Consider the following 144,179-nt stretch of genomic DNA (forward strand, 5'->3'; position numbering starts at 1 on the left):
AAAAGGCATTATAAAGAGTGAAAAGCAAGCCATAAAGTAAGGAAAACATGTGCATTACACTCCACCAGAAAAGAACAAATGCCCGGAATATATAAAGTTCAAAGAAATATTAAGAAAGAGACAAGAATCAAATAGAAAAATGGGTGGAAAACTTGAATAGGCACTTCATAAAGAGAAAAATCAAACAGCCAATAAGTACGTGAGAATAAATTCAACCTTAATAATCAGAAAAATCAAAATCAAAAATGTGATTATACTCAAAGTCATTTGTCATTAGGGAAATACAAATTAAAATGGCAGTGAGATTCTATTACACACTCATTGGAATGGCTAAAGTCCAAAAACCTGACAATACCAAATGCTGATGGGGATGTGAAACAACATGAACTCTCATTCGTTGCTGGTGGGAATACAAAATGGTATAGCTACTTTGGAAGACAATCTGATTTTTTTTTTTAATTTTTTAAAAGTTTATTTATTTTGAGAGAGAGTGAGACAGAGCACAAGTGGGGGAGGGGCAGAGAGAGAGGGAGACACAGAATCCGAAGCAGGTTCCAGGCTCTGAGCTGTCAGCACAGAGCCCGACGTGGGGCTCGAACTCACCAACTGTGAGATCATGACCTGACACTTAACCGGCTGGGCCACCCAGGTGCCCCATGATAGTTTCTTAAACATAGACTTACCACACAACTCAGCAATCGCACTCCTGGGGTATTTACTCAAGTAAATTGAAAACTTAACACAAAATCCTGTACATGAATGTTTATAGCAACTTTATCCATAATTTCCATATATATATTTATTTATTTACAGTTATTCTTTAAACTGTACATATGTTTTATATACTCTTCTGCATATGTGTTTCTAAATTTAAAAATTATTAAAGAAGAGTATAGAGACATCTATTCCTACAGCACTAGCCTCTCTCTGTCCAGGCTCTTTAGCCTGCTAACCTCCGGAAAGCAGTCAACCCCATCCCCCTGCAGCCACACCACTATTAGAGGCAAAGTTGGTGTCACTTAGGCATAACCTTGACCCACTCTTGCAACCCTTCATGCCTTGCTCTCTAGTGCCACTATTTCTGCCATCAGTGCATACTCCTGGCAATTCTTCCTGGTCTGGATAGCACTTATTCAGTCAACAACTATGTGCCAGGCATTGTTCTGTGATCAGTGGATACAGCAGGGAGGAAGACAAGGAAGTTTTTCCTCAGGGAGTTACATTACATTCTAGCACAGGAAACACGTGTCAATAGGTAAAAGGTGGTTTCAGGCACTAAATTCAATGACATAGGTAACATAGGGTAATGTGGAATAGGAAGTAGGCTTTTGCCGGGATAGTCTGGGAAGAGCTCTCTGAGAAGATGATACTTGAGATGAAACAAAACTGATGGATGAACAGGAAGCAGTTTCGTTTCACAAGTTGGTAGAACAGCCTTCTAGGTAAAAGTAACAGCAAGTACAAAGGTCCTGAGGTAGGAATCAGCTTGCCATGTCCAGGAACAGAGAGAAAGCCACTGTGGCTGGAACATGGTGAATGAGGAGAAGGGAGGAAGATGAGGTTGGAGAGGTGTTCAAAGGTCAATCACACCAGGGATGGGGTTGGGGTGTTATACCAAGTGCAATGAAAAGCCAGCAGGTGTTCACTTGATACTTAACCCAAGAGGTATTTACAAAATTTAGAACTACTTTTTAGTGGCAGCTGAATTGAGGTATAATTCAAAACCACAAAATTCACCTGTTTAAAGTATAAAATTAAATTATTTTCACAATTTAATATATATTCACAGTTAGGCAATCACCTCCACAATCAATTTTATTATATCACATGAGAGAGAGAGAAAAAGAGAGAGAGAGAGAGAGAGAGAGAGAGAGAGAGAGAAAGGAGGGAGCAAGGAGGAGGGAAAGGGAGAGAAATACCCCTATACCTGTTAGTGGTCACTCCTTCCCACCTCTACCCCCAAGGCCCAGGCAACCACTAGTCTACTTTCTGTATGAATTTGTGTATTCTGGACATTTTATATCAGTGAAATTATACATCTTTTGTGACTGGTTCCTTCATTTAGCATAATATTTTCTTTTTGTTTGGGGTTGGGGTTTTTTGGCTTTCTTAGTGTGAAAGGTTTTGTTTTGTTTTGTTTTCCCTTCACGCATTCTTCTGTTTGTTCTATTAATAAGAAAGGGATGTTGAAGCTTCTAGGCATTATTGTAAATGTTTCTATTTCTCCTTGCAATTCTACCAGTTTTCTCTAATATAGTTGGAAATTCTGTTATTACATGCATATGTTTTTTATAATTATGTCCTTTTGATGAATTGACCCCTTTCTCATTAGGAACCAATGTTCTTTATCTCTGATAAGATTCTTTGCTTTGAGATCTACTTTATCTGATATTAAGATAGTCAATCCAACTTTTTTGCATTCTGTCTCTCGGGATCTATTTTTCAATCTGTTTGCTTTTAACCTATCTTAGACTTTACTTTTAAAGTGTGTTTCTTGGCGACAACATATAGCTGGGTCTTGGTTTTATATTTAATCTAGTGATCTATGCCTTTTAATTGGGGGTATATCATTTACATTTAATGTGGTTAGCTTTAAGTCTATCATCTTACTACTTGATCTCTCTCTTCTTTGTTCCCATGTACACCCACCCAGTTTCCCTTAATGACAACATCCTACATAAACACAGTGTATTGTCAAAACCCTCACCTTCATTTTTAAAACTTACTTTCAGTGGGTACAGAATTGTAGGTTGATAGTTATTTTCAGCATTTTAAAGGTGTTGTTCCTCTCTCTACTTGCTTGAGTTGTTTCCTGGGGGGGAAAAATAGGTTTTTTTCCCTTTGTATTGTAATGCGTCTTTTCCCCTCTGGTGCTTTTAAGGTTTTTCTTTTTATCACTGATTTTGAGCAAACGATTGAGGTGTCTTGGTATACTCTTTCATGGTTCTTGTACTTGGAATTCCTCGAACTTCTTGCATATGTGGGTTCATAGTTTTTACCAAATTCGGGAAAATGCTGCCTTTTTCAGGTATTTTTTTTTTCTTTCCCTCCCTTTTATTTCCCCAGGATACCAAATTATTCATATGTTAGACCATTTGAAGTTGTCTCACGGTTAACTGATGCTCTGTTCATTTTTAAAGTGTTTCTTCTTACTCTGTTTTATTTTAGATTATTTCTATTATTGCCATTAAGTATACTGTATTTCTTCTGAAATGCCTAGTCTGCTGTTAATCCCATTCACTATATAAATAGTGATATATATGATGATATAGATCAGATATTGTAATATTCATCTCCAGAAGTTTGATTTGGATTTCTTTGTATCTTCTATGTCTCCATTTAACATCTGAACACATATATGCAGTTACAATAACTTTCTTAATGTCCTTGCCTGCTAATTTTTACATCTGTGCTGATCCCGGTCTGTTTTGATCGCTTGATTTTTCTCGTTGTAGGTTGTATTTTTCTGCTTCTTTGAATTTTTGATCATTTTTACTTGATGCTGGTAGCAACGAGTGTTACCTTGTAGAGTGCTGGATATTTTTGCATTTCTATTCCTTCATTTGCAGTTCTATTCCTTGAACTTTGTTCTGGGATGTAGTTATATTAGTTGGAAACAGTTTGATCCTTTGGGGTATTTCTTTTAAAATGTGTGGGGGCAGGATGAGAGCAGCGTTTAGTGCAGGGTTTGCTGTTTCTCACCAGGCTTTTCCGAGTGCTCTACCTAAAACACCGTGAAATACAGTGTTCCAGTTGCCTGGGGGGTACCAACATAATTCCTGGCTCTGTGTGAGTGCCAGCTACTGTTTCCTCTAATCCTTCCAGGTGGTTCTTTCCCTACTCTTGGATTATTTCTTCATACACACCTACTTGTCAGTACCCCAGTGAATACTTGTGGAGTCCCTCTGCAGATCTCAGGAGTGCTCTCTCTGTGAAGCTCTCCCCTTTCCAGTACTTTGTCCTGGACATTCAATCCACCTAAATCTCTCTGGGCTCTTGGTTTGGTCTTCTCGACTCAGGGAGTCCATCAGGCTCTGCCTGCGTTCCCCTCCTTGTGCTGGGGCTTGGAAATTCTCTCCTGTGTTTCCCATCTCTCAAGAATCACTGTGCTTTGATACTTGATGTCCAATGTCTTGAAAACCATTGTTTCATATATTTTGTTTGATTGTTGTTGTTGCAGGCAGAAGAGAAAATCTAGTCTGTGACTTCATACTGGCCAGAAATCAGAAGAACATGGCCTCAGGGGTCATATTGAGGCGTGTTTGCATGTTGGAATGATCTAGGAGAGAGAGAGAGACTGAGAAGTGTCTTCACTGGGGTCTCCCTAGCAGAGCCCTGAGACAAGAGTATCAATCAGTCATTTAGGAGGGGAATCCCAGGAAACATTTTACAGGAGTGGAGAAGGGAGGCAGGGAGAAGAAGACAGCAACTAAAGGCAACATTATCAAGCAAGTTACCACTATAGGTAATGGGGGCTTGATGTGGAGAAAATGCCTCAGACTTATCCCAAATTAAGAGAGGAGAGAACTGGCTTATTTTTACATCTGTTCCTATCAATCCTTGGTTGACCGAGGGGCATAAATTTCCCAGCACTTCAGTGCCTACATGGGGCAGAGCAGGCCCCTGTAGGCAGAGAAAGCCCTTGGGCAGAGAGGTACAATGCTGGCAGATGGAGTTGGCCAGCCTGTCCTGAGATGGAAAGGCCTAGAGGGGCAGTGAGTGGAGCACTGACAGCAAGCATCTCAGCACATGCTAACGATGGTCACAGTGGTTCCAGTATTTAGCCCACACAATATGAGGCAAGGTCATCGTCTGGAGGTGGAGATTCGAGGGCAGAGGAAATGTCATTCTCAGGCAGAGTGTCCCAACCGAGACTGCATGAGTCCCATGTTCTACAGCTGTTGATCAGTCTTGTGTGCGCGTTTTCCCCATCGCGTTCCCACAGTGTGGAGTCCACAAGGCCGTGTATGGCATGCACCATAGATGTGGTGGAGGCAGCAAGTAGTGAACAGAGCACTAAACCGTGAGCCTGGTTCTGCCATTACTGAGCAGTGTGATGTCAGAAATTGTTCCCCTGATTGGTAAAATGGTGCTAACTTACCTCTCAGGACTACTGTAATAATGTGAAGAGGAACAGGGAACGTGAGACCAGCCTATAAACCTTAAAGCACTGTGCACACAGAGGTATTATTACTACCAGAGGCCACCTGCTACTTGTATGATGCCCCAGGCCAGGAGTCACTAAAGATAAGCTTCCTAATAAAACCTAATAAAACTAAAGGTCACAAGAAAATCTCTGGAAGGTCAAATAAAGACTTGATATGGAAAGTGTGGTCTGTGGTCCAACAGCACTGGCATTACCTGAAATCATTTTTAAAATGCAGAATTCAGATTCCAGGCTACAACTGAATCCCAATCTACTGAACCAGAATCTGCATTTTAACAAGATCCTCAGGTAGTTCAAATGCAAACTAAAGAAGGAGATTCTCAGATCTTATCATTGGGGTCAAGCCCTGCTTCTTTCCCCTCACTTAGCCCTCTGATTTCTGGGGCAGCTCAGTCAGCTGCCTCCACCTTAGATTCTGGACTCCAGTCTAGGTTTGCTGCAGGGAGAGACTGAGCCCAAACTACCCCTCCTCTTACTCCTTTAGCAAAGATCTCTATTCTCGTAGCTGAGACAGAAAATTATAACTATGCTCACAATAATGATTCTGAAGAAATAAGAGTGGGTAGGATCACGTTCACAAAAGTACAATAATGCATTTCTGAAGTTTACCATCTAAAATGGTTAAAATTAACAACAACAACAACAACAACAACAATGTCCTGTTGCTTAATTTATTTGAACTGTGGCAATCCGGAAAAGTCGTCAGTACAAAATGACTCATTCCCTGAGGGTTCTGAATAAGATTCTAAAATCACCACCCATGGTTTTCCTGCGCTTTGAAGTGACAGAACAAATGACAACAGAGATGGGCACTGTCCTCTGGGTCCAGAGTGGCCGATATACAAACATTTCACAACAATAACATCCTCATCCAAAAACAACCTGCAATAGGGATGTTATTTCTGGATTTGCTCGTGCATTTTAGTTAATGAGCACTTGTGCACCTGTGGGCAGAGCCCTAGGGCCAGCCTGGGAGTTTTCTATACGGCCGATGAACAAACGTGTTGGTGCCTCTTCCACACCAAGTACTTTTCTAAGGCCATGAAGATGAATCCAACTCTCAGAGCAAAACTTTTGAGGAGCAAAAATTAGGAGCCATAAAGTAGATACAGATGAGGGGGTGAAGGGGAAGAAAGTCAGGGAAGCATCCCAGGTGACCTTGGAGATGGAGTGAGAAGGGGCCTCATCAATCATCAGAGGTGAGTGCATTGCGTGAGGAGGGAGCAAATAGCCTGTGCAAGGCACAGTGAAAGGACTTGTCAGGGTTCTTACTCCAGCAGGACAACAATCTAACGCTAACGTAGAAAAACTCAAAATAGATAGCCTTTAAATGATGTAACAAACTGTGGGTAACTCGGGTGTGTAACAGCCTCCAGGTGACTGCTCTGAGTTTCCTGCCATCTAGTCACCCCACACCCCATCTTAAGGTGTTCTGCCTAGTTCATTCTACTCCCTTATTCCAGCCTCAGCTCTGAGGTTGCCTTTTTGTTGAGGCCTCCACCCCACCCCAAAACCTGGCCTTCCCTCTTCTCAACATGGATCGGGATGCCACAGACAGGTAGTAACACAGCAGGAAGTATGAATCAGAAGGGAGCTGATCTTTGTTTGGGGCAACCTGAAGCTAAGGGACTTCTAGGAAATTCCATCAGGGATGTCTCAAGGCAGTGGACTTTGGCTCAGGGAAGAGATGTCAATTGTAGATAGAAAATTGAGGCAGATGTATCTAGCCACCTGCCCACTTCGGTCCCTGCATATCTTTTCTCTTCTAACAGATGAAGCCAGCACCTCCCCAAACCCCATCTCCTCTCACTATTCAAGAGCAGTGCACCAGCAATTCCCCTCTGTTCTGCACTATAAACTTTCTCCTCTGCATTGGATCAATCACATCAGGAATCTCATTTCCTTCAATTAGAAAACAACTAGACTCTTGACCCCATTTGCCTTTCCAGCAACTGCATCATATCAGCTGCTCTTTACAGCAATCTATTGAATTATCTGTGTTTTCAGCTCTAATTCTCTCCTCACATCCTCCTCTAGCTTTTGTCCCCAGCTCCATCAAAATTGCTCTTTCCAACGTCACCAGTGACTTTACATGAGTAAAGTCCTCCTGACCCTTATGTGCTTGACTGCACAGGGATTAGAATCTTGAACCCCTCTTCTACCTACCTAACTTGACTTCTCCACTTGATGTCTAATAGGAGTCTTAAATTTAATTTATCCCAAACTGAGCCCTTGATATTCTCCTTCAAAATTAGATCCTCCCACAGTCTTTCCTATGTCAGTTAATGGCTAGTGTACTCTTCCAAATTGCTGAGGACAAAACCTTAGTGTTGAGAATCATGTCAGCAAAATGGCAGAGTAGAGAGCTCCAAGCTCCTACCCTACCCACAGAAACTGAAATACAAGCAGAAACTGTCAGAACCAACTTTGTCAGAACTCTGGAAAACAGTCAAAGATTTATAGCAACAACCAAATGCTGAATCAAGAAAAAGACAACTTCGAAAGTGTAGGGTGGTTAGTAGGGACTGGGGGAAGGTGGGAAGGGAGAATTATTGTATTATGGCTACACAGTCTCAGTTTGGGATGATGAAAAGGTTCCGGAAATGGACAGTGGTGATGTTTGCACAACAAGATGAATGCACATAATGCCACTGAAGTGTGTGCTTAAAAATAGTTAAAACGGTAGGTTTTATCTTACGTATATTTTACCACATTAAAAAAATGAGACAGAAAAAAAACTATAGAAAAGCTTTGTGGCATTTCTACTAGCCTTCACCCTACCCTCTCCCCGGCTAAGCAGTGATCTTAAAGATGCCTGTGTTGCCAGGGTAGGGCCCTGGTTCCTGCCTTTGAAAGGAACACGGCGGTTATTTGCAAATCATTGTGTACATTTATTCTAACTTACCTCAGGGCTATTTGAAGGACTGAAGCAAGGCAGTCATCTCTGTCTCACCTAACTCAGAACTCAGTCAGGCTGGAAATGCCAGAATACATTGCTTGCAAACATGGTAAGGCTGACAAACAACCTGCAGACAGCTAAGGCAAAAGATTATGGTTGGGACAAAATAGACCACTTAAGGCCTGGGAGAAAAAGCTGAGGAGTTTCTTTGGGAAATTAGGGCATTCAAAAGCACTTATATATGAAAAAGGAATATGGAAAGCCATATACATGCTTAGAAAAGAACTGAGAGGACTTCAAGCTTTCACCTCAGGTCAGTCCCTAGGCTCAGTGGAAGTCTGGGTGATGCTGAAAGACCACAGAACAAGACCAAGGGGTGTGAGTGTATGTATGTGTATGTTTGCTTAGCTCCTGGGGTTCAAGGAGATCTCTGTCAAAACACTAGTTGAACACATGCTGAGGAATAGAGACTTCAGTGACCACATACGAAAAGGAATACAGTCTTGGGCGGGGGACAGGGAACAGTGAGGAGGCATCAGTAGACAAATGAACTACAACAGCCTTTAACGGTCAGAAAAGAAGAAAAGAAAAAAGAAAAAAGAAAAAAACTGCAGCAAACCCTGCAGGAAAGGGAAAATCGGATTTCCAGTTACCATACCATAATATTCAAAGGTTCACTTTTCAACAAATCACAAAGTATACACAGGAGAAAAATATGAGTCATTAAAAGGAACTAAATCAATTGACTCACACAGTCCCCAAGAAAAGCCAGACATTGGACTTACTACACAATGACTTTAAAATAACTGCTTTATATGCACCCAATGAGCCAAAGGATAACATGGAAATACGGAAAAAAGAATAAAGGAAATATGGAAAGTGATATATGAACAAAATGAGGATATCAATAAAGATAAATTATAAAAAGGAACAAAAAAGGGGCGCCTGGGTGGCTCAGTTAAGTGTCCAACTTCGGCTCAGGTCATGATCTCATGGTTTGTGAGTTTGAGCCCTGCATCGGGCTCTGTGCTGACAGCTCAGAGCCTGGAGCCTGCTTCGGATTCTGTCTCCGCCTCTCTCTTTCTGCCCCTCCCCCACTCACGCTCTCTTTCTCTCAAAAATAAACATTAAAAAAATTAAAATTATATAAAAAGGAACCAAATGAAAAATCTGGACATGAAATGTATAATTATTGAAATGAAAACTTCACAGAAAAGAGTATAGAACCTCCTCAGGTAAATGAAGAAAAGAACTAGCATATCATCCAGCAATCCCACTTCTGGGTATATATTTATAGGAAATTAAATCAGCATCTCAAAGAACTATCTGCACTCCCATGCTCACTGCAGCACTATTCATAATAGCCAAAATACAGAAGCAACCTGTCTGTCAATGGATTAATGGATAAAGAAAATATGGTATGTATATATAAAATGCAATATTACTCAGCCTTAAAAAACAAGAAAATCGTGTCATTTCCAACAACATAGATGAACGTGGAGGACACCATGCTAAATGAAATAAGCTAGACACAGAAGACAAATACTGCATTATCTCACTTGTATGTGAAATCTTAAAAAGTGAAACTCACAGAAGAGAGTAGAATGGTGGTTGCCAAGGGCTGGAGAAATGAGGAGATGTTGGTAAATAAATTAAGAAAAAAACTTTACTACTACTAAAGGGGTTCAACAAAAAACTTGAGCACGCAGAAGACAGAATTCATGAACCTAAAGATAAGACAACTGAAATTATGCAGTCGAAGGAATAGGAAAAAATAAAGGAAGAAAAATTAACCTACGGAACCTGTCAGATACTATAAAAAGATCAATATATGCATTATGAGAATACCAGAAGGAAAAGAGAGAAAGGGGCAGAAAGAATACTTGAAGAAACAATAACTGAAAACTTTCCAAGTTTGATGAAAGACATAAATCTACACATTCAATGAACTCCAGGTAGAATAAACTTATACACTGAGACACATTATAGTCAAACTGTCAAAAGATAAAAAGAGAATCTTGACCGAATAGGGAAGCAAGCTGCCAGGTACCAGTGCTCCTCAATAAGGTAAACAGATATTTTCTCATCAGAAACCATGAAACTTAGAAGGCAGTGAGATGACATATTTAAAGTGTTGAAAGGGAAAAAAAAAAAAAACAAACAAACCTGTCAATCAAGAATTCAATATCCAGCAAAACTGTCCTTCAAAACTGAGGGAAAAATTAAGACATTCTCAGATAAACAAAAGCTCAGGGTGTTCATTACTACTAGATCTTCCCATAAAGAAATACTAAAAGGAGTCCTTCAGATTGAGACAAAAGGCCACTCAACAGTATGTTGAAGCCATATGAAGAAATAAAGATCTCCAGTAAAGTTACCTACATGGGAAAATATAAGAGCCAATATTATTTGTAATTCCATTTTTTTTATTTCCTACATAACTGAAAAGACAAATGCATAAAAATAACTATAAATCTATTATTGGACACACAATGTCTAAAGATGCAATTTGTGATGACAACAACATAAAGAGGGATAAAGCTACATTGGGGCAAAGTTTTGTATGCTACTGAAGTTGATTGGTATCAATTCAAACTAGACTGCTATAAATTTAGGATGATAAATGTAATCTCCATGGTACCACAAATATCTAAATACAGAAAAACGTTGGTTTGGGAGCACAATTTGCTTGTAACCCAAAGCACTGCACTTGTAATATCAAAGCATATTTCAAGAATCATTGGCTCAGTTGTGATCATGTACTACTCATATGGCAAGTCACCACTTGTTTATCAAATTAAAATTTATTAGAAATGTTTGTTTGTCTTGCGGAACACTCACAGACCAAGTTACTCGCAATCCAAAGTTTTACTGTACCTAAAAAATGTGCACAAAGGAAATGAGAAGGAAATCAAATATTTAAATAAAAAAATCAATTAAACACAAAAGAAGGCTGTAATAGGGGAAATGAGGATTAAAAAGTATTAGACATGTAAAACAAATACCAAATGACATAAATAAATCTTCCTTATTACTAGTTACAAGAATGAAACTCTCCAATCAAAAAGCAGAGACTGTCAGGGCACCTGGGTGGCTCAGTTGATGAAGCATCCAATTTTGTCTCAGGTCATAATCTCATGATTTGTGAGTTTGAGCCCCATGTTGGGCTCTGTGCTGACAGCTCGGAGCCTGAAGCCTGCTTCTGATTCTGTATCTCCCTCTCTCTGCCCCTCCCCTGCTTGCGCTCTCTCTCTAAAAAATAATAAACATTAAAAAAAAAATCTAAAAAAAAGCAGAAACTGCCAGATTGGATTAAAAAAAAATCCAGTATGTTCTCCATAAGAGTTCATTTTAGATCCAAAGACATAGGTTGTAGGTTAAAGGACGGGAAAATATATTCCATGCAAATGGTAACCAAAAGAGAGCTGTGGTGACTGTACTAGTATCAGACAAAATAGTTTCAGTCAAAAACTGTTACAAGACACAAGGGACTATATACTGATAAAGGGGTTGATTCATCAAATAATAACAATTTTAAACATGCATGTACCAAACAAAATATAATGAGCCAGATAATAATAGGATTGAAGGGAGAAATGGCTCACAATAATAGGGACTTTTGGAGACTTCAGTACGCCACTTGCAATCATAGATAGAACATCCACAATGGAATGAAAATAGAAATCTGTAACAGAAGGAAAACTGGACATCTCACAAATGTGTGGAAATTAAACAACAAACTCTTAAACAACCAGTGATTGAAGAATCAATCATAAGAAAAACTAGAAAATACTGTGAGATGAGTCAAAAATAACACAAGATACCAAAATTTACGGGATGCAGCAAAAGCAGTGCTCAGAGGGAAATTTATAGATGTAAATGCCTACATTTTTAAAAAAGGAGAAAGATCTCAAATCAGTAACCTAACTTTACACCTTGAGGAACTAAAAAAAGGAAAACCACAAAAAAACAAAAACCCGAACCCTAGAGCTAGCAAAAGGAAGAAAATAATAAAGAATAGAATGGAGGGGCGCCTGTGTAGCTCAGTTAGTTCAGCATCCGACTTCAGCTCAGGTCATGATCTCACAGTCCATGCGTTCCAGCCCCGCGTCAGGCTCTGTGCTGACAGCTCAGAGCCTGGATCCTCCTTTGGATTCTGTGTCTCCCTCTCTCTCTGCCCCTCCCCTGCTCATGCTCTGTCTCTCTCTGTCTCAAAAATAAATAAAAACATTAAAAAAGAAAAAGAATAGAATGGAGATAAATGAAATAGAGAATAGAAAAACAATAGAGAGAATCAATGAAACCAAAAGTCAGTTCTTGGAAAAGATCATCAAACTAATAACCCTTTAGGTACCAACAAAGAAAAGAGAAAGACACAAATAACTAAAATTAGAAATGAAAATGGGGGACATTACTGCTGTCCTTGCAGAAATAAGAGAATTATAAGAATATTATGAACAATTGTAGACCCACAAATAAGATTACCTAAATGAAATGGACAAATTCCTAGAAACATACAAGTTACCTAAACTGACTTAAGAAGAAATAGAAAATCTCAACAGATCTGTAAAAAGAAAAGAGACTGAATCAATAATCAAAAACTTCTCAACAAAGAAAAGTCAAAGACTAAATGGCTTCACTGGTGAATTCTACAACATTTAAAGAATGAAGAGCAATCCTCCTCAAACTCTTCCAAAAAATAAGAGGGAACACTTTTTAACTCATTTTGTAATGCATTACCCTAATGCCAAAGCCAGCTAAAGACATCCTAAGAAAATTACAGACCAATATCCTTCATGAATATAGACACAAGAATCCTTAACAAAATACTAGCAAATTGAATCCAATAGCACATTAAAAGGATTATATACCATAACCAAGTGGGAATTATAACAGGAATGTAAGAGTGGTTCAACATAAGAAAGTCAATCAATTTACACATGTATAGAACAAAGGGGGAAAACCTACATAATCATCTCAATTGGTGCATAAAAAGCATTTCACAAAATCCAACACTTTCATAATAAAAACATTCAGAAAAGTAGGAATAGCTTCCAGTTCTCTTATCTGACCTTAGATCCTACTACTACTCCCTACCTGCCTCCCCCTTCACTCTGACCCTATCTCACTATTCTCTTCACTGTTCTTTGAATATGCCAGGCACAGATCTCAGGGCCTTTGTACTTGCTGTCCCTTCCACTTTGAACACTTTCTGTAGACATCAGTCTGGCTGACTCCCTCACTTCCTGCAGTTTTTTTTCCAATTCACCTTCTCAGTGAGAACTAGAACTTCATATTCTCCTTCCCCACTGGTTTTTAGTCTTAATTATCACTAAGATACCATTTATTTTTAATTTGTATTCATTGTCCACTTAGAATGTATGCTTCATATCACAGGTTGTTTTATTTTTCCATTATTTTGTTCACTGCTATATCCCTCGTAGCTAGAACAGTGCCTGGGTCAAAATAGCTGCTTAATATTTATCCAATGACTTAATTAATTAATCCACATATAGTGGAGGTCAAAGCAAGAGCATAAATTATAGACCCTGGTGAACTCTACCATGCAAGGAGATAGCAGTTGATTCTGTGGAGAACCAAATAGGATGCTACTGTCTTGAATATGAGAGTGAATCTTACCAAGATTATCAACAATCTCACTAAACTCTGGCAAATTTGAATACGAAGCCTTGATGTTCAAGGGCATAAGAGAAAAAAACAGAAATCTCAGCACGTCTTACTTTAGGCTGAAAGAATTTAGACTCCTCAGAATACTGCATTTCAAGGATACTCTCTCTTGAGAGGCGCATTGTGAGAAACTACAAAGAATTCACAGTAGATAATTAATGTTAAGTAAACATGTTTGTACCCAAATGCTAGAGGAATGCAGCAGTGAGGTGGGATGAGTTTCTCTTGAACAGATCTGAGCAGTCCTGATGAAGGAGGTGGTTTTCAAACTGGGCTTTGAGGAATGAATAAGCTTTCTAAATGCAGAGCATAAACTGTGTGCGTGGTGGGGGAGACATGCAGTAGGTCAGGGCAGTGAAATGGGTTATAAATCTAGAAATGTAGGTTGAAGCTTTGGCTAAGACCCTTGAATGCGATTCATACCACAGTATTAGGGAAGCAGTGAAGATGTTTGAGAAAAGGACATAAGGAGAGGAGATTGGCATCAAAAAAGGAAATGTTAAACACATTTTTCTGTTCTAATGGGCCAACATACCTCCAATATTTTGGAAATGTATTAATTCATGTACATTCAGGGCCAGTGGCTTAAAACTTTTCAATGACTTCTCATTGTTCTAAGAATAAAACCTCAGGCGCGTCTGGGTGGTCAGTAGGTTAAGCGTGCGACTTCGGCCCAGGTCATGATCTCACAGTTGGGAGTTGGAGCCCCATGTCGGGCTCTGTGCTGACAGCTCAGAGCCTGGAGCCTGCTTCGGATTCTGTGTCTCCCTCTCTCTCTCTGCCCCTCCCCTGCTCATGATCTGTCTCTCAAAAATGAACTAAAACGTTTGAAAAAAAACTAAAAAATATATATTTAAGAATAAAACCTCAAACACTGATCACAAGGTGGAAGATCCACATCTAGTTCAGTCTCTACTTTCTGCTCCCACCGTGCTTGCTGCCTCCTCTGGCTGTGTTGCTACCACACTGGCCTACTCAAATCCCTCTTACCAAGTCCCTCCCTATCACAGGGCTTTCATACCTGCTGCCCTTCTGCCTGGACAGCTGTCCCCCTTCCTTTTTGCCTAGTTACATTCTCTTCCCATCCGAGCAAAAAATTCCTCTCTGAGCAAAACCTCCCTATGTATGTACGATCATGGCACTACTTATTTCTCCATCATAGCACTTAGCAATGAATATATTTAGTTGTAATCTTTGATTAATATATCTCTTACTAGGCTGAAGCTCCATGAGCATAGGGGCTTCTTTCCCTGGCTGACAGTTATATCCCCAGTGTCCGCACGTAGAAAGTACCCAGTAACTATTTGTTGGAAGGAAAAGAAAAAGGACACCAGAAAAACCCATGGGGGGGGGGGCGGGAGGAATTTGCTCATCTATTAGTCTTTTTAAAAGTGGGAATTAGATAGGGGCACCTGGGTGGTTCAGGCATTGGACTCTTGGTTTCAACTCAGGGCATGATCTCTTGGTTCATGAGTTTGAGCCCCACATTGGGCTCTGTGCTGACAATGTGGAGCCTGCTTGGGATTGTCTCTCTCTGACCCTCTCCTGCTGGCACTCGCTCTCTACCTCTTAAAATAAATAACCTTAAAAAAACTCTTTTTAAAAAGGTACGAATTAGATAACATAGCATTATAAATCATCTGTCTCGTGCTATCCAAAGCCTCTTAGAGCTTGCCCAATTCACATGGCTTGTCAGGATTCAAACCTAGGCTTATTTTTCTTGTTTTTTAAAAGTAAGCACCATGTTCCATTACAGTGTGTACATGTGAGCAAAGAAGAGGGAAGAAAGCAGAGCAAGACTTCACACAAGCACAAATCTGATCCTATGGCATTTCAATCCTTTTTTCAATATACAGGTAGGTCATCAAGCCTCACTTAAAAGCTTATAAACCTGTAAGCAGAGTCAGCAGACTGTTTTCGCACTCTTTTCTTGGAAAGGCCTTGCTTATATGGTGCTTTGTCACTCTACTTCCTGTTATCTGGGATTTGTGACACATAATTGAACTCAAAAAATAATCCTGTGTGTGAGCACCTGTGTGAAGGCACCTAAGATTGGCAAAGAGATCAGGTTATAGGCCAATGCCAAGCTCCCCCATCTTTCCAAAGGCCAATCCTGTGTTTGGTGGCAAAAACATACTCCTGTAGGGAAAATAGCAACTTGGGGATCAGCATGATACCTATTAGCATTTAATCTGTGAGTTTGGATGCTTCATTTGTCTCTGAGCCCTCAGTTGCCTATGTATGTAGAGGGAATGATATAAATACTAGACTTAAAAAAATAGAGCCCCTAACTCTGTGCCCGGCATTTTTACAGGCACTATTTCATCCAGTCTTCACAATGATCCCATGGGGGTCAGAAACACTCACTTTGTATCATGGGGAATGGTAAAGTTCATACGATCCATTAACAGAGGAGCCTGGGTCCCAAATCCAGACCACTTAGCCACTACTTCCTTGTACTATGTCTCTTATTCTAGCAGGCCATTGAGAGAGCCTCAGAAAGAAATGTATTTAAAAGAACATGATAAAATTCTATGCAGTTTTAAGAGTTAAGCACTTCGTTACATTAGAGATGAAGAAGTAAAACCTGATTAAGATTTTAAGGGTGATGAATTAATTACCAGAGAACAGGTTACTTTTCTCTCAAGAGTGGTATTCTTTCCTATATTTGAAAAGTTTTCAATTTAAATAATAAAATAGAAAAGAATTCCATTTAAAAATGGGCAAAGGACATTTCTCCAAAGATCTATGAATGGCCAATGAGCACATGAAAAGATTATCATCAGAATTTCATCAGTGAAATGTAAATCAGAACCACAAGGAGGTACCACTAGGTAGTTTATAATTAAAAAAACAAAAAACAAATAATAGCAAGCATTGAGGAGGATGTAGAGAAATTGGGACTCTCCTATATTGCTGTAAAATTGCAATCCCTGTAGAAAAAAGTTTGGTAGTTTCTCAAATCATTAAACATAGTGACTGTAGGCCCCAGCAATTACACTCCTAGATACATATCAAAGAGAACTGAAAACAGATGTAAAAACCATACACAAACGCTCACAGGGGTACTATTCATAATAGTCAAAAAGTAGGAACAACCCATATGTCCATCAACTAATGAATGGATAAATAAAATGTAGCCTCTCCATGCAATGAAATATTACTGAGCCATAAAAAGGAATGGAGGACTGAAACATGTTACAACCTTGAAAATACTATGTTAAGTGAAAGAAGCCAGTAACAGAAGACCACATATTATAGGATTCTATTTATATGAAATGTCCAGAAGAGGCGAATGAATCCATAAAGACAGAATGAATCCATAAAGAATGTAGTTTAGTGGTTGCCTAGGGCTAAGGTGGTGGGGTGGATTTCCGGGGTAATAGCTAAGAGCACAGGGTTCTTCAGGGTTATGCAAATGTTCTATACTTGGCTGTAGTGATGGCTGCCCAACTACAGTGAAAACCACCGAACTGCACACTTTAAATGGGTGAATTGTATGGCGTGTGAATTGACTCCAATAAAGTGGGTTTTTAAGTTCTCTAAGTTCACCACAAACTGCATCTGCAATACAAAGCATCTATCAAAGTTTGCTTTAAACCAGATGGGTTTTTCTTATCACTGCCTGTAAGAGTTGTTAGGATCCTAATAATTTTGTAGCATTTGCAGCATAATCTCTGATATCCTTCACAAGGATTGACTTAAAATTACATTTAATTTGTGGACTTAAACATAGGTAATACCAATAGATAGAATGCTGAGACTTTCAGGAAAAGGATACCTGGAGATCCAAATATGGCATCACCACGCATCCACTTAATCAAGAAACCCAAGAGTGGCTCGTGTTTCCTCCTGCCTTTGGCCCTTGCACCCATTCCATCAGCAGGAAGCTCTGTTTGTAAACTCCATAAGGGTAGGATTTTCTGTTTATTTAGTATGGGATCCCTGGTGCTTAGAACAGCACCTGACACACAGTAGATGCTTAATTAATATTTGCTGAATAAACAGAAGAATTCATGCTCTCCTTTAAACTAATCCCTTTTAAAGAAAAAAAAGTTAAACCCCTCACTTGATAATTTGTGGGGTTTTGTTTTTTTTTTTTAAGTATAGACTGTGGACGTTTTGTCTGCTATGCCAGTTGCTGAAACATATTAAGGCTAAATTCTCAAAGGGACACAGGTATGCTATGCTGCCAGAATATGTAGAAGTAGAACATAATAACTTTATTCAAGTTTGCGCCTGTTACCTGATCCATGAATATTTAAAAGATATTTTATTTTATAAAAACTTACATCTGTAAGTAATGGACTGACCATAACAGAGGGCTTAACCTTGAATACATGGATAGGCTTAGGGGCTCATGAACCCCTAAAATTGTATGCAAAATCTAACATGTATGTTGGCATGTGTATCTTTTTGGTGAGAGTTCATAGTGTAATCATATTTTCAAAGAAGCCTATGACTGGAGAGGTTAAAAAAATTACTTAACTAGAAACAATCACAAGTCTTTTAAACATGAATTTGTACAAGAAAATAAAATCCAACAGCTCCATCTATGGGTAAGTCGTTACCTCTTAGGAGAAATAATGACAACTACCAGAGATCAGTGCATCTTATGAATGCTTGTGTTTAAATCTTCAGTGTCACTCTAGTGGGAATTTATTAACTACAGTATCACAGTTTTTTTTCCTAGATATAGATGCAAAAATTAGGAGACTGTTGATGAATTCTACTTACAGTACTTCAGCACCAAAAAATTGGGCAGTTATGCTGATATATGTATGTACAGTTCAACATTTGTCAGTCTTAAAATGCTTATTTATAGTGAAATCTATATAAAACCGTTAAAAACTTCTCTATTTACATTTTTTTAAAAACAAAAAGAATTGCTTCCTTTGCCACAACTTGTCAAAACTGTTACCCTCCCCACCCTCTTACCCCTTGCTCTACTTGTGACAGACAGTGATCACAAGACCCAAACATATTGCTTAAACAAACTGTGTCCTAAAAGGCAGAATGCTTAAAAACATTACATTTAGAACTGTAAATGAATTTTTATACATTTCAAAGGGGGTTAAACGAAACTATGTAAAAGTTATTTTCAAAGTCTCAGTCCAACATGAATGTGCAATTTCAATGTTAAGATAGCATCATATGAATAATTTCTCCTGAACATAACTGAACAAAAGCTTCCTTTGGGCCAGAAAATGTTTCTTTTCCTCTCCTTCACAATGAAACATTTTCTCTTAACTTCTCTTTAAGTTTTCTTAAAGGTGCCGGGCAGAGTGGGAGGTGGAAAGGGCAGGCAATCCTGGTTTACAGGAAATTTGTCAGAAAGAATACGGCCTGCTTTGAAATGTTTACATTTAAATAAATAGAAGGCAAGTGTGCTGCCTTGAGCACAAAGGAACAACGACACAATAAATTAGCATACAATTGGTGAGAATGTACAAGCCATCCAAAAAGCACTTTCCCACTGGTTAGGGATCTGATTTCCACCATCTAAACAAGGATTCTTTAATGCCAGTATTTTTCTAGTTATTTTATAAACTATAAACTGAGCAAATGTAAAATGTTAATCAATTCAACACTTCCAGGGATTTGCAAAAACATACAAGATTTTTTTAAAAACCTGTTCCTGACACACCGTTTCAAAATATGAACTATTCACATTCTCCTTTTCTGATGGTGTTTTGCTCAGTAGAAACCAGTTGAGGAACATTCACAGGAAAAGTCTCTTTCCACTGCACGACAAACTTTTCCATCAGCCGTGGTCTGACAGAGAAATATCAGGTCTTACACGTCACTGTAGATGTGCATCTTTCCTTTTTTTTTTTTCTTTCCTTTTTTTTTTAAAAGTACATTCCCCTGTGAATTTTATCTTGTTTTAAAACGCTGCTCCTGCAGCAGTTTTGTTGAAACACTGCTATTTTGGGGTCCACAGCCTAAGCATGGGCAAAGTGCTCTCTTTAGACATCAAAAATCAAGGGCTTCCCTGGACACTTGGTAACCAAGTAGGTTTTAAAGTGCACTCCTGTGTCCAAAACACTTAGGACCGTTCAGCAGAACTCTGAGAGGGGCTGGGCTCGGTTCCATCTTCTGTGCTACTGTCTATGTCTTGCTCCATTGCCGTCTCATCGTCATCCAACTGCTGGCTAGTGAAGTTGTTGAGCTCAAGAAGCCCACTGGGCTCTACAACCACGTTGGAACTAGAGTGACAAGGAATAGCATACTGGGGAATGGCCTGGAAGAGAAGACAGGAGAGAGGCTTTACGGTAAGAAAAAGAATCAGAAGGATGTCCCCAACATCACTAAGGAAGGATAAGAGGAAACTGACATTTACTGGACAACTACTTCACATCAGGCGCTGTGCTGGGTGCTCTCACATATAATATTCTACTAAATCCCCTCAAGAACACTATAAGGAAAATAGGATTCCCATTTACAAATGAGGAAACTAAGAGGGTAAGTGACTTAATTGAGGTCACACAGTTGGTCAAGGTTAAAGTGCCAGGATTCAAATCCAAGTTTTGTACAATTTAAAGTGATCTTTCGGGGCGCCTGGGTGGCTCAGTCGGTTAAGTGTCTGACTTCGGCTCAGGTCATGACCTCGCGGTCCGTGGGTTCAAGCCCCGCGTCGGGCTCTGTGCTGACAGCTCAGAGCCTGGAGCCTGTTCGGATTCTGTGTCTCCCTCTTTCTCTGACCCTCCCCTGTTCATGCTCTCTCTCTCTCTCTGTCTCAAAAATAAATAAATGTTAAAAAAAAAATTTTTTTTTAAAGTGATCTTTCCACTTCTTGATGGCACCACTTCTAGTAAAGGAGGCTGAAGTCTGTGCCTAATTCAAGAGACAGACATTAAAGGACATTTTCACTCGACCATTAAGCAAATTTTAAATGTAAATGTAGTCAGATTTCACTCATTACTATCTGCAAGATGAAGAATTAATTTGCTGACACCACAAAAAAATTTTAAAACCTTCGGTAACCCTCTACTAGTTCAAAAGGAAGTTATTTATCTGGGTCACATAGTAATACTTTCTTGAAAATGAGAGAGGACAATACTGTCTTTTAAACAATAAAAACACCAGTAGACAAACACATATTATGGCCATATTGCCTTGTTAGGTTCTTCTTTCTCAACTTTATTACCTTTTTAAAAGGTCTACCTGTTTATATCATACCCCTGCTTAAAGTTCTACAATCGTTTCCTGTCGTACTTGCTATATGACAAACTTCTGATATGCAATATGCAAACTTCTGATCGTGGCTCCAGGCATATGCCAAACTCACTTGGACCCTGGGCCTTCCCACTAGCTCTTCCCCTCTTCCTGGAGTACCTTTTTAAAAGGTCTACCTGTTTATATCATACCCCTGCTTAAAGTTCTACAACTAGTACTTCCCCTTCCCACTAGTACTTCCCCTTCCCACTAGTACTTCCCCTCTTCCTGGAGTACCTTTTTAAAAGGTCTACCTGTTTATATCATACCCCTGCTTAAAGTTCTACAATCGTTTCCTGTCGTACTTGCTATACGACAAACTTCTGATATGCTATATGCAAACTTCTGATCGTGGCTCCAGGCATATGCCAAACTCACTTGGACCCTGGGCCTTCCCACTAGCTCTTCCCCTCTTCCTGGAGTACTTTTCTTCCAAGTCTCTCCATGGCTGGTTCCATCTTCTCATCTGCATCTTAGCTCCAATGCTTAGGGTAAAAGGCTTTGAGAAGCCTTCCTTCTATGACCATGCAACCAGATCACTGGGTAGGTCCCACCCCACCTCTATTATATTGTTAATTTTTCTTCATTGCATTTACTGTGTTTGTTAATCTTTCTTCTCGCTTTTAGAATGTAAACTCCATGAGAATATGTATCAGAGCACATATCTTGACTATCTTTTTCCATTGTTAGATGCCCAGAGCTCTAAACAGGGCTGTCATGCATTAGATGCTCAATAAACATTTGCTAAATGAATAACCTATCTTTAACATTAAAAGTCCCAGAGCAAAATTGAATATCATCATTTTAAAAATATACCTGACCAAAACAATCTTCTTTTGAGGGGGGATGTAAATTTAATTTTAACATTGTCAAGAAAATATTGCAAGATGTCAAGGCACTGAATCTAGGATAGTGGAGTTTTGTGTTATTTGTTTTTCCTCACTCTGTCCCATATAGCTGATCCTTGTGTTCAAGTCCCAGGGGGGTCAGGAAACCTGGATTTTAGTTCAGCTTTGGTTCAGACTTGCTGTGGACCTCTGAATAAGTCACTTCACCTCACTGAGTTTTAGTTTAACCTCGTGTAAAAGGAGATAGAGAAGATACACTCTGAAGATCCTCAAGATTCTAAAATTCTATTAATTCCACACATTCAGACTCCTTCAGAACAGAAAACATATTCATCTTATTTATTCCTCTAGTCTCTGCACCTAGCACAGTGCCTAGAACACAGAGGTTAAATAATACATGTGGCATGAATGAATGAATGAATGAACAAATGAATGAAATACAGATTACATGTCTACAAAGAACAATGCTTTTCACTCAAAGCACTTATTATTAAACATGTTGAATTTTCATAAAACATTTTTCAAGGGATCAAAGCACTTCTGCAGACTTCTTTCATTCATCCCCATACTATTTTACCGAAACAGTAAAATCAATACTTCAGGTCAAAGCTAAGTATAATTAGTAAGATCTGAAAATATTCTAACAATATATTAATGATGATTATAGTAACAGGAGCTATCTTTACGGAGTATTCCTCTATAGCAGACACTTAACAAGCTGCATTATATACATTTTCCCACTTGATCCTCAAAACAACCTTGTGAGGTAATTGATATTGTTTCCATTTCATAGGCAGTGAATTGAAATACAGAGCTTAACTCCAAACCACAATGCTGGTAAGGGGGAGCATAGGTGAGATTCAAATCCAGGTATTTTTGACTCCAAAAGCTTGATTCTTAACCACTATACCACTGTCCCCTTCTCTCTGACATAGCTACCTAGCACATGGTATATGCTAAAAGTTAGTTGGCATATTCTGTAGAGAGCCTACTCATTAGGTACCATCCTTGATACATGAAGTATATTTTTAGCCGTGTTCATAAAGTGCAGAAAATCATTTCCAAATAAGCAATCCCAAATAATTTCCGATTTAGTGAGTATTCCAATTTAACCCCTCAGGAGCCACAGAAAATTTTAGCAGAAATAGCAATAAATAACTACCACGTATGGGGCAATCACTAAGAGCCAGGTACTGTGCTAGGCGCTTCATCTCACTTTGGTGTAATCCTTCCATCAGTGATGTAGAATAGGCATTCCTTATTTCCGTTTTACTGATGAGGAAACTGAGGCACAGCAGGGTTAAGCAGCCCTGCCCAAAGTTAAACAGTGAGTGGGGAAGCTAGGAACTCCCTCCTTTTCCACCACACTCTAACTTCTTCAGGGGAAAAAAACCCAACAAATCCTTTGTCAAGAATTCCTTAAGGTGTGCCTGGGTGGCTCAGCGAGTGAAGTGTCTGACTCTTGATTTCAGCCCAGGTCATGATCTCATGGTTCTTGAGATGCAGCCCCGAGTCAGGCTCCACGCTGACAGCATAGAGCCTGCTTGGGATTCTGTCTCTCCCTTTCTTTCTGCCCCTCCCCACCCCCTCAAAATAAACAAATAAATAAATAAATAAAAAGAATTACTTAATTCACTAACAACTATTTTTACAGGAGGAACAAATCATTTAATAATTCAACGACCAGTTCTTTTTGCCTTTAAGCATTTCCCCCCTATATTTATATCATATTTGGATGAATATTGGTCGGTTTGCATTCTCTCATAGCCTGGCATCACGGCAAAGGGAAAGTTTGCCACAGAAACTTCCAAGTCACACAACAGTGAATTTATGGCAAGAAAACAACCCGATACCCTAACAAAGAGAAAAGGAAGTAAAACACAACTTCCAAGGGCTAGTCTGGACTCAATAATTCTTCAGTCTTGATCTATTATGCGTGATGACAGATGAGTTTTAGAATGAAGGGAATGTGAGGCATAGGAAGACCTATTGCCAATGCATAATCCATTACATTCACTTACCAAGGCAGGACAGTAACCATAACAAGATTTCTCAATAACAATGATTGAAATAAAAAAGCAAAACTTTATGGCTAATCCCAACTTAAATATAAAATTAAATCATATAGAAACATTTTCTTACAACATGTTTCTCCAGATACTGCAGTTAATTAAAGTTTTATTGTCCTGAAAACCATAAATCTGAATCAAGATAAAGAAGTGTGTTTTTCAAAGAAAAGGATCCCTAAAATTAACTTGAGATAAAATACAATCCAGTTATATCTCAGGAGTTTTTGAGCAAAGACCGGGGAGCCCAAAGTTTGACCCCATCAAGTTGCTGATTTTCTGGGCTGACTTTACTGAGTTAACACTGGCAAGTATGTTTTGAATCTATAATAACCAAGCTGACATATGGGCTTAGGGCTCTTGATTGTCTCTAAGGTGTGCCATGATAATATCCACCAGTTTTCTAGGATTCTCTACCAGAAAATACAAATTTTTATATTTGTAATAGGTATTAAACCAAATTTGTCAAATGCCATCTCAAAAATAATCACTTTGTCTTTTGCCATCTTGGCTTGACTCTTCCTGTGACATTCCCAAACATGCCAAACCCACAACCCCCAAGATGCCCAATGTTTCTCATGTTCCTTCCAATTCTTACCTGGATGATAATTTCTGCTGGGCTCTCTTCAGCTTTCTTTTGGCCTACATTCTGAATACGCATGAACTGGCCTGTTGTAGGCACTCCCGGTGCATCGATTTTCCTTGTCGTTAAGGGAGGGCCAACAGCAGATGGACTTGAACAGGACTCTCTACATTTCTGTTGCTGGGGAGTGGAATTCGCCATCCCTGCCACCACCACGTGGGTGGAGGGTAATGATCCTGCTTCACCAGTGAGCATACTAGTGGCAAGAGCCTTCTTTGGGGGATCCACTACCATATGCTCTACATTTGTATCAATCTGAGCTTCCATCAAAGACATTTTCAAAATGTCTGACACAGCTGTCTTCTCAGAAGCCTGAATGGGAGATATGCTTGTAACTGGTGATGTCAGCTTAGGCACAGAACTGCCACCAGTTATCTTTGTAACTGTGGGAGGCTGGCGCCCCTCAAAAGTTATCTTTGTAACAGAGGATCCTTGGGTTATAATTGGCTGCTCCACCTGAAAACAAATTGGGGTTGTGTGTGTTACAGCTACATCTCTTTGAGAAAACCTATCAAACACCCCAGATAATATGGCAAAAGAAACATTCGTGCGGTATACTAGGAGGACATTTTGAAGCTTGGTGTTTTAATACAAGGGCTGGATGGGAAAGTATCTGGTTATTTTTAAGAAACCTAGGGAAAGAGAAGGGGTTGAAAGAACCTCTGTCAAGCCAGCCAAGGTTCATAACATAAAGGAAAAAAAGTCGCAGCAGCCTTGCTTCCCTTTGGGATTTATATCCCCATACAGTACACCTTCAACCCATTCTCAAATTATTTGTATCATCTTCAGCTTTTAAAAATAAAAAGCAGGGTTTTTCAATTTTTTTTGCTTCAAATACATCTTACAAATATATTCTCTATATATGTATTTATAATATATACACACATATATACATTACTCTAAAGCCACTGGTTTTCCCTAATATAATTTTTCTTTCGAATATCCAGATAATTCCTCTGCAATCTAGAAGATAAATCTAGAAGATAAATTTATTCACTAGAGAGTGATGATGTAAACTGCAAAGGAAGATGTTCAATGAAGCTCCTTAAAAGACTGCGTTGTTTACTTAGCATTACTACCATAGATAAAAGAGTTTACAAGCATAGGAAAAAAAATTTTGTACCTAAAAAATAACAAATAATTTAGGGATCTCGCTTCTACGTGCTGCTGATCAATGCTGAAGTGATTTCATTTAAAAACTGCCTAGAAAATCAAGTTCTAAGTGCTACACTTTATTTGTCCTTCCTATGTTAATGCGTGCATTTCTTCCCTAATGTCAACCTTCTGATGGGGTAAAGTAATACCAGCATAAATGAGGCTTTTGAGTTTCCTCTTGCCAGGAGAAAGCACTGCTAATCACGATAGGATCGTAATGTTCTCATTTTTTCCATCAACAGAGAAGCTTAACTTTGCATGCTACCAATATTCCGTTACCTGGCTTGCCGGCTGTTTCTCTGATGAGGCTGGGAGCGGCATTTGGCTCTGGGGGGTTTGGGGTTGCACGTAGATTTTTGGTTGGTTCGGAGCCTGCTGCAGTTTAGGGAGCTGCTGCGTGGTTTTCACTGCAAGCACCTGTACTACAGTTTGCGGGGGCTGTGCCATTAAGGTAGGAAGCTGCCTGTCTTTGGCCACCATGGGATGCTGTGTGTGCTGTACATCTGGCTTGGGCTGTGCTTGTTCTTGCTGGAGAGGGGTGAGTTTCTGATGCCTGATGGAAAGCTGGGGCATTTGCGGGAGTTTGTGCTGGAGCTGGTCTGCCTGCAGGTGGATGGTCTGCTTCTGTTTAGTCTGGAAGCACTGCAGAGTTTTCACTTGCAGCTGAGTCTGTTCCAGCTGGGGCTGGCTAAGTTTCTGCTGCTTAGCTGACTGTGACTGAGTCAGGGCAGATCGGTAAAACAGACCTGTCTGAGGGTCTAAAGTGTCCATCTCTTCAACCTCGCCCTCCTCAGTTCCAAGTTCCTCGCTGTGTTTGGTAAAAGCAGTGTGACTGCTTAATGCCTGAGTAAAAAAGGCACAAAGTAAGAATAAAGTAAAGGCACCTACATTGCTACATTTTCCTCAAACTGGAAAAGACTTGGTTATGAGATTCATTCAAAAATTTTCAGAAGAAAGAGCTTAAAAAGACCATGAAACCTCAAGTTTTCTAAATCTAAAGGGGGCTTTAAATTGAGACTCTTGTAATTTCAACTCTTAGAAATTAAGTACTGCAACAACTGGTCTACTCTTTTCTATAAGAAAAGTGGACCCAGAATTTATAGGTAAGAGGAATAAGGTTACCCTGCAAGCACAGCCCAACACAGAAAAAGAACAGGCTCCCTGACTCAGGACACAGCTGTCTAGCCTGGTCATCAGAGATACTGAGCCACCCAAAGAAAGAACACAGCCACCCAGGTATGAGGGGTCCAGAGAAAAGTCAAAGTTCAGAGAAGCCCACTTTGGCCATGCTGTCCAGTAAGTCAGAGTCGCTGTCTGAGGGACATGCCCGTCCAGGTCCCCACAGAGGGCCTCTCTGGTCAGAGTGAAAACGGTTCATCAGGCTTCACCAAACCCGTGTGAACCACCCTCTGTACTAGTCCTCCTCGCCCCTTTGGTCATATTCCGGGCCCAGCAGGCAACAGTTTCCCAGAGGCTCGGCTGCCAGGAGGGAAGGAGACTGGGGAGGGACAAGAGCACTCCTGTCAGCGGCAAAGGAGACTCTCCCGTGTCAGTTTTAACAGTGAGGGGAGGAGGTATTGATCTTGAGCGACATGGTGAGGGCCAGTCTGTTTGACCTCTCTGGGTGCCTTGAAAAAGGTCAATGTCAGGACTGGCCAGGTGAGGGCTAGACTCCAGGCTGAGATCTGGTACCCACTTAAACCTCTGGCCACCTGGCTTCCCTCAGTGACACAAAATCCACCCCAACCTCATCCTTCCCACTTCCTTGTCACGTTATTCCTTCATTCTAAACTTTAAAACTTTTTGAGGTTCCACTGAAACCCTCCCTTATCTCAGAACGACCTTGCACATACAGGTTTTTAATTCAACAATTTCTTTATTGCCTTTCAGGTTAATTTGCTTACAATTAGGATCAACTGCTACCAGTCAAACTGATGGTGATTTATGTGACAACTAATGATACGTCACGCTTAAATCTGGTATCTATGATAATCACTTTGTATAGAGGCAGGATGCTTTGGGTTTAAATCCTAGCTCTGCCACCCAGAATAAGTTACTTATTTTTACTTAACTTCTATGAACAGAGTTTCCTCATTTGTAAGAGGGATAATATACCCACCTTACAGGATCACAGTGAGATTTAAACAAATGAATGTATTTAAAGCTCAAAGCACAGTAGCTGACATAAAATTAGCTTATCCCCATTACCCTTGGTACCAGACTTTCTGTTTTATATTAACTCTTTCTCCTTCCCATTGGGTCTCTTCCTCCTGTTTAATTGGTCACATATAATAAAAGTCAGATATTTATACCTACTTATTTGTAATGTTTCCCCATGAGAATTCATCATAAAAGCAAAAACCCAAGCAACAAACAGCTAAAGAAGCCAACTTCTATTTCATTTACAAAAATCTCACCTACGTGATAAATTCTTCTGTAACAATAAATATACAGAAACAGTGGCCACTTTTGAAGTCACAGATTCATCTAGAAAGTGCCACCCTTTTGAAATGTTCCAAGTTTGCAGAAGATCCAAGAATATTGTTTCTTAATTACTTTCCAGTGTTGAGACTCTCAATTCATTCCCTCTCCTCAGTCCTCACAGATGAAAGAACGACACAAATACTCTTCTTCAATTCAGTTATTTCCTTTCTTACAACAGATGAAACTAAACCTTATTTCAAAAAGGAGCAGTTATAGAAGGTAGGGAGAGAAAGAAGAGATACAACCTGCTGCATAATGTGGGTGATCGCTCCAGGGGAAGATGCCGGGATGGACTTCACCACCACCGAAGTCTGTGTTGCGGTCTGTGACTGAGCCACATGCTGGAGCAGGGTCCGCTGGGGCTGGGAGGGCTGTTGGGGCTGGGAGCGATGGCTGACTGAAAATAGAGGAGGTGATGATATTTCTCCAGAAATCACCACAGCATCTGTAACCAGTAGTCATTTTAAACAAATGTCTGTGAGATTGCGTCACAGAGAGAAAGTGTGGTACTGTGAACTAGGAGGCAGAAGACCAGAGTCTGCCCATCTATGAGCTGTGTGACTCTGAGAAAGTCACTTATCTTCTCTGAGACTCTGTGTTCTCATCTGTAAAATGGGAATAACAGAGCTATTATAAGGATGAGATGAGAAATGTGGAAGCACTTTGAAAACTGTCATCACAAAGGAGGAACAAACCCCTTAAAGTTACATCCTCCTGTGAGCCGCACTTACTTCCTCCAAGAACCTTCACCCCATTAAGGTAACAAAAACAATAATGAATTTCTGGAATCAAATCCCAGACTAGTATCTTTAAGGATACTAAGATAATACTTAAGTTACTAAGATGGTATTTTAATTTCTTGGTCCCAGTTCCAAATGCAATACAAAACCCAGAAACATTCGTTCTTTTACATGAAGTAGACACTGTCTTGCAGCCTTACAGTTCCTAAAGATATGAGAGGTCAAAATGATACTGCAGAAAGAACCGGACCAAGAGTCACACCTGGATTCTGTCCCACTCTGCCACCAACCAGCTATGCGAACTTGAAGAGGTCACTCAAATTCTATGAACCTCTAAAAAAACAAAACAAAATTCCATTAACCTCTAAAACCCAGAGGTTTTGCTTTTGTTTGTTTAATGGGACAATAAATTTTTTCTACCTAGAGGAGGATCAAATGAAGTAACAAGCTGAAATGTTAGGTATTAAAATATAAATTTAATTAAATTATTAAGTATTAAATTGTTAACTATCACAATATAAAGTTAACAAAAGAACAGAAAAATCACTCTTCTTTCATCTTCTCCAATTTAGCTCATCTGACATAAACGGGTGAGAATTCAGTAAGGAAAACAACCCCATTTCTTACTCTCTTACAAAAGTACAAAGGTCCTTCTCTGGTACATAGGGCAAGAGGGGTAAACTATACACTTATGTTTATATTGATAGACAGATGTAAAATGATACATCGACATTGGTGCCAATCTATCATCTTTTACCAGCCTCAACTTCAACTTTTTAAACAGTAAAACATTCACCACCTCTTAGTCTACAGAGCTTTAGAAATGCTTATGGTTACTGGGAAACAAACTTTCTGAAACAAGAACAGAGTACAATAAATCTGTAAAATTAGCTAAGGTTTTTGAGAATATAAAAATCCTCTCAATGACCCATGATTCCAGTGCTCATATATCTTGATCTGCAATTTCAAGTAGCTCCATATTCAAGTGGTTCCAGGTTTAGAAAAATCATAGTGGAATGTCCAAGGGTAAGATGATCACTACAGAAATCAATGTCAAAGTGCTACTTAGGTATTATGAGTACAGAACTAAAACTACCCAGTGAAATATAAATAAGCTTTATTTATTTTTTAACTCATTCTATCTATATTCTCAAACACAGTTTTTCTACTGTTGCTTATACACACGCCTACAAGTGATATAAGAGATTCTAGGCAGCATCACTGGTAAAAATGTAATGCAGTATCTTACTGCGTTTCACAGTATGCTTTATGTGTACATTTTAAATTATATGAGTTAACCAAATCTTCCGTATGTGCTCAACCAAACGGAAAAAAAGGGCGTCAGTGTTGACATTAAAACTACTGCTGAAATCATTTATAATGTGACTGAGTAGGAGAAAAACAAATCACATAATATTAAAATTGAACAAGCAAATTCATAAAGTTTTTTACTGATGGAAGCATCATCAGAAATGAATGACACTTGAAAGAATAATAAATAAAGATAATTTCTCATGGAATTATCAGATTATATGGAACATTTCTGCTGTCCATACTCATCTTCATAATTATGACATTAGAATCTTATTAAGAAATGAAATGGATTTAACAGACGATCAACTAAAATCATTTAAAAATAATCCTCACTCAAGATACTACAAATCTCTTCACAGTAATTCCCCAGCATGCAGAAACGTCAGAGAAGACTGATACCCACTCCCGGATAATACAAGAGGTCAGGGCTAGGGAGCTGGGTTCGAAGTCAAAGAAAATGCTTAATGTGGCTGAGGATATGATGGGGAGAAGATCATGGAAGGAGGTCACAGAGTGAACATTCAGAAAACAGCTGAACTGACCTTAATTGGGCCATAAAAACAGGATAAAACAGTCATTTATTTCTGTAAACAACTTTTATTTTTTCCAATGTCAAACTGCTCACTTCTGAGAAAGGATCCCACTCTCCTGCAAAAGGAAAGTCTCCTTTTCACTGAGCGGAGCTTACCTTTCCTCTACCAGATCAGAGTAGAGCGCATCCATTTAACTGGTCCCCCCCAAAACAACAATATTTTACCTTCAGTTATGCTACAAATGGATGCACACCACTTACCTAGAAGGGGAAAAGCAACCTCTGTCCCCTCATCAGTGCGTTCTGAAAAGGATAAGTAAGGGAAGAAATCATAGGTCTTTTCTTCTATTTACCATCTGATAATCTAGTCTATCCCCAGAAGTTAATACTGATTTCCCCAACATACTGCCCTCTGCTTTATTTAGCTTTTTGCTAAATATCTCTGAAGAAAGATGCTAGATGGCTTTCCATAGTCTTTAACTGGATTTTCCCTTTTGGCGATTTTAACCCGTTAGTCTTAAAAATATCTCCAAAAATGATACCATACAGTCCCTCTTCTGCTTTGGTATTTACATCCTTTAAGTATCTGTAACTTTATGTTCTCTTTTAATTACTGCTTAAGAAAACTCAAGACAGGCATTCTTTATATATTGCCTTGTAAGTCATTTCTCCTAACCCCTAATTATTCGCATTATTATTCTCTGAACTATTTCAAATCTCAAGGTAACGAAGTGTCCAAAACAGAAGGCAGTATTCCAGGTGTGGTCTCGCCAGAACACGAGAGAAAGAATCTATTATCCTTCCTGTTCCACTTTTCTATCTATGTCATCCAAAGCTCTCATTAGTGTTTTGCTGCCAGACCACATTTGAAACAAATGCCTAATTTGCCTTCCACCAGAACTCCTAAGTATTTACAGGGACTTAAAGTTTCCCACATTTTTTTTCTTTACATCAAAAAAGGTATTGGATTTTATACCTCCTTTCTCCCTTGACCCATCTCCCCTCCCCTCTCCCCTCCACCAAAACTAAAAAATTTAGATGCATCAAAATATTTATTCTTCTGTAAAAGGTATTTTATCCTCTCTCTACAACTGTCACCCTATATTCACAGACGTTATTTATGGCCAACTTGCAATTTTTTATTAGCTGCCAGTTTGTAACAACTGATTGGTTTTCTTCCCTAGTCATTAAAGACAGGGTTAAGTCCCAAGGACAATGAAAATTTGCTTTCAGAGCAAACTGGAAAAAGATCTAGAAATATAAAAGCTATATTCTCCCCCAAACAACCATCCCATCAAATCCAGAAAGGTAGCTCTCCTACCTTAATACTACTTTTTAAGAGGACACCTACCAGTAGTGATGTATTCAGCAACTAGTTCTGACTCTACCACAGCAATGGATGGACTCTCAGGAGAATGTCTCTTTTCCTGGGTCATCTGAATAGGCACTGCCATCTGACTCAAGTCAATAGTGGGTTGTCTTGGTTTAGATTCCAATTTTTCCTTTACTGCATAGAAAAGGCAGGGGAAAAGTTAACTTTTGTTACAAACAAGTATCAAAACCAGAGTTGTCCATGGGAATAACGAGCCAGACCTCTGGGGTGCCACGACTGGCAGTGACTAAGGAGACAGTGAATTGAAATGAAAAAAGCAGACTGCTCTATATGGTTGTATGGGCACAACTTATGCAACCATAACCAGCAGCCTAGCAAGAAGGACATATGCAATCAGACTAAAATTCCCCATTATGACTAGGCTAAAAAATCGGTTTCCCTTGTACACACTCCTTTTAGAACATTTCCTTTACCCTTCTTCAAGGTAGTTCCCGGTATTCTGGAGTTTACCAACCTGAAAACAAAGGGTGAATAGGCAGTATACAGCATGATTTGCTCTAGATCATACCTACCCAGAACAGACAATACAATGACTAGTTTAATTTGATCTATTAAAAATTTAAGATAATCCCCAAAGAAATGTTACCAAGTATTCAATGGCTCTTAAAGAACAAAAATCTTCAGTGTTAGGAAAAAATGATCTCTCTGTTCCTACAAAAATGTTTTATGGAGTGGTCTGGGATCAAGAATGGGCTCCATGGATAAATTTACGTTCTATCTTGTCATTTTTTCTATAAAATCTACTTACTTGGTTTTCACCCTCTGTGAGACATTAATGGAAATGGCTGAGTATGTCAAAAACAAGAAACTAAGGAAATGCCTAAGGCCAAAAGTAACACCAATAGAAAGATTAACCAAAGATACTAAGTGCTCATATTCTTTGGCTAGTGTTAAGGTGGATGTTACAACAAATAGTTAGTTACCAGTAATTAAGTCCACTGAGTGATCATTCAGATTATTCCCACAAAGCATATAAAGTGACAAAATCAAGATAATCATTTAAACAAAGAAAGCAAAACCAAACCAAAATAATACCACAGTCACCCCACAAGTAGAGAGGACACTGAATTAGGAATCAAAAGACATGGAGTCTCACTCTGCCACTAACCAACTGGGTAACTTCTCTGGATCTCAGTTTACTTATGCATAAAATGAAAGGCTTGGATGAGATTATTGCTAAGGTCCCTTAAATACTCTTAACAATCTTTGACTTATTGTAATAGAAAAGTCAGTAATAACTAACATGGGTTTTGCCTGGTTTATTGAAGATATTTAGTAACTAGAAATACTAGTGGGATCTTGTTAAATGAGGGCAGCTTTGCATGGAAGCTCAAGTGGTTAAATGATACAATGAAAATATAAAGATAAAACCAATTAGAATGCTAGCAAGGGCCATTAATGGTGTTTTATGACCACAAAATTGCCCCACCGATATCAAGGAGGATGGCAGGGGCCCTTCAATCTGCCTCCTACTCTTCTCAAATGGAACTGACATCTATGCTACATCTATCCTTGTGCTTAGAAATGATAGAAACTACTCCCTTCTGGTGAAAGAGGCAACAGGATTGCCCATTTCAAGCAGGAGACAGAAAAGAAAGGGCTCTGCCATTTTTTTCCTCCCTAACTAGTCTATCCTTTAGTACTCCTCTGCACATCTTATTGAACTGACAAGTAAACAGACTGCAGCAATGATTATAGACCAGTCCAGAGGGGGGAAATGTGCTCAAATAATAACAAAGAAAATATAACAGTGGTAGTATTTTAGCACAACCCATCTCTAGAGAAAACATGCTTCATTCAATTGAGCATGTGAATTCATACCTGTTGTCTGTTGGAGTTCTAATAGAGCTTTGATTGTTGAAGTAGCTGATTGTGATTCACTGGATACATCCTGATAAATTATGGTGGGGCTAGTCTCCATTGCAATCTCATGTTCTGACCAATCCTGACGCCGGGAAGCAATTACATGAACTACAGGCTGGGAATCTGTTTTATATTAGTTAAAAAAAAAAAACCCTATAAACAAAGTTTCTCTTAAAAAAAACAATTTGTTTTTTTTTTTTAATCTTTGTATTTATTGTAAACTTCATGCTTTATCTCCCCAAGAAGACTGTAAGCCCCCACAGGGCATATCTTTCATGTCTGTATTCACTTACTCATTCATTCATTCACTGATTCAACAAACTGGGCACCTATATGCAGGAGTCTATATTTGGCATTGAGGATATAAAGGAGCTTACAGAGTAATCAGAGGATGCTCAAGAAGCACACAATCTGGTTGGGGAGACAGACATGTAAAAAGACAAATTACAATTCAATGTGATAATTGCTATAATAAATAGGTGTGCATTTGTCTAAGTAGATGTATGTTTGTGTATAGTAAGAACAAAATGCTGTAGGAGTCTTTATTTTCCCCAATGCATCTGAAAATGTGTTTTGTATTACAACCTGAGCATCCAGTCAACATTACTTATTTTTGGATGGCTGAACTACTGAAAAGAAATCCTGTCCGCCAATAACAAGAATGGATAGATGATCTAGAAGCAGGATGATATAATAGCACACGTATAACATCAGAGTTCAAAGTCTTAGGTTACAGCCCCAGCTCTATCTATTATTTGCAAGTTGAGTCCTTGGGTTTTAGTGTCATTATTTCTAAGTTGGCAATGATAAAATTACCTATCTACCTCACAGGACTTCTGAGGATATAATGAAATAATATATGTAAAAGAGCTTCATAAACTATGAAGGACAACAGAAATGTTATTGTTGTTGTGTCCTAAAAGTTCTCAATTCTGAGATGTTGTGTTAGTTTCAAAATAAATTAAGGCCCTAATTCAAGGCTTATTATATTTATGCTAAAGGTAGGCAAGTAAATACTAAATGTGCATCAAACAAAGCAACAAATTATTGAGTTTTCCATCTGCAGAATAATCAGGTTGGACTAGACTATTATTAAGCTCCTAAACTCCTTTGTCCAGGACACCACACAGGACAAAAATTAGGGAGGACATAGAGGCACAATCCCCACCGCCAAGTTTAGATTACAATGGAGGAGACCTAAAACAAACATACATATAGCTTTGTATTCTTGGGAAAAATCAAATGACTAGGGCAAACAAGACAAATATATAGAAAGAAAAAGACTGCTTTGAATTGGATTAGTCAGTGAAAGCATCACAGAAGAATGAAAAAAATTCAAATAAACGAGAATAAATTCAACAGAAGTTCAACCTTCTTTGAACCTTATATTTTTGAAAACCACAAAGTTGTCCAAACAGATTGGGGAAGGCAAAATGACTCTTAAAAAGAAAAAAGCCTCCCCAAAGAAAACAAAGTCAATATACAATAGCACTGGAATTTTTAATTACCATTAACAAACTGTATTCTCTGCCCCTCAAACACTGAGTAGAATATATGCCACACTAGGGAGGTATACCCTCCCCCCAAATTCTAGAAGACTGAAGGACACTATCCTACAATGCCAAATGTCATGTGATGCACATAACAATTTTTCTTTACTCATTCTAAGTAGACAATAGAACTTACACCTAAAAGAACTAATTTTATTAGGGAATCATTCTTTTTATAAAACCTACGTTCTCAAATTTAAGAAATTCTCATGGCAATGTAAGTATTCCTTGGCTAGGTGAGAGAACCTACAGGCACAGAATGACTGCAACCCAATACTGTAACATTCACTGAAAATCCAAAAGAAAGCAAGGATTGCATCTGTAGAGAGATAAGGTAGAAATAGACTGAGAAAGGAAAACAAATTTCCACATGGGAGCACCTGTCAGAGACATCAGCGCACATAACATTATCCTGTGGGGAGGGACTGGGGAGATGGTTCACTCTTTCTGCCCACACCCAGAGAAGAGCCAACCATCACACAGTATCACTGCGGCAACTTCAACAGCTGAGACAAAGAATGAGTGTGTGAACCTAGATGTGAAAAACATTCCTTGAGTGATTTTCCTCTCTACTCTTGGCTTCTTCTTAGACTAGATAAATCTACTGCCTATTGAGTCTGATGCTGAGGTCAGGGTGCAATAACCGAGACACCAAGAGCCTGATCTCACAGTACCATTTGATTATGAGGATGGTGGCCCGCTAACCCTCACATGTCTTTCCCCATGGGTCATTTAACAAATATTTCCTGGACATCTACTACCTGTTAGGTACCAGAAATACACACTGTACTGTTATATGCAGAGGCAGATCAGGCATCTCTGTGGAAGAATGCCTCCTGTGACTTTACCATAAAAGGCCTATAACACACTTTCATAGAATAGTAAGACCTCTCAGCTAGCAGGGATCTAACAGTTCACTTAATGCTATCACCAATCCTATACTAAAATCTTCACATATCCCCCACCAATCAAGAAATTGCCACACCAGGGGCACCTCGGTGGCTCAGTCTGTTGAGTGTCCGACTTCAGCTCAGGTCATGATCTTGCACTCTGTGAGTTCGAGCCCCACATTGGGCTCTGTGCTGACAGCTCAGAGCCTAGAGCCTGCTTCAGATTCTGTGTCTCCCTCTCTTTCTGCCCCTTCCCTGCTCATGCTCTGTCTCTCTCTGCCTCAAAAATAAATAAAAACATTAAAAAAAAGAAACTGCCACACCAGAGAACTCACTACTTTCTAATATAGTTTCCTTCCATTTCTGCAGTTATGACAATGAGAAAATTTTCATATATAAAATGGAAAACAGGTCTTCCTGTCTACCCAGTGGTTCTAGTTTCCATCCATGTATCCACAAAGATCAATTCTTTTCCCTCTTCCACGTCACAGTTCTCAGGAAAACTGACAACCCCCATGTCCCCAACCCAATCCTCATCTTCTCTTCTCCATAAGAAATGTCCTGTTTCCACTGACCATTCCTCATATAAAATGATTCCCAGATGCCTTAAGCATCTAAATCATCCCTTCTAAACTAAACCTAAGATGTCTATGTCCCTTCTATGATATAATATATACCTTCCCTCTGAAGTACTGTCCTAAAACCCAAGGCCTTCACAGTACTTAACTGCCTAGACAGCATCACTCAAAATGTTTCAGAGAACATTAATTCCTCAAGATGTTCTGCAAAAGGTTCTATGGTCAAAAAAGTTGGGGAGTGTTTTACATTATATACACCACTCTTCATTTTTCACAATATATATTAGCACATAACGGCTCTGAAAAGTTCTGTAGTAAGTATGTTTTGCCTAACCTGGATTTATTCCCCACCCTCACCGTAATCTACTGAGATCATAAAGCTTCTGGAAAAATCACCCTAGAAACAAATTTGTGACCTCCTTAAAGTGATGTCTTATGTATTTTTTAAAGTGATGTCTTTTACATAGGATACAGGATGCATTTCTGTATTTACCTCATACCTTAAATCCATCCTAAATCCCTACTCTTGGGTTTTCTCTCCTTGTTCTCTTTCATTTTACTTCATATAATCTTGTATTCTACCCAATCCACCTTAAAACCTTCTGGAAATAAACAAAATATAAATAATCTTTAAATTTTTCTTTCTTTTTTTAAAATCTGGGGGGCACGATCTTGGGGTCATGAGTTCAAGCCCCACGTCAGGTGTAGAGATTACTCTAAAACAAAATCTTGGGGCACCTTGGGGCGCCTGGGTGGCTCAGTCGGTTGAGCCTCCGACTTCGGCTCAGGTCATGATCTCACGGTTCGTGAGTTCAAGCCCCACATGAGCCTCCCTAGTGTCAGTGCAGAGCCCATTTTGCATCCTCTGTCCTCTTTCTGACCCTCCCCTGCTTGCGTGATCTCTCTCTCAAAAATAAACATTAAAAAAAAAAATCTTAAAAAAAAAAAAACATCACAGGAGTTCTTTTTAACTCTTCTTACAACATTTTTGTAAGTCTGAAATTACATTAAAAGAAAAAGTCACCAAAGCAGGGGAGGGGCAAAAACTACAAAAGCAATAGAAAGGAAAAATGAACTGCTATGTAGTGCTTACATTTCCATTAGGTTTCATCCTCGTATAGTTTGAAAACCAGCATGATCTTAGACTGACCAAAATCTTTATCCCTTTCTTTCACTTTAAATCATAGCATATATATTCCCAGCTCCTGGTCTTTGTGAGAATGCACTAAAGACAGTAGCAGGGGGGTGGGGAGGGGGGAGGAATGTAGATTATAATAACTGGCTTTATAGTCAACTATATTAGATATACCTATTCTGAACTGAAATTTTTCCATATTACAGAATATTTTTAAAAGAAAAAATATGTGATGATACAGAACAAATAAAAATACATGAAACCATGTATAATAACAGACTGAACAGCAGAAAACCTTAGACGGAATTACTTCCAAAAATAGCCAAACTTTTGTCCCATTCTTAGAATGAAAACTGAAGACTGCCTAATGAAATGGCATGTTTGGGAAGTAATGATTGGCTCATAGCTCCCTCAGATAAAGACTAGCAAATTCAAAGGAGAACCCTAGATTATGGATATAAAAACATCTACTGTTCATGTTCCCCTCTTAGCACCAACTCATGAGCTAAATATTTTACCTGCTCTCTATAAAAATATTTCTCAAGGGAAAAAATGGCTAGTATTATTCAAGGAACCAGAGGCTTAAAAATAAAAGAGGGAAATGCAGCTGATGTGTTGAAGTAAGAATGGAATCTGTAAATATCAAATCATTAAGAAATAAAGATAGAATGAAATAGATAATAAGCATCACTCCATGGGGACTAGTACAGAGACTAATTTATAATCAGTATAGAATGATAAACTAAATCTCAGTAAATTGATTCAGAAAATATTACTATCATTGATAATATGCTGAAGAAAACTACTTTGTAAAATGAGTACCATATAGTTTGTTAAAATCAACGTTTTTATTTATTTTTAATTGATGAATTTTCAAAGACCATTTCAAATGCTATCTCTTTTGTGAAGCTTTCTTATCCTTTTCTCACTGGAATGTGAATTTTTAGCCTTCGGTATTTTTATTTGTTACTAATAAACTTATTAATCTACTACTGAAGTTATACACGTGTATTTTTTAATCCCCTACTCTAGATTTTAACAAGAACTATATTTTACTCAATGTTTACAGGGCCTAGCACAATGCTTAGTATGTAGTATAAACTAATAAGTAACTGTCAAATTGAATTAATGGATTAATGGAATAATCAGCAATATGAACCATGTGAGCAATCTGAATTTCCCACTAATCTGGGAAGACTCCTTTAAAGAATTAAAATAATAAAAGTGCATAATATGAAGAATCTGCAGTAGAAAAATGAAGATACCTAGAAAGCACTCCTGAGAGAATAATGGGGAGGTGAGGAGAGGGAATGGAGTGAGAGAGTGATGACCAGGGGAAGATAAACAGCTTTGCTTATTAGATGCATCCGAGCATACAAGCAAGCATAGGCATAAATACACCCACCACCTGACAATAAGGGCAGTTAAGGTAACTGATAGACATGAGTATGAGATTTGCAGGTCTCAAAGCTTATGATTAAAAATTTGTTTCAAGAGACTTCCTAGATGAACAACATAATTAAGATAGCACTGAGGATAAAGAGCTTCCCTACTCTGGAGTCTGGCTTCATAGCTCCTTTCTTATAATTAGGACAACCATACAGTATCATCTAAATTAGGAAACCTGTGAGAGTGGAAAGGCATGCTATTAATAATTAGGCTAGAACAGATATAAACTAGGACTTGTGCTATGCAAACTGCAATGTATGGTCACTCTATTTATAGCCCACTCATGGCCCACCTCTGGCCACTCTGATTCTTTCTCAAGGTTCAACAATAACCATTCAAAAGATACATTTACTTTCCTGCATACTTCTTCTTACCCAGAAGGAAACAAAAAGAATCACAGCACTAGCCAGTTTGATAATACCTACCTGTCAAAATCATCATCTAAAGTTTACCAATTATTTGATGAACATCATGCCATGCCATCATGAACATAACGGTAAGCCTTACCAAAAACAAAACTTCAGCTCACTGATTACGTATCAAACAAAAGAAAGTAAATCAAAAGACTCCACAAGTCAAAGCACACATTTGTTTGAAATCCCTATACACAACTATTTCGGAACTAGGGTACTATGTCGGTAATAATTACGGTAAGTCAGGAGTAAAATGGATCTTACCTTGGGAACTTTGGGAGGACTCTGTAGAAGAGGAACTACTATCTGTATAACTCTGTGGGTCTTCTTTTCCCTCTTGAATAGATGAATTACCAGCTTCTGCTACCCTAGATGCTTGCTGTAATGTTTCTGTGACCAGCTGCCTTGTTTGTTCACTAACAACTGTGGCTTGAAATGTCACTGGTTTGGGTTTAATAAGAACCTAGAAGAAAAGCAGAAATATCCCCAGTTTAAATTTTAGAGCACTATTTAAAATGCTAAACTTCTAGTCATGAACTATTATTTTCCCAACATGGGAAACAGCATTCTGTACATTAATTATGCTTTGGGCACAGCACTGTTTATCAAAGACTAATTCCATCTATGAACAAATTACAGTCAAGCCACATACAACATTTTAAATGGTACATGCCAGAATGCAACAGCCATAATTCTGACAAGAGGCTCTGTCCCTGTTTTTTCTTGTCTATAATGACTTCAGAAGTCATTTACAGTCTGTTGGCTATACACTAGAATGACAGCCAGCCACCCACCATGGATTTCAGAATGCCTAGATTCCCAATGGCACAGTAACAGTCCAGAATTTCTTCCTTCTGAACATTTATTTTACTTTTTTGAGAGAAAGAGTGAGAGGCAGACAGACAGACAGCGCATGAGCAGGGCAAGGGCAGAGAGAGAGGGGGACAGAGGATCCGAAGCCCAATCATTTGGGCTCTGTACTGACAGCAGAGAGCCCGATGTGGGGCTCGAACCCATGAACCATAAAATCATGACCTGAGCAGAAGTCGGGAACTTAACCAAGTGAGCCACCCAGGCACCCCCTGAATATTTATTAACATAATAAACACAAAACCCTAGTTTGTTTAAACCACCATTCTTCAGGTTTCTTTTCATTAGCAACCAAATGAAATTCCTAATTGAGACACCTGTGCAAAGTAAATATGGTTGGGACATAAGTCATCTTTGAAGAAATCCCAGGAGAAACACTGACTTACACAACTATCATTAGAAGCAATACGGTACAACAGATCAACTCCTGGCAAAGGTCAAAACCATAGACACTAAAACAAATAAAATGGGAGAAAAATTTCAAACTGAACTATTCTACTTCAAATTTTGAACTCTAGGAGTTGACTTCAATTGGGTGCCTGGAATGAAAATGTTAACTCACCACAATTATTTTTATTCTCCATATGTAAGATTCTAAACCCTTCCGGACTCTTATTAAGTCACTCATTCAAGAATTCAAGAATGAAAACATGGATTATACTATGACTTAGATGATGGAGCAAATGAAAATTGTTACAGTTGAAACTTAAAGGCAATTTGGACTTATTTCTAATCACAAAACTTATTTGTTTAGATATGCAAACTATTTGACTATGATTCTGAGGGAATGCATTCTAAAAGCAAATTAATACCTTTTACAAAAATTCTAGGATACCATTTCTCAACCAAAGCTGACATTACTTCCTTTGATATTCTCACAAAATAAATAGTACCCTGGCAATGTAAGATTAAATCCTGAGCCTCAATTTTCTAGGCAAATTTCCAGAAAAATTCCCTTATCTTCTATTGCTTGACAATTGAGTAGTTCTCTAGCTTCTTCATTATTTAGGTTTCAAATAAAATAAATTTTATAAGTAAATAAAGTGCTTTCAAAGGCCATATTAGCTTATAAAAAATACTTTTCTTTGAGAGATTCCAAACAACTACCACTCTCTCTCAAACACCTACTTCTCAAATAACAATACCTTCAGCAAATTTTATTTTAAGGGAGTTTTTTTCTCCAATCTTTGCTTATGACATGGCACAAATATTTAGATACCCGCCACCCCCCAAAAAGTACTGAAGAGAAAAACACACATTTTGAAAACAGACAATTACACACATTTGGTCATAACTTTTAACAATCTTATTTTTTTAAAGATTACTGATCTTTTCATTCAAATTTCTAACATGGAATTTTATAAGTTTGAAATATACCAGAGCCAAGAAAATTCATCATATCTTACAGCATACCTGTGTTTTCCCTTGCTGCCCATAAACAATTTTTGTCGGGATGATTTTAGCTGCTGGTTGAACTGTGGAACCTATTCCTTTTGGCTGAGTTACAATCATTTTGGTGATGGGTCTTGTAGCAGTGATAATAGCTGGCTTTGCTCCTGTTGGTACCGTCTGAATAGTCTTTTCTCCCTAAATTAAAGTCAGTGAATATATGAGATTTCTATGTATTTCAATGATAAAAACTGTCCTTTTACTGAAAAATCACAGAGAGGTTTTACCAGGATGATAGGAACAGGAATGTAAATTAAACAGCAAAGTACAATGTTTCCAGGTGATCACAAATCCTAGACTTAGTTGAGATGGTCCTAGAAGTCCTCTGCCCAATTTTCTGTCCAAAGAAGGCATTAATCGTTTCCTGATGAGTGATTTTTAAAAATTATCTCACACGGGAATACTTACTACACCATTCCATTCATAGAATACATACATTAGAGTAGTTAGGAAATTATAAAAGAATAATTATAGAGATTATAGGTCTCCCTCACCCCAACATTATCTTCATTTTCTAATTTACCCGAAATAAACACTCATGTAACAAAAAATTACTGTGCATTATACCAGTAGCTAAATGTACACATATAAATAAACTAAGCTCCCCAAATACAAAATTATAAGGCTAAATAGCAGAATGTCTATGTGTAGAAGCATGGGCAAGAGAGGAAATTAGCACATATTAACAATCTTTCTGAGGTTATATGGGAAAATTAAAAAAAACAACAGTGCATTTCCCACATTTTACTATTAGCATGTTACTAATATCACTTTAGTCTATTAACTAGGTAGCTTAAGCCCATTAACTTTTCACCATTTTTTGTACTTTTGTTTGCTTTATTCTTAAGTACCATCTTCTAGTCATTTATAGAATCAATACTTGAGCTTTCTTAAATTCAAAGACAGTGATTTTACTAAATTATTAAAATTTTACAAGTTAAAATCCATAAAACTGAAAGGAAAAATGTTCACCTTTTTAGTTTGTAACCTTCAGTCATCATCATCTAAATGTGTGGCCATCCAACTTAGTAGCCATAAAAACAAAGCACCCAGGTGAGCTGGCCAAAGGTAATCACTCAATTTAGAACTAAATATGATTATAAAAATCACAAGTTTAACTATCTGCTATAATAATCTAAGGAAAATATAAAGTGCCTGTCAATCATATTATTACTTATTTTAATACGCACACACCCTTCACAGCAGCTTCTTTGGGAGGAGCTCTAATTCATTTGCCAATAGCCACTAGTTTTCATGTGGCTGTGCCTATCTATTAAACAGCTTGACGGGCTTGGTCCAACTATAATGACCCATTCAAAGCCTATCAAAACCAACTAGCAGGCTATTTTTAAAAAAATCTCTTCTGATGTATGTGTGTGGACATGCCCAGGTGAGCAAGCTGTTGAGTAGAGGAGAATATACATATGTGTAGTCTTATGCTCTGATCTGCTTGTTTTACTATCATTTCCTGTGTCAAACTGTTGCTCTTAGATATTATGTGGCAGCTAGGATTCATACACAACTCTTCAATGTTTGTGACCACAGGACTTAGAGTACATGGCATCCCATCTTATATATCAAATTCTATGAAGTTGCCAAACAAACTATAAAAGGCTTCTGAAAATCTGAATTCTAATCCAGGCTTTACTATTGGCTTACCATGTGAACTCACACTAGGAACAATCTGTTTTCCAACATGATGGAACTATCTAATGCCAACAGTTTAAAGACTGTGATGCCTAGGAAACTACCAGAGATCTGCAATGAAGTACAACAGTCTTTTCTTCTAGCAAAGTAGGGACATTACCAAGCCTAAATAGTTAAGCACCACAAGTAATAACAATAAGAGAAAAACTATTTATTGGTGACGTCCTATGTGCCAAGCACTGTCCTAAGCACTTTCAAAACAGCTCCCAGTTACTGAACAAACTCACTGGTAAAGATCATAATCACCAATTTACCAATGAGGAAATTAAGGATGAGAGAAGTTGAATAAATTTGCCAAAAGTCAAACTACAATACAAGAGACAAAGCCCAGGTTTGTCTAACTCCAAACCTCTGCACAATTGCCTTCAGAACTATAAATTAATCTGTTATTTGATATTTTTTTTAACTAGCTCAAAGAGGTAAAATGAAAGTAAAACCCTCTCAATTAATTTTCTTAATCCTAAATATCTCACTTGGCCCAGCCGAGGCCCATACTAGGCTTATGTCTACTGGCCAGAGGCAGGAGTAAAATTGTCCTCTAACAGAGGTCTCCCTGTAGTTAAGGCAGTGGAATCTTCCATTTGGACCAAGTTAAGCATCTAAATCATGGTCATAAGCAACCCAGTTATGAGCAACGTGTTTTAGGAATTACTGTGAAAAATGGCATCAGTTAGTGGTGCTTTAACAGTTATTACATCACAGTAGTGGTAAATCAAGCATACAGGCCATTGTGGGGTTCTGAAGTCCTTAGGCAAATATTTGTATAGCTGGTTTTTAAAATCCTCAGTGGACTGCTGAGTCTGCAGTACAAGCTCTTACTTACTCCAGCATTTAGCAATGTTGTGACAACGTTTTTGCCCGGGAGGCCTTGAATGGTCGTTCCTTTTCCTGTAGTCTTTTGCACAACAATCACATTGGGCTTGGAAGTCATTGGGATTGTAGTGATTTTGGTAGTCGTTCCTTAGAGAAGGGGGGAGAAAAGGAGGCCTGAGTTAAGGACTAGTGATATTTGGTTATTTCTGTTTATGTTGTACACAATTAACACACGTAGTCCGTGTCATCCCGAGATGACATGAAGGCTGTCATGAGGATGAAAATGAAGGCTCGGAACAATAAGCACAAGTTGTCCTAAAATGAGAGAGTGTTAAGAATTGACTTTTACAGCGGTCATCTTTTTGGAATTTGAAAACCTACACACCAAAATCAGAATCTAAAAATATCACTATCATTTTCCCCATCAATATTCCTCCCCTAATTAGTTAACTGAAATCTAAATCTGTATTCTTTGACAAATACTTCCCCAAACCCAGTATTATATCTATTTTTGACTGGTGTGATGGGAAAACTCTTCTAAAAGAATATCAAGAGAGAGGTAAATACTTATCAAAATACTTATCAAAATTCACATAACATTAGACTCTCGAGAAAATTTATGAGAATAAGCCATTTATATTTCTGTGATCAAAAAAAAATAAACACTCAAAGACCAAGTCACAGATTAAACATGTCCTCTTGTTATCTGCAGCACTCTGAAGAGTCTGAGGATGATATCCCAATGTGTATATTTATACAAAAAAATTTATATTTTCAACAATTAAGATCTATTTCATAGACCTAAATCTACTGAGCCAAACATATTATCATGCCCTCTTCCCCACATCCTTCCACAATCTGCTTCTCTTATACCTATCAAATTTGTACCCTATATTCTTCTGACTGGCATGGCTGGAAATCCTGGTACAAATCTTGCCTTGTCTTCCCTGTATCACCCAAGAAAACAAAAGCCCCTTGCGCTCCACACTCTATCTTTTTGTATCACTAATTCCTCAGTGCTTAGCACATACTGTATGGCAATTACTCAGTAATAGTTGTTCAGTCGAGTATGTGAATGAACTCAATCTGTCACCAACACATGTCTTCTTTCAAAATGTTATTGATGTTGACTCAATAGACCCTCATCTCTTTTAGTGTCCCATATTTTCTCCCTATTGCAAGTTTCATACAAATAGATCTGAAGCTCCTGTTATATCAAACATCCTGAAAAAAATTTTTTTGTCATGTCAAGAACCCAATACATTGGTCAAATTGGTCAAAAACCTTCCTAGGGCAACTGGCTGGCTCAGCCGGCAGAGCAGGTGACTCTTGATCTCAGGGGGTGTAAATTTAAGCTCCACGCTGGGTATAGAGATTACTCAAAAAAGCGAAAAGCAAAAAGCCTTCCTAATCCCTATTTTATCTAGTTCTAACTTTCCCTCTTAGGTTTCAAAATCCTGTATGAACTGACCCTTAATCTAAAAATTTGATCTTATTTGTTCCAACTCTTACCCTACAATACATGCCACACACTAGTCTAACAAGTAACTTCTTCACTATGGCTTCCTATTATCTGTCACACAGAGCCCAAATTCCTCTTAGGTTTCCAGGTTCTGTCAGACTTTAATTTGCAGGATTATCCAATATATACCTCTCCTTCAGTATGTTGGTTTCCACATTGGTCCTTGAGCGTATGAGTCGCAATGCTACCTCTGTGCCTGTGATTTCCTCTGCCCATGAAAACAGGCAAGTCACATTGTTCTTCTATAGGCTTGCACATCATTTATCAAATGACTAAGCACATAACAGGTACTCATTAAAAACATGACTGATTAATATGTTCCCAAGAAGAAAAGTTAAACAAAATTTTATTCTTTTCTACTGGAAAAATTTAGCATTCCTTACTAGAGTTTTAGTAATGAGACTGCACCAAGAATAAGAATATTCTAGTCAATTTTTGGCAATTTTATTACTTCATATATCATTTTAATACATTTGCCATCATCTGATATCTTGTCAGTCCAAGGCAACACAGTCAGGTTACATAAAAACGCACTTTTATTCACACACCAGCTTCACAAATGTTTTTCCCTGTATCTGTAGATTCTGAACAGTAAGCTGTTAAGAGCCACAAAAACCACACTGCCCATTATTCACATCTATCAACTTCAACTCTTAATTAACTCCAATCCCTCATACATGATTGATTGTGATGACTCCTTCAATAATACAGCCTCATTAAATACTTGGTTAATAAGGGGTGCCTGGGTGGCTCAGTCAGTTAAGCATCTGACTTCGGCTCGGGCCATGATTTCACATTTTGTGGTTTCGAGCCCCTCTGTGCTGACAGCTCAGAGCCTGGAGCCTGCTTCGGATTCCATGTCTCCCTCTCTCTCTGTCCCTCCCCTGCTTGCACTCTGTCTTTCTTTCTCTCTCAAAACTAAATAAAGATTAAAAAAAAACATATATATATATATATATTTGATTAATAAAAGAAAGGGTTTTTAGAAAGTAAGCATTAAAAACTATCTCAAGAAGTGCCCCTGGTTGGCTCAGTTGGTTAAGCATCCAACTTCAGCCTAGGTCATGATCTCTCAGTTCCCAGGTTTGAGCCTCGCATCAAGATCTGTGCTGACAGCTCAGAGCCTGGAGCCTGCTTCAGATTCTATGTCTTCCTCTCTCTCTCCACCCCGCCTCCACTCATGCTCTGTCTCTGTCTCTCTCAAAAATAAATAAACTTGGAAAAAAAAAAAGCTATCTCAAGGAAATGTTAGCCAAGCTTTAACCAAAGTACAAGGACCACTTTTTTGGCAAAACTTGCTTAACAAGTGAATTACATTTGTATCTAAGTCACCATCTAATCCTTTCCATTGCAGGGATCTATTAATTTATGAGACAGTTGCAAACCAAGTTTACCAGCTTTAACAAAATGAGGGGGGAGGATGTTAGAAAACAAGAAAAAGGCATAACATAAGGAAAAGCAAATACAGTGTCATTTTAAAATGGAAAAGTTTATAACTAGAATTATCAAGTTATAAAAATCTAAAGTTCCAATGAGCATATTTCTATATTTCAATTGATAACTATGTTATAGTTATTCATTTTTTTAAAAAGGTCTTCCTCTACACTTTCACAGTAGCCCAACTACAGTTCTCACATCACAACAGAATGTATAAAAATTCATTTGTTTAGCATTCCATCTCATGTGCATCCCCTATGTATCACAGCACCCGGCCCAGAATTTGGCTCATAGACTATCAGAGAACCCACTGTCTATACAGTCTCCACTTATAAAGACTTAAGATACAATGGGTGCAAATTACTCTTAAGTCACATTTGGATCATGGACTATGATACTGGATGCGTTCCAGGGATTTCTACTTAAAAATACAATTCCTGTAAAAATGTGAGCAGTATGGTAGGATCGCTTAAAGAAACTAATTTAATGGCCCAGATTTTACTATTCAGAGATTTTTTTACATCACCCTGACAATTTGGTCTCCTGGGTAATGGTTTATGTTGCTTTGCTCAAAGAATAAGCAAATGAACGAACGAATGCAAAAGATATATAAACACTAGCTCCTTGCCTGAACATTGTACTAAAGATCAAAAGAAGAATAAAAATCAAGTCTTGCCATTGCCAAAGGTTCTCATAATGTCCTTAGAGTCAAGGACTCAATGTCCTAATGAGTTCATCTCCAAAGGATCCAATCTTCTACATAAAATAGGCATGGTTCCTTTACCAACCCTCAACACAACTCACAAAAAAAACTTACGTATCTGAAAAGCCTATCTATATTTACACATAAGTATCTGACATGAGGAGTTAAATAACTGAAAAAAATAGTTCATATCTTCCATTTAATTGCTTATTCTGATGAAAAGAAAAACTTGACCTTTCTAGAAAGCACTCTGGAAGCATGACCTTGCTTTCCAGAGGAAAGGAAGTAAGGACTTCACATAATAATTTATGTATAATGATGCTCATCGCAGGATTATTTATAATGACAAAAAAATTAGAAGCAATCTAAAACATTCAACAATGAGAAAATGGCTAAATATGGTGCATCAGATAAGGAAACCCTGTGCAGCCATTAAGTGGGGGCAGAGGAGGTGTCAAGATCCATTTAAAAGAATAGGAAAATAATCCTATCCCATGAAAAAAAGGCAAAAGCTGATTATATTAGATCTCAATATAATTTTAAAAACATATATATGACATATATACACACATTTATAACCAAAATAAATGAATAGAAAAAGGAATGAACAGAAATATATACACTTATATTTTAACATATTTCTCTGGATGGTAAAAATTGTGGGTTTTTAATTTTCTTTGTATCTTTCTGTATTTTCCAATTACCCACAATGAGAGGAAAGTATCATTTTTTTTTTTTTTTTTTTTTTTAATTTTTTTTTTTTCAACGTTTATTTATTTTTGGGACAGAGAGACACAGGGCACGAACGGGGGAGGGGCGGAGAGAGAGGGAGACACAGAATCGGAAACAGGCTCCAGGCTCTGAGCCATCAGCCCAGAGCCTGACGCGGGGCTCGAACTCCCGGACCGCGAGATCGTGACCTGGCTGAAGTCGGACGCTTAACCGACTGCGCCACCCAGGCGCCCCTCATTTTTTCTTTTTAAAGCCTTCTATTCTTACAGGTAGATGTCTGGGTATATTTTAAGAAAACCATTTCATTTTTGTTCAGGGGGTAGGGGAGTGGGGTAGGCATAGATTCTAGAATCCAGCCTTTAATTATGAATTATCTAAACTCATCCAACTAGGTTTACCAGCTTACTAAGAATAGACAAGCAGGGACTGAAAACTACTATGAACTAACCTGTAATCCCACAATCATGGAATAACAAAATATTATAAAATAAGAGAACTATCTTTATAAAGAATATTGCTATGTAACATAAGGATCAGTTTAGAGCAGTCAGAAATGAGAAATTCCTTAAAATAAAAGGGTCAAACAGTGAAGCAGAGACAGACACAAAACAAGCTCGATGCAATGAACAGCACTGTTTGAACTGTGTGCCAAGTATATCCTATGGTGCAGAAAAGTTTAAGAACTCTTCTCATGTATACCCAATGTACTTGAAATACCAACTAACCAGGAGGTGCTTAATATTTACATGCAAATGTGGATAAAATGTATACATGTACAGGGTATACATCTCACCACCTCTCTAGGAAAATGTGCTTTCTTGTGCTGCTCTAACCTGGTACAAAAGCCGCTAAATCCTAAAGCAGGTCTGAAAACAGCAGCCTCATGATATCTAGACATTCCTTCAAGCTGTAAGGTTATTATGAATTCATATATGAGTAAAGAAAAACCATTACGGTCATAAAAAGTTACACACCAATGAAAAATGATCACTTTTTGAAAAATGTTTTAGAGAATGTGCTCTATACCATTTAAGATACTGTCATAATAAATCATAATTTGAATTTTCACTGTATTATTTAAAAAATCCTCTTAAAGCTAGAGTATGATTCTTTCCCTACTGGTTTCACCCTCCTCAGTTTGGCAAACATTGGATTTTCTCACTTACACTAAAAAATAGAGCCAAAATTAGCAGCTTTAAATATAGTGCGTTACGCCAATACCATGCCCTGCTTTGTTTTTGTGGCTTTTTTTCTTTTCTTTTTTTTACTCCCTCAATTATCAGCAATATCGTATACTGCCAGGAACGTCAATCCCTTCACTTTAAACTGTTAGAACAACTCACCTGGGGCATACAAAATATGGCTAGTCTACAAAAATGGCAGACAAAGTCCACAGGGCTTACTTGATGAGAGATTATTTACATCATTTTAATTAAAAAATAATAATGAAAACAGATGCTATGTTAACATTCTACTTCAGAGTCTACAACCCAAATACTCCAGGAATTAATGAGCTGATAAAAACCAGGTAAGGTTTCTGAATACTAATAAATATTAGCTTTCACTATCTGGGTAAATTGTTTTTTAAAAGTAAACTATCAATATAATGGTGAAAAGAAAAGCATTGAAATATTTTTATTTTTAATAAGCTAAAGTGACATTAGTAATTGAAATGATGAGATATGGTTCCCTCAAACATATTTAGATGAATAAACCCTAGTTCTTTCGTCCACTATGTAGCTTGTGTGGTCTTGAAGAGGTCAATTTCCTCTCTCTAAACTTAAAATCTGTCTGTATCTGTAAAGTGCAGGTGAAACCAACTTTTCGGATTTATCAGTTTGGAAAGGAGTGACAAATGGGAGAACACTTTGTAAATGAAAAATCACTATGCAAATGCAAATCATAGTATTTCTATTCTGATTGAAAAAAATTAAATGTTCTTTCTGTTTTAAAACTATCAAAAGCTTAATGTATGAAGATTTAATATTAGAAATAAACTATACTTAAACACTAAACATCACGACTAAAAACACAGCTCCAGATTTCTAAGCAGAAAACTGAGATCAGACAGAATCCTTGAACAGTGAAATATGGTTTTTCCTCTTACTGTTACCTATACCTTCAACATATTTCAGATATACCTACCAGAAACTATATTACTGCTAATTATCTTGCCCCCCAAGGTAGCTAATGATTTGGGTACTACTGTAATGATGCTACCACTGGTAGTTTTCACATAGGTTGCAGCTCCTGGGGTTGCAGCCATCCGACCTATGGATGGGCTCACTGTTGGCCGGGTATAGGTTGCCTGTGTGCCTATAAAAAGGGAAAAGCCAAAAGAAAAACTTGTCATTACTTATAGAAGAATGACAATTTACACAGTTTAACTATAATTCAATGTAATCTATATTGCTTTAACTTGAAAATGGAATTTCAAGGTGTCAAGACATTAAGTAACAATTTATAGCCAATTTTCAATGCACATAGCAGGAACTACAGCCAAGTCAATTTGAATTAACTTTACACATAAAATTTTGTGATGTGTTGCATCAAATTACTAACCCCAAGAAAAAATATAACTAACTCTATTCCTTTCTTCCACTACCCTTCTTCCACTAGTTTTATGCCAAAAGAAACTTAAATTTAATCATCTTTCCTGCCAGAGCGCTTTAGATATTTCTGTTATAGATTTTAAGGTCTCTGCATCTGTTTCATACTGTCTCAGTGCCAAACCCAATGTCAGCACTCAGCAAATAAGGCAGTATTGTTTGCTTAAAATTTTATAAACTTTTACTATTTTGTACTCTGCTACTCTCTAAATATATTTCCATCTTTTAAAGAGTTATTCCATCATTTTACTAGAGATTAAAGTTCAAGCTGCCAAGAGTTGCCAGGAATATTTCTTTTAGTCTAAAAAGTTCACTATTTACATATTTCCTCAACTCTAACTGACCCATTAGAGTATTTTTCTTCATGTCTCTCAAAGGATTTTACACTCTTTCCCACTATTCCAAGGGCTTTTTTCTTTTCCCAAACAGGAATTAAAAACTGACCAGATGAGCCCATTGTAGTTTCCTACAAATACAGTAACTCAGAACTACTATTCCTAAGCAAAGAACTACTAGTCTGGGGGAGAATGAAGATGACTGAGATTAACATCTTCAACAGAAAAAAAAGTTTCATAATAATGGTCATTGTGATAACCATTCTCAACAAACCCCACCCCACAAAAATGCTTTTTAGCAAGACATTTAAAAATTTTTAAATACAATCACTACCCAAAAAAGGCGGAGGGGAAGAATGTTAGGTAGAATTAGTTTAAATTCCTTATAAACATACATCTGCATCCAAAAAAAAATCTAGTGCAAAGTAAACATGCTACAAATGTAAGGTGAATCAGTTGAATTATAATAACAAAAAATTTTCCATTTAAGCTTTTGCTCTAAAAATAGGAATACTTTTTCTAACGTAGATACAAAGGCACAGACAGACACATTATTATTTTTCACTACCTTTCGCTAATGGAAAGAATCATACATATATAACACTACTATCTTTATACCAAATGGGAAAAAGTTTTGGGGGAAGTATGATAAATGTAATGCAAGAATAGTGTTTTTTAAGCCAAGGCTTTGTAGAGACAGCAAGCAGAATCGTTGTTGGGATGAGGGGGGAGTGGGTGGAGGGGAGATGGAGAGTTACTGTTTAATGGGTAGTTTCAGTTTGGGAAAATGAAAAGGTTCTGGAGCCAGATGGTGAGGATGGTTACAAAATAATGTGAATGCAATGAATGCCAATGAACCATTCATTTAAAATGGTAAATCTCATGCATGTTCTCTATATACCACAATTAAAAAAAAAAAAAAAAAAAAAAAGCACATCTGAGAGTCAAACAGATCTGACTGAGTTCAAACCCCAGATCTGCCTTTTATTGGCTGTGTGACTTTGGACAAGTTTCTTAACATAAGTCTGTTTTGCTGCTAAAAGTGGAGATATTAAAGTCTAAGGGAAATGAAGTGTAATGTCTATACAAACCTTTACATCCTGGCCCATAAGTGGTATCTTTATAAACTTGAGACAGATACCATTTTACACTCTTTAGATTCTATCATCTAAATATTGGCTCTTCTCAAAAAAATCTGGTAAGAGTTACACAAATTTAAAATAACAGTAATGACTAATTCTAATGTAAATTAATAGTAATTACTATTGAGCACTCTGCTGGGGACTTTACATACCTGATTTCCTCTCATTCTTATAATAACCTATGGTACAGGTATTGTTGTCCCATTTAAATAGACCACGGAAAAGATTACAGGGATTAGTAACCTGCTCAAGAACACAAAGGATGGTACTATCTAAAATGTCCTACACTGTCACTTCCTTGGGCATAGCCTGGTTGCTCCCATATCTGAGCAACATGGCATCTTGTGCTTCTCTCAGTCTGAGCAATGTTTACTACATGGCAATGTAATAGACTCTCAACTTCTTAAGAGTAAGCGAGATCCTTGTGGGCTAGGAGACCGTGTTTCCATTCTCTCAACAAATCCTGACTAAACACATACTCCAAGACCAGCTCTCTCTATATACGGTGAATAAAACAGAGATGGTCCCTTATCATGGATCTTATGGTCTAATTAAGTAAACAAATCAACAAACAAGTAGTGAAGTACTTAGAAACTGTAGTATGTGCTATAAAGGAAAAGAACAGAGGACCATGACAATAATAAGAGAGAGCTAATTTTCATTGGGGGGAAAAGGGGAGTCAAGAAAAGCTCTTAAAGAATGGTCTCATTATCTCTATATCCCCAGTGTAGCACATTGTTGCTACAAAGAAATTACTCAATGAACGTATGATGAATGAACGGACTAATGCTCAAGCAAACTTACCAGTAGGAGTGGTTACCAGTTTAGTTGTCATAATTGCACCATTACTGCTAACCACCATAATAGGGGAATTGCTACTGGTGGGCAGAGTTGCTGTCACTGGCTTAGGTAAGATTTTACTTGGCTGAACTTGTTGTGTGATGATTTTAACACCTTTGAAAGAAGAAAGGGAAATCTCAGTACAATTATTTTCGAAAACATATTCCTTATACCAACCCAAGAGGGCAGCAGTTACACACAGTCACTCAGTCTTGCCGAAAGAGAAGCTTTTTCCATAATGATGAAACTCTCAATTTGTATTCCTCAAATTCCCATCTTTCCTAATTTCTCATTCAAGAATATAATTAAGGTATTATAGAAGCTATTAACAACTTCTTTAAAAAAAAAAGGTTTTTCCTTTTGTCTATGATTATGTCATATAAAGAGCTTTCAAACCCAATTAGTGTAGTGATGTGGATTTTTTTACATTTTTCAAAATTGTTATTTAAATGTTATAATTGTGGGGCGCCTGGGTGGCGCAGTCGGTTAAGCGTCCGACTTCAGCCAGGTCACGATCTCGCGGTCCGTGAGTTCGAGCCCCGCGTCAGGCTCTGGGCTGATGGCTCAGAGCCTGGAGCCTGTTTCCGATTCTGTGTGTCCCTCTCTCTCTGCCCCTCCCCCATTCATGCTCTGTCTCTCTCTGTCCCAAAAATAAATAAACGTTGAAAAAAAAAAAAAATTAAATGTTATAATTGTTACATTCACTTTCCAAATGTAAAATACCCATTGAAAAGAAATCTTTCAAAAACAATAAAATAAAAAATAAAATGAATCTCTCATGCAAAGTACAAATTTAAGTACAAATAACTGTTTGAGGAAATTCTGGTAACACTTTTCCCCTGCTAAACTTCACTGAAATAATCTGCATAACAGTGTATTGCACTGGCAAATAAAAATTATATTACTTTATGGATGGTGATTGAGACATTAGAAAGCAAACAAATCTGTTCATTTAACAACCTTAAATAATTTTAAATTTCTTGTAGTCAATTAAGAAGTTAAAATTATGACACCTAGGAATAACTGGGGGCAAATTATTTAGTCTCTGTAACTCATTTTTTTCATCTATAAAGACAATATCAGTATATAAATCAAAATTATAAAGTGCCTAATACATAGCAAGAATTCAATAAACTATTATTATTGTAGAGATAAAGAAATTATTATTTATTATAATAAATCATAACCAGTGAAGTTGCATGGAAAAAATTTTTTATAGTATTACCCTATAAGTGAATTACAATAATGCTTAGGACACATAAAAAGCCCCCCAAAATAACAGAAAAAACACAATGGAATCATTAGAGATTACATGGCTTAGTCCTATGTAAATAAGTTGAAAATTTAGATCAAACAGATAATTTTCTAGAAAAATATTGTTTATCAAAATGGACCTCAGAAAAGACAAGTATCTAAACAGACAAATTTCCTTAAAATAAATTTTTAGGAACTCCTTCCCCTTCACCACTAAATAGCAGGAGGCCCAGACAATTTCACAAGACAATTCTACAGTCCTGTAAAAAGAAGGTAATTACAATGTATTTAAAACCATTCCTCTTCAAAGTTCTCATCCTCAGAAAAAAAAAAAAAAAAAAAAAAAAAAATTAGATGTTAACTCAATTTGTTGGGATAATATTTTATAATATATACATATATCAAATCATTACATTGTACACCTAAAACTAGATTAGCTCTGCTAATCTGCTCACCTAATGGAACCAGTAAAATGATAACCAATGAAAAGCTCTGGAAACAGTCCCAAGGACAAAAGAAGAAACATCTATTCAACATGTAGAAAAATTCAGTAAGAAAGGAGAGATCTGTGGTTTTTAAACCAAGATCTGTTCCTTATTACCCACTATGAGTGAGGCAAAGACTCCTCTCCAGAGGAGAGAACTTGACTTGCCTTGACTGCAGAACACAAAGTTTCCTTTCACTGAAGCTCCCTGTTGGAGGGCTTTCTTCTGAGGAGCAGCAGGACTTCAGCTTACCTCATCCTGGCCCCAGGTACATATTGCTAAGTCCCAGGCAAGTGATGTCAAGAGATGGGCGTTCCCTTCTTCTGACAATCCCCCAATTTGTGGAACAAAGGCTATACCTTGGACACAATGCCACTGAGAAAACTGGAGTCCTGATCACAATTGCCCTGCCTTGTGAGGTGGTGGTTCCACCAGCAGGAGAAGCAAGCCAAGAGGATAACAGGCTCCTGCCCAGCCTCCCACTCTTGCCTTCATTGAGTGCTCAGCTTCTAGAGCAGGGGTGTCATTCAGAGAGAGGCTTGCCATTGACCTTATTACCCCCAGAGCTCCAGAGCTATCTGAGGGTAGAAACAGGTAATTAACAGTTTGTAATCTCTTCCCAAAGGAACTGATTTCATTTGCAATAGAGCATGGAGAAGTTCAAGCTCTCGAGAACTGTGGAGGATGTGATGAAAGGCAACTGGAAGAAGATTTCTGGATTTAATAAAAATACAACCTAGATAATAGGCCAGACAGCTTACAGGAGAGAACTGAGACATAAATAAGCTGAGAGGAACCCTCCTATGGTCAGAACAAATACTAAAAGTAGACCCTCGGAACTATTCCTTCAAAGAAGCCACAATCAGGAGTGCTTGGGTGGCTCAGCTGGTTGAGTGGCTAACTCTTGATTTCAGCTCAGGTCATGATCTCACGATTCATGAGATCAAGACCCTCACTGGTCTCTGTGCTGAGCATGGATTCTGTTTGGGATTCTCTCCCTCTCTCCCTCTCTCTCAATGCCCGCCCCACCCCTGCCTTGTGCACTTTCTCTCTCTCCCTCAAAATAAACATTAAACAAAAAAACAAACAAGAATCCAATAATCAGCAAAGCTATCTTTCAGAAATGCAGTCAAAATAAAGTCTTTACCAGATAAACAAAAATGGAGAGAATTTGTTGCCAGCAACAGTGTGTTGCCTTACAACAGATTCTAAAGGAAGTTCCTTATAAAAAGGAGGAAAAAGAAACAAAACAATGATGTCCACTCTTGAAAGCTATTTTACTAGAGGCTCTAATGAGGGAAATTAAGAAGAAAAAGAAATACAAGGCATCCAGACTGTAACAGCAGCAATCATCTCTATGTAGATGACATGATCGTTTATATAGCAAATCCTAAGAAATTTACCTACAACTATTAGAACTAAATAATGAGTTCAGCAAAGGTGCAGGATATCAAATCAACAGAAAAATCAGTTGCATTTATATAAATTACCAATGAACAATCCAAAAAATGAAATTAACAATTCCATTTACAATAGCTTAAAAAAAATGCTTAGGAATAATTTTAACAAAAGAAGTGCCAAGTTTATACTCTAGAAACCACACAACATTGTTGAAATAAAGAAGGTCTAAATAAATGGGAAAACATCTCGTGTCCATGGATCAAAAGATTTAACACATCATTAAGATGGTAATACTCTTAAACTGACCTATACATTCAATGCAATCCCTATCAGAATCTCATTGGACTTCTTTATAGAAACTGATAAGTTGAATTCCAAAATTCACGTGGAATTATAAGGGACCCAAATAGTCAAAATAATCTTTAAAAAATAGAACAAAATAATAGTAATGACACTTCCTGGTTTCAAAACTTATTACAAATCAATAGTAACCAAAACAGTGTGACTGGCATATGCAAAGACATACAAATTAATGGAACAGAATTGAAAGTACAGAAAAAACCTACACAGTGGTCAACTGATTTTCAAATGGGTGCCAGAACCATTCAATGGGGGCGGGAAATGGTCTTTTCAACAAATGGTACTGGAACAAATGGATAGCCATATGCTAAAGAATGAAAATGGGAGGCTTACATCATAACAAAATTGACTCAAAATGGATCAAAGACCTAAAGTTAAGAGGTTAAACTATCAAACACTTAGAAAAAGATACAGAGATAAATCTTTATGATCAAAGGTTTGGTAAAAGATTCTTAAATACGACACCAAAAGCACAAACAACATTAAAAATAAAGTGGACCTCACCAAAACTAAAAACTCGTGCTTCAGGGACCCCTGAGTGGCTCAGTTGGTTAAGCGTCCAACTTCAGCTCAGGTCATGATCTCACAGCTCCTGAGTTGGAACCCTGTGTCGCGCTCTGTGCTGACAGCTCAGAGCCTGGAGCCTGCTTCAGATTCTGTGTCTCCCTCTCTCTCTGACCCTCTCCCGCTCATGCTCTGTCTCTCTCAAAAATAAATAAACATTTATTTGTAACATTTTTTGTAAATACTTAAAAAAAGGGGTGCCTGGGTGGCTCAGTCGGTTGGGCATCCAACTTTGGCTCAGGTTATGATCTCGCAGTCTGTGAGTTTGAGCCCCGCGTCGGGCTCTGTGCTGACAGCTGACAGCTTAGAGCCTGGAGCCTGCTTCAGATTCTGTGTCCGTCTCTCTCTGCCCCTCCCCCGCTCTCACTGTGTGTCTCTCTCTCAAAAATAAAAACATAAAAAGAAAAATTTTAAATACTTAAAGAACTTGTACTTCATAGGGCAATCATCAAGAATGTGAAAAGACAACAAAAAACAATGGCAGGAAATATTTGCAAATCATATATATAACAAGGGTTTAATATCTAATATATATAAACTGAAAAAAAACTCTTTACAACTCAATGATAAAAAGACAAATAACTCAATTTAAAAGTGGGTAAAGAGGGGCGCCTGGATGGCTCTGCTGGTTGAGTGTCTGACTCTTGATTTCAGCTTAGGTCATGATCTCAAGGTTTGTGGGATGAAGCCCTCTGTCAGGCTCTGTGCTGACAATGTGGAGCCTGGTTGGAATTTTCTCTCGCTCTCTCTTACCCATCCCTGACATGCACACACACGTGTTTTCTCTCTCTCTCAAAATACATAAACATTAAAAAAAAAAAAAAAGTGGGCAAAGGATGTAAATCTTTCTTTCTTTCTTTCTTTCTTTCTTTCTTTCTTTCTTTCTTTCTTTCCTCCCTCCCTTCCATTTTCTTTCTTTTTTCTTTCTTTCTTTCCTTCCTTCCTTCCTTCAAGGAGGATAAAGGGCCAATATGCACAGGAAAAGATGCTTGACATTATTAGTCATCAAAGAAATGCGAATCAAAACCACAATGAAATACCACTTCACACAAATTAAGAGGGCTAGAATCTTAAAGTCAGAGAATAACAAGTATTGGAAAGGATGCAGAGAAATTGAAACCCTCATACACTAATGGTGGAAATGTAAAATGGTGTAGTCATTTTGGGAAACAGTCTGTAGCTTCTCAAACAATTATACATAGAGTTACCATACAACCGGGCAATCCCTCTCCAAGGTATATACACAAGAGAATTGAATACCTAAAAACTTATACACGAATGTTTTCCACAGAATTATTCTTAACAGCCAACAGGCGGAAAAAATCCAAATGTATATCGATGGACAAATGGATAAACAAAACGGGAAATATTATTTGGCCATAAAAAGGAATGAAGTACTAATACATGTGTGAATCTTGAAAACATTGTTAAGTGAAAGAAACCAGTCACACGAGGCCACATATTATAGGAGACCATTTATATGAAAATCTAGAATACAGAAATCTAGAGATAGTAGATTAGTGGTTGTTTAGAGCTGGAGAGGTTGCCTTAGGGAGTAATGAATGATAGCTAAAGGTTACAGAGTTTCTTTTCGAAGTGATGAAACTGTTCTAAAATCAACTGTAGTGATGGTCACACATATCTTTGACTATACTAAAATACCTTACTCTGGATGGGTTATTTCAATGGTATGTGAATTATATCTCAATAAAGCTGCTTTTAAAAATTCCAGAGTATTTTTAAAAAGGAAAACATTATCATTCTTTCTTGAAAACACACATAACATTAAACTAAAGCCTAATAAAGACTGAACGCAAAAATAAAACTACAGACCAACTTCCCAAAACTACCAATACATTGTATTATTAATACCTCATACTAGGATAAATTCCAAAATATTTAAATATGAAAAATGTGACCTGTGACTAAAAATCTAGAAGCGGTAAAGATTACACAGATAAATTCAACTATATAGAAACAAAAAAGATCTACACAGAAGTCCCCACAAATAAAGTCAACAGACAGACAAACTTGGAAGAAAATCTCTGCAAGTCATGAAACACACAAAAGTCTTGCTAATTACCCTAATAAAATTCCCAGAAATTGATGAGAAAAATACCACTGTAGTGGCGTGAATGAATGAATACAGACTGTACACAAAAACATATAAATAGTTGAAACATACAGTTGTTCAAATTCATGCTCGCTATGAGAAATGAAAATAAAACAACACTGAGAAGATGAAATACTTAAGTATAAAACAAAACACGTACAAAATTTGTACTGTACTGTAAAACACTGATGAAAGAAGTGAAAGAAGACCTAAAGAAATGGAGAGACACACTGTTCATGAACTGGACAACTCAACACAATTTCAATTCTTCCCAAACTGATCTGCAGGTTTAATGGAATTTCTAGGAAAATCCCAGTAAGGTTTTAGTACACACAGGAACATTTAATCTTAAATTTATATAGAAAGGCAATAAAACTAGCATAGCTAGAATAATTTTGAAATAGAAAGATAAAGTGGAAGAAATCACTCTATATACATTACAGCTTACTATATAGCTATAGTAAAAGAGATAAACACAAAGATCAATGGAACAAATGGAGTACCTAGAAATAAACCTACACATATGCCAAACTGATTTCTAACAAAGACGCTTTGCAAAACAAGAGTTTTGAGAGCCTTTTCAACAAAGGGTGCTAAAGCAATTATACCCACAGGCAAAAAAATAACCTTATCTAAACCCCACACTTTATACAAAAATTAACTCAAAATAGATCATGATTTAAATATAAAAAATAAAACTATGTGACTCTTAGAGAAAAAAATAGAAAAATGTTAAAACCTAGAACTAGGCAAAGTTCTTTGAGTTGATACCAAAAACATAATCCATAAAAGGAAAAATTAACAAACTGGACTGAATCAAAATCTATTATGAGTGAACAACCCAGAGCTATTATTGGGATTTTGTTAATAACACACTCCTCCTATAACTATGTTGGTTAGATTTCTTAAAGCAGTCATGGCATAAGACTCCACAACTGAGGAACTGAAGACTCACGGGGAAAATAGGGTTAAAAGACTAAGGTTTGAGTCACTCTAGAAAAGCTTTTATATTAAAAGCATTTTTACATGAAGTAAGAGAATCCAAACAACATAATATATAATATCTTACAGCTTTTATTAGCCATACTAGATTTTGTATAATTAACCATACCTTGCTCCCCAGAAATTTTTTAGTATCTCCCACCACTCCTATTCAAAGAGATGATTACAAATTCACTTTTGGAATAAGATAAGCATTACCCTGATACCAAAACCAGGCAAAGACACCAGAAAAAAAATTCTGATGAACATGGATGCAAAAATCCTCAATAAAATACTAGCAAACTGAATCCAACAATACATTAAAAAAGTCATTCACCACCATCAAGTGGGATTTATTCCCTGGGATGCCAGAGTAATTCAACATTCGCAAATCAATGTGATACATCACATCAATAAGAGAAAGGATAAGAACCATATAATCATCTCAAAGATGCAGAAAAAGCACACCATCCATTCATGATAAAAGCCCTCAGCATAATAAAGGCCATTATGTGAAAAACCCACAGCGAACATCATCCTCAGTGGGGAAAAACTGAAAGCTTTCCCTGTAAGGTCAGGAACAAGACAAGGATGTCCACTCTCCCCACTTTTATTCAACATAATACTGGAAGTCGTAGCCACAGCAATTAGACAACAAAAAGAAATAAAAGGTATCTAAATCGGTAAGAAAGAAGTCAAACTTTCATTATGTGCAGATGACATGACCCTCTGAAAAACTGCACCAAAACAACAGCTAGAACTGATAAACAAATTCAGTACAGTCACAGGATACAAAATCAGTTTATAAAAATCTGTTGCATTTCTAAATACCAATAATGAAGCTGCAGAAAAAGAAATTAACAGAACAATCTCATTTATAATTTCACCAAAAACAGTAAGATAACTAGCAACAAACCTACCCAAAGAGGTGAAAGACCTATACTCTGAAAACATAAAACACTGATGAAAGAAACTGAAGACACAAAGAAATGGAAAGACATTCCATGCTCATGGATTGAAAGAACAAATATTGCTAAAATGTCTTTACTACTCATAGCAATCTGCACATTTAATGCAATCCCTATCAAAATACCAACAGCATTTTTCACAGAACTAGAACAATCCTAAAATTTGTATAGAACCACAAAAGATTCCTAATAGCCAAAGTAGTCTTGAAAAGGAAAAAAAGCAAAGCCAGAGGCTTCACAATGAATTCATAACTCAAGTTATATTACAAAACTGTAGTTATCAAAACAGTATAGTACTGGCACAATAGAGACACATAGATCAATGGAACAGAATAGAAAACTCCAAAATAAACCCACAATTATATGGCCAATCAATCTTTGGCAAAGAAGGAAAGAATATCCAATGAGAAAAAAGTCTCTTCCACAAATGGTATTGGGAAAACTGGACAGGAACATGCAAAAGAATAAAACTGGACCACATTCTTAAATCATACACAAAAATAAATTGAAACAAATTGAGGACCTAAATGTGACAACTGAAACCATAAAAATCCTAGAAGGGAACATAGGCAGCAACTTCTTTGACATCAGCTGTAGCAACTTTTTTCTAGATAGGTCTCCTGAGGCAACGGAAACAAAAGCAAAAATAAACTTGGGGACTACATCAAATTAAAAAGCTTCTGCACAGTGAAGGAAACAACAAAACTAAAAGGCGGCCTACAGAATGAGAGAAGATATTTGCAAATGACATATCTGATAAAGGGTTAATATCCAAAATATATAAAGAAGTTCTAAAACTCAGTACCGAAAAATCAAATAATCCAATTAAAAAATGGGCAGAAGACATGAACACTTCTCCAAAGATATCCAGGCAGCCAACAGACACATGAAAAGATGCTCATCGTCACTTATCATCAGGGAAATGAAATATCTCCTCACTACAATGAGATATCACCTCATGCCTGTCAGAATGGCTAAACTAAAAACGCAAGAAACACCAACTGTTGGTGAGGATGTGGAAAAAAGAACTTTTGTGCACTACTGGTAGGAACGCAAACTGGTGCAGCCACTGTGGAAAACAGTATGCGAGTTCCTCAAAAAATTAAAAAAAGAACTAAAAAATTAAAAGAAGAAAATAAAAAAAAGAACCCTAGGGTCTAGTAATCACACTATTGGGGGTTTTTAACCAAAGAATACAAAATCCTAACTGTAAAAGGATACATGCACTCCCTCCCATGTTTACTGCAGTATTATTTTCCATAACTGTGGAAGCAGCCCAAGTGTCCACTGATACATGAATGGATGAAGGAAGTGTACAAACACACACACACACACACACACACACACACACACACACACACAGGAATATTATCCAGCCATAAAGAAGAATGAACTCTTGCATTTACAACATGGATGGAGCTAGAAAATATAATGCTTAACAAAATAAGTTAGTCGGAGAAAGATAAATGCTGTATGATTTCACTGAAATGTGGAATTTAAGAAATAAATCAATAAAGGGAAAAAGACAAACTAAGAAACAGACTGTTCATTATAGAGAACAAACTGATGGTTACCACAGCAGAGGGAGGGTAGGTGGATGGGTTAAATAGATGTTGGAGATTAAAGAGTACACTTGCTGTGATAAACACTGGGTGATGTATGGAACTGTAGAATCACCATATTGTAGACCTGAAACTAATATTACACTGTATGCTAACTAACTGGAGTTAAAATAAAAACTTAAAGAGGGCACCTGGGTGGCTCAGTTAAGCGTCTGACTCTTGATTTCAGCTCAGGTCATGACATCATTGTTCATGAGATTGAGCCCCTTGTCGGGCTCTATGCTGACAGTGAGGAACCTGCTTGGGATTCTCTCTCTCCCTCTCTCTGTGCCTCTCCCTGCTATCTCTTTTTCTCTCTCTCTCAGAATAAATAAATACACTTTAAAATAAAAAAAAAACATAAAACCTCTTTAAAAATAATAATAAAAACTTAAAAAAAAAGAAATCCCGCCACTTGCAACAACATGGATGGACTTTGAGGGCATTATGCTAAGTGAAATAAGACACAGAAAGACACACACTGCATGATCTTACTTATATGTAGAATCTTTTTAAAAAAATGGATTCATACATATAAAGAATATTGGTGATTGCCAGAGGCAGGGGGTGGAAAGTTGGCCAAAATGTAGTCAAAAGGTCTAAGCTTCCAGTTATAAGGTAAATAAATCCTGAGGATGTAACATACCGTATGGTGACTGTAGTTAACAATACTATAGTTACTGCAGTAACTATACCGTAGTAACTGTACTGTATTTGAAAGTTGCTTAGAGAATAAATCTTAAAAGTTCTCATCACAAGAAAAAAATGCGTAACTATGTTTGATAATGGATGTTAACTAAACTCATTGTAATCACTTTGAAATATATAAATAAATCATTATGTTGTATATCTATAAGTAATACAATGTCGTATGTCAATTATATCTCAAAAACTAATAATAAAATATTCCCATCAAAAACCAAAACAAAGCTGAAAATGTTGGCATCTTCCAAATGCTTCTTCTACTACCAAATAAAGTCCAGATTCATTAGAGGAAAAAAAACCATCCACTTTCATTTCTTAAAGATGTACCTATTAACAGTCTTTTTAATTTCCCTGTGTTTGAGCCTCCACCCTACCTGCCTTTTTATTCAATACTTTTATGATTCAATAACTTCAAATAATTGATTCTTACTTCTGAGTTCCCACTGCCCTGGAGATGCTTTCAGTAAACTGCTAAACCGTTATTCCACAAACCACAAACTTCTTCTCTGTACACAATGTCCTACAATCTCAGCACCTCTGCTTGTACAATTTTAAGCCAAATTCATAAAATGGCATTCTAACACAGAACTCTCCAGACTAATTTTTCAACTGCCTACTTTCTATAATCCCAATGCATCCAGAGTATAATTCTAAAAACTGGGTTGTTTCCTCAGCTTCTTTATCTCCCTGGAGAGTCCAGGGGAAATAACTGCTACGGCTGAGCAAACTGCTTTTTTTTCTCATTTCTATTCCCAAGCTCCAGTTCTTTCTACATATGTATTTCCAACAGGAGGCTCTCAAAATATATTTTAGAATTAAAATTCTGGGGCTTGAGGAAACTATATCCATGTAAACGAGCAGTCTTCAGAGAAGTAGCGATTGGGGAAGAATTACATATTGTAAACATTTTCCAGTTACCTGACTCCTGTTTGATTTGAATGGTAGGCTTGATACCAGGTGGCAAAGGAGACTGCTGAGGCTGTTGCTGATGAGATACTGGAGCAGGCTGGGCCACCTGCTGCTGGGTCTGTTGCTGCACTTGATGTAACTGCTGCTTAGGAGACTGTTGATGCTGTTTAGGAAACTGTGCAAGAATCTGAGTTGGGGCACCCACTAAACTTTTGGGGGAAGGAAGTCTGGTCGATGCCATTTTGATCGCTGATGTAGATACGCCTGTAGAAGAGTAAGGGGAAAAGAACTTATTTAACAGTAAAGCATACTTAAAGATACTTCTTTTAAAAATTTTTTTTAATACATTTAAAAAAAATTTTTTTTAACGTTTATTTATTTTTGAGAGAGAGACAGAACATGGGCAAGGGGGACGGACAGAGAAGAGGAGACACAGAAGCTGAAGCAGGCTCCAGGCTCTGAGCTGTCAGCACAGAGCCCGACGCGGGGCTCGAACTCACGAACTGTGAGATCATGACCTGAGCTGAAGTCGGACCCTCAACCGACCGAGCCACCCAGGCGCCACTAAGATACTTCTTATACTAGGTAAATCGATAAAAGCAATGACTTATTAAGCACCTATTAAATGTCATATATAACATATGGTATTTTATATATTCGCTGTACAGTCCTCAAACCTTGCAAGGGAGGCATGATTGCTCTCACACTCAAAAAAACTGATTTCCCTTGGTGGACAGTTAGAATGAAAGAAACACAGAATCAGGAAGGATATTCACACATGTCTCTCAGGAAATTTTCTGTTAGAAAATACAGGTTCTTAATGTGAATAATAAAAGAATAGTCAAACTAAGTTTTGAATTTTATTTGTAATACATTTTTTTAAATATTACTTTTCAAGTTCTGGTAAGTCAATTTAAACAAGACATGAGAAAATATCTCACACTGAAACATTCATCTTTTGAACTTTTCAGCATGACAAAGTAGTTTTTCTAGGTCTCATTTCTGATAATCTATAAATTAAAGTCATTTCTTGAGAACTCTGTCATTAAATAATCTGTGAAAATTACAAGTGGGCATACTCAATACATCCACAGAAAAAAAATTCTTTTTTTTCCACATTTATTTATTTATTTATTTATTTATTTATTTTATTTTATTTTTTTTTTAATTTACATCCAAGTTAGCGTATAGCACAACAATGATTTCAGGGGTAGATTTCTTAACACAGCAACAAAATTCTGATTGATATAAGGTAGTAAGACATTGCTTCTTAGTATAATGCTAATATTAGCAGTATGCATAGGTAAGGAGTACCAGTAATCAGTAATTTTCTTATAATTCTTCAACAACTCAACAGGACTTTTATCTGTAAATGAATTAATTTTCCTAATGCCCTGGAATATAACTCATCATATCAACTTTTTGAGCACTGCTGGAATGAAATGAAACTCATAAATAGCCGAATTATCAAATTCTTAGGCTATTTCACACCTTCTTCTTTCACACCCCCAACATGACAATTACTTTGTATTACAGAAAAAATTTTAAATACCACATTCTTATGTAAAATGCTTGTGGAGAATGATAAAGACAGAAAAGATACCTTGAAAAGTGATTCTGACTCCTAGGACCTCAGCTTCCCCCATTTGTTGAATTGCCCTACAAGTCTCCAAGCAGGAGACTGTTGCTGTGCATATCAGGTAAAATCACAGATTGAGGACTGACAGGCAAAAGGTGTAATTAGAATCCCCTGGAGGGCTTAACTACATTACTTACACATTCTCCCACCTCACTCAACCCTATCCATCCCCAAATACTAATATTTTGGTGACATATGTGTGTTATACTGCTTAGTTGTGCTGAACTAGATTATCTCTGGAGCCCCATTCAGCACCAACGTTTTATGATTCAAGGAGCATAATGTTTTATACGAGTGATAGATAACTATTTTTAAAAGCTCTAACCTTTATATTGAATTTATAATGAACTCTTGTATTAACTGTGGTAAATTGTGCACATGAGAAACTCCCTATGTTCTCCATATAGTTTTTTATGGTAAAAGTATCTGGTATAAAAGTAGTCAGGATAACTTTAGAATCAGAGAATTATGTTCACATTGTACCTTCAACTCACAAACACATTAACAGCTGTATGATCTGATTAAAGTACTTAAACTCTCTGAGTATGTGTTCATTCAGTAAAAACTTACTGAGCATACACCTTATGGTAGATCTTCGGGAAACTAAATTGTATCCATGAAACAGTCCCTACCTTCAGAAAGGTTACAAGAGAAGATAATCAAATGATTATACAGATTTACCATTACAAACTGTAATAAATGCTATTTTTGTTTTAACAAGTAGAAAATTCTCTTCATTTTGTCCTTGCTTCCCAAACAATTCAGTGCTAAAGCCATCAGCTGGTACAACACAGCTAAGCAGAAGAGTGGCTTAGCATGAAATGTCAGAGCCCATTGCAGAAACTGGACTAGCATGGAAGTCAATAAGATGAGGAGGGTGTCAATGCTGGAGAAACTCAGGGGATACCATGCATATAGCTTTAGAGCCCAAGTAAGATACAGAGGGGTTCCATGAGTGTGAGCCACCTAATAGTCTCAAAGCTTGAGCAGAATGTCCACAGGAAGGGGTGGCTAAGGTAAGGTCAGAACCCAAACTAAGTGAAAAGGTCTTCTGGATGGGAGGGCAGCCTGCCATAGGTGTCAGCCTGCCTTAGGTGTCAGTTGAGTAGGGTGAGAGTGGCATCCATGCAAAAGGGTGACATGGGCAGGGTGTCAGAAACAGGTGTGGTGATGCAGGACTTTGCAGAATGTCAGAGCCTGAGTGAAGATAGGAAGGCATATGCAAAAGCATAGAGGTGGGGGCAGTAACAGCAATGACAGACTGGCTGCATACTGGGAAACTGACAAAATAAGTACATATATGAAAGATAATAGAAATTAGGTTTTTTACTATCAAAGAAGGGAATGGAGAAAACTACAGTTGTTTAATTAAAATTAGACATAGCAATATGAACCCATAGTTTTCCATATATAGAAATAAATATAGATGTAAACATGTGAGTGTGAATATAAATGTACACACAGGTGCTTTTGCACGTGTACACATACACGCATGCCCATACTTGCACACACACACAACATAGTAGTAGCATATCTAGCACCGAGATTTTAGCTTCTAATTATCACTTTCCATGAAAAGGAATCACGGTTCCTTGGAAAAATGGCTCACCCAGGGCTAGAGTAGGAAAAGTACAAGATGCGCTTGCTAAATATAAAAGACTTTTTACTCCTTGTATGTAATTTCTTTAAAAGAAAATTGTTTAAAGCAAAAATAGTCAACAATGCAATCTGGGGCTTATAACATATAGAATTTAAATGTAGGACAACCATAGCACAGTATGAAAGAGAAAAAAAGTATACTATTCTAAGATTCTAATACAATATAGGAAGTGGTATATTACCTGAAGACAGGCTGTTATAAATTAAAAATCCATATTGTAAGTTCTAGAGCTCAGTTCTCAACTAAGGGCAGCCTGCCCCCTCCTACCCCCAAAGCTGGCAATTACTAAAGACACTTTTCACGGTCATGACAGGGGGTGTGCTTAGTATCTAGTAAGCAGAGGTCAGAAATGCTGTTAAACATCCTCTAATGTACAGGTCAGCCTTTCATAGCAAAGAATTATCTGGTCCAAAATGTCCATAGGTGGAGGTTGAGACCCAACTCTAGAGAAACTACTTAAAAAGTATATATTAAAAAAAGTAAATATACACACATGTATATTTAAGAAGCCAACAGAGGACATAAAATGGTATCCTTTTTAAAAAAAAAAATCAATAAATCTAAAAGATGAGAAAAAAGGGAAAAGGAAACAAAGAACAGAGGATGAATAAAAAACAATTACCAAGATAGTAGACTTGAACTCAATCATATTGATAATTACATTAAATGTAAATGGACTAAATAATTCAATTAAAAGGCAGAGATGGCCAAATTGGATTAAAAAAAAAGACAACTATACAATGTTCATGAGATGCATTTTATTTATTTTTTATATGTTTAATTTTGAGAGAGAGAGAGAGAGAGAGCGCGCGCGTGCACAAGAAAGTGTGTGTGAGCAGGACAGGAGCAGAGAGAGAGAGGGAGAGAATTCCAAGCAAGCTCCACACTGTCAGCAGAGCCCGATGCAGGGCTGGATCCCACCAAGTGTGAGATCACAGCCTGAACTGAAATCAAGAGTAGGACACTTAACCAGCTGAGCCAACCCAGGCACTCCAAGAGATGCATTTTAAATGCAAAGGGCGGATGGGTTAAAAGTAAAAGGATGAAAAAAGATATATTGTGCAAACACTAATTATAAGAAACCTGGAGTGGCTACAGAAAAGGTAGACATCAAAACAAGAGGTATTACCAGAGAAAAAGAGCAACGCTTTATAATAAAAAGAAGGTCATTTCATCAAGATACCAAAGTCAACTACACTTCAATAATAAAATTTTTTTTTAAGAAAGACAACAATCCTGGGGCGCCTGGGTGGCTCTGTCAGTTGAGCAGCTGGCTTTGGCTCAGGTCATGATCTCACAGTTTGTGAGTTCAGGCTCCACTTTGGGCTCGCTGCTGTCAGTGCAGAGCCTGCTTCAGATCCTCTGTCCCCTTCTCTCTCTGCCCCTACCCTGTTCACTCTCTCTCAAATGTTTCTTTAAATAAACATTAAAAAAAAAAAAGAACAACAATCCTAAATGTGCATGCATCTACCTAATAGCAGCTCAAAATACAAAAAATAAAAAATGACAGTGTTAAAAAGAGAAATGCACAAGGCCACAATTATAGCTGGAGATACTTACACTCCTCTCTCAGTAAGTGATATTATAAGCAGACCAAAAAAAAAAAAAAAAAAAAGATAAAAGATTATTTGAACAATTCTATGAACCAATTTTATCTTATTGATGCGTGTAACATAAGACCAAGTGAAAAACTAATTGTTCTAAAATCATTTATTAAATAATCTAATGCAATATACATGCTTGGTTGTCTGATTAATTTTTTTTCCTCCTCCTTCCTCTTTTCTAACAAAAACCTATTTCTCCTCTCAAAAGGATCTACCTTCCTGGGCACTGGAATGTATTTTTATGGAAGGCTGGCCCCACGCCAGCTCTAAAGGGCAATTTCTAATTGATCTAATAAGTCAGTCATGATGGCCCCATTCCTCTCACCAGGGATTACTTTAGGCTAGGTGTATGACAGTTGTGGCCAAAAAGACATGAAGGGAATCTTCTGGGAAAGGTTTTCTCTTTCCTAAGAGAGACTCACAAAAGGGGACTGTCTCTTATTCCTTTGCTGGTTTTTGTATATGCATGTGGTACATGGAATTGCTGCACTCATGCTGCAACCACGATATGAGCTACCTGAGAAAAAAGCTGATACACCAAGGAAAGAAGAGAAGAAAGGTGAAAAGAAATTTCTTGATATAACCTAACTGGAATTTCTCTGCCTCTGGACTTTTACTTTTATGAGATAATAAATTTTCTTCTTTTAAAAACCACTCAGTCAGATTTATGTAAAGTAATTTAATTACTTATCGAATTTTGTAATTCAACTTATATATTAATAATCCAGGGCTCTGTAAAATTTATTAAACATCTGAATGCGAAAGAATATAGACTGCTGTGAATACCACTGACATAACAGTCCACATTTGGAGGAATTAAATATAGTTCAGGCCACACTGGTAATTCTGAATGAACATGAAATACTTAAGAGTCTTAACATGAGCCCCAAAGAAAGTGAAGCCCAAAACACATCAAAATACCAAAGTCATACAAGTGAAGGGGAAAGAAGATACATAACTGTAGGAATATTACCTGTGTTTTGTCTTACAGAGATTAAAGGGGGAAAAAAGGTATTAAACAACTGGCTAGTTAAATATTATTCCATTCAAAAATTTGTTTAATCTTAGAAGTTATACTCCCTCGCCCCCATTTTTAAAAAAAAAATTTTTTTTAACGTTTATTTATTTTTGAGACAGAGAGAGACAGAGCATGAAGGGGGGAGGGGCAGAGAGAGAAGGAGACACAGAATCGGAAGCAGGCTCCAGGCTCTGAGCCATCAGCCCGGAGCCTGACGCGGGGCTCGAACTCACGGACCGCAAGATCGTGACCTGAGCTGAAGTCGGACGCTTAACCGACTGCGCCACCCAGGCGCCCCTCGCCCCCCATTTTTTATAAACAGGAGGAACAAAAACTTAATAGTGGACACATACTAGTGAACTATTCCAAGAGGATATAGTTCAGGGAGCTAAAATATAACACTTAGCAACCTCTATAAAAAAAAAAACAACTGCAACCTTCTGATTTGGTAATCCTGCTCCTGAAAGCTGGTTCTGATCAAAGAGAGGGTTCAATTAAATTCACAAAGGTGTATAGGTAAAAAAAGGCTACAGGTAGATCTCTAACATCAAAATCTGGAAATACACCAAACATCCAACATTAAAAGAATAATTTAATAAACTGTAATAGTAATAGAAATATTAAATAGTATTGAAAAACTTAGGATAGTTTAGAAAAATAGAAGAATGTTATATGGAAAAATGTATGATTCCAAATGGAAAACAGGTTTTTTATTCCAAATAAATAAAAAATATTATTCAAATAGGTAAAAAGGCATTAATAAATACATAAAATGGAAAGTGCTATTGTGATAGAGTGGTAGGATTACTGATGGACTTTTGTTCACTAGAATCATTTAATCCATTAATACTTTTAGGATTTAAAAAATTTAAATGATACACGAGGACCACATTTGAATTGACGGGGTTGAGGGATTTCCTAAGGAAAGGGTTTCATGAAACAGAAATGGAAAACAGGATCTGCATTCAGGATGAGTCTAAAGAAAATAAATACAGTGAAGAGAAGAGCAGTATTTAGTGGATACAATTGAAAACAATATGTTATTTAGGTTAAAGTGGGGTCAAGGACAGAAAATAAAAGGTCAGTGGAAGACAGACACAGTATTGGGTAAATAATTCATGAAGTCCACAAAAGAATATGAGGAGAAGAATGAGACGAAAGAAAATTTCTCTCACCAAAATATGAGAAAAGACAATGGCAATAGGATTTAACTGAAAAATAGGTAGAATAAAAGGTAGAAAGGTCACAGTAATCAACCTGTGTAATAAACAATAGCCTACTTTGCCTTAAGAGGAACAAGATTTAAGAGATATAAATCATATAGATTTAAGAGATAACAAAAAAAAAAGCTATGCAATCTACAGGAGAAAAAAGGGGAGGAATCAAATATGAAGCAGTCATCTAAAATAAACTACTTCATTCTATACACATAAGGCATATTTTAACTACCACCTTTTTTGGTATTACCAGCACCAGACTTATAACTACCAAATAAAAATTCTCTCTCCCAACACTAAAGTGTCCAGGTGTCTATATATATGTTACCTTTTATCAAACAAAGAGGGAATATGATATATACAAATTTGCTTACATATTTAAAAAATGGAAGGACAAATAAGAAACTAACTAAAGGAAAAAAAGGTTACCAATCAGGGAAGGACAAAACAGGGTGTAAGAACCATAAATAACAGACAGATTTCTAAAAACACACCTTGTTTTGTGGATTTGACTCTGGAACATAAACTTCTATGCAATTATAAATTACGGAAAAATATTTTAAATTGCAATCAGTAAAAACAAAACAAAATGAAACAAATTAACCTAACCATATATTAAATTAGAGGTTAAGTATAAGGAAAAAGGTCATTTCAAGTGACTTTAAAATACACTAATTTGACTATATATCCTTAGTGAGGATATCCTAAGAACCAAAAGAACCATAATAATCTTAAATTCTGTTCAATGATTGTATTGTTAGTCATACTGATTTTGTTATTCTGAAACTATTATATATTACAGGATAAATCAAATATATAACTTTACTGTCAGAAACCAGGATTTTCAGTAAAAGGAGAAAAAAGATACAATTATACAAACAAAAACAAAGAAGTTAAAAATCCTTAATTCTAAATTGGAATTGATAATCAGTATAAACTGATGATGTATTTCCTCCTTAAAAAAAGGACTCTAGTTCTGTCCACAGAAAAGATTTAGAAATAATGACCAATCCAGTAGCAATGATCATCCCCATGGTGCCCAGACTATGGTATCTAAACACCATTTCTCACTAAGAAACGAGGGCTCCTTAAAAAATGTGTAATTCCAAATCTGGGGCAGAAAATGTAGAAGATGAACCCAGAACATCTTGTCATATCACAAAATAAGGGCTATTAAGGACTACTGTGGTTGCGTCAAAAGAATTTAGGAACGAACTTGAAGAAATTCCCACTGTAATGATGGGAAAATTTGAGCACCAAAATTTAATATCTGCAACTGAGGTGCCTGAGTGGCTCAGTCGGTAGAGCATCTGACTTCAGTAAGGTCATGATCTTGTGGTTCGTGGGTTTGAGCCCCATGTTGGGCTTTGTGCTGACAGTAAGAAGCTTGCTTTGGATTCTCTGTCTCCCTCTCTCTCTGCCCCTCCCTTGCTCATGCTCACTCTCTCTCAAAAATAAATAAGTATTAAAAAAAAGAATATCTGTAATAGATTAATAGACATGAAAAATCTTAACATGGAGAAAAAAAATTTCACTGATCACTGAACCTACTCATCTGAAAACAAAAGATAGAAGGAAATACTCAGGCATTTATCCTGCTTTTCCTATATGAACTATACTCAGAGTAACCAATGGTAATAAGGCAAAGTTCTTCTTTAAGAATTCCACCTAATAAATGAAGAAAATAAAGATAAAATACATTTTGCAAATACCAATAAAATAATGACTGAGGCAAAGACTATCAATAGCTGTTTTAATAAACAGTTGGTAATACTTATACCTACTGATCAATGTTAGTATTGTTAAAGAAAGAAATCAGACATTACGTGCCTCCTAAAGGGATACAACAGGAAGTACACGATACCACTTATAAAATGTTTAATCCCCCATCTCCAAAAACAATCAGACTTAAATCTGATCAAGCTTCTGGATTAACTACTAGTTTTATAGAAATACATGGAACAGGAAAACTTTTTGAACCATATCATGGGGATAAACATCAGCAAAACCCAGACTATGGGAAACTCTCAGGAAAAATGACCGATTTCTTCAACAAATGAATTGCAAAGGAAAAAAAAAAAGAGACTTATTAAGTTAAAAAAGACATAACCAGGGGCGCCTGGGTGGCGCAGTCGGTTAAGCGTCCGACTTCAGCCAGGTCACGATCTCGCGGTCCGTGAGTTCGAGCCCCGCATCAGGCTCTGGGCGGATGGCTCAGAGCCTGGAGCCTGTTTCCGATTCTGTGTCTCCCTCTCTCTCTGCCCCTCCCCCGTTCATGCTCTGTCTCTCTCTGTCCCAAAAATAAATAAAAACGTTGAAAAAATTTAAAAAAAAAAAAAAAAAAAAGACATAACCATATCAATCAATATGTGGACCCTGTTTGGATCTCAATTAAAATTTGGGGGGGGGGAGCGCTTGGGTGGCTCAGTTGGTTAAGCATCCAACTCTTGATTTCGGCTGAGGTCATGATCTCACAGTTCATGAGTTCGAGTCCTGTATCGGGCTCTGTGCTGACAGTACAGAGCCTTCTTGGGATTCTCTGTCTCCCTTTCTCTCTGCCCCTCCCCTGCTCATGCTGTCTGTCTTCTGTCTTTCTTTGTCTGTCTCTCTCAAAATGAATAAATGAACTTAAAAAAAAATTTTTATGACATAATCAAGAAAATTAGGAGAAGAATTGAATATTTTATTATATCAAGAAATAACTGTTGGGGCGCCTGGGTGGCGCAGTCGGTTAAGCGTCCGACTTCAGCCAGGTCACGATCTCGCGGTCCGTGAGTTCGAGCCCCGCGTCGGGCTCTGGGCTGATGGCTCAGAGCCTGGAGCCTGTTTCCGATTCTGTGGCTCCCTCTCTCTCTGCCCCTCCCCCGTTCATGCTCTGTCTCTCTCTGTCCCAAAAATAAATAAACGTTGAAAAAAAAAAAAATTAAAAAAAAAAAAAAAAGAAATAACTGTTAAAAATTCTAGGTGACAGTAGCACTGTGAGTTGTGATCTTTTTTTAGGGATACATCAGTAGAATTTATAGCTGAATTTATGTAATATCTGGGATCTGCTTCCAAACACTCCAGGTCAAGGGTGTATGAAGAAAAACAGTGGATTCAGGTGAAACAAGACTGACCATATTCTGCCCATCTCTGAAGCTGGGCAATGGGCACATGCAGGTTCATTTTACTAGTCTCTCTACTTCAATATGACTGGAATTTTCCATAATAAAAAATGTTTTAAATTTTCCTTTCTTCTAGATAACAAACTCAAAATAACCATTCTAATCAGAAGAATTTTCAGAATTCCCATATTATAAATATTAAGGAGTTCCTTTTCCTTCCCAGAGCATAAGCCAATCATACACAACCCCCCTACGCCCTACCTTTGGAACCACCTCTATACTTATAAACATGGAATCACCCGCCAAGTTACTGCTACTAAAACTCTTACCCACTCCACCACCAGCTGCCTCTACAAGAATAACCAGAGACAGATACATCAACTCTAAAACAGCCTGTCTCCTGTCTCCAGTCTCCAACAGAAGCAGACACTGAATGCCCTTGTTTCCCAGGTACACACAGAGAAGCTGCTACAGAAGCCCTACAGAAGCCCTATAGTTTGAATGACAACTCCAGTCTGTATGTTACCACTTCCACTGACATTTATCTTTTTTAAAAGAAAATGACAACTTTTTAGCACTAATAAGTAAGTTAAATATCTCAAAGGCTCAAAAGAATCATGTAACTATATGATTATCTACATCCTTGAGTATCTACATTCACATAGTTTACTTTTATAGCTCTCATTATCTATTGAATTTCAGTGAATTTCCAAGAAATCTCTGAGAAGCCCTGTCCAGCTCCCCTATGACTACTTGAAGCTCAAAAAGATACAGGATGCTAAGAAGCAAAAGAGAAAACAGGAAGTCCAAAATTCCCAAGAATTTCAGAGGATACCTGAAAAAAACAGAGTGAAAAACAGAAGCATGGAATATTCATTTTGCCTAAAGACATTTTATTAGTAGCCAAGAGAAATACCCCTTTTATTTAAAAAAATAACATGTTCCTTTGAAGAACAGTAATATTTCTAACAGTACAATAAAACTTCAGCAAACTGTGTGATGAGTACTGGAAGAGAAAAATGTTTATCATTGGATGACAGTTTTGACACAGGTGTCACCCAGGTGCAGAGACAGGTGGCCTTTCCTTCTCTCATCTTCAAATTTTAAAATAATGAATTTGGATCATGTGTGCAACCAACATTTTCAATAAATTTTCTGTATAAAAATTCTTTCTATTTTTAATAATGCTATATTATAGTTTACTGCTGTGCAAATAGAGAGGTTGGAATTTTTTTAATTACTTAAAGTAACAAAAGAAAACTTCAAGCCTGCTATTTTCCTATTGTTGATGGAGACATTAAATAGGTGTTAGAGCCAGGAAACAATGACAGATAATTTCATATCCTAGCATTAGGGCTGTAAAGAATACTGACTGCATCGCATCTACAGTATAGCCTCTTCCTTGCCTACACAGTTATACAGAACACACTAAACATTACTAAAACAATTATGAAAAATACTTGTGTTTTTCCTATTCTAGTGCTTATATTCACTACTAGTTCATAAACTAGGATATTTCCAAGTCCCACTCTATCTTAGGTACATAATGTTCAAGTAAAACTTAATGAAAATGAATACTAAGTCCCATTCTGTATTGCTTCTGTGCTCCCCTTGAGAGATTACGATGATGGGTATGAATTCTGTACAGTACATGCTTCTCTCCCATCCCCACTTTAAGATTCATTAACACTAAGAAGAAAATTTCTGACAGTGTGCTATTTGCCTTTCATAGGGAGAAATACAAGGATATGAAAGAGAGCCAAACTTATTTAGGCTAACATGGAATTGAGATTTCTACATTTCCTTTCCTCTGCTATTATTAAGCAGCAATGGTCCTTCAGTTCAGTCTTAGTTCCCCTTAATATCTCCCATCATCCACCAATAGAGAAAAATTTAGGAGACTGGAGAAAAGGTGAATGCCATGTCCCTGAAATCATCCTCTTCCTCCTGCTTCTTATCACTGGGTAACTTACTCGTAATGTTCCTCTGAAAAACCTTGAGTAAAATATGGTTGACTTAAACAACAGAGGTTTGAACTGCATTGGGTCCATATACACATAGATTTTTTTCGATAAATACAATATGATAAATGTATTTTCTTTTCCTTATGATTTTCTGAATAACATTTTCTGTTCTCTAGCTTACTCCGCTGTAATACAGTACATAACTGTGCCTCTAACCCCTATGGTACTCAAAGGTCAATATTGCAATTTCAAGTTCTTCTTTTAAAAGTTTCATTAGAGGCACCTGGCTGGCTCAGTCAGTACAGCATGTGACTCTTGATCTCAGGGTTCTAAGTCTAAGCCCCACGTTGGTTGTAGACATTACTCAAAAAATAACAAAACTCTTTTAAAATAAGTAACAAATAAAACCTTCATTCTATTCAAGATATTTGCTTATTATGCCTTTGAAATCTGTTGTGACAGAGTTAACCTACATTTTGTAAATGTTAATTGCCTAGGTGACTAGGTACTATGCATGTGAATAAAAATATCTTGGAGTAAGCATGTTACTAAAAGAAAATAGTAAGCAACTATCTAGACATTCTCAAACTAAGGGAAGAGGAGTGGTAAATTTCTGATATAAAAGCAGGGACCTTCATACCCAAAGCAGAAAAATACACTCACATGGTTTTCTTCAAAATTCCCATATATACCACAGGGACAGAATTACATGGTGGATCACCACTCACCTTGTGCTACTGTTGACATGACCACTGATGGCGTGGAAGAAACCACAGCTGTTACTGCAACTGTACTAGGAATAGGTGATGGTGTAGAACTGCTGCTGCCACTGCTGCTACTACTGACCAGGGAGGACTGTGAAGCAGTTATAACCACTGGTGGCTTCTGGGTTGTGGAAGCAATGACTGATGTCGGTACAAGCTTAGTGACTGCTGCATAGTTATGGGATTTGGAGAGAATGTTGGGCACGAAGGTTGAACTTGGTGATGTGGTCACTATAATAACCTAAGGAAGGAAAAATAAGTTATTTTCATGAACCTACTATACTGCTAATGTATCTAGGCCCATAGTTACACATAATTCAAAAATAGCTTATGAAATACGAAGAAACAATTCATCAAAGAGAAATCTACAGCTAAAAATACATGAAAGCTTTTCTTTACTAGTAATCATCAAAATGTATTTAAAAGAAAAAACAATTTTACCAATGAAATATTTTTAAAAACAACATTCAATGCTGTAAAGATATGGTGAAATAAGCATTTCAATATACTACTTAGGGAGTATAATGGGCACAATCTTTCTAGAAAGTAATTTGGATAATCATTCCTTTATAAATATTTGTTGAGCATCTACTATGTGCCAGGCATGGTTCTAGATGCTGGGGATAGTGGAATGAACAAAACAGACAAAGCTCATACTTTCATGAAGCTAAATTCTAACAAGTAGGGAGGGAAACAATAAACAAATTAGAAAAGTAAATATATGTCACGTAGAAAATGGAAGAGACAATAAAGCAGGGTGGGAAAGAAAGCATATTGGGAGCACTGTGTTACTTTTTATAAAGTGTTCAATAAAATCTCTCTGATAAGGTAATATTTGAGCAGAAACTAGAAGGAGTGTGAACAATGTTGCCACCTTGAGGAAGTGCATCCAATGGCACAGAAAGCAGCAAATAAAATGGCCCTGAGGCATAAGCAAGCTTGGTATAGTCAATAAACTCCAAGGACCTAATGAACAGGATTAGAATTTATGACAGAGAAAGTAGCAGGAGATAGAATCAAGGAAGTCACGGGGGACTAGAGGATGTAAGCTCCTGTTGATACTATATACCCTTGGTAGATTATGATGAAAATGGCACTTTATCTCTATAGTCTCCCTTCCGAAAACCCAAAACCCTAGTCTTTTTTTTTTTTTTAATTTTTTTTTTTCAAATTTTATTTATTTTTGGGACAGAGAGAGACAGAGCATGAACGGGGGAGGGGCAGAGAGAGAGGGAGACACAGAATCGGAAACAGGCTCCAGGCTCTGAGCCATCAGCCCAGAGCCCGACGCGGGGCTCGAACTCACGGACCGCGAGATCGTGACCTGGCTGAAGTCGGACGCTTAACCGACTGCGCCACCCAGGCGCCCCCAAAACCCTAGTCTAATCATGAGAAAAACATCAGACAAATTCCAGTCGTGGGGCATCCTACAAAATATTTGACCAATATTCTTCAAGACCGCCAAACAAGAGAAGTCTGAGAAACTTTCACAGCCAAGAGGAACCTAAGAAGACATGACAAGTAAATGTACCGTGGTATCCTGGAAGAAAAAAGACAATAGGTAAAGAAATCTGAGTGAACCATGGACTTTAGTTAATCTTAATGCATCAATACTAGTTCATTAATGATAACTAATGTACCATGCTAATATAAAATGTTAAGAATAGTAGAAACTGAGTGCAGTGTATATGAAAACTCTCTGTACTATCCTCTCAATTTTTCTGTAAATCTAAAACAGTTCTCAAAAATATTTTTCAAAAAGAATTATTACTCTATCTGCTAGATGAAAAGTACAGTAGGGAAGAGGGAGTAGAAACAGGAAGACAAATAAGGACATTCCTGGTTTAAACCAAGAAGAGAGGATCACTGGCTGCAGAGGTGGTGAAAAGAAAACAGATTCTAAATATATTTAAAGGTAAAACCAACAGGATTTGCTCATATAGCTTGATACAGGAAACGGAGGAGAAAAAAGAGGCAGGAAAGAGACTTCAAGGTTAGCCTGTATGGCTGGAAAAGTTTCAGACATAGGGAGGCAAAGCACTTCATATGAGAAAGAACAGGATGGAGCAAAGGAGAAGCAGCTTGATGTATTCAAAAACAGAAAGAAAGCCAATGTAACAAAAAGCATATAGAGCAAGGAGGGGCTGGCAAAGGAAGTAGGGGCCAGATCAAATTTATAAGCCATAGTAAAGGATTTAAATTTTATATTAAGTACAATAGGAAGCCATAGGAGAATTTTAAGTGGGGAAACAACAAAATGTGATTTATATTTTAAAAGATCATTCTAGCTGCTATGCTATTCCAGCAAGAATGGAAGCAGTGAGACTAGTAAAGAAACTACTGCGGTAGACCAGGAATAATAGAGGCTGCTTGGACTGGGGTGTTAGTAGCAGAAATAAAGAGAAGTGATCGCATTCAGATTATTTTCAGAGGTAGTCAATAGGACTTGTTGACGTAGGGACATGGTAGGCCTAAGGAAACTAACGAAATCAAGATGAACTCCTAGAGCTAATGTGCACTAGCTAATTTAAATCTCCCCCAAATCCTATGACACGGATGCTATTATTATCCCCATTTTACAGTTGAGGACATAAAAATAATTTACAAATCTATAGTATCACAGTTTTATTCTGGGGGACTATAATGGTGGTATGGTGATACCCAAAACAGAGCAGAGTGTCTTTTTCTTCTTTCACCAAAATTACCTCTACCTACCTAGGGCAGAAAATTGTTTTAAAAAATCCAAAGAAATTAAGGGAGAAATTCTCTTTTATTTTCCTATTAGTCCTAAAGAAGGCCCAATGTTAAATCAGTCAAAATTTACCGAGTATGTCCGTACTCAGTACCTACATATCAAAGAAGCTTTGACTATATCATCATTATGTATTTGTAGTATCACAGAGAATTATAAGATGTAACTACATTAGCAGTTTGTTAATTATTTGACGAATCAAGAGAGATATCTAAGTCTTGACAAGCAAACACCTATACAAAGTTGACTAGGATACTTCTACACAGACTTGATCAGCAAATACCTATACAGCATTATTATGAAAACAATCATAAACCACCACATACACTGAGAAGAAGTAGACCAATATGGTAAAAAGTCCAGAAGTTTAAGAATCAGATGAGCCTGAGCTTAATCCTGCTGCGGCCACTGACAAATGGCAGGCCCCTGGACATGTTAAAATCTCTAGGCTCCAATTTTCATCTATAAAATAGGGATAATAATACCTACCTTGCAAATCATTACAAGGATTGAACGAGATAATGATGTGAAGCATCTAACATAGTGCTAGGCACATAGCAGGTGGTCAATATTTGGCGGTCAGCAAGCAGTAGTTATTAGCTTACTATTACTACTTAATAAATGTTAAAAAGATATTAGTAAAGGTATTATAGATCAATTCAATCTGGAAGTATATTGTAATGTACTCTATTTTTGTTTCATTAAAAAAATGTTACATAGCTTTCCCTCAAATTCTGATACCCTGAAGAATCCAAAGAACTCACAGCTACTACCACAGTCAAACCAATTGTAGTGGTAATGGCAATCAGGATTCACATTTGCCAATTCTGAACTAATAGTAGTAGCTTTCTGGAACAGCGTTTATAAGGACTCTGTGGCACAGATAAGGATTCACCAGGGCTTGGCAGGAAAGTATGCCACAGTCAATTAGCAATGTCTGTCATGGATAAGGGAAGGGGAAGTATTCACCCTTGTGTCAAATATTTCCCATTTTAAAATTAGAGTATGCATGTAGGCTTCCAACATTAAGACAAAATTTCAGCAAAATAAATCTAGAAGTCTTTAAGAGCATGTTTTAGGTTATAGATACAAATGATAAAACATATTTTGAGATTTCAGTCTGAATGTTAATTTCTGATCTGAAAAGGGGTTATCCAAAATTAAAGATCCACCTTAATGAAAATTTACTTGTACTTTTAAAGTTACTTATTACAACAGGGGAAATAAAGGGATTTTGAAACCAAGTGAACCAAACAGTGTTTATTCAGGCCATAATTCAAATTACTGACCTTCTAGCACTCACAAAAACTCCTTAAGAGTGCTGGGACTTGCACCCTAAGGATAAAATGAAAAATATCAATCAAGCACGTGAAAGCATAAAGCTATATTTTGTTGCTTTGTTTATATAAGTGCTGTACCAATGTTATACTTAAAATGAAGGCACCACATTAACATAGGTGGAAATTTGTCTATCCTGAAAATATATGACCTATTTGAATTTGAATCAAGTCCACAAATTCATAAGTAATTATATTTAATATAAAAGTCACTTTACCTAAAATAATTCCTAAGTTGACTTACACAGGATTTATGAGAAATCCAAGGTGAATGCAATAATGAAAACAGCCTTACAGAGATTTCAAAGAAATCCAATTACCCAGCAGAAGGAAAAGAAAAAAAAAAAAACAACCCAAAATCACAAAGAATATCTCTTAGTGCTACCACACGCAGCTTGTCCAAAAAGCAACAAAACTAAACAGCATTGAGTATACATGAAGTAAAAGAGTAGAGTTTTGCCTCCAGAACATAGTAGATACTCAGTAAACATTTGTGGAATGAATGAGTCTTATTTTTAATTTAATTTGTTTTAAATGCTTATTTTTTAGGTACAGTAGGACAAATCTAAGGTTCTGAGCTTGGAATCTCATGGTATGGTTTATACAGGACTTTGGAGATAAATATGCCCTCTAACAAGCATCATATGTCTGATGACCTCAACTATCCATTCTCACTTGGCAATTCAGAAGCAAAAACAAAAATAATGAGAAAGTCATTAAACAAAAAAAAATTGCCAACTTTACTTACTGGTGAGCCTTCCATCTTTTACAAGTATTTTTATATATGTCTACCAAAGAAGATTGGAAAGTTAGTAATGTTAGGTGACATTTACTAAGCATTCATCATATACACTATGTTAAGTACTTTCCATGAATCATCTCATGTAATTATCTTGATAACTCTAGGAAGTAAGTTCTATTCTTTGTTTTTTAAAAACCTGAGGCTCAAGACAGGTAGCAGAGCCAGATCTATTTATTCATTTTTTCATTCATTCATTCAACAAACATAAATTAAGACCTTCTATATTTCATAAACTATTCTAAATACTAGGGAATACAGTGATAAACAAGATAAAGTCCCTACCCTCAACATCTACTCTATGGAAGAAACAGAAAATGAACAAATATGTAATATGATATTAACGAGAAATAGAAAATGAACAAATATGTAATATGATGTTAACTAGTTATAAGTATAACAAAAATAAAATAGAGTAAGGGAACAGAAAGACATGGATGGGAAATGGGTGCCATTTTAGCTATAACTCTGCTACACTATTTCCCAAATACCAAATCAAAAGAATAGATAAGAAGGGAGAAGATAGAAGAATTACTGATAAAATAAGTCCCAGAAAAAAAAGGCAGTGAAAAATTATAATAAGTAGACTTATAATCTCATAGAGTATAGCAGGCTGGTAACACTTAATACAGGGCTAACCCAGAAAGCAATAACTATATTATAATATTGTATGAAAAGTGATACTCAGAAGGATTACCTTGGAGTCCTCATATACAAATGCAAAAAGTATGTTCAGTGTTGACATTCACAAAGTTATCAAAAATAGTCAATTTCTATATATTAAGGAATAAGCTTCAGTTAACTGATGAATTCACTTTTTGGAAGAGCTCATTCTCAACAGTGCAAATAAATAAAACACTGCTTTACATAAAATACTGGCAAGGGAAGGAACCTAATTTTTTTGAGTATATACCTATTACTGCACTTTAAAATATACAGTCTCAGGGCACCTGGGTGGCTCAGTCAGTTAAGCATCCGATTCTTGGTTTCAACTCAGGTTATGATTTCACGGTTTGTAGATTCAAGCTCTGCATCAGGTTCTGCACTGGCAGTACAGAGCCTGCTTGGGATTTTCTCTCTTTTCCTCTCTCTCTCCACCCTCCCTGACTCATGCTCTCTCGAAATAAATAAACTTTAAAAAATAAAATAAAATAAAATAAAATAAAATAAAATACCCAGTCTCATTTAATCCTTACAATAACTTTTTAAGATTGGCATTATTCTCATCTTACAGATGGGAAAACAGATTTAGAAAGACTAATTTATCTCAGGTCATACTGGAAGAGCTGGGGTTCCAATCCAGGCCTCTTTGACTATAAAAATCCTTGCTTGATTTTAACACTATACCATAATGCTTCATCCTAAAACTGAAAATAGAATTATATTCCACAGATCAGCTCACTATCACTTCTAGTTCACTAAGAAAATAATTTTTCATATATTAGGTAACGATATCTTTCCAGGAAAATTCAAGGAGGTTCTTTAAATGGAAGTTACCATGAATCTAAAGATTCAAAAGTGGTAAAGATCACCTGCTGAAGACAAGAATGTACCTCCATTCCTTCCCCAAAATGCCTCTAAGACATTATGGAGAGAGTTTTTAAAAGGGGAAGAGGCACATAAACCCATAAGGTCAAAATAGAAAGAAAATAACAGCTGTGAAGTTTTGTAAACTAGAAAACAGACAAGTAGTAATCAATCAAATATACTCTCAAAGGTGGAAACTAGAGAATCCCAGAAAGATTAAGGAATAGAGAGCAGATAAGTCCTTTTTTTTTTTTTTTTTTTAAAGTAGACTTCACGCCCAGTGTGGAGCCCAACCCAACGCGGGACTTGAACTCACGACCCTGAGATGATCAATGCCCTAGCTGAGATCAAGAGTTGGAGACTTAACTGATTGAGCCACCCAAGCACCCCAGAGCACGAGATACGTTTTACGTGGGAATAAAAGTGGCACTAGAGAGAGGAAAATTAGTTGAAAATCTATTTACGCAGCATTTAGATCCACAGCCATCCTCCCCCATCCTAAAGGAAGACTAGGAATTTACTCTCTTGAGGGAGAGATTCAAAACAAAGGAATCTTAGAATACTGGGCTGGGGGGTAGAGGGCAGGGGGTGAGTGCTGTGCTACAAACAGAGGGGTTCATAAAGTCTATATATACTGAATGGTGAGACTATCCAGCCCAGTCCCTCCATTTACTCCCCAAATCCTGGCAGACTGGCTTACTACTACTCTAGAAAGGAGTCTGGAAAATTCTTCTCTGAGGAAATCTGACTAGTCCATGAAAATGCCCTACTGAGAGTGATAACTGATAGAGGTAAAAGGGTAGTGGGTTTTTCTCAACACAACAGCCGAGCTAGCTCAACCTACAATGAAAATCACCAGCCAACATGCCCCACCCTACACATACAGCTTTCTGTCAATTTTTAGCACCCACGATCATATACAAGAAGACAGCCAGCATTTATTTCTGAAATGAAACAGAGATCAAAACAAATAAATAAACTTACAGGTAAGAGAGAAAACATGAAAGAACAAAACATCAAAAAAAAAAAGTCATGAATATCATCAGAATATAGTGATTTTATGAAAGAATAGGATGCTATTTAAAAAAAAAAAAAAAAAAAAAAAAGGAACTTCCAGAGAATAAGAGCTACTAGAAATTTAAAGTATGACCACAAAATTGACAAATCCAGAGAAGTAGTGAAGGATGACATTAAAGGATAAAGAAAATAATACTTACAGAGCATTTACTATGTGCTAGGCTCTATTCTAACAGTTTTACATTTATTATCTTATTTACACCCCAAAACCCTATATTGTTTTCCCTATTTTTCAAATGAGAAAACTTAATTCCAGAATTTAGTTTTCCACAGTCACAAAACTAGTAAGTGGCAAAAACTGGGATTCAAACTCAGAAACTCTAGTTCCAAAATCCAGGCTTTTTTTTTTTTTAAATGTTTATTCATTTTTGAGAGAGAGCACAAGTGGGGAAGGGGCAGAGACAGAGGGGGACAGAGGATCCGAAGCAGGCTCTGCATTGACAGCAGTGAGCCCAACACAGGGCTTGAACTCGTGAACTATGAGATCATGACCTAAGCTGAAGTTGGACGCTCAACCAACTGAGCCACCCAAGTGCCCCCAAATCCAGGACTTTTTAAATAGTATATTATAGCAGGAAAAAAAAATGGAAAATGAGAATGAGAAAAGATAGGAAAGCTAAAGGATCAATCCAGGCAGTTTCAACATCCTGAATAGTTGATCCACAAAGAGAGAACATAGAAAAACCTAGGAAATAATTCAAGAAATTTCCCAGAACTGAAGGACATGAGTATCTAGAGTGAAAGCAACCATTGAATGTGCAACCCAATGGATAAAATAAAGACTCACACTGAGGAAAATTACCTTGAAATTTCAGAACTCTGAAAGTTACCAAGAGTTTTCAAAGAGAAAAAGAGGATATCAGAATGGCATTGGGGCTTCTCAAAAACAGTACTGAAGCCAACAGCCAATGGAGCAATATCTTCAAAATTCTCAGGAAAAATGACCTCCAGCCTAAAAAATGCTTTAAGCGATCAAGAAAGTGGGAGAGTAAAATAAAGAACTTTTCAGTCCACCAATGCAAGGTCTCAAAAAATTTACCTTCCATCCACCCATATACCAAGAAGCTACCAGAGGATGTTCCAGCAAATGCATAAATAAACGAAGGAGGAAGATCAGAATGATGGTGAAGGGGAATCCCAGGTGTGCAACAAGCCTAAGGTGCCGTCAGCATCCAGGTCAGTGTGGAAAGTGAGAGGGTTCTAGTAACATAAAACTGAGAATTCTGATGATCTGAACATACTGAGAAGAGTTTAGGAAAGAACTAATCTTAGCATACAAAGAATAAAAAAACAAAGCAACAATAATCACGTAATCATATCCTTCCCTTCTTCTATGAAACACCCAATTCTGACAACTTTGTTACTCTGGCAAAGAAAAAACTGAGTTCCTAACGGTAAAATTATCCAAACACAGGTTAAAAAATCTTATATTTTAATTTTCTCCATATGGCATTATAATAATAAAATAAAACAAAAGACTTAGAAGTATGAGAGCTGCTGTGTCATATTAGACAAGTCATTTGACATCGCTGAGCCTCATCTACAAAAAGTGAAATAATAATGCCTATCCCAAAGTTTTCTGTGCAGAATTAAAGTAAGAGACCTGAACATTCCCAGCATAATGCCAAGCACATAGTAAGCACTCAGAACATGTTTGTTAAATCTGAATCATACTGCCTGAAAGAGATGGAAACAGCAATTGGCAGACAGACACTCCCTCCCCCACATACCTTCTGTGTTGTTGTGTTTGTCGTCTGTGTTGATGGTTTGGTGAAGGTTATTTTCACAGGAGACATGTGGGGCGGTAAGGAGTTGGCAATGCTCTGCATGATGTTGCTCATCTTGGGACTGCCACTCACAGGCACAGTGATCGTCTTTGAGACCGGAACAACAGCCTTTGGAACTTCCTTTAGGACAACGGGGGACGAGCTAGAAGAATTTGTTCGCCTTCGTTTTCTGGGTTTTTCATCTTCATCTGAACAGCTAACACCTGAAAGGCAATGAAAATTTTGATTTTTAGATCACAATCTAACCTCGCATTTTATACTTCATTTTAAATCTCTGTGTCATCAGTCATCCTTGACTTCTCCCTCTGCCTCATGCCCAAACAGTAAGTCCTATCAATCTTCCCTCAGAAGTTTTCTCTGAATGCCTTTCCTCCTTTCTTTAACCCTGTGGCTCTATCAGGCCTTCTTATCTCCTGCCTATATTTTAGCAAGCTCCTCAACAGTGTCCTTGCTTCCAATCACTCCACTTCTACCCTCCATCCTACTGCCAGTTATAGAATCTCATATCTAATTGTGCCAATGCCTTACCTTAAATCCTTAAGTAGTTTTTATCTCCCTACAAGATGAGGCACTTAAATCATCACTACATCATTCAAGGTTCTGTATCTTTCTAAGAACACAATACAGTTGACCTTCAAACACAGGTTTGAACTGTGCAGGTCCACTAATATGTGGACTTTTTTTCAGTAAATACAATAACAGTACTGTAAATTTTTCTCTTTTCCTCCATAACATTTTCTCAGTAACATTTTCTTTGTCCAACTTACTATATTGTAAGAAAACTATAATACATATACAAAATACATGTTAGTTGACTGTTTATGTTATCAGTAAGACTTCTGGCCCACGATAAACTATTAGTAGTTAAGTTTTTGGGAAGTCAAGTTACATGCAGACTTTCAACTGCACAGGGAGTCAGTGCCCCTAAGCCCCACACTGTCTAAGGGTCAACTACACCCTGTTCCACCCAACCCTGTGCCCTCCTATAATCCTCATACACCAAACTGCTCATCATTCCCCAAAGCCACCTTACCACATTCTATCCATTTAGAGTCTCTATATATTATTGGTCTACTATTATACCACCTACCATCAATGACCTCTTCATCATCCTACAATTATCATCCTGCAAACCATCTCCTCAGTGAAGCTTTCTTTCCCTTACTCCTCTAAGTAAAGCTAATCCACATCCTTCTGTTTCACTTACCCCATGGCAATGTGGCCAATCAGCCTGCACATCTCCCCTTATTAAGGGGCTTCCAGAGGGCAATGACTAAGACTTATTGGTTTGTTTCCCTAGTACACTGCCTTGCACATATGAAGATAGATTAATGAATAATTCTATCTCAAACTAATGTTGTTTGTGTGACTTCTCAAAATAAAGCAATAAACTTCCTATTATTTGAAACTGTATATTATGTGAAAAGGTTTCTTCGTGTTTGAGATTCACTTTCAGGTTTTTTTTAATATTTAAGTATTTATTTTTAAGAGAGAGAGAGAGCACGTGAACACATGAGTGGTGGATGGGCAGAGGGGCAGAGATCTATAAGATCATGACCTGAGCTGAAGTCGGAGGCTTACCCAACTGAGCCAGCCAGGAGCCCCCCACTTTCCATGTTTTAAAAAATGATCAAAAAACAGCTCTTGGGTCACCTGGCTGGCTCAGTCAGAAGAGCATGTGACTCTTGATCTCAGGGTCATGAGTTCGAGCCCCACGTTGGGTGTAGAGATTATCAAAAATAAATAAACTTAAAAAAAAGAATAATTAAAAAAAACAGATCTCTTACAGTCACCTTGGCTAAATCTGCAGAAATCAGATATAACCTTAATAGTTTCAGATTTTTAGCTTTTTCTTTATGAGCTAAAGTCTCAACTGTTTTTGTAGACTTTTTTAAAAAATTAAGTGAGATAACCTTAATAGTTTCAGATTTTGGCTTTTTCTTTAATGAACTAAAGCCTCAACTGTTTTTGTAGACTTTTTAAAAAAAATTAAGTGAGAAATGTAAAACCTTGCAACATACATAGGAAATCTCTAGAGAGCAGACATAAAAAAAAAAAAGTGTACAGCATGACTCATGGAATTGGTAATAAAATAGAACTCACACCTTCAATTTTTAGACTTTAATTTAAACAAGGTTGACAATGACCTAAAATCATTCCTAAAACAGCAAACTCTACATCTAAAAGTTACAAAGAAATCAAGTTTATAACTATGTTGAGAAAAATGAAAATCAAATATTAATAATCTCCAGTTGATAAAACAAAAACAAAAATAATATTGGAATAACAGGCATTAAAACCAAAAAATGACCTGGTCATTAAACTACTCCACAGAATAGAACCGAAAGGTTAAAAACTGCAAATAAACTTCAAAAACTTATAGTTAACTAGAAATATAAAAGATGGGCTCTCTAGAATGTATCACTGAATCTAACAGTTGGATGATATGTTATATAAACAATTTTTAAAACAACATTACAAAGATTACAATTATAGGAGTAAACACTGAATAAATCACCTAAGTACATTTTGTCAGTTTCCATTCCCATTTCTATTCCATGACAATCAAAAACAAGTGAATTCTTGAAAGACAGTTCAAGGCAGATTTCCCACAGAGAACAAAAAAGAAGTAATTTCTCAACCCCCAGAACTGATTAAAAAGCAATAAATACTAGTCACGTGTAAAGAAAGGAATTCTTTAGAACCTTCAAAAACTAACCACTGCTAATAGCCAGTGGACCGATGATTTAATCCAGGAAGGAAGATCTAATCAGAGCCTATGTTGCAGCATTTAGCCAAGATGGCCCTGATAACACTGAGAATATCACTTACTTTTGACATAAACAGTACTTCCACTTGGCAAGACAACTACATTGGAGGCAGGACTGGCAGGTCTTGGAGACTTAACCGTTGCTATGCTGCCACTTGGAACAGGGGTAGAGGTTGGGGTTGACGTGGTACTTGTGTAGGAATAGCAAACCACTACTGAAGAACGATAAAAAAGTTTGCTGTTAACTTTCACCAAAACTGTCCACGCATATACAGAAAAATTATTTTTTTACTGCAGGCCAATTTTAACATTTTCATGTGATCAGAAGTTAGAGGCCATTAGGTCCATTAAATTAAAAGGTATAATAACCTTTCCTGAAAATCATCATTTCACTGGGTTTTCCTCAAGTATTTAATAGCTGTCTACAGGTGACATTGCCAATGGAGAAGAGCACAGTTACAAAGAAATCAAGTTTAAAACTATACTGAGAAAAATAAAAATAATTTTTTATTCATGGAAGGAGTTAGACAAAAGGCAAATACTTGTATTCCCTTTTAATAGTGATAGCAGCACCAATGATGGAGTGATGGATAATTTTTCCCTAACCATAGCAATTTCCAACTTGGCTACTGGGGGGAACCACGGCAAGATTACTTTATTGTAAAACAACTTACTAGTCCCTTGCCATTGAAGCAGTGCAACACTAACTCAATAATGACATCATATATCAATTTCTTGAATAACAACAACAAGCAAGAATAGTTCATAGGCACCATTTACTGAGTTCCATGCACTATGCTAAATCCTTTCCATATATTATCACTAATTCTCACAACACATGCTCATTTTAAAGATGAGAAACCTTAAGGTTCACAGAGTTGCTGGACATCACACAACTAGGAAATGGCTAACTAGGACTCCAACACAGATTTGACTACTGGAAATCCTATATTCTTTTCACTCTACCACAAAGTAGGTGGATAGAAAAAGTAAAAGTGGGAAGAAAAGAAAGATACCTCTCCTACAACAAAGGAAACAAACTCAACACAGGCCCAGGTTGCATATTAATACCGGTCTCTCTCTAAATACAGCTTCCTTCAGCCTAAAACAGAGCCTGGCATGCATGAAGAGTGTCTTATCCACTCCAAAACCCACTGCCAGTCAAGAAAAGACAATTCCCCAAAGTAATCTGACAACTGCATATTCAGGGTTATTTTCAAGCAACACACAACTAAGCTACTAGAATCAATATGCACTCTTGAATTTAATATTACTCTTGGTGACTTCAAGAGAATTCAAGAATTTTTACAGCATGTGCCAATTACTAGATTAAGTAACAATGAGAAAGCCTTCTCCATCTGCCAGGCAATCCCTAAAGGATTTAGAACCCTTGACTAGAACTGAGAAGCACCATATAGCATTGATTCCCGAAGATAAAAAACAGAGTTTTATTTTCGAAGTAATCAGTTAGGCATCTTTCTCCAGCAGGTAAATGACTTCTATCATTTATTTTCCATGTCACCCATCAAGCTCTTTTATCCACTTCTAACAAGACACACTGATATCAAGAATTCATTCCAAGAAGGCTTTTTGCAATTTTGTTATTAATATAATTCACATTTTGAACAAACAAGAGATTTTTTTTTGGCTGAGACTAAAAACTTGGCAGTTTCTAGTTTCAGAATAAGAGTTGCTCACTATGTTTTTCAAGCTTCATACAGTGGGATTAAAAACAGATGAAAATCAAGACAACTGTTCTTGAAGAATCTGAGAAAAGTCTTCTTTACACACAGAAATAGTTTTCTACTCACCTTCCTTGCTTCCTGTTTCTGCAGGCACTGGAAGAGATGCATTGTGCTGGATAGCTGCATTGGCAACAGCATTAGCTGTTACAGTGAAGGCGGTTTGGGGAACCAACCGGGGCATCAGTGGGACCAATCGACGACCTTCAATGGACCATTCTGAAGAGCTATTAGGTCCAGACATACTAAACAAAAAAGAAAACGCTGCTACAAGGGTTCTCAATCACTAAAAATGAATCAACTATTTTCTCAAACAAATATAAGTTTTGAAATTATCAAAAGTATCCTGAGTGAATAGGAGAGGCTTAACTTTAAGCAAGCAAAATCAAAATTATGGATAATTATCAGAATTCAAGGGATTTCACATACACTTAAGTTTTTACACATTTTATTCTATTATCTGAATCTTAGAATGAACACAAATGAAACTATGAAAAATTTTCCTATGCCTTCTAAATACTGACATCATTTTCATTAGTTTAAATCTGGTATTGCTAACGAAAACTAGTGTATCTACTAACTTTTAGAACTTAATTTTGTAATTCAACTAAAAAGGTAAAACATACTAATTTATTTTTAAAATCAGATTTTCCTTAACAATTAAGGATAGAATTCACTGAACCTTTGCAAAATTATCTAACTGCCTGCATGGCCAGAGGTTCTAAGGCTTTCAAACAAGGGAAACTGAGGCAGTAAACGAGGGAGACCAAGTATGGAGGGATAGAAAAGGACTATGTGCATATATACATATATATATAGATATATAGATACATATATCTATATATCTATGTATCACTGCATGTATCACTGACAATGTGTTATATTAGTATGCTTCCTGTTAAAAAACAGACTAGATCTGAGGTTACTGGAAGAAACCTGTCACTATTTTAATTTTACTTATACCACTCTTCACTCTAAGAAGTATTTGAGGCCATTGAACTATACCCCTAAGCAGACACTATTCTGTTTCTCCACTCTAACCTTCTTGAGCAAATTTTATCCCAGGAATCCAATTTAAATATGGTTGAAATACGAAAGGACAGTTGTGTCACTTCTCTTGATATGACTCCACAAAAAGTAGTTGTGTCACTTCTCCTAGTGATTAGTGTCAAGGTTTAAAATTCACCCAGAATCAATTAATCAATCTCTTTACTAAATCAGAAATATTTCTGCACCTTTTCCAAACCAAAGATTCTACAACCCAATCTAGGGCTTAAGAGTCTGAATGTCCACTGATTCTTCATATTTAGACAGCATACACAAAAGCCCATAATGGGATGATGATGATGATGGTGGTAGTGGTGGTAGTTAACATCAACTAAGCACTTACTCTATGTCAGGCATTGCTTTAAATATTTTCTATGCATTAACTCATATAATTCTCTCAATAAATTGGCAATTATTATCTCCATTTTGTGGATGGGGAAATTGAGTCACTGAGAGGTTAAATAACTTCCCTAAGGTCACACAGCCACTAAACGTTTCCTTCAACAAGCATACATCACACTACTGATATTACTTGCCATACAAGTAGAAGGTACACAATTTTTCAAAAGGGTTTTATGCCTAACATTTGCTTTGACTTATACTAATCAAGCACTGTTGTCTAATTACTACCAACCTTCACCAAATGGAACAAATAAATTACAACTTGAGAAAGATTTACATTCAGTTCAGAAAGGAATCTCTAGTAGTTGATGAATCTAGTTGGGTTACTACTACAAGAAATCTGCAAGTTGTTTAACATAATCCTACCTAATAAAACAAGGGAAAGAGGAATTCCTAAGATCCCAATTAACTCCACAAATTTGTTATATAATGCAATTTATTGTTTGCATAATCTCCAATTTGACAGTAGTTCTGAAACAGGGAATGGTATAAATAAGAGAAACCGAAATGGGCGACACTGACTGTCAAAGGAAAAATTCTAAGAACTATTTAGCATTTTCTTGGCTTACTCCTCTTTTGGTATCATTTTATTAGAATATCACCAGTAAATTTGCTTGGTGAGTTTACACACAAATAATGTGTACACTTACCTGGTGCATTGTTTAAATGGTGGCAGAAATTTGGAAGATTAGCAATTTGAAACACATGAATATTTGCTATTGAAAAGACAGAATTTGCAGTGCAAAAGATACAACTGCAATTTTTTTAAAAATCTAGAAATCTTCCAAATTTCTACTCATGCCATCATGCTCAAACTTTTTTTTAAGTGAGTGAAAAATTATGTTAGAATTAGATTAAAAATTCCTATTTGCTTAGTAATGAGGGTGTGAATATGCATTAGTTGCACAAATCATTTAAACTGAATTTTACAGATTTTTGTAAAACTCTCACTCCAGGACTTCCCTGGAATTCCTAAGTTTCAACGTAAGGATCACTTCTCTATTTACATTAAGTATGGCAAGGGAGGGTAGAAACCTTGCTCTAGCTCCTTTCCTGAGAAATCTAACATGATACTAATGAAACTATCTTGGCCTTCACATCCTGTGGTGTGTAGGGCACCAACAAAAAACTCCTTACTCTCATATAGAAATTCACAAAGTATCCTATGAATGTTTTTGGCTTATGGGGAAGGAGTTTAAGAGAACAGTAATTCCAGACAGCCACTTTTTTCCAACACTAGAGACAATGCTGGCAAGAATGGTGCAATTAAAAATTTTGGAGCCCCTTGACACTCCAGGCTTTGCTATTATAACATTCTAACATGTTTCAAAACTGGATTAGAGTACCAAACTTAATAAATGATATGGTGCCAAATAATAAACGCGTGTTATACTTGGAGCCATAAGCAAGGCTTTTCTTTGATCCCAGACACCCTGCTCCTTTTGTTTCCACTTCCTTTGTGCTCAGTCTTCTCGGCTTTCTCTTCACCTTTCAACCACATTCCTTCTGGCCTAAGCTGCTGTTTGGAGTGGGGGAGGGACGGGAGAGGAGAAAGGGAATGCAGTCAGTTCAGATGCATCCCTCTTGGGCTCCAGTTGCTTTTTTCAGGCTCAGGGTATGAAGACTTCCTATAAATAATCTTTGGATCTAGGTTCTGGTGCTACTTCTGAGGGAAAGAGGGCAGAGGAGATGTCGAGAATAAGGAATCTATGCCTTCCTCACCAATCCACACTCCCCGACCCTTGGGCTCAACAAGTAAAATACGACACCTAGTCAAACTAAAACCATGGCATAAAATATTAAAACAGGAGTATGGAAAGACCTAAGAAGCTTAAAATTATACACTGAAGGAAACTCTTCAGAAAATTAAATTCATGTATTAAAGAAATCAGAAAGGAGAGAAAAAAAGGAAACAGGCAGATAAAAGCCAACTCTCAATTATCCATGCTAATAGAGAGAGGAGGGAAAGGGAGAGGTCAAACAGATTAAAGAAATCCACATATTATCCAAAAATACTTTGGCATACTTGTAAATTCCTCCACCAAACCATTTTCAGGATAACTAACAAGTAGTAAAATGACTAATTACAATTTTCACCTCCTCTCCCTTCCCACCCTCTGGCTAGAGGTACTCCCAAGCAGCAAAATGGCTAAAAGGTGGGCAGTATTAGGAGGGGGAGGAAGGGAAGAGAAGGGAAAGCAGAGGGCACGGTTAATTCGTAAATGGGAACATGTGCCCGTGAATAATTGAGAGCTTCAATTTTGAAATAAATACAAGAAAAAGCCTGAAATAATAATAACCTATTTGCATACCTGTAACTTGGTCTTTCACCCAAATATAAGGATAAATTCATTCTTTAAAGGGGAAAAAAGGAAAAGGAGACTAAATAAATGTTATCCTTTAAGTATGAAACTGATGCATCAACTTACAACTAATTGTCCCACAATACTGTTCCAATGCTTTTAAAGTACTAACTAGCTTTGCCTCTAAGTGCCTCTGAATGTAAGCGATTGTTTACTACTTTATTATCTAGCACGTAAGCATCCTATTACCTTCTCAAACTAGAATCTAGGCTCAGTTATTATTTTGAGAGCATCCCAATTCAAAAGTTTAGAGCAAATTAAAGAAGGAACACATTAATATTTGAATGTTTCAACCATGTTGGCCTGACAACTAAATACTTAACATCTATAGTGGAAAAATTCCAAACTTCTACAGTGCATACATACCTACCACTGAAAAATCTCAAAATTCAAATACCTAATCCTTCAAACTACACAGTTAAAAAGGTAGCACCCCATTTTATAAGTTAAATAAAATGAGGAACAGTAAAGCACAACATGAAGCTAATGGATCTACAGGGCCAATTCAAACACTGCCAATTGGTTTAAACATACCATTTATCACATTATGGAAATGCACTGAATTTTTTCCTTTAGTTTTATTTCACATTAAGACATAAAAATAAAAAACAAATGAGTTATACTCTAATGTATCTTATTTTATGAAATGTTCCTGTCATCCTGCATAAACATTTAAAGGATAGTTTCTGCTCCTCTCTATTCTGTAGGAGGCACTGTCTCCATAGGCACTCTCCTAATGTTTGATCCCTGCCCTTCGTCCTCTACCACCCTCCACCCCATCTATCAAATAGTTATAATGATCTGAAAACAATTTTGATAAGAATTGTTTATAACTTTATTTTGTTGGCTTTTTAACGTAAACTAAGTAAGATACATTCATTCTTAAAAAATGCAGAACATAAATTTTTACAATCTTTTTTCTGAATCTCAAAATACATGAAATATTAGTCAGTTATAAAAAAATTTATAATGCCTATTTACAAAGCAATATACATACCAAATACCATTACAAAGAACCTCTAAGGGGCTGCTGAATTAGGGGAGCATACTACTTTATTATTGAACTTTGCTTCAAGGTAAGTGAATCATCTGCTGAACTGTGGTGGCCTTTAGTTATGCAGAGATTACACTGTAGTGGGATTTGACCTCAGTACTTAAAGTTTGCCTGACCAAATGCAAAAACATAACCAAGTGAATAAACAGGTAACACCTCTATGGTCAGGATCCCTGAGTACAGAAATAATTACTATTAAGATAAAAGACTCAGGAATCTGCTATACAATCGGAAGACTGTTTCAAAACTATGTTATACTACGTAATAAAAAATCAGGGGTTGTATGACTAATGGCTTACTTATGTGCAATTGTTGTTAACCGTTCATCGTTTACTGCTCTCCGAACTTCAGCACGGTGGCGCTCTGTTGAGATGCTATGAAAAAAAATAGCCATTATAGAACTCTGCCAAGCAGGCAGCTCTTTTCTATACTTTTATTAATGTTCTAAGTCAACATTCTGCTTGGGGAAGAGGGGGGACAAGATTGATTTGTGAAAAGATATAGACAGGGGCCTAATATACACCTTCAGATGCTTTAATTAAAATCACAAGGAAGGGTTCATAATGATTCGGTGTAACTGCAGGATTAGTTGCAAATTAGGAATCATAGGAAGACAAATCAGCTTGATATCAAGTCATTACTTCCAAAACTCAGAAATGTCAGACCATGTTCAAGATTAGCAGAGGTTCCTGTTATCTAAATACGCAAACAGCCACTGAATGACCCCTAATCGTGGTTACTAAGAGGATTCTGGCACTTGGAAGAAAGTCTTCTGAAGTTTTTTCTAAAGCTTAAGAGTCTATAATTTTATGTTTAGTAAATATAATAAAGAAACAAAAGTGGCAGGATAAGCTATCTTTTTCCGGTGGCTATATGCTATGTTCAGTGAATATATTCAGTGAATTTTATGTTCAGTGAATATAATAAAGAAACAAAAGTGGCAGGATAAGCTATCTTTTTCTGGTGGCTATATGCTATGAAATTTGACACCAGGACATTACTCCCTTATTACTCAACACTTCACCTGTATGTCTTCTACCTCATGTTACCATTACGGTAAAAATGTGCTTATATTGACCCTGATTAAATACATGTAAGGTTAACACTTAACAAGTGAAAAAAAAGTTATCCCCATTCCATTCATAAATACTCAATAAAATGAGTATCACTCTTCAATTGTAATCTTTGCTGCTTAAACTAAATCCATAACATGGGTTAAAATATTTAAAGGGCTAGAAAGCAGATTTACGAGGAGATATAAACAACAAACAGAAAATATATAAATTGTTAAACATGAAGACAGTAAGATTAAGGATTTCACTTAAATTAAATTTAAATCCCTAAATTAATGGCAACTAAATATAGGAAAAGCCTCTTCCCTATTTTCATTAAAAAAAAGAATAGGACAAAATGGTTTTATATGTAGAAAGGCAACTTCCATTAAAACAGAGTATTTTCTGAAAAAACTCAAGATGTCAGAATGGATCAAGACAAGGTATCTAAGAATTCCATTCACTAGAATTTTTTAACAAATTTAAAGTGCCATTCTAGCAGGAAGCTATGGGGTAAACTATCCTCAGGGCTATGACTATATAAAACCACCCATTTCTCTAAATTAAGACAACAACTAAGAAGTCTCCTTCTTCCCTCCCAACAAATGCCACTGGGCCACTCTAGGTCTTCAGATCTTGTTGCTACCAACCCTTCTTTCCTTCACCCAGGTCAAAACTACCTCCCCTTCCCAGGTGACCCAAACCTAAAACTGTCTGCCTTAAACCCTTTCTGATTATAGAATAAATGATAAATTATATAACTCTCTGTAACAAAGCCTCCACAACTGGGATGGGATACCTAAGCACCAACAACTTGAATACCTCTGTCTTCAACTTGAGAGTAAAAAGTACTAAAACCCTTCAAAATGAAATTTCTAGAGTCATGTCTCACAAATTTTTATGATAATTTACCTAAGAACTTTTGAGAGTTCTCCAAGAAGATCTTTCTTTTCCTTGGTGAGATCCCCCTGTGCCCGAAGTGCACTGATAACTCCAGCATATGCCTCCAATTCTAGAAGAAGAAAATTATTTTATCAAGATAGGCCTTCAATATTTTAAAACTATGGCTACATATAGTGAAACTTCAGGGCAAAAAACCTAGAAATCAATAAAAAAAAATCAATATGCAAAATTTTAAAAATTCCTCTCAAAAATCCTATCTAAGAACGTAGATTAAAATGTGGCTTTTATAATGTTTGTATATTTTTTTGCTGTTGTTATTATCTCACAGAAGTCACATATATAAGATGCTTAGGTAGAAAAATCCAATGGTAAATACTATCTTGCACATTATCACTGAAGAACACTTAACTCAGATGCTACCAACAATTAGGAATAGGCTCCAAGTGATGTAAGGCTGATAAGATAAATTTTTAGCTTTACTGACAGGTACCTACACTGACCAATCCTTAAAACAATTCCTTAGTCCTGCCTGAAATTCAAACTACATTCTACCTCCCTCCTGGGGTTGAGAATATCATGAGCACTGTCCAGTAGAAAAACTCCTAGAACAAGAGTCAAATGACCAGATTCTGGCTCCAGCACTACCACTCACTCACTAGTTGTGTGACCTTGGACAAGTCTCTTCTCATCTCTGAACCTCAATTTCTTTATCTAGAAGAGACTCTGAAGTTATCTTCCAGATCTAAGATCCTCTGCATCTACCATCAAAATGACTAAGGCAAGTTAGGAAACATGAGTTGCTCTTATAGCAACAAGGATATAATACACTGAACCCTAATGCCAGACAGTTTCGTTTCACTACTTTTCCACAACAACAACCATTATGAAATGAAACTGTCAATTTCTGACACTGGTTAGACTCTTGACATCATCTCAGGTCATGATCTCCTGGTCCTCAAGCTGTGATCTCAAGGTTGTGAGATCAAGCCTTAAACTGGGAATGATGCCTGCTTGGGATTTTCTCTCTCTGCCCCTTCCCCTACTTTTCCTCAGTCTCTGTCTCAAAATATACAAATTTAAAAAAAAAAAAAAAAAAAAAAAAGACAAGGGCGCCTGGGTGGCTCAATCAGTTAAGCATCTGACTTCAGCTCAGGTCATGATCTCACAATTCGTGGGTTCGAGCCCCGCATCAGGCTCTGTGCTGACAGGTCAGAGCCTGGAGCCTGCTTCAGATTCTATGTCTCCCTTCTCTCTCTGCCCTTCCCCTGCTCTATCTCTCTCTCCCTCTCTCAAAAATAAACAAACATGAAAAAAAAAATATATGGGGCACCTCGATGGCTCAGTTGGTTGAGCATCCGACTTCGGCTTGGGTCATGATCTCACGGTTTGTGAGTTCGAGCCCCACATCGGGCTCTGTACTGACAGCTCAGAGCCTGGAGCCTGCTTCAGATTCTGTGTCTCCCTCTCTCTCTGTCCCTTCCCTCTGTCTCTGTCTCTCTAACTCTCTCAAAAAATGAATAAATGTTAAAAAAATTTTTTTTAAAAAGACAAAATAAGATATACAACCAAAAACTCCTCATTGGCTCCCAATAAGCCATGCCTGCCTCCCAGCACACTCCATGGAAGTTGTACTACTTTGTATAGTCCTCTCCCACACTGACTCTGGGCTTGGCATGTGCCTTGCCTTGGCCAGTGGAACATCAGCATACCTGATGCAAACAGAAGCTCAATACGCATTTGCCCACAGGGCCTTGCTACCTTGAGATAACCAAGATGCAAAGAAGCCCAGGATGAAAAGCAACATGGAGAGACAGGCCCAGCCATCTCAGCTGAGCCCAGTCAACCATCTAAGCTACCAGTTGAATACAACCACGTGACAGAATTCAGAATTCGCTCAATTGGTTAAGTGTGTTAAGTGTCGACTTTGGCTCAGGTCATGATCTTGCAGTTTGTGAGTTCAAGCCCTGTATTGAGCTCTCTCTACTGTCAGTGCACAGCCTGCTTCAGATCCTTTGTCCCCCACCCTCACCCCTCCCCTGCTCACGCTTGTTCTCTGTCTCTCAAAAATAAATAAACCAAAACACACAAAATAAAAGAAAAACCCCCAGCATCCATAGCATCAAAAATAATAATAAAATAGTTGTCTTAAACTATGAGACAAGTATACCTGAGCAAAGCTGAATGATGGGAAATAAGTGTCCAAACTACATTTATCTTCTTACTCAATTCAAGTTGCTACTAGTTAGTATTTGCTACTTCCTAATGCCGGACACCCAAATAATAAAGGCATGCATATCTGCATCCTAAGTACTACACCAATAATAAACTAACAGCCTCATTCAGTTCATGTTATTCATAGTTCTGGCAATCAAAAAAAGAGTAGAGTAAGTGAGTTGACTATATTAAACAGAAATATAGTAGAGTAAGTGAGTTGACTATATTAAACAGAAATGTCTGGTCCAACTGAATTATCCCATGTGTAAACACCCTGTATATTCAATCTATGCTGAATACTATGTAGATGTTTCATGGGGTCTCTCTGGAAGGAAAAAGCTTTCCCATTCTGGAGAAGTGAAGAAAATACTTAGTCACAGGAAACGTGTATTTCAGCTTTTATCATGACCCAAAGTAGAGTTCAGAAAGGCACTGGGGATAACCAACTAAGAAATCACTATACTAAAAGCTTATGCCTCATTTATGGAATATTTTATTCAACAAATCAGTACTGAGTCCTATTATAGATATCAGATAGTATGCTAAATTCTACCTTCAAGGACTTAACCTTAGAATAAAGCTACAGTGAAACAAGTCATCAGACAATTATGATACAGTTTATAATACAGTGGTAAAAGCACAGAGGGGAAACACATCATCTGATCTAGAAGCATAAGCTTTAATCAGAAGTGTGCTCTAAGCAAGCAGAGGAGAAAAAATGCAAATGTGCAAAAGGAATAGGAAGAGTAAAAGCAAATAATATCTCATATAGACATCAAACTTCCAATAACAGTCAGTGACCATTTTCAGAGTTTTACTCTAGGGAAAGTAAAAACATGTCTGTACTCGGACAGTCATTAATTCAAACCAAACTATTAATTGCACATGACTACTATTACAAGGTACCATGGAGAATGATTACATAAATAAAACAAAGTGCCTATCTTCAAGGTAATTAAAATCCAACAAGAGATACATATACAGGAATAAAGAAAGATAAAAATGGAAAAGTAGTTTGGGGCCAGACTAAGCCTCTAATTCCAGGCTAAAATGCTTTTATTTGATAGGACTCTGTAATTGACTGAATGTGGAAATAACAGCAGAAGGAAAGGAACCAAGTTTTACAGTCTGCAAGATATTTAGGAGAAGGGCAATACCATACAAAGAAATGGAGAGGTCAGAGAGAGGAAGTGGCATGAGGACAAAGAAAAAGTTCACTTTTGGCCTATGCAGTTTATGGTGATCAAGATACTACTTCAAAAAGAGTGAAATTAAAGAAATGTGGCAAAGATTTTTGACATTTCAAGTGTCATTCCAAGTCTAACTAAAAAATCATAGACAAAAGTATGAGGTGGCAACCTCACACAAAACTGGGACTCAGACAACAGCTATCATAGGTACACGATTCGAGGCACTTCCTCCCTCCTCCAGAAATTCACTCTTTATAAAGAACCTTCACTGGCTTCCCAACCTCCTTCACATTTGATTTCCATTTTGATGGGTATCCTCAGATCCTGACAAATATCAAACTTAGTTGAATTTCTGGCATTATTTTTGGTGCCATTCTACTGTAGTGCTAACTCTAATGATACATAAATATATGCAAACACCACAGAAAACAAAAAGATTCGCCAAACCACTTTTATAAAGTCCTCAACCCATTCCATTTAAACAAATCAGTCATAAACAACATAGTCCGTAAAGCCCCAAGTTGGAGTTGTAGCTCAGGAATGGTTTTAAAAAAAATAAGGCAGAGGAAAAGCAGGCTAGAAGGAGGGAAGGAAGCATTTATCTATTACTGGTCTGTTCAACGTATCATAAAAAAATTCTCTATCCCAGTTTCTTTTTATTTAAGTAAAATCTCAATGTTTAACATTTTATGTTATATGATTTATAACTATTTTTGGAAGGACAAACCTAATTCTTAAAATATTTTAAGTTAATTCCTAAATACAGTACTTTCTCTAAACTTTGGACCTAGAGCTACTATTTGAAGGCAATTCAAAGGTTTCATTGTTATGATAATAGGCCAACGGGTGGGGAGGAAGTCTTTCTGCAAATCACTACCAAGGCTCACCTCCCAAAGTGAAGGGTCATTGAAGACGACATTACCCTGCAGGAAGGCTGTTTTCTTTTGTACAGAAACAGCTCTCTAGCAACAGTACCCACACAGCTCTGGCTAAAGTTAAAGATAAATTTAGACTTAAAGGTTACCATTTTTATATTTAAACATAATCTCTTGACTCAAGGCCCCAAAAGCCCAAAAACTCTAAACCAATCTACTATACTTGGGATCTGTTCCTCCGCAATTATTTTAGCTATGAAATTAATACAAGTCCAACTTTATAAATGGTAGCTAGCAAATTATAGCAATTGCATGTAAGTGTGTAGAAAATCATCCTCAAATTAGTACTAAAAGTTGGATGTAAGGTTAAAGGAAAAATATGATAAAAGAATGATTGCCTCAAAAAACCCTCTAAACATGCTAAAATACAATGCAAAAAGGTAGTTTAAAATAAGAGAAATCCTCGTAGTGCTCTGAGGGAAAATAAAAAGGGTAAATGTTACTAGCAGGCAGCGCCAGGGCAGCTATGATTCAGATTTACATATAGGAATTCCCAACAAAAATTTCCTTTGAAGATTCACCTGCAACTACATTAACGTCTGAAAGCAACTGCTCTAAAACACTATACCCTCAGATGTCAAGCACTGTGATAGGCCCTTTTTTATATACAACTAATCCACATAACAAATCTATGAGGCAGATATTATTATGCTTCTTTTACAAAAATGTCAACAGATTTACGGAGATTAAATAAATTGATCTTGCGGGTCATCAGTGACAAGACAAAGACCCCAGGTCTCTCTGAAATCAAAGCCCACACTTTACCCTTCAAAATTACAGATATCCAAATAACTCATATCCACTTCCAAAACATTTAATGTTCTTTTATCAAATAATTTTTTCATTTGATGAACATCTACTATGTGCTAGCCTGCAACAATAGTGGTAAAGAAGACAACAAGGTCCTTCTTGGACCTTACAAGCTAAGGCGGCAGTTCTTAGCCAAGGATCCTCATCTGAACCACAGAATACAGAAAATAATTCGAGTAACTCTTTTTCTCAATTTTCCCAAGAACAGTACATAACGATTACAATTCTAAATGCATAAGTTAGTTCATTACATACAATGGATTAGGCTCAGCATTAGTACTTAATTCTCTCCCTAAAATGCTAGTTGAGAAAGGCTGCTCTAAAGGAAAAAAAGCTCAAAATAATTAATTATAAATACAAAGAATGTCTTATTACTGATAATTTAGAGAAGTCAGCATAGCTAACATTTACTTAGAATTTAGAAACAGTATGTAATTCACACATACATTCATGAAGGTTAAAAGTATGCTAAAGTGATATTGGAATCATATTCCCTGGGTTACAATCCTGACTCCAGCATCACCTTGGGCTCTAAGCTTCAGTTCTGTCATCTGTAAAATGGAAACAGACAAAAAAAAAAAAACAAAAAAACAAAAACCTACCTTTTCCATTTGAGTGAGGATTAAATGAGATGCTGAAAGAGTAAAAACCTCACAACAGCCCAGTACCCCTCGAGAACTCTTAGCTACTATTTTTATTATTATGGTTCATGCACCTACTAAGTACAGAGCACTATGCTAGGCACTGGGGAAATAACGAGTAAGATGGGGAATACACCTCCAAAAAAATTCTAATGCAGCATGAGATAGGACATCCAGGCAAACAGCCATGACAAAAAAAAAAAAAGAAAGAAAGAAAGAGAAAAGTATCATAGAAAGTCATAAAACATCAAAAATGAAAACCGTACCCAATTTTCGAAGAATCCTTTTGCATTCATCCCTGCTGAGATCCAAAAGGGTTGGCCACACAACAGGCATTGCTGCTTCTTTTTGGTAGCCCCAAAGAGCTTGTCTTCCCTAACAAAATAAAACAAAACAAAACAAAAATCAAATTAACAAAGTACATTCAAAAGGCCACTTGCCTGGAGATCCACACCCTAAGAAGTAAAACCAGTAAGAACAATCCTATTTCACCACCACAGTTTTCAACTTTTGACAAATGAAGAACTAAACAGCCATTCCGGAGCTTATTATTCCGGCATAAGACAGTGGAAAGAGCACAGGCTTTAGGGTCAGACACCTCTAGGTTCTAGTTCTAGCCTTCAACTCACTGGCTGTGCGATCCTGGGTGAAGGGGCCTATCTGAGCAAAAGTTTTCCCCATCTGGAAAACAAAGGTATTATCATCCAATTCGTCATGAGGATTAAAGGACAGTATGTGAAGTTCTTAACCACAGTGGCTGGCATGTTGTTTAATAAATAGGTGCTACTACTTGATTTGGGCAAGTCACTTGATTTCTGTTGGCTTTCTCGTTCAAGACTTACAAGAGAGAAAATACATAAAGCTGCCAGCTCGTTACAAGGGCTAATGGAACTTCAAAAACTGTCTTCTCAAGTCTGAACAATGAACGATGAATTTACACCCAGGAGTCCTTAGACAATCATTTACCAAAATTTCAGATGTCAGGAATTTACTTTGTACTGGGAATTGCCTGGTTCAGAGGATAAAAAGACAACTTAGCGCTGAGGGCTTGAACAATACCTGCTTAGCACACAGCAGATCCACTGTAAATATTTGTTAAGTAGGTGAATGAAGACAGAGGAGAGTAGAATGAATGAATGAGTGAGTGAATGAGTGAGTGAGTGAGTGAATGAATGAATGAATGAGCGAGCTCACTCCCCAGTTGAGGAGTCAGGCACCGAACCGTAATAACTGCTATATCCCGTTCCAGGCACTGGGGCTGCTAACTCCAACTCTGCGCCCGGAGTTGACCGTCCCCCCCCCCCCCCGCCCCGCTCCGACTTCCCATAGTCCTCTCAGCTACGAACCAACCCAGAGCTAGGAGAACTGGACTGCGCGCCCCAGCCGGCAGGATGACATAAAGAAAAGGGGTGGGGAGGAGGAAGAAGGGGCAGAGCCAAAGGAATCCGCTCCCTCCACAAGCCAGTCCCCGCCTCCCGACAGGATCTTGGAGGCGGCCGGCGACCGCCCGAACAAGCACCACGTCACGGCATCCCGACGCGTCCCCGCCAGCGCACCCCACCGCGGGGACGCAGCGCACTGGAAATCTAAGCAGCAGTAGCGGGAGCCCGCTCCGGCAGCCGGGATCTCGTGTAATCCTTCCCCCACTCAAGTGTCAAGGAGGCAAGCCCGCCCCGCCCCCTCCCCAAACACGCACTCTCTCACGGCACCACAACAAGAGCAGCCCGCCCACCCTCCTCACTGGTGCCGCTCAGCGCCAACCCCAATGTCAAGCCCACTACCCAAGCCCTTCAGGACCAGTAGCCGGTGTCAGGGGCCACGGTCGGCATCAGCGCCTCGCTCCCTCCTCAGCGGAGAGGACAACGGAGAGAAACTAGGCGCGCGGACAGCCAGGCAGACGACCGAGACTCACCGGGAGGGCCTAGAGCTGGACCCCCAGGATCCCAGCACCAGGCCTGCCAAAGTCCCCCTCAGCCCACCTCAGGGAGCCCCACGATCCCGTTAGGAGACAACGGAGGATGGGGCTGGGCGCCCCAAGCCGGGGACCAAATGCTTGGCCCGGCGCTCCTCCAGCCCGGCTAACCTGCCAGCTCTTCCCGGCACCCTGTCCGAGAGTCACCCACCTGCCCGGCCTTTCGGGGCTCATCTAAAAGGCTCCTCCGCCAAGACTAGGGAACACCAGGAATTGGGTTTGTTTGCGGTGCCTCAGAAGGGGCAAGATGGCGACAGGCATCAGGGCGCAGGCGCAGCCGCGCGCTGCCAGCCGGGAGGTGTAGTTCGCCTTTCCCGCCTTTCGGAGAACAGGCTCCAGAAGGCTTCCATTCTCCCAGTCCCTCTTTTCCTCCGCGTTTTGAAAGGAAAGAAGAGACATCGCGGGAGGTGCTGGGAGTTGTGGTCCCGACCCAACTCCCTCCTCTTTCGCTGTCGGTATGCTGTCGCAGGCGCAAGGAAGGCCGGGATTGTAGTTTCCCTGGCTTCTCCTCCATACCCTCCTTCTCCGGCTTCGCGCGCCTCTCCTCCAGCTGCCGTCTCCCAACCAATCGGCTGCGCTCTCTGCTACGTGTGGCGTCACACGTAGAGGCCAAGATGGCGTCGGTAGCTGGAGTTGGGGCTTTGCCGCGACCTTTACTCTAGGCGAGGTTAGGGACGGTAGGAAAGCAGCTTTGTCCCTGAAGCGCTGTTGAGGATTAGGATCGGATTCCTCAGAGTCATGGGAGCAATTGTCAGCGGCCTCCACAGCCCCCACCAGACGCAAGTCAAGGAGAGAGAATCCACGCTACGAGAACCGACATAGCGGACGTTGCGATTGCCAGAGTCCAGGCTGGCGGTTGCCGAGTTGCCAGTGGAGACGTGGAACCCGAGCCTTCTTCACTTCGGGTCTCTCTCCACGTGTCAAGTGGGAATGATAGTGATATCTCGTGCTTTAGCTGTCAAAGGCAAGAAGGAGAAGGTATTTGTTAGAGGCCCTACGACGTGGTAGGTTCATCCTTCAGCCTTTGTACTTATTTAATCACAGAACAATTGTGGGACGAAGGTATTGTTGCCCCTATTACACGTATGAGAAAGGGGGCCCAGTGTGTAGTTACTCGCGGCCATAAAACCGAAACCAGTGCTTGGTATTGTTGAAGAGTCAATCAAGTGTTGTGATTGCCCTTCCTCCTAAATTGTGTACTTTTGGAAATCTCGGATCTGGTAAAAATGCCCAAATCAAAGGGGGTTTTTAATATGCTTTCTGGTATTGACAAAGTTTTCTTGTAAAATGGGGTTGATACCACCCTATGGGGATATTGTGATACACAACGTAGGGAAGAGTTATTTGTGGATTGCGAACCTTTGTGCAAACGTGTGAGACTGGTCATATCCTTGAATGGAGCAGTAGATTAGGAAGAGAAAATAAATAACAGCATTTAAGTTTCTTACTACTGTTTACTCATTAGCTAAAAATACTCTGTAAGGTCCCAGAAAATTGTTATTGTTGAAACCCAAGCCTGCCCCTCCAGAAAGTCATGAAGTGGGACAGATGACCTCCAGGCCCTCTTCTCCCTCCCTTATCTTGTAATGCGTTCTCTTCCATCTATTTCCCAGTAAATTTAGGTGCCACCTGTTTTCAGGTCAATGACTCAACTTTTGGAAAGATGGTAAAAGAAACTTTTAAATATTTTGTTGTTGAACATACTTTCTTTGGTTTGAGCCTTATAGTATCTGAGGTAGATATAGTTTAGATCTTTCCTACCTCCCCCCCCCCCACACACACACTATGAATGAGGAAAACACAGAAATTGAAGAACTCACCCAATTTCACAAAGCTAGGAATTGAAGGGAGCTGGGCTTTTTAACCCCAGGTCTTCTGACTTCCAAGTGTCTTCTATACAATAAATGTCAAGGTGACAGGTAATGGAGTGGAAATGGAAAGCCAAGCTGCTTATAAAACTGGCACTGACCACAATCAGTAGCATATAAGTCAAGAATTATAGCTTACTCCTATGCTTACTTAATGTTAAGTATTGCTGTAAGCGTCTCACATACTAATTCATTTAGTCCTTAAAATTTTATGAGGTAGAAACTATTATGTCTAATTACAAATGAGAAAACTGAGACAGAGAAAGGAGGTTAAATAGCTTGCCTAGAGTCACACATTATAAATAAATGGTAAAGCCAGGACTTAAACATAAGCAGCTTGACTCCAGTGTATGCTCTAGACTAGTGGTTCTCAAACTTTCATGTTCAGTAGGAACCCCTGAGGATCTTGTTAAAATGCATCTTGAGTGTTTCTGGATAGGTTCTAAGATTCTATATTTCTAACAAACTCTCAATCTTCCACACATCCTCCCTTTCTTCCTAACTATATTTGTATTTTGTGACCAGAATCTGCCTTCCCCGTACTGCCTCTGATTGCTCCATATTCCCGAATATTCCCAATATTAAATTCTCTTCCTTAAAGGTCAGAGTCATACTTCACCCTCAAGAAGTTTATCCTGCCCCTGACTTTTCCTTCTAAGACAGGCATTCCTGCCTCTGCTTCTACACATTGTATTACAAAATTCAGAACATTTGATTTATGGTCATTTGTTTGAAAATCTTTCTGACTAGACAATGGGCTCTTCAAGGAGAGATCTTTGCACTCTAGTACCTAGCACATAAAAATAATAGTTAATACTTATCCAGGGCTTTCTCTGTTCCAGATACTGTTTTATACATTAACTTGTTTAGTCTCCACAAAACCCTTTTGAGAATACTATTACCATTTTACAGATGAAGAAACTGAGGCACAGAGACATTAAGTAGTTTCCCCAAGACAACACACTAGTTAGTAGCAGAGCCATGATTTCAAGTTAAGGCACTTTGCACTTTGAGTCCACGAAATGTGTGATAAATAAAATGAGAGCCATCCTCCAATTCCACAAAAGAAAAACCAAGACTTATTGTCCTACTAGACATAACTACCTCTAGTCTGGGGAGATGTATTGGAGTACAGTATCTGTCTCCAACTTTATTCCACTATTGACCAAGCAGGTTTCTTGAAACAAACTTCTTCAAGGGGCCTACCATCCACCATTCAAATTTTGTAGTGCTATATTGGAGAAGGTGGATTTCACCATTATCATCAAAATAATCTATCAGAAGATCAGAAGTGCTTTGAACAGCTCAGAAAGGAGGTGAAAGATCTGGACACTGCCTCGTCAACTGACAACTCCTCTCCCTCACTGTCCATGAAACGCTGTAGTCTCTACTTCCTAAATAGCTGGCCCCATTGTTTTAGTGGGATGATGGTGAGGCCTCATCACCTGTGCGGAGTGGACTTTTTCCCAGCCCTGTTCTTCCAAAAGCACCTCTCCTCACTCCTTGCCTAGTACGCCACTGCTGTCAGGGTGAGCTTACAAAAATTCAAAGCTCACCATGTCAGTCGCCGGCATAAGACTTTCCAGTGGTTCCCAGTTGCCAATAGAGTAGTAAAGTACCAGCTTTTTTACAAGCAAACCCATGCCAATGCAAAGAAATTTCCTTGCATACCTAATATTTTCCTAGAACACTGCCATCACTTCTTTATCTTGCCAAAAATCTGATATTGTCCTAAAGTTAACTGTTTCTCTTGAAGCCCTTGCAAATGGAGTTCTTCCTTCTATCCCCATCTTCAATATCTTGAACCAGAAGGAAAGGATGGTATTCTTCTCACCTTGTAACTACCAACTTCCAGACTGGCTACCCTTGCAGTGAGGCTTTCAAACCCTGCAAACTCCATTCAACTGTCATTCCATCTCTCTAGGGATGATGGGATTTTTTTAGGGAGAAGCTTTTTAAGTCTGCTATCATCAGCTTGTGTTGCCCTGTTGTCCCTTCTGCCCTTGTCCTCACCAGAAAGATTTTAAAAACCTTCCCCCAGCACTGCCATTCAACCACCCATTTCTTTGATCCTGTGCTTTGTTCTCCAGAACTATTCCACCTCTGAAATCAGTAACTAAGGTATTCCACCTTCTAAACAAGACCTTCTTTTATTCCAGAGTTTTTTTACTCCTTTACCCTCACCAAACCTGTTCTTCAACTTCAGTGAAATCTACAGTTTACAGTCTACCAGTTCCAGGTTTGTTCCCTCCTCTAGCTCTATTTTCTTCTCTTTCTACGCAGGGCCCTGTGATCATTCAAACTCTGTCTCATTGGCACTTCCAACTTCATTCAGCTGTCTCTGTGCTTCCACATAGACCCTAAAACAGCCCTCTACCTTGGATCAGTTTCTCCCCTATAATCCTCCCCATGTTGATGTAGCTATTAGTTAACTATTGGTACATAAGAAATTATCCCAAACCTTGGCTTTAAAACAAAATAAGGTTTTGGTGGTTGTGGTGGTTGTTGTTGTTGTTGTTTTAATTTCATACAGGTTTTGCAGTTTCTGTGGGAATCAAGTTAGCTGATTCTGGCTTGGAATCTCTAAGAGGTTGCATTCATGATGTCAGCTAGGACAGCTATCATCTGAAGACTGGGGCTAAAGGATCAGCTTCCTAGGTACAGTAAAAACGTGGTTTGCGAGCATAATTCATTCCAGAAATGTGCTTCTAATCCAAAGCACTTGTATATGTAAGCAAATTTCCCCCATAAGAAATAATGGAAACTCGGATGATTCGTTCTATAACTGAAAAATATCCATATAAAAATGATTACAATACTGTTATATAAAATGAAATAATAAAGAAAAATAAAAACCTGCACTTACCTTTGAAAACCTTTGTGGCTGGTGTCAGGGAGACGAGAGAGGAGGATTATTGTGTAGGACGACTTTCAGTATCACTAGCAGAATCACTGCTATGTCTTGGCTCAATGGAATCTTTTTCTGCCTGGGGGCCATTGTATACGCTCACCTGGATGTTGATTACAGTAAAATATTAATAAACTCTTGTCATATAATGTAATTGGCAATAAGGCAGCAGAGGAAAGGGTCTATATCTGCAGGCAGCCTGACCTACAATGAAGCGAAGCATTCTTAAGCTTACTCGTGTACAGAAAGGCAAAGGACTGTCCATAGGTGCTTTGAAGTGACAAAAAATACACCAGTACCAGTTGTGGGCACCTTCCAACGTTCTGAAAAATCACTGATTTCTGCCAAACACCATGGCCTGAGACTGAGCATCCAAGCATGGGAGACGATAACCCACAATCCTGCAGGGAGAGAGAGAGAGAGAAAAATCGTTGGCTCAGTTGTGATCATGTGATGCATGTGACATTCAGCGTCATGTACTGCTCGTATTGCAAGACATCACTTGTTTATCAACTTAAAATTTATTAGAAATGTTTGCTCATCTTGCAGAACACTTGCAGAACAACTTACAATCCAAGGTTTTACTGTAGCTTGTTCACATGGTTGGCAAGTTAGTGAGGGAAGAGGTCTGTTTCTTACTCTGTGGACCTCCCTATAAGGCTGCTTGAGCATCCTCACAACATAAGTGATGGGAGAGAGCAGTGTGGAAGCTGTAAAGTTGCAATGTGCCTATCTGTTCGTGTGTGTGTGTGTACAAAATCAGGTTTTAGGAATTTATACAAAGCAGCAAATCTAGGACAACTTGATGGAAGTAAGTTGAAATAATATTGAGTAGCATTTATTGAAATTCCATTATAAAAAGCACCTGTGTGTGTTATCTCGTTTAAACTTCACAACATTCCCATGGTATACTAATTGTCCATTTCATAGCTCAGGAAACCAGGGCCTAGAGAAAAAAATAATTTGTGCAATGTCAAATATCACAAGACTCTTCCCAGGAACACACTGATATTACAGAGTTCTGGTTATTTGTGGTTGCATAACAAAGCATTGCTATAGCTTATACAATTTATTTTTGCTCACGATCTTCAAATTGGTAGGGCTTAAGAACACCGTTCATCTCTACTCCTCTGGAGTCCACTGGGACAGCTTGATGGCTAAAATCTGGAATCATCTGAGGTCTCATTCATTCATATGACCAGCAATTGATGTTGCCTGGAATCTTTGCTGGGATTATCAGCAGAAACATCAGTGTGTGGCATCTCCATGTGGCCTATGCTTCCTTACAACATGTGGCCAGATTCCAAGGCAAGTGACTAGAGAGAAAAGAGACAAAAGAAAACTGGAAGTTTTTGTCATCAAACTATGGAAGACATGCCATTATTTCTGCAATACTCTTGATTGGAACAGTCAAGCCCACCCAGGTTCAAGGGGAACCTAACAGAAGAGTGGTAGAGTTCTGAAAGAACACATGGAACCAGAAATAACTGCTGTGGTCATTTTTGAAAAACATCATCTGCCATAGTCAGTCCTGGTCACAATTCATCTCTCTCTCACATGGCAAAACATATTCATTCCTTCCTCCCCAAACCCCCAGTCTCTTCCCATTGTGATAGCAGAATCAGGCTGCTAAGAGGCTAAGAGGCTGCAGTCAAACTGTGAGATTCCATTTATATAAAGTTCAAAAGCAGCAAAAGTAATCTATAGTGCTAGAAGTCTGGATAGTAAATAACTTTAGAGGAGCAACTACTTGGAGCAGGTAGGAACCGTGGAACTATGAATGTTCTAGATCTTGATCTGGGTAGGGGTTACATGAATAGATAGGCCTAAGTAAAAGCTTATCAAGCTATACGTGTAAGATTGTATCCTTTATGTAGTTTATACCTCAATAAAAAGTAAAAAGGTGCTGTAATGGTGGATACACATTTGTCAAAACCCATAGAATGTACACCACCAGGGGTGAACACTTAACGTAACCTTTAGACATTAGGTGATAATGACACATCAGTGTAGGTTCATCACTTGTAACAAATGTACTACTCTGGTGTGGGATGTTGATAGATCATATATGAGAGGCATGGGGCTGGGTAGGACTGGAGGTATGTGGGAACTTTTTATACAGTTTGAACCTAAAAGTGCTCTAAAAAATAAAATTTATTACTTAAAAAATGCCAGTAAAAAGGATTTTTAAAAATCCTGTTTGTACCAGTTAGGAATGTGTGGGTATGTGGGGATGGATGGATGAATGGATGGATGAATGAAATGGTTTAAGGAATAATGAAAGTTTGGGGTTCACTTTAAGTCCTAGAGTAGTTCTGGCTACAGGCATTACTGAATCTAGAGTATCTCTCCATCCCTCAGCTGTTTTCTACTGTGTTGGCTTCGTTCTCATGTTCTGTGTGTTGGCTCCCAGCAGTTCCAGGCTTATATCATCCTTCCTGCTTATAGCCCCAGCAGAAAAGAGGCACATGCTATCTCTTCTGACGATCTTATTAAAAGTCTCACCCTGTTGCTGTTGTCTTCATCTGGGGCATGTGCCCATCCCTAAACTGTGGCCAGGAGAATGTAATGCCCTGATTTGCCTTATCCACATGTTACTCTCTGGAAAGGAGGAAGCTGAGTGGTAAAGTCAATTATTCCAAAGTACATGGAGTGAGGGTGGGGGTGAGCTTGGCTTCCCTTAGGAAAATTAGGGTGCTGTTGTCAGAGGTCAGTGAAAGAATGTTACACAGCAAAATCAGATGCTTACTAAAATAAGCCAGGGCACTGTGTGAGTCATAAAAATGTTCATACCCTTTGATACAGGATTCCCATTTGTGGGAATAATCTAAAATATGAGAAAAGTTATATTTACATAAATTTTAATTTCAATGCTATCAAAAAATTGACAACCTAATCATCTTACAATAGAAAAGTATTTACATACCCCACATATCTACACAGACTAAATGTAATTTAAAATGAAAATTACAGGGGCACCTGACTGGATCAGTTGGTAAAGCGTGTGACTCTAAATCTCAGGGTTGTGAGTTCGAGCCCCATGTTGGGTGTAGAGATCACTTAATAAATAAAACTTTTTAAAAAAATGAAAATTCCGAGTAGTTAACATTAAGGAATATGTTTATGATAAGTGGAAAAATCACATACGTATGTGTATATACATACCTTTATGTAAAAGGACATATATAAACATGAAAAAAATTGGAAGAAAACATGCCAAAACAGTAACTTACTAGAGTAAGTTCTACCCCTAGAGTGGTAGAACTATGGATGATTTTTTTTTCCTTTATTTTTCAAGTTTCTTTTTTGGTATTTATATTATTGTTATGATTTATTAATGCACTTTGTAAAACTTAGTATCTTAAGAATAGTCCCTTCTCCTAAGTACTATGGAGTAAAACCAAATAAACTTTTACATCAGTTGACTAATGATTCTGGTAAAGGTCATAAAACATTAGAGTTAGAAGAAATCTCAGAGGTATTCAGTTTAATCTCCCATTTTACAGCAGAGATACCTGAGACCCAGAGAGTCAAGTTACACAAAGTCGCACAGGAACCAAGGGCAGGTGTCACGATTTTCAGGCTAACATTTCCTATACTGATTGAACCAATCAATTAAGATTTGGATTTCTGAGGTACCTGGGTGGCTCAGTTGGTTGAGTGTCTGACTGTTTGGCTCAGGTCACAATCCCAGGGTTGTGGGATCAAGCCCCGCATTGGGCTCTGCGCTGAGCATGGAACATTCTTAAAACTCTCTCTCTCTCTCTCTCTCTCTCTCTCTCTCTCTCTCTCTCTCCCCCTCCCTTCCCCCCTCCCCTCTCCCCTGTTCTCTCCCTCTGTCTCTCTCTCTCTCTAAAAATTGAAAAATAAAAAGATTTGGATTTTTGCCTGCTTTCCTGAAAACACATCCTCAAGTTCAAGTTGATATGCAGCCTTTCATTACTAATTCAAATTAAAGCAGCTATTGTCACTTGCTGGGAAAGTGATATTTTTAAAAGGATATTAAAAACTAATATTATGGCCCTTTAGTTCCTTGCCTTGCACATGCTTGCGTATCTTTTTTTTGTAAGCAACTTAGTCAATAAATACCGAGGACGCCCAGATCTAGCTAAATTAAATGGACCAGTGTACGGTCTACTTCTTTTGGGTGTCAGCCTCCTCATTTATTCCTTGCATGAGTGTTGGGCCCCATGCCGGCTTTGGGATAAGAAGATGCATAAGGTTCCACCATTATCCTCCTGGAGCTCACAGTTGAGTGGGGAGGTTAGACACATGCAGATAGCTCTATATACCATAGGGGAACATGATAACACACGATGTTCATAAAGGTGTTTAAGAAGATGCTATGGATCAAGGAGAAAAAGGTTGTCATCACAGAAGGGTTCATAGCAGAGGTAGCATTTGGGCTGGCCTCTTGAGTGAACAGCCATTACCAGGCAGAGAAGTGGGGCAGGAGTATCAAGGGTATCACAGCAGAGGCAATAAGCAAAGCTTGGAAGTATAAAGGGGCACATAGAATGGCCTCAAGGAGTGAAATGAGGGATGTTAGACTCTTAGTGGTGCTCAACTAGAAGTGCTTGTTGGACTAACTTAGTGAGCTCTATCAAATTTCAGAAGATTATAATGTATACCTTTGGCTAAGAACCTTAGATGTCTGCTGAGATCTTACATATACCCTCAAAGTTTTGGGGTCTGTGGTTGCCACAGTACCTCATGAGAGAGCACCAGACCTAATGACACAAGTTATTGCCATTTAATCCACGTTGGAACCCAAGTGGCAAAAATACTGTCTGTGCTCTGTATGATTTGACACTGATTGATGACTTGATCATTAGAAAACCAAAGGGAATTGCAAATGAAAATAGAAATAAAGACACAATGTCACACACTGAGTTTTCCGTAGTTCATTTTTGGGGAAAAAAAGTCTTTTCAGGTTCACCCAAATGCTAAGGCACCTCAGGTGAGGAGCTGATGATAATCAGTAATTATCCAAGGTGAGATCCAAGATATTTCGTAAAGATGGAAATAATAACCCTGTCGGAAATGGAAATCAACTATCATGGGGGAGGGGGCTATAAATCCAAACATAATATTCAACTTGTCTTCACCTCAGAGAGTTTCCAGCTGTTTATGACGTTTTGCTGTGATTCGCCAGAGATGAGATGCATTTTTTAAAACTCTGCTCCAGCCAGCTGAACGAAAGGCTTGGGAGCCACATTCTCTTCCAAGAAGTGTTGAGCACTTGTGAAGTCTGCAGAGAAATGGTAGAAGGTGTATGCTTTCTTGTCAGTTCCAATGAAGATTTTTTCCTTGCAACCCTAGGATTAATCATTATTTTCTAAGAGAACTAGAGAAGACCAGGTCTCTCTTGGGTTGAAAGGGTACTTGCTGCGATGCTATGAGCTTTAAACTTATCACGTCAAGGCCAGCGGTTCAAATCCAAGCCTTGCTAAAGGCAGAGGTAATAAACGAACGCATGCTTACTGAGAGCCTGGGGAATGTATTTGTTGAGAAACGATTGTGGGAAGGAAATGGTCCAAATGATGCTTGTGTGAGTATGTGCCCGTACACACACACACACACACACACACGCACACACACACGCACATCCTGAGCTGAAGTGTAGAAGGCAGTCTGTGGTGAAAGCACTTAATCTCACCAGACTGATTGGAGACTTCTTGAGAGCAAGGACAGAGGTTGATTTCTGAATTCCCAGCACTGTTGACTAAATTACTGAATGACATGTTGAACCTGAGAAGACAGTGGTGTGGCCATGTGGCAGTGTCTTCCCACAGTCACTCCAGATTGCCTAAGCTTCCCCAGACAAACCTTGCACCTTCATGTCCTGCCCTGGGGCTGTTCTCCTCCCATTCTTCCTCTGTCTGGAATGCTTTTATGCCATCTCTTCTTCCACGCCCCAGCTTTTTGAAGCTTATTAAAACTGTCATTCTTTATAGTCCATCTTAAATGTCTTTTAAAAATAATTTTCCACACACAGATGGGAGCAGGGAATGTTCCTGGACGTTAAAAAGATCTGGGATTGAATCCCAAGTCTACCTATTTCAAGTTCTGGAGCAAGTTACCTGTTTCCTCTAGATGGGTTTGGGGAAAGGTTAATGTGATAACATAAGTACAGGGCCTAACTCAGTGACCAGCATCGGATAGACGGTGACTGAGTGTTAGCTCTTTCCATTCATTCACCTTCCTCCGTGAAACCCAGCTCTGTGCTTAAAAGACGTTGCCTCTCTCTGCCTATACATTCTTTAACACTTCTTCCTCTCGCCCCACCACCAATTCTATCCTCAGATATAATTGCTACCTCCTCTGTCCCATAGTGCTTTGCTTAATGCCTCTTTTCTAGCACTTATTATGGGCTGACTTGTGCTATAACTCATTGTGTTTCTCTCCCACTCTGGCTGAAAACACCTCAAGAGCAGTATCTCCAGAAACTAGCATAGGGACTAGTTTAGGACGGACATTCCATACGTGGTTGTCTAATTGAAACATTTAACCCAGCTTTCCAGGAGGCAAAGTGAGCATGTAACATGTCTTCTCCCAACAAGTGCTGAATGGTCTAAGTAGCAAGGAGGAAATTCCCCTGCAATTAAGTGGTTCAAAGTTGATTGCTGTCTGTCCAGCCCAAGTGAGCAGAGCCTCCATTTCCAGATGTCTTTGTTTCCCCCACTTACAACTCAGCCAAGCCAGAAGAGTATTCCCATAAGGGTAACCCAATATATCTTTTTTCACTGATTTGATTAGGGTGTGAAATACTTTCTTTGGAGAAAATGCACAAGAGTGAGGTTTTTCTCTGTTTTTGCAAGGGACAGAAGGTGAAGGAGAGAGAGGGAAATCGAAGCCAGAGGAAAATCTATTGTACCCCAGGAGATGAAGAACACATGTAGCCAACACAACAGATATTGTCCTGGGAAGGAACTTAAGAGCCTGAGCCATAAATGACTCCATATCTTACACCGATCTTAGGGAAAGAGTTAAAAAGAAGAAAAAAACGAAATAAAAAAAAATCTTCTTCCCCAGAAACTGATCTTTGCAGTGATATACGTACTAATGAAGAACTGGAAGCAACCTAAAAATTCAATTCAATGAATATTTACTGAAGTACTAAGTGCAAGGGGGCACTGGAGTTACGGAGATACTGGTGAAGCTAGATTTCTAAACTCAGTCTCTTCGCTCCACTCAATTATTTTCACCTTTGGGGAAAGCGCGCTCTATCAGTCAGCATTCAACTAAAGAAGCAGAGGTGCTAGGGGTTGTGGGATAGGAGATTTATTATAGAAATTAGAATTTATACAATCGTGGGAGGGATTGGAGCAGTGCAGCTCTGAAAAGGGGGAACGTTCAATGGAGTCACCAACCAGTCGATCCCAAAAGCCAAGCGTACCAGCTGATTCGGAGCTGTGAAGGAGGAGCTGATGGGAGAAGCCTACAGGAGAAGGCTGTGAGTCCACAGCCGGATGGCTGGTGGTGGGCTTAAAGCTTCGACTGGCCAGCAGAGTTAGCCATTAGGAAGAGCTGGGTGTGGAGTGGAGGAGAGTGAAGACAAGCTGGAATCCACTGGCCCCTCCACGTCTGTCCATGACTTCAGTGATCAATGGCTGCTGATTCACTTCTGCTTTCCAAATCTCAAGCAACTTTCTTTTTAAACCAACTGTAACCTACAACCATGCAATTGGCAACTTAACCAAACTGACACACATAAATTTCCTCCATCGCCATGAAGTCATTTCTGTCTCCTCCCAATTTCCTACAATGGAGAACGAGTGGGCTTTTAAGTCTGACAGGCCTAGGTTCTAATCCTGGGTCTGCTCCAAACTAGCTGTATGACCTCAGATAAATCACCATTTCTGGACCTTAATGGATTAGGAGTCCTTGCTTTGTGCTACTGTAGCCCCTGTGCTTCTCTCGGTGGTATCCTTTAACCCCTTTTCTTGTCATTATCTATTTATGTGTCCATTTCCTCCACCAGACTACAAGCTTGAGCACAGGGATCATATCTGATTCTGCTTTCTAGTTATGGTGCCTAACAGTGCCTGACACAGAATGAGATGCTCAATAGATGCTGGCTGAGGATGATGAATCCTTGAGATGGAGAAGAGAAACTCCCCAGGCTATCAAGCTAACGGTGGAGCCCAATATTAAGACATTACGGGAGTGAGACCCACCTCTGTATAGAGGTACGCTCAGTACCCTCTATAAAAACAGTCTCCAGACACCCTTACCTCATCTATAGCTTCTATCTTAAACCATTCCACTTTCCAACCTATTGTAATCATCCTTCCTGGGTCTTGGGCTTGTCTTCTCTTTATCATCTGCTATCACCTCTTGGACCTATTACTTTAAATGTTCGAGCCCCTGGCTCTCTATCTTGCTTGAATTTTTATTTTCCCTTTGATTAAACTATTTTCCCTTTCTTGGCATATTTCCCACCCTCCTCCCTGAGGTTCTTAGGTCAGAGACCACGAAAGTCCCTGCCCTCAGGGAGTTCTCAGGCTGGTGAACAAAAGACAAGGAAACCAGCAATTCCAGGACAGTGTGGTAAGAGGTCTGTTGAAGTATGTTCAGGGTACTGTGAGAGCGTAGAGAGGAAGAGCACCTAATCTTACAAAGACAAGGGAATCTACATTGATCTGAGTTTGAGAAATTGTTTAAGAGATTCCCAGGCAGGGGGCACCTGGGTGGCTCAGTCAGTTAAGCATCCGACTTCCCCTTAGGTCGTGGTCTCATGGTTCGAGAGTTGAAGCCCCGCGTCGGGCTCTGTGCTGACAGCTCAGAGCCTGGAGCCTGCTTTGGATTCTGTGTCTCCTTCTCTCTCTCTGCCCCTCCCCCGTTCATGCTCGCCCTCTCTCTTTGCTCTCAAAAATAAATAAACATTAAAATAATAATAATAATAATAATAATAATAATAATAATAAAGGAGATTGCCAGGCAGAGAAAGGGAGGACATGTTTTGCAGACAGAGCCAAGCAGAGGTGTGAAGACAGGGGAGACAGGGTCCGGGAGGCTGCAGGTGGGTTGGTGGTGGAAAAGCATACAAGCACAGTTGGGAAGTGGAGGGAAATGAGCCAACATTGTAAAGTTGGGAGCTTTCACGTGAAATTCTGGATCTCCCATTTCTGTTGAAAACTCGGAAGATCTGGCCATACTGAGCTCTCCCTCTCATATGAGCTGAGAGTTCTTCATCCTTGTTAGATGCCATATGTGCTTTTTGCTGTTGTTTAAAGAGTGGATCGATTATTTATTTATTTATTTATTCATTTATTTATTTATTTATAAAGTGAGCTCTAGGTCCAAAGTGGGGCTTAAACTCACAACTCTGAGACCAAAAGTTGCATGCGCCACCAACTGAGCCAACCAGGGGCCCCACCACATGTGCTTTGTAACTTGCTTGTCTCCGCCACACTATTTTGTCATCATACTTATACTCTTGTTTTTCTTTAAGGAGAGAAATATTTCTTGGTACCTGGGTCTCTGTGAAAAGTGGGGAAGTGGCGTTTAGACACAAGAGGCAGGCATTCCAAAAATTGGGAATAGCATGTTTCTTGTGGACGTGAAGAAACAAATGTATCTGTTGTAGGACTGCACCTTTCACTTAAACTTAGTCCCCTTCACTCATTTATGTTACCTGCAAGGTTTGCTCCATAAAGAGTGATGACTTCATGGGGCCGCCTTACTTTTCATAAAGCCTTGCAGTGTTCACAGACCATCAAGAAGGAATGTGCCAGGGGCGTTAGTCTTAAAGAAGGTGTAGGAGACATGCACATGTCTGGTTTGTCGAAGGGAAGCCAACGCTGACTCTCAGAGCCTCAAATAGGTGATGAATCAAGTAGAAAGAAATTGAGAGGACTCAGAAAAGGGCTTGTCCGTGTCCCCAGAGCAGCTAATGGCAGGAGTTCTCCAGAGCCAGTCACAACATGGAGAAAATGCAGTGCAACCCTCCCTTCCAGATCCAGAGCCAAAAGACCAAGGTGCTCCCAGTAACGGTGCAGAACTGGCCCAGCTTCTCAGTAAGAGGGTTACTTTAGAAACCCCCTTGGTTCTCACATCATAGGATAGATAGCACTGCACCGTAGCTAAGGCCTCCAGCTTTCCCAGAGCCTAGAAATCCTGCTTCGAGGTCTGAGCTCCTTGCAGCTGGCCGAGTGAGAAGAGGCTGCCTTGGGCTCCTTTGGGACCTCTTGTTTTCACTGATGATTCTCTGCAGCTCGGCTCTGGCAGTCTTACCTTCCCCCCCCTCCCCCCCCCCCCGTAACTGATCCCTGTCCTCTGGCTCTGTCAGCACCTCGGCTATGTACACCATGACATGCGGGAGTCTCGAGCCAGGCAGGAGCCCTCAGAGTGAGGTGTAAGTTTCTTTGCAAGCCATTGAAGCTGCCTTTTTGCAGTATGCTAGACATTTGGGCTCTGCTAGTCAGAAAGCAGTGCCTTCACTAGGTGATCGGGGAGAAGGGATCCCCGAAGTCTTCACATTGGAGTCCCCATTCCCCATCTTTTCCCACATCGATTCTGCATGTACCTACCTGCTGAATTCACGTACATTAAAGCATAATGCTAAGTATGTTATATTTCTGATGAAAAGCTTTCATTGGCTCCTCATTTCCCACCAAATTCAAACCAAGTCACCTGCCCTGGCATTTTGGACCTTTCCCAGGAAGCCCCTAAATGCTTTTTCTAGGCCTGTCTCCCACTATAAACACCAAATACTCCAGCCAGAATGATACTTGCCTTTCTCTGCAGACACAGAGTTTTCTTGCCTTTGTTCTTCTCTTCCTTCCTCCCTGATCATTTCCACCTGCCCAAAGCCTACCCATTCTACAGATCTCATCTCAAGGCCACCTTCAATGTTCCTAATGGCTCCAGTCACATGTCACCTCTTCTTGCTTGAGGTTCCTATCACACATTGTGTTTTTCTTGTTAAACTCTGGGCATAGTCTCCTTATTTTAATTACATGGTCCCATGCCTCAGCCTTCTTGCTTAAACTGAGATTAGATGGCAGGGGTTATGTATGTTCCTCTATATCACCATGTCCTAGACAGGGCCTGGTACATGTGATATACTCAGAAATACTTATTTGAATTGATTGTGTAGATTGAATTGAATTTGTAGATTCAGAAAAGAGCCTCCTGGTACCTCCTGGAATCCTAGACTCTTCAGCAAAGGAATGGATCTTAGCTGTCATTTTTCTCAGTCCTGAATTTGATGATAGGAATTTCTTCTTGACATCCCTGCCAGGGGCTAGTACCAAGTAATTTTCCACTGGGGCAGTTGGACAGTGATTAGGTCTATCCTTCTGGAAATAAATACCTGGGCCAAGAGAGGGATTTCATGTATAAAAGCACCAGCTTTGTGTCTCACTGGGAGCCAGGCTGTCCATTTCAACAGATGTTCTCAAGCCCTAGAGAAGGCCCAGTCTCCAGTAATAGGGGACCCAGGTCAAACCAACCCATGTGCCTGGGCCCCTCTCACTTGCAACAATCCTTCTGTGCATCCTGTGGCTGCCCCTCCTCATCCTGATGGAGGCCATCATTTTTTAAATGCCATACGTCATGGAGTCCAGTTTCTGAGAATTTCATTCCAGAAATGTGGAGGGGCACCTGAGTGGCTCAGTTGGTTAAGTGTCCAACTCTTGATTTTGGCTCAAGTCATGATCTCAGGGACATGATCTCAGATCGAGCCCTGTGTCAGCTCTGCACTGAGTGTGGAGCCTGCTTAGGATTCTCTCCCTCTCTCCTTCTGCCCCTCCCCCACTTGCACTCGCTTACTTGCTCTCATGTTTTCTCTCTCTCTCACTCAAAAAAAAAAAAAAAAACAATTGTGGAGGAAAGATATGATCTTTGGAACCAGCCATACTAAGTTCCATTTTCATTGTCTTGCTTAGTATGATGTGGTTAAGAACTTTGGCTTTGGAGTTACGCAGAACTAGGTTCAAATACTTTTCTGCCATTTCCTGTCTCTGTGACTTTAGACAAATTACCCAACTTCTCCATGAGTTCACTTTCTAGTATGTAAAATAGGGACAGTAACACCATCCTCATTGATTTTTTTTAAACAATTAAATAATAAAATGCATGTGTATCAGCTAGAATGTCTTCAGCTGTAAGTAACAAATAAGAACTGATTTGTTAATAATAAGGAAATGAATTATCTGAAATAATAAGGAAAATGTGTTATCTCATATAACAAGAAGTCCAGAAGTAGGGAAGTTTCAAGATTGGTTAATTCATTAAGTGCCTAAATTCATTCTGTCTTTATGCTCTTCTAACCTTAGCTTGTAGGCTCTCCTAGGCTGGCTTTCCTCGTGATCCTAAGATGGCTGCCACGGTTCCAGGCATCACATCCAGACACTTTCTCTTGTGTTTTTTTAAGAATGAGGAAATATTTCCCTGGTGTTCTCACAGAACACACTGTCTCTCCCCTCACTTTACATATGCTCACTGATGACCCTCCCACATCTTTGGCTGGAGCTGATTCACAAGCCCAACTCCATAAACCTGCAGGAGCTGGGTCACAAGTGATTTAATCCAATCACAGACAAAATAGAATAGACTACAATGATCGTTTTGGGCAGTCACACTGGAGATAGAGTCCTTTTTTTTGAGGGATGGGTATCTGAACAAAATTAGGATTCTGTGAGCAGAAAGATGGGATGGTTGTTGAGTGTGTAACCAACAGAGTCTGCTGCAACATGGAATCTAGCACATAGTAAGCATTAAATACATGTTAGCTATTGTTGTTATTAACTCTTACTAGCTATGTGAACTTACTCAAATCACATATCTCTTAGAGCCCCAATTTCCTCATCTGTAAAATTGGAATAGGATTATCTAATTTGTTGGATGGTTATACAATGAAATGAAATGACATAGGTAAAGTCTTATGTGGTTAGTAAATGATGACTATTTATTATAGTTGTAATGATTATTGCCAAAATACTGGGCAGCAGGTTGAGGTCTTCAACAAAGACCAAAGTTTCCTAAGATTAACCTCAGCCTGAAAAGGTCAAAAGCATGAGCACTAAAAGCAGTTCATACTTAATGCTCTGTAGTTGTGGTTGTGAGTATCAATTTGCCAGACCCTAATAATCCATCAGGACACAGTTGCCACCACCCTATAGTTCCTTGGTTTCAGGAGACCCAGGAGGACAAGGATTCCTGCTAGAGGGCCCACTCTCCTGGTGCTCTTGCCCCTAGAGGGCATTAGACGCAATCTCACCTCCCCTGCTGCAGGGATTTGATGGCCTAAGACCAACAGCTCATCCAAAAGAAGATGTCACTTCTTGGCCTTTGAGTGCTCAGCTTAGGATGGGAGATTGATGGGTATGAACCATCTATAGCCTCTTTTCCTTCTCCACAGCACCTGGGACTATAGCTGTGTAAGATCCAGGTTCCCATCGAGCTCTGCCACTTACTTGTAGTGTGGCCTTAAGCAAAGTTCTTTATCTCTCTTTGAATATCATTTTCCTCACCTATAAAGTAGGGATGATAATATCTACTTCATAGAGTTATATTAAGGATTCAATTAGATGATGACTATACACAATGCTTATCAAATTGAGCGACCCTCAGTAAATGGTGGCTGTGTTCTTGTAGTTACCTAGCAACTATTTGCTGGTTGATTGTAGAGGGTGAATTCATGTACATAGGCACTTGAACAAGACAGTGGTAATTAACATAGATCCAATGCTAACACTTTTACAAATTAAGTTTTTCCCAAAGAAATAGAAATTAGCCTTATCCTAATCTTTACACATGATGATACTGAGGTTCAGAGGATAAGAACTTGGCCCAAATTACACAACAAGTTAGTGACAGAGCAGGGATTTGAACCCATGTATCTCTGGTTCCAAAACTCCGTACTCTTCCACTGACCTCTCTTTCTTTCTTAATCTGCTCATTTAACATCTTCTCTGAAATCAGAGACCCTCACTGACCACACCTCCCACATCCTTTCCCACCGTGGTCTCTTTAGCCTCTGAGTTCCTAGAGCACATGCTTGAACCTCTCATTGGTCCATACTTAGGAGCACATCCAGCTAGCCATGCCATAAAGCTGAGCTCACCCTTGACCCTTCCATCTCTCTCCTTCCTCATGTCTAATGGGCTAATAAGGTCTGTCAGTTCTACCTTTTAAATAACCCTGAAATTGTGACATACTCCTCTCTTCCTACTATTGTCACCCTGTTTTAGACCCGCAACATCTCTTGGAATGATGCAGAAGCCTCCTAATTGATCTCTCTGTCCCCAGGTCACCCTCCAGAATGACATTTCTCATCAAGAAAGTTGACTGTGCCATTCATGCACTTGAATCTCTTTCAGAACAGGTGGCCCTGCTCTCCTCCGCAGCCTCATCTTTAGTCACCTTCCCTTCGAGTTCTGTTCACTGGTCACTTGGAATGACCCATTGTGTCTGTACAGACCACACTGTCTCTCCCCCCCCCCTCCCGCCAAGCCTTTAAACATGCTACTTCCTCTGCCAGGATCAATGCCAGGCCCACTCCCATCCTTGCCTGGAAACCCCTCCTCACCCTTCAGGATGGGTTCAGGAAAGTATCTCCTCTTTCTCTACCTCTTACCCATAGCTCAGTTGATCCTGAAGCCCATTATTTCTTCCACTGCACTTCCAAAGCACTTATTTCTTCCATTGCATTTCTGTTGTTGCTGGATTATAACTGTCTTTTACTTTATCTTTACCACTAGATTATAAGACTGTGAGTAGAGAGCAGGGTCCCCCAATGTATTCACTGCTCTAGCTTCAGATATATAGAGTGTTAAAGCATTATCACTACACTGAAGTCTTATCAATGGAGGGAAGTTCTGCCGTTTCCAGTGAAGTTGCCATGGGTGTTGTGTGGAGTTCCAAACAGCACCACAGAATCATTCACCATCCCTCCCTCTGTACCCCCCAAATCCCAATCACAACAAAACAGCATGATGACTTACTTCTTTGGGAGACTTCCAGCAAGTGGAGCATTTCAATAAACAAACAATAAAAGTGTGGGACAAATGGTAGAAGGAAATGTAGTTCCCCAAGAGGAAGATTGGAATTGGACTTGGCAAGAGACTATGAATGCATCTAAGGCTGTCAGATTTACGATTGAGAATTTTGTGTTTCTACATGGACCTTCTCTGCCTTTAGTATACTAACAGGCAGGGCTGGACATGGAGTCAAAGTGATTTGGAGGACATAGGGACCCTAGATTCATTTGACTTGGAAAGAGCTTTGAATTTTTATATTCTGTCTTCAAACATGGAGGTGCCGAATGGGCTTAGTTGGGTACAGGTGCCTTTACGCACATATGTGCTTGCTCTCTGCTCTCCCTCTCTTTCTCTGTCCACACACACACACACACACACACACACACACACACACACTTCTGTATGTGAGGTTTTTTTTTTAAAAAATCTTGATCATACTTCCATGTTTCCCCAAGAAATTAGGTAGATAGAAAAAAGGCCCATAAGCTTCTTTTATTTGTCTGCATCTCAAAGATTTAGGCATTCAGATTCTCCTGTTTGTCTGTGTCAAACCAAGTGTCTCTATTCCAAGTTCCAGGGTCCCATTTTTCCCCATTCATGCCTTAACTTTCATCTAAGAAATTTAGGAACTTGTGAATCCTACTAACATTATAATTCTGCAGCAACAGTATCAAAGCTTGGGTGTGATGTTCAATTATATTAGTCCTGAAGCTATAATAGGTTTAAAAAATATTTTAGAGCTATAGTAGAAACTCTCAGATTCTTGGACTGTGCATAGAACTTGAGAGTTTCAAATTCTGAACTTGTCATTTTCTTCCAATAAGTCCTCCAGTACAGTCAGAAGCAGCCAATCCCTCTCAGAATCTTTGTAGTCAAACTTCCTACCATAACAGTCCATTTCAGCAGCAACTTGATCCCCCAAAGACTTGCTTTTTGATAAACATACAATCCCAGGCATCCACAGGTGATACTTTCTAAGTAACTCTTTTGCCTTTTGCTGTTGCATTCCATGGATTACTAGTTATTGGGAGAGGCAGTCCACCAGAGACTCCAAGTGCCCTTGTTGAGTGTGCCAAACTATAAGACTTAACCATGCTCTGACCCGGAGTCATTTCTATAACTAGTCTCAAAGACAATCAAGTAGGTCAAGGTGATCACAGCATGACTAGTGTATAACTATTCACTCCCCAGGAGAAGGAGACTGGCCTGTTGACTGCTTGTTATAAAAGGTTCTGAGCCCTTGGCTCAGGATTCCTCAGCTATGGTGCAACCACATTACATGGGTTGTAACCACATTACATAGCTGCCATCTGGGCCCGTTGCATTGCCCCCATGGGACTTGAGGGCTAGGAGACCAGCCGTACCATGGTGTTGCCCCTGCTGTTGGTGGTGCTGTGAAATAAACTGTCTTTCTCCAATCTGCTGAATCTTGTTGTCTACTTTCAGCACCTATAGAGTGTGGCAAGCCAACCTGGAGTCCTGTTACTCTTTGCCATCTTCCATGAGGTTGGGGCTCTTCCCTGACACAGTATCCTATTTTCTACTGGCAGTGAGGTCACTGCTGAATTCCAGGCAATCAGGTCATATAACGGTCCTAGGGTTCTCTCTTTGAGGATCAGTTTCCCACAGTTACTTTCCATATCAACTACTGTATCAGTCAGTGTCCTGTGATATGAAAAACAGATAATTTTAGATATGTACTGTTCGGTACAGTAGCCGTTAACCACACGTGGCTATTTACATTTAAATTATTAAAATTAAACATAATTAAAAAGTCAGTTCCTTAGTCACACTAGCCACATTTCGAGAGCTCAGTAGCCACATACGGTTAGAAGGCACTGTTTTGGCCAGCATGTTAGGACATTTCTGTCATCACAGAACATTCTATAGGGCAGCACTACTCTAGATCTTTCTCTTTTTTTTTTTTTTTTAAAGTTTATTTATTTATTCTGAAAGAGGAGACGGGGAGGGGAGGGGGCAGAGAGAGAGAATACCAAGCAGGCTCCACACTGTCAGCACAGAGCCCAATGCAGGGCTTGATCTCAGGAACCGTGAGATCATGACCTGAGCGGAGATCAAGAGTCAGACGCTCAACTGACTGAGTGACCCAGGTGCCCCTACTCTGGATCATTTCAAGAAGAAAAGGATTTAGGGGCGCCTGGATGGCGCAGTCGGTTAAGCGTCCGACTTCAGCCAGGTCACGATCTCGCGGTCCGTGAGTTCGAGTCCCGCATCAGGCTCCAGGCCGATGGCTCGGAGCCTGGAGCCTGTTTCCGATTCTGTGGCTCCCTCTCTCTCTGCCCCTCCCCCGTTCATGCTCTGTCTCTCTCTGTCCCAAAAATAAAAAATAAAAAAACGTTGAGAAAAAAAATTTAAAAAACAAAAAAAAAGAAGAAAAGGATTTAAATCAGGCAATTGTTTACAGAGATGTTGGGCAAATGGGAGTAGCCCAAGAAAAAAAGGCTTAGAAGAGTTAGAAGACAAAAAAGGAGGTTACAAAGGTGCTGCTACCCTGAGTAAAGGCCAGCCCACAGTAGGTACTGATCTGTTAGGGGTGCTACTTCTGAGAAGGAACCCAAGAGCCTATGCTTGGTGCTGCTGCTGGACACACCACCAAAAAGCAAGACAAAACAACAGCTTCTTCCCACCACACATCCTTCAGTCTCCTGCCACACTTTCCATCTGGCAAAAGAGTCTTTAACAATGTAATTCTCAAGTTTCCGTATGTCCTGTGATACTACAGAGAGCAAAGAATGTGGGAATGTATCTTAAGACAGACAAATTACTGAAGAGTGGGGATTTTTATCAATAATAATATTATTAAGGGTGGTAGGGCTCCCACTCTGTAGCTTACATCCATTCTCTTATTTCTAGCAACTGTCCCTTGCCCTGTATGTTCCAGCCATATGGAACTACTTTCTTTTTCTTTTTTTTAATATTTATTTATTTTTGAGATACAGAAAGAGAGCGTGAGTGGGGGAAAGGGAGAGAGACAGAGACACAGAGTCCAAAGCAGGCTCCAGGCTCTGAGCTGTCAGCTCCAGGCTCTCAGAGCCCCATGTGGGGCTTGAACCCACGAATTGTGAGATCATGACCTGAGCCAAAGTTGGATGCTTAACGAACTGAGCCACCCAGGCGCCCCCAATATGGAAGTCCTTTCAATTCTGCTCTGAAACCTTACGCTCTTTCTCCTCCTCCAATCTTGCAGATACTGTTCCCTCTGCCTGGAACATGTCTTTCCTTGCTTTTCACATAGTTGACTATAGATATCAGATCAGATGTCACCTTCTCAGAGAGATGTTTGGTGACCTTGTCAATCTGCCTAAAATAGCTTAATCTCCCTGACCTCCTGCCCTAGTCATTCCCCATCAAGCCACCCTGTTTGTTTTATAGGTCTTATTTCTGTTGAAAAGTATCTTCTGTGTATATTATCTGTCTTGCCTCACTAGAATGTAAGCTCAAGGAAGGGAGAGGCCTTGTCTGTATTGTTTGGTGCTGTGTTCTCAGAATTTAGAACATGTCCTGGCATGTAAGAAAACTTCAGTAAATGTGTGCTGCCTGAGTGAATAGTTTCTATCAAGTTTTCAGGTCTGATCTTTCCTGTCTCTAACTGGATGAGAGTTAGAATCCATTCTTCTCCCATTGTGACACTTACAGCAGTTATAATTACTTATATCTGATCCCTTGCTAGACTATAAACTCAATGGAAGCAGGGACCATGTCTATCTTGTTCATGGTTGAGTCCCCAGTGCTTAGCACAGTGCCTGAGATAAAGCTGGAATTGAGAGATTATTTGATGGCTTTGGTGATCATATTATTCTATCAAAGAGTTTGGGAGATGATTTAGTGATGAGTACATTGAAACTAAGCAAAAGAAAACAATGAGGAAACTCTAGGAAAAACTAAAATGTTAACAAAAATGCAAATATAATCACAAAGCCCTACATTACCTGGCTGTGAATGATATTTACATAGTCATAATCAGGACCAACAGGGCTGTATTAGTTATATTAGACTTTATGGGTTGTTGTCATTTTTCTATACTGGTTAATAAATAATAACTACCCCTAAGCTCCCTGAGTACCCCATTGCTACAGTTCCAATTGCCCTAGCTCCCCAGCTTAGAACTCCCTGAACCTTCCCAGGATCAAGCAACTAAAGGCCAGCATCTCTTTGGATCAGTTAGTACTTGTGCCAACCAGCAGCCTCCAGCCCCTCCTGGGCATTGCCTTTGGCTCCCCCGAAGGTTGACCTCAGCCCTGCTTGCTATACCTCCCTGGGCCCAGGGAGCCAGCCCTGCATGGGAACCATCCAGAGACACCAGGCTTCCAGCCAATGGCTGGCCTGCATCACCTCCCCCACATCAGCCCCTTCCCCAAGTGTTCTGCCTTCCCCCAGCAGGCTCTGACTTCACCAGGAGAAACAACAGTCCTGGAAGCGGGCAAATATTTTTAATGGTACTTCTGGTCATAATATGTAAGCACCATATGATGATTTAACCCAAAACTGATACAATTATATCAGAAGATGGGGCAGGGAGGTCATATTAGAGAAATCTTCCATTTCTCAAAGTCAGTAGGTAATGTCTGAACTTAAAAATCACAAAACAGGGACTCCTAGGTGGCTCAGTCAGTTGAGTGTCTGACTCTTGGTTTCAACTCAGGTCATGATCTCACGGTTTGTGGGATAGAGCCCCATGTTGGATGCCTCACTGACAGCACAGAGCCTGCTTGGGATTCTCTCTCTTCTCTCTCTGCCGCTCCCCTGCTCACGCTCTCTCTCTCTTTCTCTTAAAATAAATAAACTTAAAAAAAATCACAAAACAGCAGTATAGGCTGTTGGAGAATTATTTGGAGAATGAAAATAAATACCAAAAGCTGGAAGAAGTGAAAGTGGCTAGTTGAGTGTGAGGAGCAGGGCTTGGGGTGGGGACGGATGGGACAGGAATCTACTTACAAGCCTTGGAGAAATTTTGACTTTTTTATTATTTTAATTTTTTTTTAAGTTTATTTTTGAGAGAGAGAGAGAGAGAGAGAGGGTGTGAGCGGGGGAGGGGCAGAGAGGGAGACACAGAATCTCAAGCCTGCTCCAGGCTCCGAGCTGTCAGCACAGAGCCCAATGTGGGGATCAAACTCATGAGCCGTGAGATCATGACCTGAGCCAAAGTCAGACACTTAATCAACTGAGCTACCCAGATGGTCCAAGAAATTTTGACTTTTGAACCATGTACATATTACTCTTTTATTATTATTATTTTATTTTAGGAGACTATTGCAGGAATCCTGATGAGAGGTTATGGCCAATGGTGATGGCAACGAGAGAGAGATAAGTGGATCCAGCAGTATGATTAGATTATTAATTCGCGTAAGTTGGTAACTGCCTGGTGCAGAGAGTGAAAGGGGGAGAGAGAGAATCATACAGATTTGGGCATGTAGCTGGGGTTAGAGAATGACTTTCTTAGTGAGCACTTGGATGCCAAAGGTCCCTCCAGCAGGAGAACTAACTCTGCGTGGGAGAATTGGAATTAGTTCATGGACAAAGGGGTATTTAAGCTGGGTCTTGAAGATAGTATGAAAGTTCCCAGTTCCATAAAGGGTGAGCTCTATGGTGAGAGGGCATGTTAAGGGAAGAATATTCTCTGGCCAGGGTGATAGAGAATAATAGAAAGTACAAAGGCACAAAGGCATGGGGATATAATTTTGGGGGTGAAAATAATGAGTTGTCCCATGTAGCTGCAGTATGGGAGAGATGTTGGGGGAGAAAATAGTGGGAAATAAAGCAGGACCAACAGTTTGTGAAGAGCCCAACAGCCTATAATGTAGTCCAAGTGGTCCTCTCCCTCGAGTTGGTGGCAAAATAATAGGTACAAACCTTCTGAAAAATAATTTGGAAATGCGTATCAGAAACCATTAAAATGACTCTAACCTCTGTCCTAGTGATCCTGATTCCTGGGGATTGTTCCCAACGGATTACTTTTTATAAAGGATCAAGTGAGCAATATTCATTAAGGTGTTCGTGGCATCATTATGGAAACAGTGAAAAATTGGAAAACAACCAATGTTCCCATCAAAGGAGAATGCTTAAGTAAAAGATGGTGTATTCGTCCAATGAATAAGAAATTTGGTATGTCTGTCAGAGTTTAGATGGGCTAGTGCAGGAGGCCTGGTGGGCTCAGGGAAGGGGAGAAGGTCCAATGTGGTCACGAGAGGAAGGGTGAAAGCAGAGTGGACCCTAGGTCAGCCCCAGCAAACGTTCAGGAAGGGGAGCTACCATTGATTGGGCATTTCCCTTTTGGTATCCCATTACATCCTCCCAGCAGTCCTATGAGGTGGTATTAAATACAATCCTTATTTTTCAGGCAAGGACCTGAGGCTCAGAGAGATGCAGTGATTTGCTCAGGCCACCTGGCTTTGAGACTGCAGTCAATTTCTATGTGATGACACAGCAGTCAATATTTTTCCTCTGCACCATGATGCCGGTTGTCGATGATGATAATGTTATGTATGGGGCATCCCTTATTCATGCCCCAGGCATCTTTCTTCAGTCTTGGGGGAACTGGGCCAAGCCTGTGTGGACACCAGGAGTTGGCAATAAGTAGCAAAATGGAAAAAGCTGTATGATACAATTCTGAGCAATAAAAAATAGAATATGTAATTGTATCAGCGATGAAAGCAGCCAAAAAAACCCAAACCAAAACAAAACCCACACATTCACATGAACAGACATCAGCAGGAAAGGGCAAGGAGAAATGGAAAAAGAAAACCTGTGAGCAGGTGTTCTTTCCCCGTTCTCTTATTTTTGGGGTTTCCGTTCTTATCACTATATTATTTGCACAATAAAAACCAATTTACAATGAAAAATGGAAAGACTGAGAAAATATGAGCCCCCGGGGTGGGCCCATGGCCATGCCTTAAGTCAGCTGCAGCTCCAAGCCTTCCAAGCCATTCTGACGGCAGCACTCATAAAAGAAGATGCTGGCTTCTTCTGGACGAAGGAGGAAAGGAGAGAAACTTAGCACGTGACCATGCCAAGGGGCTTTGGGTCTTTGCCATCATGCTCCAGATGTTGGTGTCGTTGCTACATCCCGGGTAGAACTTTCCCCTGAGTTGGGGAAGTGTGGCTGTGACCAGCATTTTCCAGCCCCAGCCTCTTTGCATCTGATGGCTGTTGTGGTTCCCTGTTCCTCCGCAGTTGGCTCTCCTGGCTGGGGGTTAGGTTCAGCCTCGCTGGAGGAAGGGCTAGTATGGGATTTCGCTCTGATTGAGGGACAGAGGCCAAGGTGACCTAGCCAACAAAGAGAACAGTGAAACAGCAATGTCCATGACTGGGTTTCAGAGCTGGGACCCAGTGATTTTTCTTTTGTTCATGCTCACATCCCATACCTCACTTGATTTCATTGTGACACCTAGACCACCATTCCTTTCAGAATTCCATGCATTTGCCTGTGCTGTTCCCTCAGTCTGGAGTGCTGTTTCTTCTGCTTCCTGACAGAGCTAAATAAACCCTGCCTATACTTTCATGCCACTTCCTTGATGAAAATCTTCCCAGTTTCCTTTTAGGGAATGAATCATTCCTTCACCTGCCTCCTACAGCACTTGACTTGTATCTTTCCTTTGGCAGGTTCTTCTTCTGTAGCAGGTTATAGTTTTTTGTGTCCGCATCTGTTTCTCCCACTAAATGGTGAGCTTCTCAAGGTGGCCAAGGAACTTGTCTTACCCAACTCTGACTTCTCATACAGCGTGGCCAACCTCTGTCACATGGTGGGTGCTCAATAAATGCGTGGAATGACATGAAATTACAGTGGCTAAGTTCTTCTACTTTCTATATCGTGACTCTCTGGGAAAGCAGTTGAGATGGTAGGCAGATGACCAACTGGTTTTATATTCATTTCTCTCCTGTGCATCTTGAAAGGGGCAGGAAGAGGAAGAGAGTTAAAGCTATCTGTGGATCCATATTCTAGAGATTTCAGCCAGGGATCCTGAGAAGGGGTAATAATATATGTAATAGCTAACATGTGCAGACTCTTACTTATACTTTCACACCCATTAACTCTGCTGGGTCTCACCAGGACCCTGGAAAGTAGGCTGGGTGGCAGCATTTGGCTTGTCCCCAAAGTTTCAGTTGAGAAAACCAAGGCTCAGAAAAATGAAGTGATTTGCTCAAGACTCCATCAATTCAAAGTAGAGCTGGGACTCAAACCCGGACCTGTGGACTGCAAATGCCATGTTCTTGATATTGTAGAGGTGACAAGGACACCGGCTATCCTCCTCTTGATAAACATTTGCAGAAGGAAACCCATGGCTTAAGCCTTGATAAGGTGTATCTGCACCAGGCCTCAGTTTTTACGCTCATGAATGTTTCTCTGCTTATCTAGCAGTTTAGCTCCTCGAGGGTAAGGGCCATGCCTATTCCTTTATTTCTTTCCCCCCAAAGCCTCCGGTCTTTGGCAAACCCCACACCGTTGCTGGATCTCGGTTTCCATGTCTGTAAAATGAGGAGTCTGAGCTAGAAGTTTAAATTGGGTCACATTCCCACCAGTGCCCAGGGCAGAGCCCGGCCCACAGTGTCCAGCACCTTCTCGGTGGACGACTCCCAGCTCCAACACTAGAGGCCTCCAGGACTCCAGCTGACATGGTGGAGTGTGTACCCTGCACGTTGTAGCCTCTTTCCAGGCTGGCTGCGGAAACTGAGCCTCCTCCAGACAGCAGGGCTGCTCCGCTCACACGGATCAAGTTGGGAGCCTCATTAGTCATGTCAGATGACATAGTTAACACTTGGGGCCGGCATAGCCAGTTCATCAAAAGCTCCTATGTGCCTGGCTCCATCGCCGCAGCTGAGGAACTACTGTATGTGGAGCAGGCAGCACATCAGAGGAGCAGGGCCAGAGTGCTTCCAAATTGGTTTTGATTAATTGCATAGACATGTCTTTAATTGGTGCCAGGGTAGCAGCCAGAGAACTTATGGGAAAGCAGGATGTTATGCTTTCATTCCCTGAAGTCCCATAAAGCAGTGAAAGATGAGGAACAGAATCACTGCTCGTTGAAAATTTATTGACCGTGCAGACCCAGAAAACACAAATAACTATCTGAATCGAAACCTAACCTCATTTTCCCAACTCATTGGAAGCCATGCATGTTCCTCTCTGCACCCCCGCCTGCCTGCTGAGATGTACAACTGAGCAAAAGGTGTGATTTCTAAGAAGTGAGTGCCTTAGTACAGCGACAGCACACTCAGCTTTCCCAGATGGGCGCAGAGGTACCTGGGAAGGCCCCTCCCCTTGGAAATATCTCTCCCTCCAGCCCATCATCATCCTAGGAACTGAGATTAGAGGCTGATTCACTTTGGATGACACATTCGTTCACATATTCATTCTTTCTTTTCCACCTCTTGGAGATTTAAGTCACATGTACTGAGTGTGTACTAAATACAAAACACTTCTGGTGCCAGGAGGACTATAGAAGGGAGTGAACTAGAGACCTTCTGTCAGGGAAATGGTCACCCAGAAGAAAAGAGAAGACAGATCCCCAGACGAACTAACAACATGTGGTGAGCGCGTCACATTGAAGATGAAGCTTTGGGCTTTGGCACCAAGAGGACTTGAGTTCAAATCCTAGCTCTGATTCTGACTACCGAGACACCTCGCAAGTCACTTTTGATGCTCTGAGTTTTAACTACAAAATAGGATAATAACACTTACCATAGATGGTGGTTGCGAGGCTTATGAGAGCAGAACTGAAAGGCCCCAGCACAGGGCCTGGCACTGATCAATAAGTGGTCGCTAATTCTGAAGAAGTGTCACCAGGGAGGTTCTGACAGAGTACTACGTGAGCGTTCATATATTTGAGGAACACGTAAATGTTTACTGATCACAGACTCTGGGCCAGGCTCTGTCCTGGGCAGTAGGAGTTTAAACAGGGTGCGCTGCCCTTGATGAGACTGAGGTCCACAGGGGAGTAGCGATGCTGTAGTATGGAAGGAATGGCAAATTGTTACAGGTATGCTGACAGACACGTACTTGGACTTGGCGTCAATGGGGAGGAAAGGAGACAGTCACTTTGATCTGGGAAAATTAGGGTAGAGTTGCCTAAACATGAGATGCTTGAGCCAAGTCCTAAAAGATAAAAAGATTTTCATCTGCAGATAAAGCGAGAGCAAGTATTTCACACACAAGGCCAGTTTCCTTTTGTTCCTAGAGCAAGCAAAGGTTATCCCCTTGGATCTTGGAATCAGCTGCTCTCTTTGTATGGAAAGTTCTTCCCTTAGATATTCACAAAGCTGCCTCCTTCTTGACCTGGTATTTTCCTATTTGTTCCTTTGTTTATTGTATGTCTCCCCCACTAGAATGCCAGGTCCATGAGATCATGAGATCTTGGCTGTCTTTTTCTGCACTCTATTAGAACATTGTTTGGCATAATGTAGGTGTCGAATATATGTTTGTTGCAGGAATAAACAAAAGGACGCAGAGGAGGGCATATTGCAATCAAGGAACTATAAGCACCGTGCGTGGTGCACAGCGGACACTGAATTCTTTTCTCATAAAGTTGAACAATGAGGAATGCCTGCAGCATAGCCCGCAGGAATTGAGGTGGGGGGTAATAGAAGAGGTGGCCTCTGAGCTGTGCCCTGATGGCAGAGAAGGATGGCAACGTGATGGGAATGTTAGGAACGAGATCAGCAGGATTAAATCAGATAACTTACAAATCTTTTCCAACCTTGAGCCTCTAAGGATTTCTCCCAAGCAAATCATCTCCTGCCACCTTTCCTGGTCCCCTCACCCACACCCCTCCTTTCCACTCCACCCTGTCTGGAGGCTGTAAGGGCATCTGACACACCATTTCCTGCCAATGTAAATCATGGACCGATGTATGATGCTCATTCTTGGTTTTTACCATCCCCCAGGTGGAGATGGTCCCATAACTCAGGGTGGAGGCCACAAGCAAAGCCAGCCTTTCCACAGGGTGGCAAATAAGGGGGAACTGTTTACCCACCAGCACCTTCCTGGCCCTGCTCCCAGATAATTTTATGTCCTCTGGTCCTGGATCTGCTCCTTAGTTGGATGCACCCCAGTTCACTTGCTGGAGCACTGATGTGTGACTGTTTAACTGCTGCTTCCTGTTCCAGGGATCCTGGGCTTCAGGGAGCATGGGAAAGAGACAAGAAAGGGAGCTTTATATGAGGTAAGCCTTGACAGTAATAACAAAGGCCAAAAACCTAACTTATGCTTACATAGTGCTTAACAATTTACAAAGCCCTAGAGAACTCCTATTCATCCTTCAAGACCCTGCACAAATGTTACCTCTTTTCACCAGCCTTCAACTTTCCCAGGCAGAGCTAATCCTTCCCTCCACACTTTGTAAAACCTCCATTATACCCCTAACTACCTTGTAATAAATTTATTTGTGTACATGTCTCATTTCCTCCATTAAAGCATCAACCCCTCAGGGGCAGATCTCTTCTCTCCTACTAAAACCCATTTTTTTCTTTATTACAAAGTAATTTTCATTGCACATATTTTTCTAATTATAAAAGCAACACTTATAGTAACAATGATCAAAAATTGTATGTATAAAAGTATAGTGAAGAAAATTTTAAATCACCTGTAATTTCACCCAGATAAAACCACTGATAACATTTTGAGTACACCTTGAGCCTTTTTTTTTAGCATATAGAAAGTAAAAATGGGAATATAGAATGCATGTAGTTTTACAGTCATATTTGATCACTTATTCTATTGTGAATGTATTTATTTATTTGTTTGTTTGTTTATTTAGAGAGGGCGCAAGTGAGCGAGAGGCAGAGAGAGAGAATCCCACAAGGGGCAGAGAGAGAGTGAGAGAGAGAGAGAAAGAGAGAGAAATGGGGCTCACCTGAAGCAGGGCTTGGGCTCACCCAAAGCAGGGCTATTGTGAACATCTTTAAACATCATTGATGGGGGTGCCTGGGTGGCTCAGTTGGTTAAGCGTCCAACTTTGGCTCAGGGCATGATCTCACGGTTCATGGGTTTGAGCCTCACGTCAGGTTCTGTGCTGACAGCACAGAGCCTGGAGCCTGCTTCAGATTCTGTGTCTCCCTCTCTCTGTGCCCCTCTCCAGCTCATGCCCTGTCTCTCTCTTTCTCTCAAAGATAGATAAACATTAAATTAAATTTAAAAACATCTGATGATTCTTCAAAAACATCATTTTTAATGATTGCCTTATTTAATTTAATGAATATACCACAATTTACTTGACAGTTTCCCCATTGCGGGACATTTGGGCTAGTGACTTCTTTTCACTATTTTGCAAATAAAATGAATAGCTGTATACGTAAATTTTGTCTGCATCTTTGACTAGTTCCCTAAGAAAGATTCCTAGAGAGGGAATTTCTAGGTCAACTGGTTTAAACTCCTTAAAGCTTCCCGATGCTCACTGTCAAATTGCTCTGAGAAGGCAATACCAGTTTACAATTCCACCATTACTTGGAGTGGACCCATGTCTGGTGCCTTAACTTGCATTAAGTATATCCCATTGGTATATATTTACCAAGTCTAGTGGTCTTCTCACAATGCCTCTCAAGGTGAGTAATTTTTTAAAAAAAAATTTTTTTTAATGTTTTTATTTATTTTTGAGAAACAGAGAGAGACAGAGCACGAGTGGGGTAGGGGCAGAGAGAGAAGGAGACAGAGAATTCGAAGCAAGCTCCAGGCTCTGAGCTGTCAGCACGAACTGTGAGATCACAACCTGAGCCAAAGTCGGACACTTAAGCGACTGAGCCACCCAGGAGCCCTTCTTTCTTCTTCTTCTTCTTCTTCTTTTTTTTTAACGTTTATTTATTTTTGAGAGAGAGAGAGCAAGAGCAGGGGAGGGGCAGAGAGAGAGGGGAACAGAAGGTCTGAAGCAGGATCCTCGTTGACAGCAGTGAGCTTGACGTAGGGCTCAAACTCACAAACCGCGAGATCATGACCTGAGCTGAAGTTGGGCACTCAACTGACTGAGTCACCCAGGTGCCCTGAGTAATTTTTCTTAAACACAGCAGAAATGATACAGCCAAACTAAGAGTTGTCTTCTTCTAAGATGTCAACCTGGGAGGGCATATTTATTGCAAGAGTGCTTCAGCTATTTTAAACATTTCTGTAACTTAATTTGAAAATTGCCTGAGGGGCCACCTGGGTGGCTCAGTTGGCTGAGTGTCCGACTTCGGCTCAGGTCATGATCTCACATTTCTTAGGTTCGAGCCCCGCATCAGGCTCTGTGCTGACAGCTCGGAGCCTGGAGCCTGCTTCAGATTCTGTGTCTCCCTCTCTCTCTGCCCCTCCCCCGCTCACGCTTTGTCTCACTCTGTTTCTCAAAAATAAATGTAAAAAAAAGAAAAAAAAGTTGCCTGAGAAGCTGACAATCCATGCTTTTACATCTAAATTGCAATACAGGGGCTCCTGGGTGGCTCAGTCAGTTAAGTGACTCTTGATTTTGGCTCAGATCATGCTCTCACAGTTTGTGGATTCCAGCCCTGTGTCAGGCTCTGCATTGAAAACATGGATCCTGCTTGGGATTCTCTCTGTACCTCTCTCTCTGTCCTTCCTTGAGAGTGTGTGCTCTCTCTCTCTCAAAATAAATAAATAAACATTAAAAAAAAATAAATTGCAATACAGTTGTCTTTGGGGCATGATTTAATTTTAAGTTTATTTATTTTGAAAGAGAGAGAGAGAGCAGGGGAGGAGCAGAGAGAGAGAGGAAGAGAGAGAATCCCAAGCAGGCTCCACACTGTCAGTGCAGAACCTGATGCAGGGCTTGAACTCACGAACTGTGAGATCAAGGCCTGAGCTGAAGTCAGATGCTTAACTGACTGAGCCACTCAGGCGCACCTGGGGAATGATTTTTAAAATTTTTGGCATTAGTCATAAGTCATTAGGAACTGATGGTAAATGAGACGAGGAGCTGTGGCTAAGGTTGGGGTCAGAAATGAGGTGTAATTTTACAGTAATGATTGAGGTCTTTTTATGACTTGTGAAGGCGAATCCCACTGGAATCCCGGGCAGTGGTGGTATCATCAGGACAAGTGCTGAGCCTGCTGAGGCTCCCAGCGTGACTGTTCCAAAGTGGCTGCATTCAGGCAGAGGCATGGGTCTAGCATGTGGAATTATGGAAACTTTTCCCATGACTTCATGGTTGCTCCACGTACAGCCCCAGGGTTAGACATCAACTTATTTAAAGCTAATCTCTTTTCACCTTCTCTCTTCATCAAGCCCACTTGGGCCTGATGTGTCTCCAAAAGCAAGACCTTAAGGGCCGGTTTAGTGGGGAGGGGGTGCATGGTGAGAGAATGGAAAGAGCCTCAGAATGCCATCAGAAAGTCTGCATTCTGGGTCTGAGGCCTGGATCTGCCTTTTACCAGCTGTGTATTAGGTCTCATTTGTAAAAGATCCTACTTCACAGGATTGTTAGGAGAAACGGACGGGTGCCTGGGTGGCTCAGTCAGTTAAGCTTCTGACTTTGGCTCAGGTTATGATCTCACGGTTTGTGAGTTTGAGCCCACATCAGGCTCTGTGCTGACAGCTCAGAGCTTGGAGCCTGCTTCGGATTCTGTCTCTCTCTCTCTCTCTCTGCCCCTCCCCTACTCACTTTCTGCCTCTCTCTCTCTCTCTCTCTCTCTCTCTCTCTCTCTCTCAAATATAAATAAACCTTAAAAAACTAAAAAGAAATGAAGAACACATATAAACCACACACAGATACACAGAGGCACATACAACATGCATTGAGCACTTTTACTCTGTGCCAAGTACTGTGTTTTATATGCATGCAACACGCCCTGTCATTGGCCAGCCAGAAGCCATTTCTCCTATGTTACTTCCCACCACCTCTCCCTTGTTGTGAGGAGTGGCTGTGTGGCCCAGTTCTGGTCAAAGAGATTTAGGTAGAACTGGGAATTTAGGTAGAACTGCCTGGGAATTAATGGGGGAGATTTTGCTTTCCTAATGAAACAAGACAGCTGAGTCTGAACTCTCCTCTCACCTCAACCCTTTTTTGCCTTGAACTTGGAGGTGAAGGCCAAGCACTGCAGTCATCTTGTAATTCAGACGGAAAGGGCAAAGGAGCACCTCTGGAATTCTTGGTATGCCAGAAAATAACTACCTATTTGTTCAAGTCATTGCTCATTATCATTACTTGCAGCTAAAACTATTCCAATGGGCATCCACAGAAACTATCCATACATAATAGATGCTTAATAAAGGGTTTCTATTAAAAAAATTTTTTTTAAATCTTTATTTTTGAGAGAGAGAGAGACAGAATGCAGAGTGTGAGCAGGGGAGGAACAGAGAGAGTGTGAAACATAGAATCCAAAGCAGGCTCCAGGCTCTGAGCCGTCAGCACAAAGCCCGATGTGGGGCTCGAATTCACAGACTGTGAGATCATGACCTGAGCCCAAGTTGGATGCTCAACCGACTGAGCCACCCAAGCGCCCCAAGGATTTCTATTTAAACTCATGTTTACCTACATTTCCTCCCTCTAAAGCACTAATGATATTAATGATGGTTATCTCATATTTATGCATTACTTCACAATTTTCATAAGCTTTTCACATCCATTTTCTCATTTGATCCTCACAACTCTGCAAGGAAGGCAACTTTTTATCCTAAAGACTTTTTTTGTTTTTTAAATTTTAGTTAACATACAGTGCAATATCGGTTTCAGGAGCAGAATTCATTGATTCAGCACTTATATACAACGCCCAGTGCTCATCACAAGTACCCTTCTTAATACCTATCATCCATCTAGCCCACCCCTCACCCACCTCCCTCCATCAACCCTCAGTCCGTTGTCTATTGTTAAGAGTCTCTTGTGGTTTGTATCCCTCTCTCTCTTCCCCTCCCCCAAATCCCCTTTGTTCATCTGTTTTGTTTCTTAAATTCCACATACGTGTGAAGTGATACAGTATTTGTCTTTCTCTGATTGATTTATTTTGCTTAGCATAATACATTCTAGCTCCATCCACGTCATTGCAAATTTCATTCTTTTTGATGACTGAGTAGTATTCCATTGCATGCATATATATATATATATATATATCACATCTTCTTTATCCATTCATCAGTCGATGGACGTTTGGGTTCTCTCCACAGTTCGGTTATTGTTGATAATGCTGCTATAAATGGGGTGCATGTACCCCTTCAAATCAGTATTTTTGTATCCTTTGGGTAATTACCTAATAGTGTAATTGCTAGATCGTAGGGTAGTTCTATTTTTAGTTTTTTGAGGAACCTCCATACTGTTCCACAGTGGCTGCACCGGTTTGTATCCCCACCAACAGTGCAAGAGGGTTCCCCTTTCTCAGCATCCTTGCCATCTCCTGTTGTTTCTTATGTTGTTAATTTTAGCCATTCTGACAGGTGTGAGGTGGTATCTCGTTTTGATTTGTTTTTCCCTGATGATGAGTGATGTTGAGAATTTTTTCATGTTTCTATTAGCCATCTAGATGCCTTTTTAATTGCACAAGGATATGTAAAAAGTATTCTAGAATGCTTCTATGTTACATATAGGCTTCTCTCCTCTCCTCTTCTTTCTTTTTTCTTCTTTCCTGCCCACCTTCCCTGCCAGTCCTGGGCCTGTTTTTCCTAGACCGATTCCCTAAGCCTTCTCCTGCTCTGTTCTGTTTTGTAACACAGGGAAGTAGATCCATTCAGCCTGTGAATCCAGGCTCTAGGACATTTGGCTTCCAGCTGAGTTTGGCCAAAGTTTGGGCCTGATGTGTCTCCAAAAGTACTAGCCAGAGATTGGGAGTAGGTATAGGGGGAGAAGCCAGGGTGTTTCTTTTCCTCCCCATCTGCCTCAGGTGGCATCTCCATTGCTCCTGCTCCCATGGACAGGCCTGCTAGGGCTCAAGCTGCTCATCACCTGGCTCCTGGGCCCTGGTGACACTGGCTTCCCACTCTGCCCCTTTGCCTTATGCGTGGCAGTGGTTCCTGCTCTTGCTAAGTTCTGGGATGCCTCTCCATCCCCTGTCCCGCCACCCGTGTAACCAATCCATCTCATTAAGGCTCCTCTACTGTAAGTAATTGAAGTGTCTTCCTTCTGCTCAGATCTGAACTGATCCGCATCAATCTACCAAACCTTGGCTGGGTGCCCACTCATGGCCGGGCTCCGTGCAGGATGCACAGGGAAAGAGGTGCTCCCAGGTTAAGGGAGCTAAGTGAAAAGCCTCAGAGTATTCCCAAACCCAGCAGAACTTACAGGTAAGTTCTGCCATGACCCGGGCTTCCTCCTTCTTTCAGAGGCAAGCCAAAAACAGTGCACAAGACCCTTGGTATGTCCCGTTCACTGTCCATTGCACAAGTAATTTTGGGGATGCTTCTGGATGGAGAGGGAAATGCCTGTTGGCTTTCACATTCTCCCAGCCAAATGCTACTACCAGGGGTTCTCAGGTTTAAGAAAGCCCAGCTTCCACAAATTGTTTTTTACTCCCTCTTTTTCTCCCCCAAACAGCCTTACCTAGGAAGCAGGAGGAATCTTTTCCAGAGTATTTGCTTCAGCAAAATGCCATGGGTGAATTGCCCATAAAGGCTAACAATGG

At 38.9% G+C, this 144,179-nt stretch overlaps 1 protein-coding gene across 13 annotated transcripts; it reads right to left on the minus strand.

Moving 5' to 3' along the window:
* Positions 1 to 16,395: 16,395 nt before the first annotated feature.
* EMSY (EMSY transcriptional repressor, BRCA2 interacting) lies at positions 16,396 to 107,287 on the minus strand. 13 transcript variants are annotated; one of them, XM_030331506.1, is made up of 22 exons: positions 107,021 to 107,286; positions 105,164 to 105,272; positions 99,117 to 99,216; positions 97,452 to 97,526; positions 96,048 to 96,089; positions 92,356 to 92,531; positions 90,607 to 90,756; positions 87,718 to 87,977; positions 78,460 to 78,736; positions 65,535 to 65,789; positions 54,149 to 54,298; positions 51,404 to 51,574; positions 44,875 to 45,011; positions 42,309 to 42,482; positions 40,290 to 40,488; positions 33,969 to 34,133; positions 32,106 to 32,261; positions 31,016 to 31,057; positions 28,414 to 28,613; positions 25,964 to 26,527; positions 24,485 to 24,985; positions 16,396 to 19,998 (listed from the first exon to the last, which is right to left on the minus strand). In XM_030331506.1, exons 2-22 carry the CDS (start codon positions 105,231 to 105,233, stop codon positions 19,804 to 19,806), a joined length of 4,059 nt encoding a protein of 1,352 aa, XP_030187366.1. In that variant the 5' UTR covers positions 105,234 to 105,272; positions 107,021 to 107,286; the 3' UTR covers positions 16,396 to 19,803. The 13 variants fall into 13 exon arrangements, with proteins under 13 accessions (XP_030187366.1, XP_030187365.1, XP_030187368.1 ...); XM_030331505.1 differs by having other exon boundaries at positions 90,607 to 90,759; XM_030331508.1 differs by having other exon boundaries at positions 28,414 to 28,565; positions 90,607 to 90,759; positions 107,021 to 107,284.
* Positions 107,288 to 144,179: the final 36,892 nt, after the last annotated feature.

This window comes from Lynx canadensis, chromosome D1 (genome assembly GCF_007474595.2).
Source record: "Lynx canadensis isolate LIC74 chromosome D1, mLynCan4.pri.v2, whole genome shotgun sequence".
NCBI classification, from domain to species: Eukaryota; Metazoa; Chordata; class Mammalia; order Carnivora; family Felidae; genus Lynx; species Lynx canadensis.

Coding starts and splice junctions, on each gene's coding strand:
- EMSY (XM_030331505.1), bottom strand. CDS start 105,233: ATGCCTGTTGTGTGGCCAACCCTTTTGGATCTCAGCAGGGATGAATGC. Junction 90,760..92,355: donor AGAAACAGGAAGCAAGGAAG/GTGAGTAGAAAA, acceptor ATCGTTCTTCAG/TAGTGGTTTGCTATTCCTAC. Junction 26,528..28,413: donor TCACCCACATTATGCAGCAG/GTTGTATCTCTT, acceptor TTTTTTACTCAG/GCATTAAGCAGTCACACTGC.